We start from the raw sequence: 144,179 nt of genomic DNA on the forward strand, positions 1-144,179 counted from the left end.
GAAGGAGAGTCATTGCTGCTACAGAAAAGAAAATGCCCAAGAGGCAAACCTGGAATGTGCCATGTGTCGCTGTGGGGAACATGATTCAGACCCAGGTAAAATAATTGAAAGTAAGCAAGAATGGTGTTCCAGAAGACAAGACAAGGCTGTGTTTAAAAACAGAGAGAAAAACGGCTTCATATGTTGCTGAAAAGTCTAGAAAGATAAAGACTGGAATTGGGATTTATTGGTGACCTTAATAAGAGCAGTTTTGTACAGAGGTGAAGACTTAAAAACTGGAGTCAGTTCAAGAGATAATGGAGGTAAAGAAGTGGCACCCACTAAAACAAAGAATACTTTAAAAGAAATTTATAGATTTGCTATAGAGGAGAACAAAGAACTGGGCAGTCCCTGGAAAAAAATGTGAGGTCAGGGGAGGTGTTTTGCTTTTTTGTTTGTTTGTTTGTTTGTTTGTTTGAACAATGGGGAAAACTGTCGCATATATGTTTGCTATGTTAATGATCCAGAAACAAGGAAAAGATAATGAAGCAAGAACCGAGAATGGCTGAAGTCATTGAGTAGGGCGATGGATGCCAGGATCTCTAACACAAGCATGGATGGTCTAATCCAAGGACACCAGGGAATGAGTAAGTGTCAGATTTTCAAGCCACTGGAGCAGAAGTGAGGTCCTGCAGGCCACTACAAAGGAATGACTTCAGTCTTACCACTCGAATTTGGTTCTGAAATAATAAACAATAAACATTGTTTAAGCAGCCAAAGATATTTTTCAGGCCCCATTGTGAGTAAAGCATGGGCCACTGTAGATGTATCTTTTACACTGACTAAGGGATAAATTTGCACATGTTGGCTAGATGGATGGATACAATTATTCCCTGGGAAATACCATTCACTTAACAAAAGTTCAGCTACCACTTTCACTCAAAAATCATTCTGTACTTGCATATGTTAATTTGTAAATACATTTACAAGGCAAAATAAAGTCCCCTTTTGTAAAACTCTACATCTCTTAATTCCAAACCTGTCCTATTTTATGTACTCAAAATTTTTCCTTATGGCCTAGTTCAAGTGCCATACTCCCAAGTGATAAAAAATTGAATTGTCATGATCCTGAGAAAAATAAGAAGTAGAAATTTATTTTGCTCTATTTTGCAGCCAGATTTTTTTGCTTGCACTTAAAATTTTATTTTTTTTTTAATTTTTTTTTCAACGTTTTTATTTATTTTTGGGACAGAGAGAGACAGAGCATGAACGGGGGAGGGGCAGAGAGAGAGGGAGACACAGAATCGGAAACAGGCTCCAGGCTCTGAGCCATCAGCCCAGAGCCTGACGCGGGGCTCGAACTCACGGACCACAGATCGTGACCTGGCTGAAGTCGGACGCTTAGCCGACTGCGCCACCCAGGCGCCCCTAAAATTTTATTTTTAAAAAATACACCAGATAGCAATGTAATAATGACTATGAATATATGTCTTATGAAGTGACTTATAAAATAATTTTGCATGTTTTGTGATAACACAAACTGGGGAACTGGAGAAGTAACTTGCTTTTCTAGGTTTTAACTGCTTCTACAGATAGAAGGAGAGATCAGCCTTGATGATAATAATACATTTAGAATGAAGTAGTTACCAAATGCATATTGTTACTTTTGTTACATGGTTCAGCTTCATTTGGCTGTATTTCTCCCTTAAGAATAGTTTATTGAAATGATGTCCTACCAGCTAGGAACAATTCAGTTTATAAAATCTTATAATACACTTACTTGTAATCACAAAGTAGAAATTTTTTATACTTTTGAACCTTTAGAATATATGCAATGTGTTACCTATCTGTTTAAATCCTACTCCTGAATACATTTGGTGTAATCTTTACTAACGGTCCTCAATGTAATACTAATTGGATCAAATTCCCATAAGCACGTTTTTGTCTCCTAATGTGCAACAAAATAAAATGGTTTTCATTGTAGACAAAATAGAAGCTTAAAAAATGAAATAAGGAAAATAACATTGAAAATGTATAAAATGCTGGAGTGACCTTTCTGCCGGGTTGCTTCTTGTGGCTTTTTTTTTCTTTGCTAATGTGGTTTTATCTTATCATCTTATCATTTTAACCATTTGACCTTCATTACCTTAAAGGAGGACATGGGTTTTCTATTTTATGTCTCCATTTTATCATCCTTTAAAAATAAAACATAAGCTATCTATAATTGTCTGCTTATAAATAATGCTTATAAATATTCTTAGAGAAAGCATAATATTAAATCCAGAATTTAGCTCATCCACCAGGCACAATAAGAATTTCCCTTCCTTGGGCACCTGGGTCACTCAGTCAGTTAAGCATCCGACTTTGGCTCAGGTCATGATTTCCCCATTGGGGAGTTGGAGCCCTGCATCAGGTTCTGTGCTAACAGCTCAGAGCCTGGAGCCTGTTTCAGATTCTGTGTCTCCCCCTTTCTTTGCCCCTCCCCTGCTTGCACTCTTTCTCTTACTGTCAAAAATAAATAAACATTAAAAAAATTTATTTAAAAAATTAAAAGATTTTCCCTTCCTGTTAACATTTGTGGCATAAAGAACTTAGAAACATTTTGGGTTTCAATTCCTTTAAAAATATTTATTGGTTATGGGGACTATCTCCTTTTCCATACTTCCCATACTTTGTATGGGAGGCAAAGAAGGGACTCTGTATACAACATCCTTTTTTTTTTTTTCTTTTGAGAGAGAGAAAGAGAGAAAGAGACAGAGTACAAGCAAGAGAGAGGGGCAGAGGGAGAGAAAGAAAATCTTATCTGCGTGGAGACTAGTGCGGGCTCAGTCCTATGACTCTGGTATCATGACCTGAGCCAAAATCTAGAGTTGACACTCAACTGACTGAGCCACCCAGGCACGCTTTCATTTGCCTTTGGCAAATACCTTTCCCTGCTCCCTAGTCTCCCTGCCAAGGCCCATGAAATGTACTTTTGCATTTCTCTTCCCTTAACCCAAACACATAAGCCTTCGGCATATGAATATGTGCATATGTGTATATATACACATATACATACACACATATATAAATACGCATACATATACATTATATTATTCACATATATGTCTTCTATGTACATATACTAAAATATATAACCTTTCTATATAACATTTTGATCAAGTCCATTCACCACTATAAATATAGAAATGCATAAAACTATATGGTACTCACATCCATGAGGCCATCCCTAAAAAAAAAGAAACCATCTGACAATGAACAGGCCCTGTGCTAAGCAATTTGTATTTGTTATTTTGGTTAGTCCTCACAACTGTACTTATGAATAATGCCATTTTATAAATGATGAAATTAAGGTTCAGAAATATTAAATAATTTGTCAAAGATCAGGCTGCACTGTTGGTGAGTGAAAATCTTAACCCAGGTCTACCCAGCTGAGAGAGTTCACAGTGCTTCCATTTATTAATCCATTTGACAAATATGTATTGATAATGTATTATGTGCCATACACTGTGCTAGGTACTGAAGTATATGCATGAATGAGACAGACATAATCCGGGTCCTCATGTACTTACAGTCTAAAGGGGTCAAATGTATTTTTTTTAAATAATAGTACAATCACTTAAGACAAAATCTGCAAGGTAAATGCACAAGGACAATTTTTTTCCTGCAAACATATTTATTTGTTCTGCATAGTATTTGTCTGCAGAGTGTCTTTATTATTTCAGTTAATTAGTAATATTTATAAATCAGAAGATTTCATACTCAGGCAGACATACACATGCTGGAAGCCGAGCTATCCCAGCCTGAGTGGCAGGGCCTGGGCTGTGGACGGATTGGTGACTGCAGGGCGACCCGCCGACAGTGAAGCTTCTTGTACTCCAGCTTTTAGGTAATTTGGCCTTATTAAATTGGGTATCGTCTGTTGGGGAATTGCCCTCGGCAGGCCCCCTGGGAAAAGAACCATTAGGGAAGAAAATAAGGTTCCGCAAGAAATTGTGCAGCCTGGCCCTACGTTTAGCCCTTGCCATCCCCTAAGGAGACTCCTCTACTTACAGGAAGGATAGCCTCATACATTTGCCAGCAAAGAGGGCCGGTAAAGGAGAGACATATGGATTTGAAAGTCCCAGTCTGGCAACTAAAGAGTATATCTCTGGGCACAGGTGACTTCAACCCCTAGACCCACCTGGCCCCCTGGAGGCATTCCAGGTGATGACTGAACCTAGTCGGTTAAGGTACAGAATGGTTCATTGGTTCCTAGGTGCATTGTCTCTCTGAGAATGTGTGAGGCATGGGGGTTTCTAAGGCTTTTTCGGCCCCTTCCTGGCACCTCAGACCGAGGCAAACACATTATTCTTCTGGCCTCATGTGGTTAGGAGGTATGTCCCTGTAACTGTTCCACTTGAGGTGTTGAGAAATGGAGGGCCTTTCACGAGAACAGCAAAGCAAATGCTTTGTAGATTATGGATAAACACAGGTGCATAATGGAATAATGTAAGGAATTAATCAATAATCAAAGGGTATGCGGGAACTTTACGAGAAAATCGCCATGTTATTTCTTAAAGGTTGATTACACATAAGAACATTTTCAAAATTAGGTAATGTTAGAAAAACATAGATGACGTATGTTACAAGGAAATCACTAGCATATATAATGCCACGTTTACTACAATAAATTGGCCAGTTCAACACACTGCTGTTGTGTGTGTCCATTTTTATTTTAGTTTTAGTTTCTTATTTTAGTTTTGTTTTATTTTCACCGACGCCTTTCTTCCTTCGGGAACCCCTGGACCTGCTGGAGCTGGACTGGGGCATACACATATGCACACATAAATCTGGATTTCTGGCTGATCTGAAAAACTCCGATGTGACTCACTGGACTGGAATTGCCTGCAAGGCAATGATTGGCTAAAGCTGAGGAGATATGTGTTTTTTAGATAGCAAGAGGCTCTCTAATGCACCACACACTCTATGGCTTCTTCTTATCACTTCATTCATTAACAAAACCTGCCAGCCATTGTAGGCATTTGAGCTTATAATCCTTGATTTGATTAGAATTTTGGTGAGTGTTCAGATAAGGAAAGAATGCCCAAATGAAATTACATATCCAAGTGAGGTAGGCAGAATTCTAAGATGACCTCCAAAAAGTTACGTCCTTGGAAACCCCTTCTCTTGAGTGTGAGTAGAACCTGTGAAAGAATAGGATGTTAGGCTATATGGCAAAGGTAAAGAGATTTTGCAGATATAATTTAAGCCCTGAATCAGTTGACCTTAAGTAAACGGGAGTTTTTTCTGGGTGGGCCTGTACTAATCTGGTCAGCATTTTCAGAGAGGGCCCAGGTTTCAGAGACTCCAAGCAACAGGGAAACTCTCCTGCTCACCTTGAACAAACTGTCATCCTGTGGGGTGAGCAATGCTGCAGGAAACAGCAGGCTACTTAAAGGAGCTGAGGGTCTCAGTCCTATGGCCACCAGGAACTGAATTTGGCCAACAACCAGTGAGCTTGGAAGTGCATTCGACCTTAGATGAAATCGTATTCCAGGTTTAAACCTTCATTGCAACCTTGTGAGATCCTAAGCCGAGGACTCAGCTAAACGGTGCCCAGACTCTTGCCCCATGGAAACTGTGTCATAAGCTGCTCAATTTATGGCAATTTGCTGCACAGCAATAGAAAACTCATAGATATTTTCTACTTAGAAACACAGGTTAAGAGAGCATTGGGAATGAGAGGAAGCAGTTTATGCAAAGGCTCTATGATAGAGATATGGGGGGGAGGGCTTGTAGTAAAGGTGTGTGTACATGTGGAGGAGAGTGGACGGGAGCTGCTGGTGTGCAGAACATGCAGGGACTCATGGCCAACATTTTATGTCTAATCCCAACATTTTAAGAAAACTTCTTTGGAAGGGTTTTAATTTACAGTATGGTACACTCACTTTTGTACTTTAAAAGAATAAGTTAAATACAGGAAACCAAGTAAAAAATTATTGAAGCAGACTATGTAGCTAGGATTAAGAAAGAGGATATAGAAAGGTGAATGGACCTGAGAATTATTTAGGAGGCAAACCATTATGACTTGGTGATTAGATGCAAGAGTGTTACAAAGTGGGGTCTAAGAGCTAAAATCTAGGTACCTCTGTTCCTAAGTTAAATCCAAGTCAGTTTCTGTTTCTGAACGACTTGTCCCTTTGTCAGTTTAATTTACCTGAAAGCCTGTTCACTGTTAAAATTCCACCATTTTCTGTATGGAGTAACCATTGCTTAGTTAAGGTTTTGAAGACAAAGGAAGAATATGGAGTAACAGTGACATTTAGCTTAGGTTCTTAATACCTAAACTTTAAAGATTCTCCCTTCTTGGAGGCTTTAGGATGGTGGAACAGTAAGGGGACCTGGGCTGGTCTCATCCCTTGAACACAGCTAGATCAACATCAAACCATTTTGAACACCTAGGAAATTGATCAGAGTATTAACAGAACAATCTGCATAATTTGAGGAAGAGAACACAGCAGCTTGTCTTAACAAACAGACCAAACACACTTAGGATCTAACTTCCTTTATTTTATTTTTTTCAATTTTTCAATTTTTATTTCATTCTATTATTGTTGTTGTTGTTTTTCCTTCTTCCAAAATGACAAGAGGGAGGAATTCACCTCAAAAGAAAGAACAGGAAGGAATGATGGCCAGGGATTTAGTCAATGCAGATATAAGTAAGATGTCTGAACTAGAATTTAAACCAATGCTTACAAGGATACTAGCTGGTCTTGAAAACAGCATAGAAGACACCAGAGAATCCCTTTCTGTAGAGATAAAAGAACTAAAATCTAGTCAGGCCAAAATTAAAAATGCTATAACCAAGATACAAACCCAAATGGAGGTCATAAAAATGAGAATGGACAAGGCAGAGGAGCAAATTAGTAATATAGAAGATAAAATTATAGAAAATAATGAAGCTGAAAAGAAGAGAGAAACAAAGGTCAGGGATCACGAAGGCAGAATCAGGGAACTCAGCAATTCATTAAAATGTAATAACATTCATATCAAAGGAGTCCCAGAAGATGAAGAGAGAGAAAAAGGGGCAGAAGGTATATGTGAGCAAATCATAGCTGAAAACTTCCCTAATCAGGGGGAAGGAAACAGATATCAAAATCCAAGAAGCACAGAGAACTCCCATTAAATTCAACAAAAGCTGGTCATCACCAAGACATATCATAGTCAATTTAACAAAATATACCAACAAGGAAAGAATTATGAAAGCCGCAAGGGGAAAAAAGTCCTTAACCTATAAACAAAGACAGATCAGGTTTGCAGCAGATCTGTCTACAGAAAGTTGGCAAGCCAGAAAGGAATGGTAAAATATATTCAACGTGCTGAATGGAAAAAATATGCAGCCAAGAGTACTCTATCCAGCAAGGCTGTCATTCAAAATAAAAGGAGAGATAAAGAGTTTCCCAAACAAAAGCTAAAGGAGTTTATGATCACTAAAACAGCCCTACAAGAACATTCTACTAAAGAATGAATGGGTTAACCAGGATTAAAGAAGAAATTAAAAAAAAAATACATGGAAGCAAATAAAAATGAAAGCATGACAGTCCAAAACCTTTGGGATGCAGGAAGGTCAGTCCTAAGCGGAAGTATATTGTAATTCAGGCCTTTCTCAAGAAGCAACAAAGGTTCCAAATGCACAGCCTAACTTCACACCTGAAGGAGCTAGAAAAGGAACAGCAAATAAAGCCTAAAGCCAGCAGAATAAGGGAAATAATAAATATTAGAGCACCAAAAAAAAAAAAAAGATATAGAAACAAACAAAGAAAAACCAGTAGAACAGATCAATGAAACTAAGAGCTGGTTTTTTGAAATAATTAACAAAACTGATAAACCCTAGCTAGACTTATCAAAAAGAAAAGAGAAAGGAGACAGATAAAATTATGAATGAAAGGGGAGAAATCAACCAACACCACAGAAATATAAACAATTTTAAGAGAATCCTATGAAAAGTTATATGACAACAAACTGGGCAATCTGGAAGAAATGCACAAATTCCTAGAAACTTCAAACTACCAAAACTGAAACAGAAAGAAATAAAAAAAATCAAAACAAAAACAAAAAAAAAACAATGACCAGCAAAGAAATTGAATCAGTTATCAAAAATCTCCCAACATACAAGAGTCCTGGGCCAGGTGACTTCCCAGAGGAATTCTATCAGACATTTAAGGAAGAATTAATACCTATTTTTCTCAAACTGTACCAAAAAAAAAAATAGCAGTGGAAAGAAAAGTTCCACACTCATTCTACAAAGCCAGCATTACCTTGATTCCAAAACCAGACAAAGATCACACTAAAAAGGAGAATTACAGGCCAATATCCCTGATTAACATGGATGCAAAAATTCTCAACAAGATATTAGCAAATCAAATTCAACCGTAGATTAAAAGAATTATTCACCACCATCAAGTGGAATGTTTTCCTGGACTGTAGGACTGGTTCAATATTTACAAGTTAATCAACATGACACACCACAATTGAAAAGAAAAAGGGTAAGGACTATCTGATTGTGTCAATAGATGAAGAAAAAGCATTTGATAAAATACAGCATCCATTCTTGATAAAACCCTTCAACAAAGTAGGATTAGATGGAACATACCTCAACATCATAAAGGCTGTATACGAAAGACCCACAGCTAATATCATCCTCAGTGGGGGATAACTGAGTCTATCCCTTATGGTCAGGAACAAGACAAGATGTCCACTCTCACCATTACTATTTAACATAGTATTGGAAATCTTACCTTCAGCAGACAACAGAAAGAAATAAAAGGCATCCAAATCAACAAGAGGAAAGTCAAACTTTCGCTCTTTGCAGACAACATAATACTCCATGTAGAAATCCTGAAACGTTCCACCAAAAAATTGCTAGAACTAATATATGAATTTAGCAAAGTCATGGTATATAAAACTAACCTTACAGAAATATGTTGCATTTCTATACACCAATAACAAAGTAGCAGAAAAAGAAATCAAGAAATCATTTCATTTGCAATTGTACCAAAACCAATAAGATACCCAGGAATACATCTAATTAATGAGGTAAAAGATCTATACTCTGAAAACTATAGAATACTTATGAAAGAAACTGAAGAAGACCCAAAGAAATGGAAAAGCATTCCATGCTCAAGGATTGGAAAAACAAACATTGTCAAAATGTCTATACTATCCAAAGCAATCTACACATTTAATGCAATCCCTATCAAAATACCACCAACATTTTTCACAGAACTAGAACAAAGAATCCTAAAATTTGTATGAAACCGCAAAAGACTCTGAATAGTCATAGCAATTCTGAAAAAAAGAAAAGCAAAACTGGAGGCATCATGATTCTGGATTTGAAGCTATATTACAAAGCTGTAGGCTTCAAGACAGTATGGTTTTGGCACAAAAATAGACACTTGGATCAATGGAACAGAATAGAAAACTCAGAAATGGACCCACAACCATATGGTCAGCTCATCTTTGACAAAGCAGGAAAGAATATCTAATGGAAATAAGCCTCTTCAACAAATGGTGTTAGGAAAACTGGATGGCAACATGCAGAAGAATGAAACTGGACCACTTTCTTACACCATACACAAAAATAAATTCAAAATTGATGAAAGAATGGGGCACCTGGGTGGCTCAGTCAATCAAGACATCTGACTCTTGATTTTGGCTCAGAATTATCTCATGGGTCTCATGTGGGTTTGAGCCCCAAGTGAGGCTCTGTGCTGACAGTACAGACAGTGCTTGGGATTCTCTCTCACCCTCTCTGTGCTCCTCTCTCACTCTTACTTGCTCTCTCTCTTTCATAAACTTAAAAAAAAATGACGAGACAGGAAACCATCAAAATTCAGGAGGAGAACACAGGCAGAAACCTCTTTGACCTCAGCCAGAGCAACTTCTTACTAGACACATTGCCAAGGGCAAGGGAAACAAAAGCAAACATGAACTATTGGTACTTCATCGAGATAAAAACTTCTGCACAGCAAAGGAAACAATCAACAAAACTAAAAGGCAGCCTACATAATGGGGGAAGATATTTGCAAATGACATATCTGATAAAGATTTAGTATACAAAATCTGTAAAGAACTTATCAAACTCAACACCCAAAAAAACAAATAACCCAGTTAAGAAATGGGCAGAAGACAGCGATAGACACTTTTCCAAGGAAAACATCCACATGGCTAACAGACACACGAAAAGATACTCAACATCACTCATCATCAGAAAAATACAAATCAAAACCACAATGGGATACCACCCCACACCTGCCAGAATGGCTAAAATTAACAACACAAGAAACAACAGGTGCTGATGAAGATGCAGAGAAAGGAGAACCCTCTTGCACTATTGGTGGGAGTGCAAACTGGTACAACCACTCTGGAGAACAGAGTATGGAAGTTCCTCAAGAAACTAAAAATAGAAATACTCTATGATCCAGCAATTGCACTGCTAGGTATTTACCCAAAGGATGCAAAAATACAGATTGGAAAGAATACCTGCACTCCAGTGTTTATAGCAGCACTATCAACCACAGCCAAAATATGGAGAGAGCCAACAGATGAATAGATAAAGAAGATATATATATATATATATATATATTATATATATATATATAATATATATATAAAGAAAAAGAAGACTATATATATATAATATATATATAAAGAAGACTATATATATATATAATATATATATATTATTATTCAGCCATAAATATTTTTCAGCCATAAAAAAGAATATTATTCAGCCATAAAAAAGAATGAAATATTTCCATTTTCAATGACTTGGATAGAGCTAGAATATATTATGCTAAGCAAAATAAGTCAATCAGAGAAGGAAAAATACCATATGATTTCACTTATATGTGGAATTTAAGAGACAAAACAAATGAACATATGGGAAGGGGGGGAAGAGAAGAGAGGGAAACAAACCATACTAGACTCTTAATGATAGAAAACAAACTATGGGCTGATGGAGGGAGGTGGGTGGAAGATGGGCTAAATGGGTGACGGGTATTAAGGAGGGCACTTGTGATGAGCACTGGGTGTTGTATATAAGTGATGAATCACTGAAATTCTACTACTGAAACCAATATTACACAGTAACTAAAATTTAAATTAAAAAAAAATAAGGAAGGGCACCTGGGTGGCTCAGTTAGCTAAGCACCTGACTCTTGATTTCAGCTCAGGTCATAATTTCACACTTCGTGAGATTAAGCCTCACATATGCTGTAAGCACAGAACCTGCTTGGGATTCTCTCTCTTTCTCGCTCTCTCTCTGCCCCTCTCCCTCTCACACTTTCTCTCTCTCTCTCCCCTTCTCTCAAAATAAGTAAATAAACATTATTTAAAAAAATAAGTAAAATTTTAAAAAGGAAAAAAAATTTAAAAAAGGAAAAAAAAGTAAAAGAAAATAAAATAATATTCTCCCTCTTTCTTGGAAACAAAGAGTGGGTCACTGATAGGATTTATCCTTCCAACTGACCCCTTTTTCCAAGTACATATAAACTTCATTATGTGTTATGGACATTTTTCATTTACTCCTTCATATACTGGCCCCTCTCTTTACCTATTTAATTTATCTGCCATGATGAAAAAAGGAAAATGTCATTACCACAACAACAAAAGATAAGAGCAATACCCAGAATCTGGTTGTGTCAGTGGTGGATATTATCCTTCCCCACATCTCAGAAAGTTAGCATTGCTGGTTCATGAAACAATGGGATGAAGTAATGAGGTGTTCTGCATTGAGATTTGATTTGGAGGTTGGAATCAAACATTCAAAAGCCTCAAAGGATAAACTCAATGACACTTTTAAGGAGAAGTTTATTCAAGAGAATATATGTGTAACAGGAAAAGAATTTGAAATTTCAGAGAGTGAAATTGCAAGCCCCAGGAATCATGGACTTGGCATGGCAGCACCTAGGATGGGAAATGTGGAGGCATACATCATAATCTGAGTGCTCAGTCCCTCAGAAAGTCGCAGGTACCCAAATTTGGCATGTGAACGTAGTAAGTAAGACTGCCAGTTTGAAGAAACCAATCAGAGAGAAGACAAATGGAGCCTTCCCCAAATGCATGGAAGAACTAAACATACCCAAACTTGCCAAGAACCTGACAACCTCCTCTCATATCCTTTCCTCTTCAGTTTGTTCCTCTTCAGCTAAGTACCAATGTATAAACCTACTCTTTTATCTCAGCCCCAAATAGAACAATTCTTGCCCAGTAACTCCTGTCTTATCTAGAAAGAGAAATAGCATCCTCTTATGTCTTCCATCTATACTCCCTCTCTGGAAGATTTCATCTAAGCTCCATAGCATGAAAAATCTATGTCCCACCATTTCCGAATTTTTATTTTCATACCTTGGTTTCTCTTGTGAGCTCACTTCTACCTATCTGCTTATTTCTGCTCACATGTCTAATAACTATCATAAACTCAACATGTCAAAAGAAAACTACTGATTCCATATCACTGCCAAAGTCATTTTCTTCCATTCTTTCCATCTTAATTGATGGCAATGCCATCTGCGTGGGTCCCAACCTAGACCTCAACTATGATGATTTTCACCTCATTCTCAATTGAACAGTAAAAGTTCTATTGATTACTCATCTGAAATATATTCCAAACACTACCTACCATTCCACCGTCTCTACTGCTACTTGCTAATGTAAGATATGATTATCCCACCTAGACCTCATTAGTGGCCTCTAGGAGGTCTCTAATTCTATGCTCATGCCTTATAGTCCATTCTCCTTATATTTTTAAACATAATCTTAAAACCCTTCAATGGTATCTGATTGCAAACAGACCAAAATCCAAATCCTGTCATTTCCCGATTTTATCATTTACTATTCTCCACCCCTCTCACTAATTCCTCTCCAGAAATACTGGACTTCTTTCTGATCTCTTAATAGACCAGAATCTTCTCCTGGATCATGACCTTAGCACTCACTATTCCATGTGCCTAGAACTCTCTCCCCACTCCTCTCTTTTCCCAGATTGTTACATGTTTTTCCCTCCTAGGATTAGCTCAGTTGTCACCTCTATAGAAAGCTCTTCCCTAACCATCCTCACTGAAGTGACCCTTCCTTCCACCAAGTCATTCTCTTTGCTATTGCCACCCTTATTCTATTTTCTCTACAGCACTTAGAAGTTATCACACTACTTGTTTACATGATTATAGACTATTTTCACATTAAAATGTAAACCTCATAAAAACAGAAATGTTGTTTATTCCCTGAACCTAGAACATTGCCCAGGGTGGATAAATCTTTGTTGAATGGCATAGACAGAGTCTGACCTCAAAATCATTCATCAAAGCTTCATGTGATTTGACATATACATCCTGAGAAAAACTTTGAGGAAATTTGTTGCTTCTGGATTATGATGAGATGTTACTTAGTCCCCTGGATTATTTAACCAGATAATAACAGCTACCTCAAATTTAATAGGACATCAGAGTAATGGTAAAAGTCAATATGAATTAATAAGGAAAACTGTTTCAAATATAATTCCCTGAAGAGTTATTATCTCTTAGAGTTCCAAGAAAAAAATTCTTACCCTACTTCAAAAATAAGACCTAAAGTTACTATATTTATTTATAAATTGGCTCAAAATTAAGTACTGAATTATAATCATTAGGTACTGAATTATAATTTTTATCTTGTGATCCAGGATAATGAGTAATAATTTTTATATGAGAATATTTGATGAAGCATAGTAAATATATATTTAAGTGTTTATTTTTCCTAAAAGGATATTATTAAGTTATACATCCCCAAAATAACTAAGCTTCTATTTATTTCATAAAATGGTGCTAGTTGCTTTTGGATTGAGATTCAGTTTCCCTATGTCCCTAAACTGATTAATAAAAGAGAAAGAAAAATCAACTTTTTGATGTACCTTACCTAGATAAACTCCAAATAATGTATTAGCTAGATGCATATCGATCTGAATTGTCATAAAGCTGAGAACCAGTCTCTGGTTTAAAAGCCTTTACTTGGGCACCTGGGTGGCTCAGTCTGTTAAGCAACTGGATTTCGGTTCAGGTCATGATCTCACAGTTCAAGGGATGGAGCCTTATGTCCAGCTCTGTGCTGACAGTTTGGAGCCTGCTTGGGATTTCCTCTCTCCCTCTCTCTCTCTCTCTCTCTTTTTTCCCATCCGCCCATCCCCCACTTGCACACATACATACTCTCTCTCTCTCTCTCTCTCAAAATAAATAAATAAACTTAAAAAAAAAAAAGCTTCTGCTTGCTTTACACCTTCCATAGCAGGAAGGACAACACCACACTCCCTACTTGCCAACCCTATCCACTACCTGCCCCACTTACCCCATGACCTGGTCACAGTTGGCCTTTTCAGTCTTGCCTCTACACTGTCCCCACAAAACCTCATTTTATAGCCATTTCTGGTGAGTCATTTTCACTAAAATATTTCACACACAGGCCTCCTGTTCAGACTTGACCATGGTTTTCCCTAGACCTAGAATGTCTTTCTCCACTAGTTAACCTGAAAAATGGTTTTCTCAGGCCTGAAGAACAAGCACAAACATTACCTCAGCTTTTGGTAATTCTGTTTTTACTCCCAACTATCTAATCTTATTCAGAAAAAAAAAATTGTTCCCTCATCAGGAAACATTTTATGTTATAACTCTACCGCTTTTCTGCATAGCACTGGTGCTTAACACATACTTGTGCTTATACGTTTATCTCACGTACTGTGCCTTACGACCCTCAAGACACAAACTATTTCTTACTCATATTCCTATCATAGCAACTAGATGAAGCCCACCAAATATTAGATGTCCACGACATATTTGCTAAGTTGAATGGGAATAAAAGTTTGTCATAGAGGAAATGGAGCCCATAGGTTTTATTTATCTAGGTAACCTACAGAGCAATCAATCTTGCAACAATTTGTAAGAATCGTAAAGGAGTCTAAAGGAGTCCAGCCTTCAGTAGTCTTGTCATTTGACAGAAGTGAGAGCAAGAGTTGATATGCAAGTTACCTAGATTGGTTTCGTTGTACATATTTACTATTGTAAGTTTCCCCATAATTTGGATAAAATAATTTTTAAAGGGTATTCACTTAATAAATATTTGTTGAGTACAGATTTACAAGAGCTGAGGCATACACAGCCTTGCTCTCTTTAATTTCTCATGGACCAAATCATTTAAATCACAGCAATAAATTATTTTAAGTAACCTGACAGATATCAGCAAAGAATCAATTTTATTATAATGCCTTATGCAAAATTTTTTAGAATTATCATTTCAAATAAAAATGATTTCAATCAAAATTTAAAGTGGCATTCTAGATGCCAGAAAAAAAAAAAAACTTTCTTAGACTGGGAGGTGGAAACAAAAATTTCCTATATTCCAAGGTCAAGGATCATGAACCCTAAAGATTCATATACAGAGGGATAAATCAACATATCTCCCTATGGCATTCCTGACAAATAGCTATCTGAACAATATAAATGAAAATTGTGTTCTCATTAAATAATGCCCTGGATAAATCTTAACAAATTTTTAACAAAGTCTGGCTTGAAACTCTTTCAAAGCCTTCTAATATCTCCAGGGATGATATAGATACATGTTGTTTTCATACCTCAAACTTCTATGGAGAATCAATTATTTACCTAAGTCTAAATCTTACCTTTGAATTATATTATATTTTTAAAAAAAATTTTTTTTAAATCTTTATTTATTTTTGAGAGAGTGAGAGAGAGACAGAGTGAGAGCAGGGGAGGAACAGAGAGAGAGGGAGACACAGAATCTGAAGCAGGCTCCAGGTTCTGAGCTATTAGCACAGAGCCCGATGCAGGGCTCGAACCCACAAACCATGAGATCATGACCTGAGCCGAAGATGGACACTTAACTGACTGAGCCACCCAGACATCCCTGAATTAAATTTTCTATGCACTTTTCTGTGGGTGAGATAGAGTTTGGGGCAAATGAAAGACCTAATTTTTCTTTTAATTTGTTAAATTCCTTATTTTAATATATAACAAATACAACATAACACAATAAAATTTGAATTTTGAGTAAGGACCATCTATCTGCTCACCTCATTTCTTCCCAGTTTAATAATATAGTAGTTTGACAGACCCAATATTCAAAAACCCAATATTCAAAAAAATATAGTAGTTTGACAGACCCTCATCAAAAAAAAAGTTAACTTGTTATAAACTGAAATAAGCATATTAAAAAAAAAAGATCTTAGGAAATTAAATGTTATCACCTCCTCAAAATATTGACCTCTCCAAAGAAGACATCACAGAGCCATTGCTTTTAACCATTTGTTTTAGGTAATTAATTCTAGCTTGTTAGTAGAAGGTGAAGTACTATTTCTTCACTTATAAAGACTAGTTTGAAAAGTACTCTTTAAATACTACTATAGCATGCATTTGAAATAATGGCCCTCATTTTGAATAGGGGAAGCTGCCTCTTGCATTTTATGTCATTACTAATTCATAGTAATGAATGAGAACCCAGATCATTTTGAGTAAAGTCACAAGACCATGTGGCCATGAGAGAATGCACTGCTGTCTGCTGCTCTTGCTATTTCAATGTACTTAGTGTCACAACCAATACTCATCATGGTATGCTTCCACACCACAAACTGGCCAATATGCGTTCTTATTGGTCAGGAAGCCCCTTTCCCTCTGCCTCACTAATTATTAAATAATTTAGATATTACCTCTGAATAACATCCTATTAAAATAAGACTTATATTTGTCCCATTTATCACAAGCTGTGCAAGGCTATACACACCTTATATGTGTGTAGGTACATTTATGTACACACACACAGAAATGTATATATTTCTTAAATCATCCTTATAGGTTAATTTTTTTCTCATTTTAAGATAGAGAGCATGAACCTGAGAAAAGATAGTAACTTTCTCCATATCATTTTCTAAATAAGTGATGCCAGCTACATTAGTTTGATTTAAAATTCAAACAAAATATGCCCTGGGTATTAAACAAAATTATCTCTCCAATTGCTCTCAGTATGTAACAAAAAATCATATTTTGCAGTATATAAAATTAAAGGTATATTTTGTCATAGTGCTAAGCCTGTCTTCATTGACACACTCTGCTGGAAATGCCAAGAAACAATCACGACAACTAGATGAGGTGGGAAGGAACCCTCAGGCTGTCGCAGGAATATTTCGCCCCTGTCATTTGAAAGCCATGGAAAATTCCGACCAATCCTTGAGGATGTCCACACAATGCAGAAATGTAGCTGGACCCACCTAGCACTGCTGCCAACATGTAACCCCGAGCCTTTCCCCAGTGAGGAATCACTTGACTTCAGCATCATTGCTCGCTGTTGCCAGCATTGATATCCCAGTGCACTGACAAAAGCCACCACTAGCAACCCTGATGCTAAATGGCAACTGTAAGGCCTTGCTTCCAGACTGCAGCTAAGTCCCTCAGTTCATAAGATCACAATCAGGACCAAGCGTACGATATCTCTCTTCCCCGTTTATAGTAGCCATTGCCCAGAGTCCATACCTCTCAGATTAGTCAATCATTTCCTCCATTCTCATTGCCACAATGCTGGCAACATATTTTCTCCTAGCCCAATTTCTCATTCTAACATTCTTTCCTAAACCTTTCACAGGGACCACTGATATTCCCTAAATTATCTGTTATATAAACTACTTTAACCAAAACCTAGGTATTCCCAGAAAACGTAATTTCCTTTTTATCCTTCTCAGGCCAGGTATTTTTGTTTGGTTTTTGTTTGTTTCCATCCCACACCCTCAATGCCTAAGTGTGGGGCTAAGAAGTGGCATTAGGGTCCTCAAGGTTTTTATCAGGAAACATCCAAATTCAAAGTTCCAGAACGTTATGACTTAATTCACCCAGCTTCACCACTCTCCCCGACTCCAAATTCCAGGTCCTTCTTAAAGACTTCAGCACCTGTGCACAATCTCCATCTTTACTTTGGTTGCTATAATCATCCAAATGAGTATATCAGCCTCACGGATGAACCAGCCAAAAGTCTTGAGTCTGTGTTCCCTGGGCTTCCGAAGGATTTCCTCTACGCTACCTAAGCCACCTACTCCCTCAATCACAACCTGAACTCTGTTGTCTCAAGAAACTCAAATTACTCCCTGGAGCACCTGGGTGACTCAGTCAGTTAAGCATCTGGCTCTTGGTTTCAGCTTATGTCATGATCTTGCAGTTCAGTGAACTTGAGCCCCACCTCCAGCTCTGTGCTGACAGAGCAGAGCCTACTTGGGATTCTCTCTCTCCCTCTCTCTGGCCCTCCCCTGCTCTCTCTCTGTCTCAAAATAAATCAATGAACTTAAAAAAATTAAGAAACTCAAATTACTCCCAAAGTACCCATTTCAGATATTACACGCTGACCGAACTCCTGTTCTTCCAGTCACTTGCTAAGCACGCCCTGTACCCCCTGAAGAAGTTGTCCGTAGAACTCTGAGATTGCCAACTCACCACTTGGTAGTGACCCTACCATTTTTACCATATCAAGCAGCCTTTCTGTCTTACCGTCTTTGCCTACACATCTTCAGTTTGGAATCGTCAGTTTGGAAGCTACTCGCTCTGTTACGCTGTTACAGATGCTGCGAATCCCGCTGTCCTGCCCTTGATCATCACACCCAGATGAGAAAACCACACCTCCAGACGAATCTAACTATAAATCTAACTATAAAACGTCTCTAAAAAAAGCTTTCTGCAAATGTTTCTTTAGTTCTTCACTTTCACTGCACTCTTCAGTTTAGTCTGGCTTCTGGCCCTAGCGCTTGGGGAAAAAAAAATGCTCTTGTAAAGGAAACTAATGCCACCAAATGGCTAAATCACAGGAAAACCTATTTGACTTTCCTAGGATTCAACCAGCCAAGCACCAACTTCTTTTGGCTTTGAAAATAAAAACAAACTATTTCTTTTCTTCTTTAACAAGACATTCTCCTAGTTTTCCTCTTATTTCTCTGACAGCCCCTTCTAGTGACACTCGTGCATGCCTTCTCTGCCTCCAGACTTTTAAATGTTGGAATGTTGTAGGCTCAGACCTAGGCTATGCACATGTTTGAATTTACCCTCATTCTTTAAGTGTTTATATCCCTTCCTATTTTTTTTTAAATCATCAATATAAAGCACATTTATATCTTGATTTCTCTTCTAAGCCTTAGACCTATAGTCAAATGCCTAAATGATATACCACTTGGATATTTCACAATTAACTTGTTTGTTTATTTAATTAACAATTTCCCTCGATCTGCCTGTCACAGTAGCATAATGAAAAGGCAGTTAGCTCCTATATAATTGACACAATTTTATGTCACAAATTCAAAGGTTAAAAACTCCATTTAACAAAATAACCTTAATATTTGTTTTATTTTCCTGAATCACCATCAGGCCCCCTGGAGAGTTCTTCAAAGTATATTACACTAGGTTCTTCTGAAAAATACTGTTTTTCATCATTTTTCAAATGTAATTGATCTCCTTTCAAATGCATATTGTCAGCATTCCCTTTCAAAGAGACTTTGGAAGTTAGTTTACTTGGTGAGCACAAAGTTCTTTCTCCCGTATGAATTACAAAGTAATTCTTGAAAGCCTGGGGTGGTAGTGGTTGCCCTACACATAAATGAGAACCTGTGATCTTGATGTGTTAATGACGGAGGGGTGGTAGCTTCCCTATGTCTACCTGGTGGCTGTGTGCCTAATTTTTTGTGTATCTGTAGATCATGAGTAAACAATGCCAGCCATATTTTCAAATTCTGGGTCTGTGGTCCTTTTTTTTTTTTTCTGAGAATTAGGAATATATTGATGGCCATGTCAGTGAGCCAATGAATATTTCCTGCATGCCTACTATAGGTGTAAGCCCCAAATATGACACCGGAGCTGGGTCACTATATGAACTACAGGAAAAGTAAGTCTGAAGATCCAATTCAAACTATGCTGTGATAAATAACCTGCTAGAGTTCCTCTTGTGTGTGTTTCATTGAAAAGAAAAACTGTGCCCCTAGCACCGATCCATCTCCAACCTGGTGGAGGCCTGGCAGAGTGGCTTCTCTCTGCAAACCTCTCCGTAATGAAGGCCTTCTAGCAGGAAACTGCATCCTGTCTGTCTGCCTCTCACTTTGGAAAACATGTTTATCAACTCAGAGATGAATCATTGCAGCATTTATGCTAAATGGACAAATCAGGGCCACATAGTGATTTTCCACTGCTTCAGCAGACTTTCTCTTCTATTTACATCTGACTCTCAGCCCACTCCTATTGAATAGAGAGCCTGGCCTCCTTCCAGACTTCCCAAATCTGATTCTGGAGTTCCCTGAGGATAGGTCTGATTGCTGTATGCTACCTTGAGGGGCAGCTTCAGCTGGCGTGCTGCTCTGCTCTAATTTGTGTGTTATGGAGATGTCAGCCACTCTGAGTCATCAGCAAACAAAAGTTGGAGTACAAAGTGTCCTGAAATGATGTAGGGCAAAACAGAGTCAGTCTTCAGCTTCATTCTCTCCTGACTGCTGACAATGCACAAGACACTTAGGATAGAGAGTTTCACATTGACTTTTATAATTCCTTAAACGTAATATCTGTCCTTTGTAAAGCAGTGTTTCGTGGTGACTAAACACCTAGGTTTATGAATGAGACAGAACTGGATTCAGATCCTGACACTTACCAGCTAAGTGTCCTTGGGCACATTAAATTGATGTCACTAAATCAGTTTCCTTCTGAGTATTTTGTCTAAGTATCCACACTATAGAGTGGTTTTAAGGATTAAGGTTTTAAGGATTTAAATGGAATACAGTATATAAAAGGCAGAACATAGAACCAGGTACACGAGGAGAGTTCAAAAACTAGTAATACTATTAAGGGCATTCTATTCATTGTCTGTTTCCATAATAATCCAATGTTCTTCCAGCTGCTACTAACATCATTTATTTCTTTTTATTTAGTCATTCCTTTGGCTTAACTCACCACAGCACAACTCTTTAAATCTTATCTTCCCTTTCACCTCAGAACAATCCATTCATCTAAAGGAATAAAGACAGAAAACTATTCACGTCTAAGAAGAGGCAGGAAATGAAAAATACTGATATTACTTTAAAACTCAAACACTAACTTTTTGACATTAACTGGACCCAGGGCCTACCAAAAACCTGGGTGTGGTGTTTGCTTTATTTGTTTGTCTTTTGCTCTTGTTTGTGATTTCTAAAATATGAATGGGCTTCAGAATAGGCCATTGAGCACTAAACCATAGAATATTTATTAATATGCCAACATTCATGGGATGTTACATTAGAAATAATACAAATATAGGGCAAAACTCAAAGAACGCCCCCATTCATACAATAGCTGAAACAAAATCTATTTCTACCCGTAGATGGGATTTACACTTGGGTTTTCAGCCACATTGGCAATCACTTAATGTTTGAATAAGGCAATGGCCCACTTTGATGCCACTGTGGATCTCTCTCTTAGCCAATCCCATACTGCTAAAGACTTTGCTGAGGTAGCTACTTGATGCTCTCTTGGCCTTTTCAGTTTCTTAGATTAACTGACGTTCCTACCTCTGGTCTTCAATCAGTTTCTGGGTTTACAATCTCATATATCCCCAAGTTTGAACAGTTGTATTAGTTTGCTAAAGCTACCATAGCAAAATACCACAGACTGGATGACTTAAGCAACAGAAATTAATGACCTCACAGTACTGGAGGCTGGATGTCCAAGATCAAGGTGTTGGTACATTTAGTTGCCCCTAAGGCCTCTCTTCTTGGTTTGCAAACAGGCTCCTTCTTGCTATGTCTTCACATGGCCTCTTCTTTGGCATTCTTTCCTCTTCTTATAAGGACACCAGTCCTAAAAAGGCCCATACTTACACTCTTATTTATTAACCTTAATTACCTATTTAAAGACCTATTTAAAGACCCCCTTAATTACCTATCCAAATACAGTTATATTAGTGGTTAGGGCTTCAACATAAGAAATTTAGAAGAATACATTCCAGTCCTTAACACCCTTGCAGATTATTCATTTGATAAAGATCAACCTCCTTGACCTTGTCTAGTGGTACCTGACATAGCTGGACATTATTCTATAGGTAGCTTCCAAGAAGCATGGAAGCATGACATTCGCCCCAAGGGTAGATCTGGGACTAATGCAATCAAATCACACAGGGCCTGGAAAAGGCTGAGACACGTCAGTTAATTAGGAGACCAATATTTATTTAGTGAGTTGGATTTTAAAAATTTTTTCTTCTTTATACTGAAATATTTCAAACATATAGGAAAATGTAAAGAATAATAAAATGAAACTTAGGCACTCATCCAACGTAATCAAAACTTAAGAGAAAATTTAAGATAATTATTTTAAAAGAAATATAGTTATTTTCAAAGAAATGTATTTGAAGTCCCTGTGATTTTTACTTTATCATACTTCCTTCTTTTCTTCTTACAGGCAATCATTGTTTTGAATTTGGTGATTTTTACCATCAGGTATGATATTCTTATACTTTTGCTTCATTGAATAGACTGTTGTTTTTGCCATTATTAAATTTCATATAAATGGCATCAGAATATACATGTAGCTGGAGATATTTTGTTGTATGTCCTTCCAGGGTAGAATATATCACAATGTAACTATTATTCTTCTCTGGATGGACATTTACATTGTTTCCAATTTGCTGGTTGTTACAAATAACACTTGAAGAATTTTTGAATCCAGCCTCCTTTCCCAGCGTGTTCAAAAGATCCTCTAGAAACTGGAGGAGAGGAAAAAGTGTTCCCAGGTTTCCAGGTTCCCAGGTTTCTTCTTTTTCTCTTCAATCTTTTGCTCAATTTTCTATGGTATTAACTGCCTTTTCTTAATGATTTTCAGGCGTTTATATATTCTAGATTCAAATCCTTTGTTGGATATATTCATTGCAAATAGGTTTTGCTGGCCTCTAGCTCAACAGAAATAAATTTGTTTATGGTTTATAATTAAGTTTATCTTTTTTATGGAGAGAATTTTAATTTTAATGTAATCGAATATATGTTTTCCTTTAAAAGTTCGGGGGAGGGAGTTGAGAAATCCTTCCCTACCCTAGCTTCAAGATATTCATCTATATTTTTCTTCTAAAATTGTAATGTTTTATTTTCACATTTAAAATCTTAACCCATTGAATAAATAAAGGTGTGTGAATCTATTAAGAATACTCAATAATTAAATTGGTAGGCATGCATACTTATAATTCTAATAGTTGAAAATTTAAGGATGGTGATATCCTTGCTACTGTCTGTTACATCTCATTGATTCTTGTTCATAGTAAATTTGTTCCTCGTGGATTTTAATTTTTGTACTATGAACTTATTTTCAAGATTCCTTTGTATGTGGAAGTCCTGGGAAACAGGTTTAGTGTCTTCCTCCAGAGTGGTTCTGCTTTTGGTTTTCTGGACCACTCATGTAGTGTAAATTGGAACCCTAATTCCATATGGTTACCAATTTTCAGTGGAAACACTTATTTTCCACCTGGGCCCAGAGTAATGCTTGTAAGTTTCCTCATGGGGATAAATTTACCTACTAAAGTAGCTATGTTATTCCTTTAAGGAGGGTATATCACTTTGCAGGGCTTAGCTGCCTGTAGGATCTCATTTCTGATTTACTATCTCTTTCTTGGACCCAAAACCTCATTCTACTTTTATAACCAGAGCAAAATAGAGTAGAAACCTCTTCCACCTATTTCTAATGGCACCCTCCCCTATTCCACAAACCCACCACCCAGTGTGATCATAGAGCTTCAATACTTTTACTTCATGACCTTGGATATCTCTCTTATTTTCTTGCTTGCTCAGCTATGCATTTAAAAGGACTAAAAAAAAAACATTGTGATCATTCTAGTTATCTCGTTGCTATTAAGTGTTGCTGTAAGTTGATGTTCTGCTTTTCTATTTATAAATGTTGTATATCACATAGATTCACTTAGTGATTCACTTTAATTGGGCAAAGCAGGATTTATATCCTAAAATAAATAAATAAATAAATGTTCTATAGTTTCTATTTTCTGCATTTTTATACATTTTTTTTCCTATTCAAAATCACTTGGGAGGTATAGCAAAGCGTTTAAAATTCAGGTTAATTTCCCATAAACAGTACGATATCATGAATTATTTATTTTCAGAATTTCAGCTGACTGCCTGGCTGCCAAATTTCTGCTGTCATGCAAATTGTAAAATAAATACAATAAGTAAAGCCCAATATTGCATAACAAGAAATGTTTCTCATCTCCACCACTTGAAACTGAGAGCAGGGGCAATTCAAATTTTTCCAATTTATGTCAGTAATGTTTTGGTGTCCCACACAGAACATCTCAAGGCACTTTCCCAGCTGATCTGCTCCCAATAGCACTTACCTAGCTATACCCAGAATCAAAGGATTCAGTCTATGTAACTTTTCACATCTCATTCTAGAGAGACCATCCAGGAAAAAAAGTAAAAATCAACCAAAAATTATTTTACGTATCTCATCTATCTTTGCTGCTTTTTCTCTTCAAACCCCCAATTCTTGTTTGCCCTTGGGAGACTAGTAGATGCCATATGAATAATATAATTAACCAAGTAAAGATCTGCTTCAATTGTTAGTATTCCCAGAAATCTGTTAAACACCTTTTTTTTTTTTACTATGTCATCTCAAGGATTGGATGAGTAGAGACAATATAACAGATTTTCCAAAATTAAAAAAAGATAAAAGTAAGCATTTAAGTGCTTGTCATTTATGCCTTTCTCTTAACTCCACAAACCTGTCCTGTGAAGGAAGAGAGCAAGAGACCCTTCCAGTGTCTCCAGTCCCCACTCAGTGGAGTTCGTAATGTATCTTAAGCAAATGCACTTGTTCATGAAGGTAAGTCATCAGAAAGTAGGTTTCTCACATTTTTTTTCTCTTATAAAATGCTTTTGATTAAAAATAAGTCTGTAAAAAGCTCCAACACATACCTGTCACATTTTTTCTCAGTTGTCAGGAACATTAGAAATCATTTCTGATGGTCATCCAAGTAGCTTCAGATAATATATGTTTCCAGCATAAATCTCTTTTCTGAGAACGTCCATTCTTATTTTCAACTCATATTTTTACTTTAGTTTTGCCTTGACATAAAAATAGTGACATTTGCCCTCCAGAACATTCACACCATCAGTCACTACACAGCACTGAAAGTATTTCAATACATGTAGATATTGTTGCTTTATGAGATCTTCTGTGTCTTAAATCTGTTTATTGACACATTTTGCAAATGTGCCAATAGTGAAAACTACATTGTGCTAAATAAATATGAAATTGTTTTATTACTATAAAATGACAAAAATCAATTTCAATAGCAATTAAACAATTTAATGGTTTGGATTATATAATATGTGTTATATATAATATGCCTGATATGCTGCATTTTATAACACATGTTATGATACAAAATTTCCATTAATTAGAACTCTTCAAAAAACAGAATATCCTGATCTGATATCTTTAAGTAGCAGAAAATTGTAGTAGAAATAACTTCAGCATTAGATAAGCAGGTTTTAGAATCCTGCTCCTTCTACTTACTACTCTGAACTTGTCTTCACAAAATCTTTACTTCCATCAAAGTGAAGCATGAGTTAAAAATACCTTCTTTCCACAAAAACAAAACAAAACAAAACTACTTGGCACATGTGTTCTCTCTTTTTCCATGTTTATTAAGAACATTTAAAAAATAGAATAAGCTATATATTAAGTAATAATTAAGGTAACGTAATATAATTCTCTCTCTTCAGTCTAATTTCATTTTCTGTACTGGTTATAATATTGAAAACAAAAATAAGCTATTGGGACTAAATCAAAATAAAAAGCTTCTGCACAGTGAAGGAAACAACAAAACTAAAAGGCAACCCTTGGAATGGGAGAAGATATTTGCAAATGACATATCTGATAAAGGGTTAGTATCCAAAATATATAAAGACTTATAAAACTCAACACCCAAAAAATGAGTATTTCAATTAAAAATTAGCAGAAGTCATGAATAGACATTTTTTTTTCCGAAGAAGCCGTGCAGATGGCCAACAGACGCATGAAAATATGTTCAACATCACTTATCATCAGGGAATACAAATCAAAACTGCAATGAGATACCACCTCACACCTGTCAAAATGGCTAACATTAACAACTCAGGCAACAACAGGTGTTGGCAGGATAAGGAGAAAGGGGATCCCTCTTGCACTGCTGGTGGGAATGCAAACTGGTGCAGCCATTCTGGAAAACTGTGTGGAGGTTCCTCAAAATTTAAAAATAGAAATACCCTATGATCCAGCAATTGTACTTCTAGGAATTTACTCCACCCCCCCCCAAAAATTCCAATTCAAAGGAATACATACATTCCCATATTTATAGCAGTATTATCTACAATAGTCAAATTATGGAAACAACCCAGTATCCATCTATTGATGAATAGATGAAGATAAATAGATATATACAATAGAATATTACACAGCCATAAGAAAGAGTGAAATCTTGCCATTTGCAACAACATAGATGGAGTTACAGAGTATTATACGAAATGAAATAAGTCAGTCAGAGAAAGACAAATACCATATTATTTTACTGATATATGGAATTTAAGAAACAAAACCAAAGAGCAAAGGGGAAAGAGAGAGAGAGAGAGAGAGAGAGAGGCAAACCAAGAAACAGACTCTTAACTACAGAGAACAAAGTGATAGTCACCAGAAGGGAGATGGATTGGGGATGGGTTAAATAGGTGATGGGGATTAAGGAGTACACTTGTGATCAGCACCAGGGGATATAGATGTATGGAAGTGTTGAATCACTGTATTATACGCCTGAAACTAATATCACACTGCATGCTAATGAACTGGAATTTAAATACAAACTTAAAAAATGATATTGATAGTGAACATAATAACCAATATTATTTAACATTCATCACTATTTTAAGACTTTGTCAGAATTTTCAATGTTGCTTATAATACTCATCTCAACCAGGAAAGCCTTGGTCCTCTCTGGCTTCTAGTGTCATGACATTGTTACTATTTCCCAAGTCCCCATTTGCCCTCAGTAAGTTGCATTCTCCATTGATGGGGCATGAGTTGTTTAGTGGTAAGAACACATAAGGATAGTTGGTCTATGAGGCAGAAGACATTGGTCAAAAGCACTGTAGCAGTTTCCTCTTTCTTCAGATGGGCTTCTGAGGCTTGGAAAAGGATTAACACACATGAAAATATAAAAGATAAAAGAAAATATCTGGAGCAAAAGAGACCTCCTCTTATAGATGTTCTCCTTTATACTAAGATCAGTTTACAATGACAAAAGGGTCAATCTTTCAAGAAGACATACCAGTTATAAGCCTTTAAGTACATAAGAGTAGAATCCCAAAATACATGAAGTAAAAAACTGACGGAATTGAAGGAAGAAATAAACAATTCAACAATAATAGTTGGAGTCTTCAATATTGCATTTTCAAAATAGATGCAACCTCTAAGATCAATAAGGGAAGAGAATACATGAACACTAGAAGCCCACTATCTTCAGAACATTTCATATTTTATGTTTTGTTTATCTAAATGTAAAAACAGAGAGCTTCCATTATAGAATAATTAACACTAATAGTTAACATTTGCTAGGTCCCAGGTGCTATCCTAAGTGTTTTGCATGTTTCTTATTTTTTTAATAGTCACAACAATCTTAAGAAGTACAAGGATTTATCTCACAGCTGGGAAATGATAAGCAAGGATGTTATAGTATGAATTATGTCCCCCCACTCCCAAATTCTTGTATTGAAATCCTAATCCCCAGTACCTAAGAATGGGACTACATTTGGACATAGTGCCTTTAAAGTGGTAATTAAATGAAAAATGAGACTCTTAGAGTGGGTTCTAATCGAGTCCCACTCCTGTCTTATTAGAAGAGGCTCTTTGAACATGGAGAAATAGGGGAGTTCCTGCACAAGAGGATAGACCATGAGAGGACACAGCAAGAAGGCAGCCAGCCATCTGCAAGTCAAAGAGAAAGGCTTCAAAACAAACAAAATACACCAACATCTTGATCTTGGACTTCTGCCTCCAGAATGGCAAGAAAATAAATTGGTTGTTCAAGCTACCCAAGCTCTGCTTTTTCGTAAGGCAGCCTTAGAAAACTAATACAAAGGACTTAAACTCAAGAGTCTGATCTGAGAGACCACAGTTCTAAATACTACTCTAGAATGACATGGCTTACATGATTATTTTTCTTTGTTCTCAATTTCTAAATATGTATGTGTTATTCTAATCCATCTATATTACTAATTCTTACTTTGAACCTTTTTATCCAAACAACTGTAGAGAGTTATTTAAGAATAAAAGTTACCTTAGGTTCTGAGTAGCCTTAGCAACCTCAGGTTTTGTGATGGTTCAAAAATGTTGAATCCTATAAGAGACCACCCCTGATTCTGGACCACCCATTCTGAAAGGCATAAAATGATTTTGTTAAAAATTGTTTTAAAGGCAACCTGGAGGTTTCTGAACACTAAAGAATTTAGAGATAGAAAGAATCCCACTTGAATATTTTGGTTACTATAACATTTCTTCCTATAATCCTGCAATGATTTTATCCTTGTTATACGATTATTTGAAGAGAAGAAATCAGGGGCACCTGGGTGGCTCAGTCAATGAAGCCACCAGCTCTTGATTTCGGCTCCAGTCATGATCTCACCATCATGTCAGGCTCTGTGCTGAGCATGGACTCTGCTTAGGATTCTCTCTCTCCCTCTCTCTCTCTCTCTCTGCCCCATGCCCCCATCTCAAAATAAATAAATAAACTTTAAAAAAAAATAAAGAGAAGAAATCCAAGGGAAATTACTGCCAGTTGAATACTTCCTGTGTATCCATGACCTCAGAAAATCCTGACTAACATTATGAAAGAGTGCATAGAGTGCAAGTAAAATCTGAGAGCTTTTTGCCTAGGCTAATACATAAATTATCTGCAAGGGAAAAATAAGTGACAAGGCAATTGTTATTCGAAGAAAACTTACTGTCCATCCCAACTGATGTGGACTGCCTCGCTTAATGTGCACCAACAATGTCTATGACATTTATTATTAAATCAGTAGGTATTTAGCTTTCTACACCCATAATATCTTTTCTTTTCTTTTTTTTTTTAATTTGCAATATTGGAACACATTACATTGAGGTACATGTCAAAAATGTTAGTAATAAAAAACACATGAGATCATGACCTGAGCCAAAAATCAGAGGCTTAACCGATTGAGCCACCTAGGAGTCCCAAAAAGTTCTTAAAATGGCAATCAGTTTAAAAGACTTTTGCACTATTGATATATAAATACTCTGGCAATACCTTCCTCTACAGAACAAGTAGAAATGCTATATTTAAAAAAAACTATTTAAATGTTGCTAAACTGTCAATAAAATAAGGGAAATCCTCAGAGGATAAATATAAGGCAGGTGTGAGAATCCAAAGAAGGATACCAAAGACTGATGACAGCCATTGACTTGGGATTTTTTACAAATACTGTTTCACCAGAAGTTTTGGTTTGAATAGTTACTGAAGGTACAGGAGATAAAGGAGGAGGCCCTTACAAGCCTGGAGCATTGGAAACACAGAACAATGAATGAATTCAGGACTGCCTAAGACTGTTAGACACTTGATGGGGGGAAAACAATATTTGATTTCCATCATTCACTACATAGAAACATCAATTCCACTGAGGTTGTCAAAGGCAAAGGTAAAATATTATGAAAAAAAAGAGAAAAAAATCATTTCCTACAAGAAAATCCATAGCTTTAACAATGTTTATTAAAAATAAGAAAGACTAATAGTTCAAAACCCAAATTAGAAATTTATATTAAAAAGACAAGATTCACAAAATTTAACATTAAGAGGCAAATTAAAAAAAGAATATAATGAAATTAATGAAATAGGAAGCAAAGCTATAATAGAGTTTCAACTAAGCTACATAAATTTATAAAGCTATATAAAGAAGGTCTAAGACAATACTAATAAAGACACATGTGAATTATCTGAGGAGTAGGAAAAGGAGATGAATACAAACAAGGCATATATATGTTAAAAGGTAGAGATTATTATAAAATTTCTGCAAATCAATTTGAAAACCTCATTGGAAATGGTCACATTCCTAGAAAAAGAAAACAGTAACTGAAACTAACTTAACTACAAACTGGAAATTTCAATTGTCCTAAAATCATTGAGGATATAGGATTAAGAGTTTAAATATTTACATAAGGAAAATGCCAGTCCCAGATCATCTTAACTGAGTTCTGCCAGACATTCAAAGAAGAGATAACCCAATTTTACATGAACTAGCAGCAAAACTATGTTTTCTAGAGATATATACATAAGTGGTAAACTAGAAAGTAAAATTAAAAGTCAACATAATTTGAGATAGTTACCTTTAAACAGGAATCAGAGGGCATTATGTAGAGACATAAAGGAGGATTTAAACTATTGGTAATGTTCTGTATCTTAGGCTGAGTGGTGGATACATGGTGCTCCTTCTGTTTTCTATATGTATACTATATGTATTAGCAATGTCAAAATGCTTTAAGACAGTAAAAAATTCTTAAGCTTTTTTAATTTGATTTTCAATAAATAATACATTCACAAAGTTCAACAATAAAAAAATGTAGAAAGGTGAAGAATGAAAATTTCCTTCTCACCCTTACCTTAATCCATCCAATTTCCAACTCCCCCAACAAACAACAAATGTTATTAATCCTTTATATTTTTCTGCATTTCCTTAATATACAAGCAAATATGAATTTTTTATTTCCCACCCCACTTTTTTACATTAAGCGTAATATAGTCTCTACAATACTCTGTCCCTTGTTGCTTTTCTCAGCAACATATTTAGAGAGCTATTTCAGCACACACAAAAAATGTTTCCTCATTTTTTAAGATTTGTATGGTATTCTCATTTATTTAAACAGATTATATCAGATCTACAGAGTATCCTTTCCATGGATATATCATATATTTTTGTTTTTTCTTCCAAATTTTTGGTTCTTGGAAACCATTATCCTATAAATATCTTTGGAAATATTTATTCTTGGAAACACATTTGAATATATCTTATGAAATATTTCTCATGTGTGCAAGTATGCCTGAAGGATAAATTCCCCAAAGAGTAGGTGGATCGAAGTACAGTCTCATTTGTAATTTTGATAGATTATGCCAAATTGTCATCTTTCCTAAAAGCAATATAAGGAGAGCTTATGTCCTCATAGCTTCCTTGAAAAAGAGTAGGTTATTAAACTAGTCCATAGTTTCAATTTCTATTTCTCTCATTTTGAGTATGGCATAGCAGTTTTTCATATTTTTAAAAACACTATATTTTCTGGGAACCATCTGTTCATATCAACTGCCTATTTTTCTACTAGGGTTTTCCTTTTCTTATCAATTTCTAGAAACCTTTTAATATATTAGAAAACTTGACTCTATGTCTGTGATATAAGTTGAAAATTTTCCCCAGCTTTTCATTTGCCTTTTGTTTTGATTTTGCTTATGTTTATTCCATGCAAAAATTGTCAAATTTCATTTTTTAATTTAGTCAAATGTACCCTTTTTAAAAACTTTTTGGAATTTAAATCATAGTATAAGGCCTCTATTCTAAGATTATAAAGGCATTCTTTCATGCTTTCTACCAATACTTCTGTGGTTCCCTTTTTTTAATTTGAAATTTTTAATATATTTGAAATTTATCATAATATATGATGTGATGTATGGAGCTATGCAGTTTTTCACAATTTCCTTTCCTGAAGAGAAATCATATCTAAAGTAGATCACTGTCCATCTAGAATATAATAGTATCGGGGCGCCTGGGTGGCGCAGTCGGTTAGGCGTCCGACTTCAGCCAGGTCACGATCTCGCGGTCCGTGAGTTCAAGCCCCGCGTCGGGCTCTGGGCTGATGGCTCAGAGCCTGGAGCCTGTTTCCGATTCTGTGTCTCCCTCTCTCTCTGCCCCTCCCCCGTTCATGCTCTGTCTCTCTCTGTCCCAAAAATAAAATAAACGTTGAAAAAAAAAAAATTTTAGAATATAATAGTATCATAAGTACATTTTTAAAAATGCATTATTTTAAGAGAGCACGACTCTGTGTATTATTTATATTTTCAGTATGCGTCTAATACAAGGTCTTCACATAGTATTTTAAAAACCATAAAAAAGCAGTTAAAAAGTCGCATAAATTGATTGTGGCCAAGTGATTCCAAAGCCACTGTCTTCCAAAGTCATCAATAGCAATGCTAAAACAATCTCAAGTAAAATCTGATGCAGAGCCTTTTTTACTCCCTTTTAGTGAACTGAACTAAAGATTTTTTATGTTTAGATTAGCCAATTTATTAAGACCCGCATTTCTCTCCATTTTTTTTAAGATTTCAGAAAATCTAATCTGTTAAAAAGTCCATTCCACAAAATTCCTGTAGGATATCCTATGAGAACTGCCCATCATAAATCAATACAGTAGGGAAAACACCTGAATAAACTCATGGGAAGCTCCCAAACAGTACCTCAGCTCTCCTATACATCTGCATGGTTGCTTGACAGGCATCATGGTAGTAACATCCTGTCCCACCTGCCCTAACTTACCAACAAATATAGAGAAGATGCTCAAGAGCTAAGTGGAGCACCTGTGTTGAGATGTTCCCGATCCCATTTTCTTCTTGAAATCAAGGAACACATGCTTCTAAACACAGTAGTTGGCTTTGTTGAATGACTATTTCTTTTAGAGATAAGCCTGATAAAGTTTCATCTTCCTTTAGGCCTGGGCTCATCCTGAAGCTATTGATTGCTAAGATCCTGAATGGTTGGGAATAGTGTATATGCCCAATCATCCGCCTCTGATTTGAAAATCCCTGAGTCCTGCCCTCTTTGCATGAGTAGATGTTTACCGAATGTAATGCCAGTGGAGAATTCCAAGCACAGTAAACAGTATGGAGAAAATGAAACAGGTTCATTATGCAGGCAGAACAGAGTTACGTAGAAAAAGGGTTAGGGGAACAAGGGAAAGTTATTAAAAGGAACAACAATATCACTGGAATGGTTGAGTCTCGGCTCTACCCTTAATTTGTCGTATGACTTCCAACAAGACAGAGTATTTATAGGCCTCCGTTAATATGCTAATAAAATTGGCAGCTTGGATTAATCTCTAAAGGATCTTCCAGTAGTGGCATCTATTATTTTCAGAGAAGGCAAGAACAGAGGTAGTTTTTGGTGGAGGTGAGGGTGTCATAGCTGAGGGATAATAATAAACTTCTTTTCCTTTTTTACTGAAGTGTTCATAATAATCTGTCAGTCTCCATTAATCAAATATATTTGTAATTGGTAAATATTCTCATAATTATTCCAATTAAAAATATGCATACTTACATATCTTTAGTTTTTTTTTAAGTCTTGAATTATACATAGTTTGTTTTACTACTCTCGAGAATAGATTGTTAAAACATGTTTACAATGCCCATTAAATGACATAAGAGCAGCTGTGGCAAAATAAGATTTGAAATTCTTTTCTATAGAAAAATGTTTTCAGTCACCCTTTAGTAATAAAGTTGTGTAAAAATCACTATTTTTTTCTGAGACTGGCTAAAATCCCCAGTATATATAATCAATGAGGGAAATAAATTTATAGAGACTTCATAAACAAATAAGTTCACAAAAGTAGGCAATCTGAATGGTGTCCATAACTTCCTGCTTCTAGAAACAAGATGCTTTATTATGACCATACTAAATTATGTGGTTTTTTTTTCCTTCATAAATGTAATGAGTCAATTGCTGGTGTTCTTAAATATCTCTTTATAAAAGTCAGTATGTGAAATAACTCAATTTTTCTGTTTATTGATTAACATAGAATCAGCCTGCCCTAACACAAGCGCTCACCTTTAGTGATTTTCTATACGAATGAAAATAGAGAAGCTCCATTTCCTTAAGATGAAAGTCATTTGTTGGTTTTTTTTTTTCCTATGTTTCAAAAAGGGAAACTTTTATTTATTCACAGCTCCTTCTATCTAAATTATAATCAATATTCCTGATACCCTTATTTTGAGACTTGCACATGGTGAGTTATTAAGGTATTTTATAATACAACCACTTTATAAAGGCAAAGATTCTCGCTTCACATACCAAGCAGGAAATAATCCTTTTAATGCTACTTACATTAGCGCCTCTGGAGCTACAATGGTCAGAGTTCCCCCTAACAGTGGGACATAGAATACATCCAAACATGTCCAGGAAAATAGTGGCTTTGTGGTTCAGATTAAATGGAAAGATTAAATTGAACAGTCTATCGGAATTTGTTTATCTTTGGTTCCTCTTTGTCTTCTTTTCTGATGAAAATCAGTGTTCATTTTTCAGTTATGAGTTAAAGCAGTAGGAAATTGCCTGAAAAGGGGCAAAACTGGGCAAGAGCTGACACCTCTGGGTCACCCCAAGAGGCAGATTGTGAGATGCTATATCCCTGAGTGTTGACAGCTTTGAACTACTACCAGTGCAGAGCAGAAAGGAAGGAACCAAAAACTGTAACAGTCTTCCCCAAAACAGCATGGATATGAGAAGATGATACTGCATTTTTCCATGAAAAGGAAGGGGCCAGGTTATCAAAAATTAGTTCCTGATTCTGTGCTGACAGCTCAGAGCCTGGAGCCTGCTTCGGATTCTCTGTCTCCCTCTCTCTCTGCCCCTCCCCCACTCGTTCTCCCTCTCGCATGCACTCTCTCTCGCTCTCTCTCTCAGAAATAAATAAACATCAAAAGTTTGTTTAAAAAATTAGCTCATATTGTTGAAACAATAATTGCCCCATTTCACAGACGAGGAAATAGGGCCAGAGGTCACACAAATTAAATTAGGTGTGTTCATCACACTTAACACACTATCTGATTTCCGGAAGGGCAGGAGCTTTGTTTCACTGCCATGTCCCTGGAACTTAGAACAGTGTCTGGGGCAGAGCAAACACTCAATAAACATCTGTTAATGTTAAAATGAAATAAACTGAAATCATCATTCAACCCACTCCACTGCTTTGGGGCTGGACTTTATAACTCATGCTGGTTTGTATCTCCATTCCATCATTCTAGAAATCAAGATGTGACTTTACAGTGATTTGGAGTTTATATCAAATTTTATCAAAGATATTGGATCGAATCAACAATAAATTCAAAATAACATTAAAATATGCCCACACATGTTTAAAATCCATTTGAAAGCATTATATATTCCCATATGCTAACATCAATGCCATATCTCCATAATTTAATAACAAATCTATTCATAGCTATTTAATATGATAGGTTTTCTAAATTTACAGGAGTTTAGTTTATGATAAAAAGATTGAAAGAAATATATACACATTCACATTTCTGAATCTGAAATTTCATTTAGTGACATTTTATTTAGCAGAACTTCATTCATCTTCAGAGATCCAAAGGGACATGAAATAACCTTGACATGAAGTGAAACATTAATACTATGGTTTTAAGAATATAATAGAGGAACTGTAAAATTTCTAAATCCATTTGAAAGCAGATAGAATTAATAAAATTTACCAATGAATATATTCCTAGGATTCAATCATAAAAATGACACATTAAAAAAACAACAAAATTCAGTATAAGATGATGTGAACAACAGCATCTTCCATGCACTGTGTATACTTGAACTTGAACCCTTTATTTCTGATGTAATGCTAAACACATTCTTGGAAACTGGCAAAAAAGGATGTCACAGAGGCAAATACCTCCCACTGTCCAGAGAATTCACACAAGAGAATTCTGCCTTTTCCCAAGCACAGGCCATTTAGTCTCTTCTCTATAGAAGGTTTTCCACATTCCTTATTAACCCTGTCATATATTTGGGTAATCGGCAAGAAATATGATCTACACTGATTACCAATATGCTACATCATGCCTATTACAAAGCCACTGAAAGACTGGTTGTCTTCCGAAACATTTTCAAACATCTATTCTCATTTTTCACATTATAGTTCCTTCTTCAATTTCACATTCAACACCATACTTATTCTCAGTGTCTTGTTAATAGAAGACCTGGTAGCAGATTGTAAAACTGGAGGCTTGAATTATTACAATGTAGAGAAAGGCACACAGTGCAGTGGAGTAAAGGGAATAACATAGGTTTGGCGAGAAAGAGAAGATAAACTGCAAAGGATAAAAATCAGAAACCTATCACACCAAGAACCAGTATCGAAGATATTTAGTTACTAAGATTATGCCGAAGTCAGTCCAAATTGTAGGGATACAAAGTATGGGGATAGTTAGTGGTAACAAATGTGATTATGAGTTTCAGAAAATGATAGCTGCAATCGTACAGAGGAGAAGGGAGTAAACCAGTTAGAATATATGAACAATTCCTGCCATGTGGTGTCAGAACTAAAATTTCCAAATTAAAAAATATACAAAAGGTATCAAATATAAAACCCAACTGATGTGACTTCTGTTAAAGTGTTCCCAGACTAAATAGTTATAATACCTATTTCTAAGATCATGAAAAGATTATTTAGAAACACCATAAAACTTCATTTATGTTGTAATTGTTTCAGAGAAGGAGTGATCATAATTTCTTTTCCCCCTTCTCTTCTCCTCTTTCTCCTTTCCAGTTAAACTAACTATCTTGGTGTTTTCTCTTAATCTAGTTTCCAATATTGGAAGAGTTATGATCTTTTAACTTGCAAATTTTAAATTGGAACTAAGATAATCAACAAAGAACAATTTACTATGGTTTTGACCTCAAAGTGACTTTTCATCTGAGCTATCTTGTAGTCTTTCCAAAACTGAGTGTAAGCTATGCATATTATAGGTCAAGAATCAAATGATCTTAGAGTAACTTCCAAAGACAAAGCTCAAAGAGTCATGTAAAACTGAAGTTCTGGGGTAGAGACCAGATCTGAGGGAGAGGGGAATTTAATTATTGGTTCATGTTTCCATCATCATCAGAGAGGGGAAAAGTTCCCCCTTTGAAGATGAATAACAAAAAGAGGTTTCTTATTAAGAAAAAAAAAAAACAACTTTTCCTTGGGGTATGTGGATGGCTCAGTTGGTTAAGCGCCCAACTCATGATTTCAGCTCAGGTCATGATCTCACGGTTCATGAGTTCGAGCCCTGAATTGGCATGGAACCTGCTTGAAATTCTCTCTCTGTCTCTCTCTCTCTCTCTCTCTCTCTCTCTCAAAATTAAATAAATAAATAAATAAATAAATAAATAAATAAATAAATAACTCTCCTTAAAAGCATAACATAACATGCTGAAACAAATTAAGATCTTCATGCAGTCTTTTTGGATTTGCTGCTAAGTCCAGGCACTATTCAAGGCACCAGTAATGAAAGGACAGGCAAAAACCCCTGCTTGTGTGGAGTTCATATTCTGTTAGAAAAAGATGTAAAATAAACAAAATAAATAAGCTATTTGGTGTATTAGAAGGTGATAAAAGCTATGGGGAAGCAATAGACCAGAAAAAGGAAGTATGAAGAACCATAGGGCCATATAATCTCAAATAGGGAAATTTAGAGAGTTCTAAGAAGGTGACTTTTGAGCAAAGATGAAGGAAATGAGGGAATAAGCCACATGGATTTTGGGGAGTTGGGGGAGAGGCAGAAAGAACAGAGGGGCAAAGGTTCTGAGCTGGAGGAATGCTTAGCAAAGTCTTGGCACAGCAAGGATGACAATTTGGCCAGAGTATAAAGAGTAGAAGAAATATTCTTAAGAAATCTCTAGAAAAGCCAAAGTCATGGGTGAGGGGGTATATTGCGTAGAACTTTAGAAGCAAGAAATTAAAGTATTTAACAATTACTTTTGCATTACACAGGTGACAAGATGCAACCCAACCAGAAAATCTGCTATTCTGCTCTTCTGGTGCTTACAAACTTCTTATCAACTCTCCTCATTCTCCATCATAAGGACATTGGTTTTTAGTCTTGCGGGTTTTGAGAAAGTGAAATGATCTGAGCTCACTCTCACTAATGTGTTATAAATCCACTCTAGACGCCAAGGGCAGAAGCAAAGAGACCAGTTTTCAGATTATTAAAATATTCCAGGTGGAAAATGTTGAAGTCTTAGGACAGGGTAGTGAGGTCCTTGTTAGAGAAGTGGTCAGCATGGATATTACATTTTGAAGGAGAGCCCACAGTATTAGTGAGCTGATTGGATGTGATTTTGAGACAGAGACAGGGAAGAGAGGATGATTGGAAAGTTTTGAGTCCTGGAACCCAGAAGGTTCCAGGACACTTGGGGAGATGGGAAGGCTAAAGGGGAAGCAGGCTCAGAGTGAGAGAAGAGAAGTTTGGTTTTTTTGTAAATGTTAAACGTGACATGTTCATTAGACACCCAAATAAAAACGTTTAGATAAATGAATTCAAAAGAAAGAATATTACTGGTCTTCTCTGTGGATTGAAGATCCAAAAAACATTTCATAATTTTCTATCAAGAAAATCTTATATATTTCTGAAAAACATTTACTTAAGCATTTACAAATCAGTAGGCAAATACCCAATCCTATACAACTGACTGATTTATGTTTTTATGTGTATAATGGCACATTTTTTCTTAAAACGTAGCAAAGTGTTTATGGGTTTCTGATACTTTTATGATTCCAGTTAGAAAAAAAAAAGGGGCAGAAGAGAGCATACTCATTTTTATTTTTAGAGAGAAGTGATGTTCAGAGACAAGGGTTTTTGATGTTGTTGCTGTGTAAAGACAGACTACACATCAGAGCCTTGACCATCATGTCCCCATGGACTCTTTTATTGGCCAAGTATTTAAGTCTTGATATCAGAAACCCTTGACATTTTGAAAACGTTTTCTGTATGTACACTTTAATACACTTTAATGTACTTTTTAGTGCGGAAAGAATTCCATATCTCTGGTTTTTCTTGCATTCTTTGGTTGTCCTGAATTCATTCCCACTTGTGATGCTTCTTCAGTTGCTGCTAGAAACATGGCCCCTTCCTGACATGGCTTTACAAAGAGGCAGCAATAATGATCCTTAATAATCTCAAAAGCTGTGTACAGGAAAATCATCTGCATCTGAGCCAGAGAAAGTCATAAAGTCTATTACAGAGGGTTCTAGCTAAATGTCTCTTTTCCCTCATTAGATAACTTTTCATCTATAGGTAAGTTAAATGAGGGGAACTCACAGAAGACACAAATGTGTATTTATTAAGCATTTTTTCCAAGTCAGGCTGAATAATTTTATTTTATTTAATAGTTTGAAATGGAGTTATGTTTAATAGAATTTATTTAAATCAATGCTTCTTTATAATTTTGAATGTATGTCTAATCTCACAACTTTACGTCAAAAGTGAAAATATCAGCTATTTAATGGTCATCTGCATTGCTATATGCAACTTAAAAGTTAATTCACTTCTTCATTCAAACTATCCTTTGAAATCTTGTCTAAAACTTACAGAATACTAAAAATGATGTTTTGATTAAATGAAATGTTTTCTCCTTTAAGCTCCAAACATGTAAATGTCAGAAAATCTCAGATATCCTAACCTAAATAGCTAACTAAAATTTCTCTAAAAAGAACGTTATTGTCCATTTTTAGATGATATTTTAGAAATTTACATTTCACAGGTGCAACAGATCCAATACTACCAAATTCAACATTCACCATATGCAAAATTATTTTTAAAGCAGAAATGTATTTATTCAAAAATTATATTATACCATTTATAATGTTGTATTGGAATAAATCACTCCCTCAAAAGGTCATAGGTATTTAAACCAAATAGTAAACAGTGTGCTTGTATTCTTATGTAGGACTTTTATAAATTACCTCTTAGACATCTTGTTTTGTTTTCTTTCTGGACAGTTTGGAAAAAAAAAAGTATGTGGTTTTGGAATTTTATTTATCTTCTAAATAAGTCTGAAAGCTGAAAACTAGATTAGAAATAAGACAATGCTTGAAACTCTATTATATGTAAACCATTTATAGTCCATTGCAATTTTTCAAAATAGTTGGGGATTGATTAACTCTTGAAAGTTCTATTAACATTTATTTCAATTTTCACTGAGGTCTCTCTCATTCACCACAAAAATAATTTTGACAGAATAAATGAATTGATATCATTGAAGATACAAATATTTGCATTGAAACTTGAAACTAAGCCAAATATTGACCAACACCTTCTGAATTGTAACATGTCCACTATCTACTAGAAAAGTGCATTCATTGTATTTAAATCTATGCATATTTGGTTTTTTTCTTAATTTAAAAAGTATCATTTGCACCCTCCACCTTTGAAAAACAGTAAAATTTGGCTGTTTCAATCCACAGAATTGCTACTTTATATTTTTTCCCACAATGCAAAGGAATAATTCCCACACTTATCACAGAATAGACTCCATAATAGTATCTCCATGTGTGGGGTTAACCTATGGATGTTTACAAAATAAAAACTTGAACTTGTGAAAACTTACATTCTTTAAGCCACTAAGATCAAGATATAATAATGTTTCAAAGTCAAGTCTCCTTTTGTAGTCTTACTTATTTGCCACCTTTCAACTAGCAAATAGTGTTAAATAATTCCAATTGCACGTTGAAATCAGTTTTCTTTCAACTAAAATGAACACACAAAAAAAATCCTTTTTACTACTGAAGATAATTACACATCCTGGATATTTAGCCAATCTTGTACTTTTGTGCCAATACATTTTATGTAACTTGCTGATTCTTAAATGATCTCATGGTATCATAAATTTAAAATGCACCACTATTTTCTAGGCTATGTATCTATATAGCATACTTAAAAAGGAATATATGCCTATGAGCTTATTGATGTAAAAATGTAAATACTATATCTGAAAGTTCAAATATCATGCCAGACCTTTGTTCCTTTTATTTTGTGTGTTGAAAATCACTCTAAAATGTCCTGATGGCTGACGGCAGCTTTTCAAGTAATCATTAATAAATACACACAAAATAAGAATCAAAAAAGTTATTAACTAACCAGATCAGTTAGACATTTAGATACAACAACAGAATACATAGTCTCTCAGCAGGTTTTCTTCATATAATTTCTCTAAGGGGTCACAGACACATCCATAAACCTTTAGGTTGTTTGTAGAAGGAAAGGAAATCTGTTTCTGAAGATACACTCTGCCATGGCTCTAAGGGTTTCTTTTTGTGAGTGATAAACATGTTCCCCGAGGTCTAAAACAATGCTCCATTTTCTTGATGCATTAGAGGGACCTCTGCTCCCTCGGGAATAGTACAGAAACTTCAAATATTTACTTTAACAATGTGACCTAGTTAACAATATTAGAGAGAACCTAGCTGCTTGGCTTTCCTGCTTATGAATGTATGAATTTTCAGTATGGTAAAATAAACAAGCATTTTTCTGTGAAAAGACTCAAGGAATGTCTGCCTACACTAAGCAAACTATTACCAAAATAAAAGAAATCATGCATGCCCACTTCAACAACTTCCTTGAACAAATACTTGTATATTGTTTTAGCATAATGCCAGACTTGTCAATAACGTGTTCAAGTTACGGTATTGAACTCACACAATAAAGACTTAATACTCTATGCGAATGTTCAAAGCAAGGCCTCAATATCCTTCTTCAAATGATATTTATATTTCACCCTTATGACATAGATGCATGTATTTACTTTTCCAAAGAGAATATAAATAGAATCCATATTCTAGTATCACTGCTTTATCTCATTTTTAAAGAGGCACTTCTTCATATTTCTTAGAGTGTATTTTCACGATAATCTCTTTCTTTAAAAATATCAGGCAAAAATGTGTATAAATATCACTGACAATAAAAGGAAAGCTATTTATTTTTAAACTAGCTTTGGAAGCAGCCGCCCCTGAAACAATGGAAGGAAGAAAGGATATAAGAACTAGCTGGCAGAACAGGCAGGGTGCGAGAAGTATGAACAACTGGCCTATTCCAAACGAAATGTGTAATTCTTTGATGTCTACTATTTTCAATAACGACGGCTACAAAAGTAAAGCATAGATCTCAAAATAGGCAAATCCATGAGGGCAAACAGCTGTGTGTGTGTGTGTGTGTGTGTGTGTGTGTGGTGTGTGTATGTATGTGGGTGTGTGTGAGACAGAGAGAGAGAGAGCGAGACAGAGAGAGAGAGGACTATCACAATTAAATTGAAAGAATATGGGGGTGCTTATTTATGAAGTTATGTGACAATAGATATAACACAGAATATCGCATCAGGGAAAAGCATCCCCAAATGGTGCAAGTTAGCTGGTGCTGAAGGGAAAATTTATAGAGTTGACCAAATATCCCTTGACCAAGCAGCTCCAAAAACATTCCTGGAAAACGAGTCTACTCACAGATTGAACTAGATAAAGCAATTTCAAAAGGCATCATTGTTGTAATTTTTTCATTCATTTAAAAATATTTTACACAATGCAGCCAACTCTGAATTGCTCATTTGAAGAAGAACAGACACACAGCAATGGGAAATGAAGTTTCCAGATGTTGGGCAAGGGAGATAGTGGGAATCATACTTAGATAGGTATGTATACACATAAAATATGCCTTTCTGGTTGTTTTTACATATGACACTAGCCTTATGAGAGGGGAAAGAAGCTGGCTATACTGGTTGACATCTGAAGCTGGTAGAATCCTAAAAAATGCCAGTAAATAGTGTATTTCAAGAGAAACACATGAGACTGAAAAGTTGACAATCCTGCTGTACTTTGTTTCTCTTTTATCCTAATGCATCCTATTGCCTAACACTTGCTTCTGTAGTATATGAAGTCCAAGACTATAAAATGTACATCAGGTAGGAAAAAACGTAAGAATCTCATGGGTAGGGTTCTAACAAAGATAAGAGTTGCTGTGGCTTTTTATCCCCAGGTCATTCTAATCTCTATCATATTTATGGGCAGGGCAGAGTACCTGACAGTTGTTATTCTTCTGCACTTCCTTGAGGTTGGCATTTCTAAGGTGTATTTCAATCATATTATTTATGTATAGATTATGTATTTTTACAAATGTTAGATAGGCCATCAGTGAGACTGCAGATTGGTGTCCTGATCTTGATTTTAAGACTTTTGGCTATAGAATTGTCACTGGAATTTTTGAAGCTTTTGGCCAAAAATATATCAAAGCTGCTACATGCCTTTATTTCTGTTGGTTTCCAAGAGCTCCTTGAGATATGTTTCTTTCAAAAGAATATTTTAGTGGTAAATTTTCGATCTCAAAAATTGTCACTCTGAAGAGGTGGTAAAAATCTTGCTTTTTCACACTGGGATTTGAAATTTAAAGTAAGATTTTTAAAATGTGCTATAATTGTACAATTTCTATGAAATAAAAACTAAATAACATAAGGATTCCACATCTAGATTTGAATTATAATATGCTATCTCAGATGCCCTCAGAAGCTTTCATTATGTCTTATGGATGCAATATGTTCCTTCAGTCTTTTCTGAAAAGAAAATCTGTACTTACAGAGTCATTAAGATAATTACTTGGATTTTTGAGAAAAATTGTATCACCCTTGGTCACCTAAAACCTAGGTTACGTTGAGACCTGTTGTTTTTTTAAAGGACAATTTTTTTTCACTAAAATGGCACAGATTCAAGATTGCATTACAAATTAAATTGGAATTCCCTTAAACAGGTTCACCGAAAGTCTATTTCACTAAACATCATTTTCATTAACTTTAGCAGAAGTAGTTTTCCAGAGTTAGTATCTCACATAATCATTTATAACATCTCTAAGACCATTGAATATGTATGATTTATTTTATAAGCCTGTCACATCAAGAATTTATTAGAGCTCAATAAAAATATATATGTGCATGTGAATATATATGTTTATGTTTCCAACCAGTGCACAAGAAGTAGAAATTAGCCCCTTATCCGTACATGGCAACTTTTATGCCCAAAATTAGCTGTCAAAACACTATTCACATATGAGTTCTCTTTCTCTTGGTCAAAGAGTTTTGGGGGGGGGAAATGTTCTTAAAGTACATTAGACAGGGATACAATGGGGTCTTAAATACTACATTTGATCTTAGCCAAAAGGCCGAGAAACAATACAATGGGGTCTTAAATAAAAGACACGTTGTGAAGACAGCAGTTTAAAAAAAAATCCACTCTCTTTCAGAATTCGACATCTTAATGTGGGGAACATATCCTTTCACAAGACTCCAGGAATTAAACAACATAGAAGAGTTCAAGTGTTTAGTTTACCAGCTCCTCTGCCATTCCTTGTCTCCAAAATTCAAGGCCAGTGATAGTCACTAGGACACATTTTGTGTGAAATGAAAATCACTAGACAGGAAATACACTTATCATACTAATTTCCTAGAATCATCTAGTTACCTGTGTCCATTAAAAGTACATTGGAATATGACAACTTCAGAGAAAAACAATGAAACAATCACTATGATAGCTGAAATATGGCTTCATAGGAAACAGGGCTACATTTAATTAGCTTCCATTGTGTATGTGTCTTTTCTGGTTTTTGTTATAATTCATATCACTGGTATGGTCTCGAGCCAATCTTTTCCAATTTAAGTTACTACCAAAGTTTACAAACTTGACATGAAGATTACATTATATTTACAAAGAACTTGGCACTTACAGAATAAATTATTGACTTTTTTCTTTAACTCCAGACCAGGGCACCCATGGTTCAGGCAAATGGGAAAGCCCAATGCCTTATTATATATTATGCTACATTAACATGAATAAATAAGTTTCCAGCTGGTCATTCTTCCACAGTGCTGTCCCTGTTGCTGAAAACAAGTACCTTCCATTTCTAATCCATGGAGAGTGTAGAGAATTTATCAGTCCAGAGAGAGCAAAGGTTGCATGTTTTCTTCTTCATTTTTATCCATGCGTTTTAGTACTGTAGGATCCACTACCGACTGGGATCTGGAAATGATAAGGCTAATGTCAGAGAGTTATTACCAAATAATCATGTTCCCTTCTCCGTCTTTTCTCCATTATTACTGCTCTCATGGATGCGGATTATCTTCCCTACATCAAAGGCTTTATGAACTGAGAATGCTGCACGTTTACAGAGGGACATGCTTACCATGGGTTTTGCATCAGAGGGAGAAAAAAATCCCCTCTGAGCTCTAAATAAAATCATGAGCAGCAAAGAATTCTAAATGTACCATAATAGGCTTAAGTTCTACTCTTCCCAATCGATCAAGAGTCTTTTCTTTGAGAGTGAGAATTTATAGCGTAGGACAGATGGATGATAATAGCACATCCCCAAGTGGAAAATTATTACAGTGAAACTATTGTTATGAGAAATGATGTAGAAGTGATAGGAGCCTTGGTTCCTGTTTTAAAGAGCTCTTGGAAACAAATTCAACACGAATGTGCATTTTAACCACCTTTTTAAATGTTTGTTTATTTATTTATTTTGAAAGAGAGAGTGAGAGCAGTGGAGGGACACAGAGAGAGAAAGAGTCCCAAGACAGACTTTGCGCTATCAGCGTGGAGCCCCATGCAGCACTAGACCTCACCAATCATAAGATCAGAACCTGAGTGGAAATAGAGTCCATTGCTCAAACATTCGAGCCACCCAAGCGTCCCTAACCATCATTTTTCATTTTGGATGACCACAATAGGAAAAGAAAAGGAATCAAAATTTGAATGTGAGCTTTTGTTAAATTTCCCACCAGAGCATCTGAATAAAATCAGTCTTACTCTGGAAAGTTTCATGAAATTATTTAAGGCTTTAAAAGAGTAAAAATCCCTCTTGTTGAGGCAGCAGCACTTTGTGATTACAAGAGCAATCATTTGAACTCCTTATACATGCCTTTGATAGTAGGTAGGGATTATATCTCAATTCATCATTAGGAAACAACTTGAAACTGGGCAGAGGGAAAGTCAATGAAACATACTACTGTTATGGCAGGAAACTGCATTCTTAATAGCTATGGCATTAAAGAAGCAGCTGCCCTTTTAAAATTCTCAGCAATGAATTTTCCCCCCGCTGCTGCATTCCAGCCAATTGGCTATTGCTGTGGCAATATGCCTCTTAGCAGACCTCATTAACTCTCAAAAAAAAAGACTGTAAGCTAAAATACAACTGCACATGCTAATGAAAAAGAACAGCAATGGAACTAATTATCAAAGCAAAAATAATTATAGGATTAACTGATTAATTGACTCTTTTATTTAAATAAACCGAAATTCATCTCTAAAGAGGGAGTGAAAAGAAAGGGGAGGACATTAAAATAGGAATGTTTTATTTCCTAAGTCATTTTCACTATTTTATCTCAGTAATAGGTTATACATGTGTATATCAGAAAGGAGACCAACTAAAGTTGAATGAGCAGATGGGTGAGAGAGAGACAGTGGAGGGAAAAGAGGGAGAGGGACAGGGAGGAGAAGGGGAAATAAAGGAGGAGGAAGGAGAGAAGAAGGAGGAAGAAAAGAAGGAATAAAAGATTGTGTATCATTTTTAAAGGCAATAATAATTTATCTTCAGAAAAATAATTTTTAATGTTTATTATTTTGGAGAGAAAGAGAGACAGAGCATGAGCTGGGAGGGGCGGAGAGAGAGAGGGAGACACAGAATCCGAGCCAGGTTCCAGGCTCTGACCTGTCAGCACACAGTCCGATGCGGGGCTCGAAGAGATCATGACCTGAGCCAAAGTCAGACCTTTAACCGACTGAGCAACCCAAGCGCCCCATATCTTAGGAAAAATAATTTATTTGATGAATAAAATAACATTTTAACACAGTGAAAAATGGCACAAAACACTTAGGAATTAGACCTTTAACGCTGCTTTACTTGGACTCAACTAAAAACAAACAAAAAAATAGTCTCCTAAGAAAAATCCATGTTAAAACAAAAAAATTTCATTTGATGCCCTGCACTAAAGTATTAATGTGACTACTAGTAAATTCCATAAGCAGGGACATGATCAGTTTCTCTCCTTACAGTGAACACAATGTGTATCAGTCTGTTACACAACAGGATCTTAATATCTTTAATTCTACCCAACAAATAGTTTCCATAACTGAAAGAAGTTTGGTATTAAGCATTTAAAAGCAAGAGTAATAAAGATAAAGCCATTTATCCTATAAAAAAGAAATTCTTAACAGAAAATCCATTTTAAAATTCTCACCAAGTTAGATTTATTCTATGAATGTTGAAGCATAACCTAATAATATTGAATAAGTACATGCCAAAGCTCTTCAGGCAGCACAAAGTGCACAATTCAAGCATTTGCCAAAAGGTTCTATGAAAACATATATCATACACACACATGTGCACACACACACACATACAGTCTTTTAAATCCTTAAGTTCCTTGACTATTTTTAAAAAGTGATGAGAGAATATGGTTATTTTAATAAAATATTTTAAATTACAGTGCACTATTCAACCTGGGATTAAATTCTTAGTTTGCTTTTATCATGAACTACCAGTATCAGAATTGTTGGATGATGAATGTTGGCTCCATATGTAGAACAATTCCTCAATAAAACAAGCCAGGCAGAAACGATTTCTGATTAAGATTTTTTGGTATTTAATTGTCCCAAGTGAACCATTATTTTAGTCCAGATTTTTTTTTGCTGTGTTATACAAAACAGCAGGACTTTTTTTTTTTTTTCAGTTCATTTATTTTTGACAGAGAGAAAGAGCATGAACAGGGGTGGGGCAGAGAAAGAGGGAGACACAGGATCTTAAGTGGGCTCTGCACTGAGAGCAGAGAGCCAGATGTGGGGCTGGAACTCACAAACCGTGAGATCATGACCTGAGCTGAAGTTGGATGCTTAACCAACTGAGCCACTCAGGTACCTCACAACAGGGCTATTTGTGCAGGATCATAATTGTGCAGGATCATAAGTGAATGCACCTGTTTCAGCTACAATAGAAGGAGTTGTTTATCATTAACTCATAGTATATGGGAACCTTCTCCACATAGCCTCTAGTGTCTTTGCAATGAATAACTTCTATTTTTTTTTGCATGAAACCCAATAACTTAAATTTAATCACTCAGTTATCACTTATTCATTTATTATGCACCCACAATGTTGCGTTATACCTTTGTGTTTAAGAGGACAGATTTTGGACAGAAGTGGATTCCAATTCCAGGTCTGCTATTTGCTAGCTCTGTGACCGTGAGAAGGCTACTTAAACTTCCTAGATTTTGTTCTCTTAACTGTAAGAGGGAGAATACAACACCTACATCATACAGATGTACTAGGGATCAAACTCAATAATGCATGCATAAAGTCCAGCACATACTTTGGCAGGTCACAAATGGTAGCAGTTAAGGAAACGACTGATGGAATTGGATTGTTGGGTTTCCAATATTAGCAGTGCTACTTTGTGTCTATGTGACATGTGGGAGTTATTTATCTTCTCTTTATCTGGATCTCCTCACCAATGAGAGAGGAATAGTACTAACCTATTAGTTATTTATAGAAGCAAACGAGTCAATGTATACAAAGCATTAGATGGACTTTGACATGTAGTAACAACAGATGTGGAATATTATTCAATAAAATCAGAGCTCATATTACCATGGCAATATTAATATTGCTACTCACTCAACTGTTACATGCCTACCCTAGGCACTATCCTAGGTACTAGAGATATAAGGCAAAAGACATTCCTCCACTTTGAAACACCCACAGTCTTTTGAACTTTGTATCTTTTCATGGACTATGGTATTCCTCCACAAATTGACACAGAGGCAGAAAGTCTTCTTCCTACACCTCTAGCTAAATGCCCCCAAAGGAGGAAATATCTACAAGTCTTTGGTGAAGGAATGATTTTTTACCCTCTCAATCTAATGATAATATAAAACTGGGGGGAAAAATAGAGAAAAGGAGACGATTTTCTCCCATTCTTAACAGGGAACTGCCATTCCCTGACTTAGAGAAGATGAGACTCAAGTGAAATAACTTTCTTAGGCTCATTCTTCACAAGTTTTCAGATAACACCCTAAGAACTTCACATAATACAAAACCTACCCCAAACAAAGGATGTCTGAAATTCTAATCAATCCATGTCAGAAGCAAGAAACTCAGGGTTGGCAGGTCAATGTGCTGTGAGCCAAGTCGTCAGAGGACAGAATGGCCTAATTAATTGGAGAAGAAAATCAAGATCCAAAAAGACTTCAAAAGGTGGACAGACTGAGCCAAATCTAACAAGATGGTGTTAATCAATTAAAATTGTCTGCTTGGAGGAAAAAGCTAAACACAGAAAGAGAGAATTATGAGGATATGGATCTGTAAGTAAAGAGCCTTCTAGTGTTAGGGAGCTCAAGATGAGTCAGCAATGTGCTTTCGCTGCCTGAACCACAGCAATAGAGTCAAAAACAGAAATCAAAGGAAGCCACTGAGGGCAAAGCTAGGGTTCTGGAACCTAAATGCAAGTAGTGATAGCATCAGATGTCACCTATTCAATTCTGGACATGGCACCTAAAAGGGGCCACTGACAGCAGAGCACTCCTTCATTCACTCCACTGGTACCCAGTGAATACCCTCTCTTTGTGCCAGGCCCTACTTCAGGCACTGGCAATTCAGAGAACAGGACAGACAAAGCCACTGAAGTCTTCATGAAGCTTAAATTTGGGGAGAGGAAATAGAATTAAATAAAATCAGTGATTTGACAGACAAAAAAATAAGGGAAGTGACTGATAAGCAGTGACCAGAATGAGGAGGATGTAGAGTTGATTAAGACCAAGTGGTTGAGGGGCGCCTGGGTGGCTCATTCAGTTAAGAGCCTTGTTAGAGTCTCTGTGAATATGGAACAAAACTGTGCTGACATTACCTTGTATGACTTTATCTTTGACTTAACTCTCTTAGACATCTAATGATGGAGGCATAAAAGGATTTAAAATCCCACCAAATATATATTCCCCAAAAGTATAAAACCTGGAGTTAACTGGGGGCACCCTCACACTGGCTCCAGCCCACTTCCCAGCCACCTCCAGCATACCTCTTCATGGACTTGGGAGAGAGTTCCTTTTCCACCTCTTTTACAGGCATACTGTAGGAGTCCACATTGTATTCACTGTCATCATCGTACTCGTGATCTAGCAGTGTTCTTGCCCACGTTCCCATATCATAAGGGGGCAGCATTCCTCCAAACTCAGAAGGCAGGATCTCAGGATGAATTAGTTGGTGTAGACTGTTCAGGTTGTTACCATGCAAAAATATCTACAAATGCAACAAGGGTGAGGGGAAACACACACAGGAGAATAAATACAATCCAAAGGCTAGGAGCAGGGAGTGAGGCTAGGAAAAGCAAAAATAAGAGTTTTCCATGTCTGTTAAAATATTTAAGTCCTTCATCCACTCTGTAAAACAGACAGGGATGGTATAGTTATACTAATATTTCATATAAAAATCCTGAGGCATAGGAATTTTAAGTAGTTTCTAGAAAGTCAGAGGGTGGTTGGGTTAAAGAGCTGGAACCCAAAATTTATAGTTTGAGGTCATGAGTAGAATCCAATGTGCATATTGATCTGTACATCATCCTGATGTTAGTTGTGCAAAGCTAATGGTGTGCATAATGAATGCTGTTAAAATAGACCATTCTCATAAGGGACTCATCAACTGTAGAGCCCATCCAAGTTATTAAGCCCAAAAGCTGTTACTACTTTGGCTTTTTCTTTATCATCAATAAAAATAAGAACACTGTAACCACTAAATTACTGCTTTGTAATGCAAAGTGTGTAATGTAAATAAAAGTAGATTAGCATCATCATAATGAAAGGTTGAGTGAAGGTTCACATCCCAAAGGACTTAAGTTCTATAATGTTGCCAGCATCTTCTCTACTAGTGGTTTCTATATTTATTGTTCAAAGAAAAATAAAATAATGGAGTGAAAATGTAAAGATTATGTACACATTAATTATTGGTATTACTGTCTACATCTAGCTTTTTTTTTAACTGGAAAATTATTCAAGCTACAGATGCAAGATTTATTCCTCCATGAATTACTACCTCTTTCCTCTTCTTTCATTTCAATCTCAAAACTATAGATTGGTCTTCTCTGAAAAAGCATTGTTGTCATCTCAAATAATTTATAGAACATTTGTTTAAGGATTATAGTTTATAAGTAACTTAGAAATAGTCACTTATAGTTTAAAAGTGACTCATATTTCAGGTTCATGATGAACAAACAGGCTAATATATTTATCTTCGCTGTCTGTATTTTTAAAGTCCACTAAAGTAAATATATGGGAAAACAAAGAAAAACTAGTCTACAGTATTCAAACAAAATGATAGGGATGGGAATGATCAATCAACAAGTAATTTCAACAGATTATGGACCAGTAAAAGCAGGTGAGAGAGGGTCCCTGGCCAAAATAGGCAGAGGAAATGGCTGCCTGAAATACTTGATGTGGGGCCAACAGAGGGAGAAGATGCCATCTGCTGCCAAGTACATCAGGCCAATTGCAAACTTCACACACTTCCACTCCTCTTTGCAGAGCACAACAGTCCCCCTACCTACCCCCACCACACACATACACACACACACTCTTAGGTTCTTCTTAGGAGAAATTAAAATAATTGAGGCCGGTGGTAAGTTGAGTTCTGGCACCTGAAACTCTTATTTTATTAGTTATACAATCTTATTTCATTAGATGTGTTTCTTCACGTAACAAACCTCCTTTCAAGTCACGCATGAGTTATCATCATAAATCCTTAGGGAGGTAAATGTAATCCTAGCACACTACTTCCTCTCTCTTTGCTAGCATTCTGCTACCTCCTCCCTCAACATCATTTTCAGCTTTGGCCTTGCTTCCTCTTTCACTGAAAAAATAGGGCAACCAGATGAGACCCACCCACCAGCATCTGTGTCCATATGCTGTGCCTCCGCTTCTAGTACAATGGAAAGATAAACTCTACAAAGGCCAACCTCTCCACCTGTGCACTAGAATCCATCTTCTCTCCTCTACTCAGTTATACTGCTCAAGCAGTTCTTTCCAGTCTCTCTCACATCATCGCACTTCCTCCGTCTGGTGGATCTTTCCCATTAGAGAACAAACCTGCCAACTCTTCTCTTTCCATTCCCTCTCAAAAAGACACACAAAACCTCTCACGGCCAGATTTCTACTTCCAGTTATTCTTCTATTTCTCTCCTTCTCTTTATAACAAAACTCATCAAAGGAGTTGTTTATATTCACTGTCCAAATACTCTAGTCCCATTTTTCCTGAATCCAGTCCAAACAGGCTTTGCCTCCCACGATAACATGGAGATAGTTCTTGTCAGGCTCTTTCTCATTGCTAAATTCAGTGTCCGATTCTCAGCCTTTGTTTTTCTTGAACTCTCAACAGCACTGGATATAAATGACTCTCCTCATTGAAACATTCCCAGCATCTCACGATTTTCTCCTACTTTGACAGATGCTTCTTTTCGGTCTCTTTTGCTGATTATTCTTCATCATCCCAACATCTTAATGTCACAGAGTTCCAGGCTTCAGTTCTTGGATTTGTTCTCTTCTCTAAGTGTACTTACTTCTTGGTGACCTCATTCAGTCCAGTGGACCTAAATGTTGTCCATACACTGAAACATTTATATATCAAATCCAGACCTCTCCTTTGAAATTTATATCACTATTTCTACTCTCTACTTAACATTTCCACTTAAAAGTTCGATGGGCACCTCAAACTTAATATGTCCAAAACTGAACTCACAACTTTCTTCTCAAAATCAGCTCCTCCCTGTTTTCAATGTCAGTTAGTGGTATGACTGCTTCTAATTTCTCAGGCTAACACCTTCAACCCATCCTTAATTCCTCTCTAAATTGTCAGTAAATCCTTTTGGTTCTTTCTTCAAAATATATCATGAATCTGAACATCTGACCAACTCCACCTCTACAATCCTAAATGAAGCTATCATCATCCTTCAAACTGTATTACTGCACTAACCTTCTAATTGTTCTCCCACTGCCACTCTGGCCACCTGTGCTCTATTCTTAACACAGCGGCCAGAATGACCATGTCAGATCATGTTATTCCACTCACAATTCCCCATTGGCTTCTCCTTTCTCAAGGAGTAAATCCTGTAAGGTCCTCCATAAACCTCTTCTTTGAACACACCTACCCCTTTACTTCCTGATAAAGCATACCATGCATGCATTTGTCCCAGGACATTTGCAATGGATGTTCTGTCTGAGGATTTTTGCCTTTAGATATTCCTATGGCTTATTCTCCCATCTCCTGCAAGCCTTTTCTTGCAAGTCTCCTTTCAGGAAGACCTCCTCTGGTGAGCCTTTTTAATATCATAACCCTGCCTAACCTGGAAAGTTCTGTCCACTTTCCCTACATCATGTTTCTTTATATCATTTCTCACCATCTAGCATATTATATAGTTTACTTAGTTTTACTGTGCATTTACTGTTTTGACAATTCATAAAATACTGTCATGTCTCCAAACCCAAGGTTTCTTGAAAGATATATACTATATGAAGATTCCAGAACTCTTAAATGTGAATGCACCTCTGGGATGGGCAAAAGGATGCATTGCAATAATCCAACTATTTAATTTTTGCTTTAGATTTTTCTTTGTTTTAACTAGTTGTTGATAGCAGCATGATTTATTTAAGTTTTGCTATTTTTTTTCTCCTTATATTTTTCTCTTCCACCATTTCATTCAGGAAGTCTTGTCTTTGTGGGCTCCCTAGCCTCAGTGTACCTTACAATTCTATGAATTAGCCTAAATAATGCTTCTATTTTATTTCCCTAAACCATGCCATTAAAGAGATTATGGCAAGTGACCTGAGTGGAAGGAAGGAAAATGAAATACATTTGGGAATTAGCAAGGAATAGCAGAGTCCACCATATGGAGGAACAGGTGGAAATCTGCACCCATCAGTAGGGAAAGCTATATCCTGTCATCTCTTGGTGAGTGGCAAGACCACAGCCCTAGAATAGCTGAAGGGTGCATGAGAGTTGAAGCCTAGCCATTGGTTTCTAGCTTAATTACAGATAACTTGGGAGCAGAAGGAAACCTTTATTCAAGGAACTAGTACTGGCTTCAACAATGAAGATGTCAAGTGGCCATAACGGATGGGAAGTTTGGTTCTGCATGAAAGACTCCATATATCAACGAGATTTTGGGAAGAAGGGACCCTTCTACCACTTCAGGTTCATATGCCTATCCGTCCAGCATGTTGGAGACTCAAAGTCAGATTTCGTTTAATGAAAATAAATAAATAAATAAATAAACAGATAATCAGGTGTTTCCTTTTTGTGACAAAAGATTCACAATTATTCCTTAAGTTTTCTTTTACCAGTTTTTCACAGCATAGATTTATAACATCTGAGGAAGTGTTTGAGTAATGTGGTGATGCTGAATGCATCACTTGGAATACCTGTAAAGAAATATAATTGCTTTGTACATTACATTAATTATTTAAGTAAAAATTAAAAGTGTTTTAACCTATAACTATTTATAAGTCATATGGTTTTAATTAAAATGGTAAAGCTCAGATACCTCACTTCCATCTGGAATAATGCTACCAAAGAATTTTTCTAGGCATTGTCAAAACTGTTCAGTTCACTCAAATAACCGCAAACCTGGAACTTTCCTCATTTTTTAGACTTGATCCTCTTTAGTCTTTTTCAACAGAGCAGAACATTGTGCTCAGAACAAGTCACCCCTGTACTCGTAGTCTTTCAAAGTATTTCTCATTTCACTCTGACTGAAAGCCCAGACCCTTGCAATGGAATACAAAGCCCCATGTGATCTGCCACGCCATACCCCCTTCTATCCCATCCTCTACTACCCTCCTCAGCGGCTCATTCTGCTCCAGCTTTCTGAGCCTCCTTGCTTTTGCTAAGTGTATATACCAGGCATGTTTCTACCTAAGGGCCTTTGTCTTTGCCATGCCCTCTGTCTGGCACTGTCTTTCCCATAAATCCACATATTCAGCTCTACTACCTCCTAGCTGTGATTTAGAGCAATTTGCTTAACCTTCTGTAACTCATTTTCCCATCTATAGAGGGAGAAAAATAACAATGCTTCCCCTTGAGCCATTGTTGTAAGGATTAAATGAGTTAACATATGTAAAGTACTTAGAACAGCATGTGGCATAGAGTGAATACTACAGAAGCATTCACTAGTATAATGCGTACTAAAAGCCCCAGCAGGTGTTTTGGATCACCTGATCATCTCTTCATAAAACAAAGTTTGAAAGTGTTACTTGTGAAGCACATCAATACATTTTTCTGAATTCTAACACATTTTTCTTAATTCTTAAATCTAATACATTTTTCTTAATTCTAGTAAATTAATTTGACTCTCACTGGTAGAAACTATTCCTGATATAAATTATAATTGTTTACAGAATTCTTCCTCCTAAACTACTGAAACATTTTCAACAAACTCATATCCAGAAGACCTTCTGCTCACTAATGTTTGATACAAACACATACTGAACAATTACTTCCCTTTTATGCTCACAAGGAGGCTTCTACAACATGGCATGGAAATACCTGAAGTGCCTTCTCATTCATTGGGAAACATGGAAAATTGCCTTCAATAAAGATTTAGAAGTAAAGTATACTTTACTTTGGAACTAATCGTTTGAAAATTGGTCACAGCACGGTGGTAAAAATAGCTCTAAATCTGGAGATGTCTGGATTCCTATACGAGCTTTATAGCTGTGGAACTGAGTAAGCAAGTTACTCCATCTTAAGACTTACTTTCCTTAGCACCAAGATAGGAGATACTGCTTACTAAATTTACACTTCAGAAGGCTTTTGGAGGCTAAAATGAAATAATGTGCGTTAAAACACATTTTAAAGTCTGTATTATTAATAATAATGAGAAATGCGTTCAGCATTTATCACGTACCATACACTGTGCTAAACGCTTTATATAAATCATCTTATTTGCAGAAAAAATGATTATTTTGTTGCATGTATTTTGAATATCCTCATTGTTAAATGAAACCGAGCCTTAGAACTCAAGTAACTTGCAATCTAAACAAATATTAATATTTTTAAACATCAGCATTCTTTCTGAAATGTGTGATCGATCGTGATGATCACCACAAAATTATATTAGATTTCACAAAATTCACTATATTCAATATGATACACATTGTGAAATAACTAGCATTCATATATCCACTAATAAAATGATAACTTTTCTCTAGATCTTACTTGAAATTAGGTGTACTAATAACAATCTAGTAACATGGCATAATTTTTTTTTACTTTAAACTGGGGCTTTATCATGAATGTACTGACATGTTCTCCCAATTTGTGGGAAAATAGACAAGCAGGCTTGCGAGCTTTTGAATATTTCTTTTATATGGTCTTTAAGAATTTTTAAATATCTTGTATGTTGAATATTTATATGCAATATAGAGGTACATTTACCACACCCGATATTATATACACATTATGCATCATAATTCATTGAATGTGGGAGGAGAAAAAAGTATAAAAACAAAGAAACAAACAAATACCCTTTTCCGAGTCTTCTCCTTTAGGAAAGGCCGGATCACGGTATACAGGGCATGGATATACCATGGCTGATTGACAAAATGAATTCCTCCAAATCGTGCTGGGAAACTATCCTAGAGTAACACGAAGCGGGGAGAAAAATCAAAACATGCTTTAATATATTGAGAAGGCTTAAGGAAATCATATGGTATATAAATTTGTTATTCCACACACTTAAATGAGATTATTTGTATAGTTAAGATGAATAACAAAGACCCTTACCATATTAAACATTATAATGTTCATACCGAAAGTGAAGCAATATGTAATAAAGCAAATTCTTCTCAAGAACAGTTAATTACTAACTTCAGCGCTTTTAAGAGTGCCATATTTTAAGCCTACAAACTGTTAACAGTCATTATAGGCCAAGAAGAAGAAATAAACACTTTTATTTATTTGTCAAATACTGAATCTAGTTAGATAAGTGTTGTATTTAAATCATTTATATTTATATTAAAGTGTACCTAATTTAAAATATTTTATTAAGTTCACTGTAGTCAACAACAATGTGAGCACCATCATATTTCAAAACTCACTTTATCTTATTTTGTCAACTTCATTATAAACATTCTCCTTCCCTTATCTCAGCCATAAAAAAGGGGAAACAGACTTACGCAAAATAAAACCTTAGCGTTGTAGTGTAAGAAATTTGGGGTTGTATTTTGCTAGGTTAAATTAAGTCAAAACCCTTTGAGCTCACCCCACAGGATGAAAACGGGCCTGTCAGAAAGCCACCCTCCTCTTCAACAAGAACTCACTTGTGTAAGGTTCGAATCTGAAGTGACGTAGAGAGGTAGAGAGGGCTTTTCTTCCTATCTGTAACTAAATAGGTGCATCCCATTCACTCTATAATATGAAGGGAATCCTTCAGCTGAATGAATTACAACATCTCACAGTGCACTTGAGGAAGCCACATAAATGGACTGATTCTTGCTACTAGTTGAAAAATTCCACACTGAACTGACTACAAAAGTCTTCTTTAAAAAAAAAAAAAGGGCTATACCACTAGAAGTCTCTCTCAAGGAGTATCATGATAATTAGCATTCTTCTGGATTCTATTTAGAGCATGAATGGGAACAAATGAAAAGTAAAGGAACTGAAATAATCAGATGCATTTTTTTAATTTAATATTTTCTTAAACAAGATTGTCTAGTCAAAAACACACATGGCATAACCCCATTAAAATATTTTAGTTTTGGGGGGACACTTTGGAACATTAATAATTAATTCGTGGTTTTGCATATTGATTTTCAGAGCGAATAAGCATTTTTTTTTTTGCCAAGCGATATCTATCTCTGAGACTAACACATTATAAAAAGACAACAGTACTGGCTGCCTAGGTGGCTCAGTCAGCTAAGCATCCAACTCTTTATCTCGGCTCACATCATGATCTCATAGTTTGTGAGTCTGAGCCCCACATCGGGCTCTGCACTGACTGTGTGGAGCCTGCTTGGGATTCTCTCTCTCTCCCTCTCTCTCTCTCTCTTTCTGCCCCTCCTCTACTTCCTTTCTATCTCTCAAAATAAATAAAAATAAACTTAAAAAATAAAAAGAGAACAGTACTAGATAAATAAATAAATAAGAATAACTAAAGATAAAATTTGTCTCCTTTAATGCCAGTGTCTTACTTCTTTTATAAATATATAGTTTTCATTTATCAAGAAGTTATTACAATAATAGAAATGAATCAGATAGAAATACATAGTATGTTTTTAAGTTATGACATTTTTATACATAAAAAGAAAATAATGTATATACAATAAAGAAAATGCTAAGATAAACACCCATGTGCCCTCCACTCACCTTAAGAAATAGAACATGGTTAATAACCTTAAAGTTTATTGTATTCCTATTCTTTGATCTTCTACATTTTAAAATTTATATTGTAATTCTTTTGCTTATATTTTATTTTATAAACATTATAAATATATAAATATAATATTTTACTTGTTCTATAGTTTATATCTTATATATTTTATTTATTTTTATATCTTATAGTTTTTGCTGGCATGTATATATATATTTTAGGGATATATGTGTTTATATATGTATGTATATATATATGTGTGTGTATATATATATATAGAGAGAGAGAGAGAGAGAGTTAAGTTTTCTAACTACTTAAACTTTATCAAAATGTCAGTGAATATATTTTTCTGTTGTCACATAACATTGTTTTTAAGGTTTCCTGTATTTGAGTTTTCTACATGCATAGGTATAGTTCATGGTCACTATTGTATAGTATACCATTGTATGATACCTCACAATTTATTTTGTATTGTCAATGCATGGTGTTTTCCAAATATTTTGTCTGTTTTGCCATTACCAGTACAGCTGCTCTGCAGACTTCATTCTTGGACATGTCTCTTGGGCATGTTCAAGTGTATATGTGGGGTATATATCTGAACTGTTAACACTGAGTCATAGAGTGTAGAGACTTCAGCTTTACACAACTGGTAACAGCAAGTATATCAATTTATACCCCTCCTTCCCCCAGCAATGAGGAAAGTTCCAGCTCTTACCCATACCACACTTGGTACTGTCAATCTGTTGAATTTTGCCAATTTATTGGGTATAAAATAGATTTTCATGTAACTTTAATTCCCTAGTTACTTGGTCTTTGCTTATTTTAATTCCATCATTAATAACATTATTTAGTAACATAACCATTTAATTAATACATACTTATTTTGTTTTATAGTCCTTGAGCACGTGAATTTGCTTACTGTCTCTACTGATCTTGCTTACAGTATCTTGTTTATGGTGAACTTATATTTGGCTAATATTAGCCATTGGGAATCCTGAAGGAGCTGGCTTGAGGATGCTTTTCCCCAGATGAGATCTGTATCAGCTCCTACTCAGTGCCATCAACCTAGTTCGGCTTTAATTTAATTTCCCATCTTGGGGTTTCTGATTGTACAGTGTATATTCAAACCTCAGCCTCATGAGATAATTATGGCCTCAGACTATCACAGAAGATAATTACCATTATTATTAATACCAATATTATCATTATTATTATTTTCCCACCTGCTTTCGGGAAAGGCAGAGAGGTTTACCTAAAGGTTTCCTAGCCAGCAGTGATTTTCCTAGCACAAACCTTCCCTAAGGGTGCCACACCTGGAGGAATGCAAAATCTCACATCTAGTCCCCCATTTACCCTCAACTAGTGCAAATCTAGTCTCTGCTTCTGCCCACCCCACACCTTAGGCAATCATTACACTAAATCTGTAGGCTCCTGCAGCCAACATTTGCCTCCAGAACCACACAGGCTTCACTTATTCCCTGGGTTTTTTTGTTTGTTTTGCTTTGTTTTTTCAGTAGACTTTGTGTTCTTGCCTCAGGGTCCAGAGGCAGGTGAGGGGTAGGTGTGATTCTTTTGCTGTGATTTACCTAACACCTTTGTGTTTCCTGGCAGGAAGATCTTCAAGAAATTTTAACCTACTGCATTACCTGAAGCAGAACTACTTGGAATGTTTTTAAAATACACTCTTGAATGAGCATTTAATCTCTAGAACAAAACTGAATAAACACCAGCTATCAAGTTTTATGCCAAGTGTTTAAGACAGTGATTTTTATTTAAAAAAATTTTTTTTTCAACGTTTATTTATTTCTTGGGGGACAGAGAGAGACAGAGCATGAATGGGGGAGGGGCAGAGAGAGAGGGAGACACAGAATCGGAAACAGGCTCCAGGCTCTGAGCCATCAGCCCAGAGCCTGACGCGGGGCTCGAACTCACGGACCGCGAGATCGTGACCTGGCTGAAGTCGGACGCTTAACCGACTGCGCCACCCAGGCGCCCCTAAGACAGTGATTTTTAAACAAAATCACACGGAGGCCATGCTGCTTCTATTGAAAAATGAATATGCACACATATACACAAAACTTAAGCATCAGTTCATTGGCATTCTTGACTGTATCTTTACATAAAGAATGACTTAATCAGTACCAAATCACATTTAAGACAGGGTGAAAGTGGAGAACACTGACTTTGCAATCAAATTAATCCAGGTTAAAATTCTGATTCAATGCCATCTCTCAGGCATCAAAGTCCAAAACAAGGATGACATAATCCCTGATTCCTTCCTTCTCTTTACTGTGATGCCCTTGTTTCCTTCCTCTCTCTCTTCTACCTGTGGTATTACAATTACACATACGTTATACCTTCTGTAGCTGTCCTCCAGTCCTTGGATACTCTATTCCATTTTTCTTTTCAGTGTTCTTTCTCTTTGCTTTTCAGTTTTGGAGGTTTCTATTGATATATTCCCAAACTCAGAGATCCTTTCTTTAGCCATGTCCAGTCTAACAGTAACTCCATCAAAGGCATTCTTCATTTGTTACAACATTTTTTGTCTCTAGATTTTTTTTTTTTAGACTTTCCATTTCTCTGCTTATAGTATCCATCTGTTTTTGTATGTTGTCTACTTTATTAGAGCAGTTTGCTCTGTCTCTTCAAGTTGTGTTTTTGGACTTTTTTTAGTATACTTTATAATTTTTTTCTTGATAGCCAGACATTATGTACCAGATAAAAGGAACTGCTGTAAATTGGCCTTCTGTAATGTGGTGGTGAGGTGTCATGGGAGGGAAATGTTCCACAGTCCTATGACTAGGCTTCAGTCTTTTAGTGAGTCTGTGCCTCTGGACTGTGAACTCCCAAGTGTTTCTCAGTTTTTGTTTTTGTTTTTTTTTTTTTTTTCTTCCTTTAGGTGGGACAGGTAGCCTAGAGTTGTGTATTTCCCTTCTGCCACCGGAAGGCTGGAGTGTGGTATCTCCCTACCCCTAGGTCAGTTAGGTTCTATTAATACCCTTGCAAATTATGCTCTGGTTAACTAGCTTCTCCTGAGGGCAAGCCCTGTTAGGAACAGAGGATGGCAATTGTGATGAGCACCAGGTGTTTTATGTAAGTGCTCAATCACTAAATTCCACACCTGAAACTAATAATACACTAAATGTTAACTAAATGGAATTTAAATGAAAACTTGGAGAAAAAGGCAGTAAAAATAACAGAGTGCTCTGGAATATTTCAAAGGTTTTCTTCTCCTTTCCCCCTGACATAAACACAAGGGGATTTTTCCCTAATATTTACTGTGAGAACCTGGTCCAGCTCCTAGAAGTAAATCTCACAAAAGCGTGGATGGCCCCCTATGACTGGGCCCCCTGGAATTTTTAACTCTCAAGTTCATTCCCAACGAGACTCCAGCAATTTGTCATTCAAATTTCATGAGGCTGGACACTGATTCTCACCATGGTTTGTTTCCTGTTAAGAGTCTCTGCTCCAGTAAGCCAAGACTCCCTGTGTTCACCTGTCTGCCCGTCCAGTCTTGTTGATAGTGGTGTTCCCTGATACCTCACCTCTCTTGTGAATCTAAGAAGAGTTGTTGATTTCTCAGTTTGTTCAGTTGTTTACTTGTTAAGACAAAGTGGCGACTTCCAAGCTTCTCACAAACAGAACTGGAAACCAGAAGTCTGATTCTCTCACTTCCAATCATGCCCGACGCCCTGCAGTATTTATATCTTCAGCTCTGTGTAGCTTCATATTTTCATATTCACCCTCATGACCACAATAAAAACCCAAACCCCACTGTGTCCACTCCCCTGTTTGGCACCATGTCACTTCCCTGCAGCCTCTTCATGTCTGTTTATGTTCAAGTGCAGTTTTATAGCATGTTGACTTTGTTCTCTCCCTCATGCCTGACATGGCCTTCCTCCCTCTTTGAATTGTCTTCTTGTGCTGATCTTTTAAGGCCTAGCTCATGCAACACTATCTCAAGGAAGCTCTTTTTGATCTTTTCTCTCATTTTTCCATGCCCTACTCTCTCCGTGAAAAGTCCATTCTCTGTCATCACGAGCACAGTGTCTAAGTACCTTAGCGTACTTGCCACCAGACCCTTAAATTTTCTCTTTATTTGTCTGCCTCCACTACTAAACTGTGAGCTCTGAGTGCGCGATTGTGTGTTGTATATGGTCTGTTGGTGCTTGGCCTGGCATCCATTTCCACCCACTTCATGCCCCACCCCATAGGGCAGGAGATGGAAGGCTAAAACAAAAGAACTTTACAACTGGGATTCTAAATAACAACGTTCTGTCATTCTGTCGATGAGATGCCCTTCAGCAAGATTTAAAGAACCAGTCATTACATTTACATACAGAGGCCACCATTGCATTGTTGCTGCAGCGGCAGCTGTAGGCAAGCTCTAGAGGGGCAGCTGTTTATGGCAGTGTCTGAACACTACCTTCCACTTCCTAGGTGGCACTTTGGAGAGTGAGGGACCCCTGGGATGGGAGTAGTGAGAGGGTGGAGACAGCGGTTTCTTGACCTCTAGATCACATCTGCACGGCTGTGACCTCAAAACCAAGAAAGCGGACATAGTCTGCTAATGACATTGTCATCCCTCCCGTTCTTCCAATGAGGTTTTAAAGCGTGAACTCCCTGTATTTAAATCCATTTGTCTTTGAACTATCCAGAGAGATTTCTGTTTTGTGCATCGAACTCAGTTCCAGACTGTGTGTAATTCATCTTCACATTCCCAACATTTTGAAAACGTGTGTGTATGTGTGCATGGGTCTGTGTGTTTGTGTATATGTCCTATAGCAAAGCTAGGTGGATGTTTCTTGAAAAGAATAGATTCTGATATTATTTAAGTAAACTATTTAAGTAAACTGAGCCACAATTTCCTTATCTGCAAAATGAAACATTTAATAGGACTGCTAACAGCCAACCATAGCTGTTAGCCATTAAACACACCTCCTAAGTACTGGGTTACCATATTAACAATCTATTTTTTTACTCTACACATATAGAAATGACTATGGAGGCAATTTTATAATGTGGTTTAATTCTATAATGTAGTTATTTGGCCCTAAAACACTGCATAGTACAAAATAATAATCAAAATAACAATATACAGCATGCTGATCATTGACTCTGCTGGCCACAGTGTTATTCACGGGAGACAATGAAATAAGAAGTACATTGCAATTAGTGAGAGTGCAGTCAAGATAGGTGGAAGAAAGTTAACAGAATTTCTACCTTCTGAAAGCTTTTGGCAATTCACCTGCTTCCATTCATTTTCCTCTTGAGTGGTAAACTTTGTTGTGCTGGTTGCACAGATTATCTTGCCTGAATGCTTGAGTTAATGGAAACTTGGCCCACCAAAGCTCCAGTGGAATTCAACATTTCTCCAAGCCTCTGTTGACCATATGCTCAAGTAAATATCTTTCTTTGGGAGAAGATAGATTTGGAAGTACTCCCTTCATGCAATATGTGAGTTTCCTTAAAAGTTGATTGCTATTGCAAACAATTACAAAATGATATCAATCAAAGCAAAACCTCTACCTTCTCCTCATTGGCATATAAACAATATACACATTATAGATATTGGCACTATGGGCACTATATAGAGAGGTAAATATATGTACATGTATCAAATATACATAAGTAAGTTATTCACATATTTCTAGCAAAAACATGTATGCCTTACATGTCTAGCTATTCAAGAAGAAAAATTAGAAAATGAACCATTAATATATTATTCAATTTTTTAATTGATTCTTATGAAATAAAAAAATTACATGTTAGGATAATACTATTACAAGTAAATTGTTAGATCTGAAAACACATAAATCAAAATAATGTCTGGTGTAATCGCAGTACAGTTTGTAGTCATAAACATGAACAAAATGAACTCTTCCATGAGAATTAAATCCACAACTTTGGTCTTGTTTCACAAGATTGTCTAAGGTTCCTAAAACAATCAAGTGTGTTAAGACGTATCCTCAGTGTGAGCATAGGCAAAAATTGTATGTGTAACTCACTCATTCAAAACCAAGTTCATTAGCCTTTTTTAAAAAATACAACTTATTATCAAATTGGCTAACATACAGTGTGTGCAGTGTGCTCTTGGTTTTGGGGGTAGATTCCCATGGTTCATCACTTACATACAACACCCAGTGCTCATCCCAACAAGTTCCCTCCTCAAGGTCCATCACCCATTTTCTCTTCTCCCCCACTCCCCCATCAACCCTTGTTAGCCTTTTTTCAATGCTTGTTTTTCTTTTCTACCTTTACGGTACTTTTTTGAAGCACATAATTTCAACTATTATGTGCACTATAGAAATTACTCTTCTAATTCCATAACTCTCTCTCTAAAATTATACTGAGATTAAAAATATTGCACTATTCTGTTAATGTTTTTAGTATAATTAGAGAACATGATTATTGTAGAAATTCTGAACATCAAATAATGTGTAATTTTTTTAAAAAGCTACTCATAACTTTACCAACCAGAGACAAAAGCAATATTTAAGCATTTTGGTCTGTGCTTCTAATTTTTTTTAGTTAAGCTTTATATAGATGACATGAAATTCTATCTAAAAGCCTGGAATTATGAGAATAATTTTTACAATGCCTCATAGGAATACTATATATATATATATATATATATATATGTATATATATATATAGTCTTTAAAAAATATATATATATACAATATACATACAGTATATATACAATATACAGTATATATACAATATACATACAGTATATATACAATATACAGTATATATACTCTCTCTCTCTCTCTCTCTCTATATATATATATATACTCTCTAAAAGTGTGCCCAGGTATAGAAAGAAGAAGGTGGCTATTATAGCAGATGGTACTACTAGTTCCTTAGATCTTATCAATATTTCCTTCAGATATATTTAAACTTATTAAGATTGGTCTGCTTTACAAAGAAGTGTTAGGAAGAGGAGAAATTGGGGAAGGCATCCCTCAGGCAGAAAGATCTAAACGGCAGCCCAGAACATTGAAGAGAATGGAATGAAACTACAAGAGTGACTAGTGAAAGGTTGCCATTGTGAGAATACAGATCTAACATTCTGGATGGTTTTAGGAAAGGCTCAATTAAGAGTTCTGTTAATAGAGAATTCAGAAAATTTTATTAAAAAGTTTTCTCGGCCAATCTAGTAAAGAAAATCAAGACATTGCCAAAAAAAAGAAGGAGAAGGAGAAAACTTTGATGTGTCTTGATGTGCTAACCACACCATATTTTCCCAAATATGTCTTTTGAGGGTATTCTTTCTAGCTGGTATAATAGCATTTGTATACTTATATCTACCTTTTTGAATGAATGTTGTATAAGCTATTTGTATACACACTCTACCTATCTTGTAAAAGGTTAAGATTCCTGAAGAAAGTCACATTTGCCCTACTTCCAAAGCCTTGCTTCCATTCCCCACCTCTAGTATTCTGTTCAGTGTCTGAAACTAAAGAGAATGGAGCTACCTCTATAATCTTATATTTTTAGTCTCATCAATACTAGACAGGCAAACCTAGGCAAGTCATTCCATTGCTTTCATGAGGTAAACAAGGATTTTTACCAAAATATGCTAACTAGCATATTTTGCCAAATTGAAAGAAAATAATCAGGAAACTATTTAATGACCAGCTAATTGGAATGTCTTTTTCTATGCCTGCTTCATAACTGGTAATGAGCCATGTGTAAATGGATGCAAATAACAGATTGAAAACAAAGGCTCTTGACCTGGTACAGAGAGATAGCAGTTTAAACTGAGGGGTACAAATACAGAAGGATGCTTCACCTCCAATCTCTTAACTTCTAAATGCCCATTAAAACCTCATGTTGCCCAGGTAGCCAGACAATAAAGGAGATGGGTTAGATACAAAGTATTGTGTAAGAAACAAAATTTCACCCAGATAGGTATTGCTCTGACATGTAGGGAAACAATAATTATTAACATTTTCTATAGTTTACTTAACACTTAAAAGGGAAAAAAATAAATAAATGGTTAAAAAATGAATAGTCAATTCTTGATAGAGGAAACAATCAGCCTTCAAAGATATATCACATTGTATTTCAAAACAAGCACTTAGAAAGCCTTTCTATTTGATGAGCAATCTCTGAAACAAAATGCACATAAATTACATGCTTAAATTCTAATGATTTCTCAGCAAATAGTGTCTTAATTTTAATAAGTGTTTTAAGAAACATGGATTAACTGTGATGGATCATTTAAAAAAGTAATTAATAGTATACATTAACTTTTCATTAATGGTATTTTTATAATTAATTTTTTTTAAGATATGAGGGGCACCTAGGGGGCTCAGTCACTTGAGCATCTGACTTCAGCAGGGGTCATGATCTCACAGTTCATGGGTTCAAGCCCTATGTCAGGCTCTCTGGCTGTCAGCGCAGAGCCCGCTTCAGATGCTCTCTCCCCTCTTTCTGCCCCTCCCCCCCTAAATAAATAAGTTTTTAAAAAGATTTAAAATTTTATGGGGCACCTGGGTGGCTCAGTCGGTTGAGTGTCTGACTTCGGCTCAGGTCATGATCTCACGGTTTGTGAGTTCGAGCTCCACATCGGGCTCTGTGCTGACAGCTCAGAGCCTGGAGCCTGCTTCTGCTTCTGTGTCTCCCTCTCTCTCTGCCCCTAACCCACTCGCATTCTGTCTGTCTCTCTCAAAAATAAACAAACATTAAAAAAATTTAAAAAAAATAAATAAATAAAGTAAAATTCTTAAGATATGAGTATATTTTGAAACGATTTTGCCCTCCCAAATGGTAAAATCCTAATCTAAATATGCATTAAAACAAAGATACCTTCTTAGATTAAATTTTTTAATTTAAAAATAATGTCCCTATTTGCATTTGCATACTTTACATACATAATATCTGTTTGTTTTAAGACCTTTGGCAAAATGTCAGCTATTGTTTAAACTGTCTATCATGAATACAGATGTGTCAACATGTATATCTCTTAAGGGTGGTCAACAGAATATGCTCTCCCCAAAGGCAAATGCATATCATTTATGACATTTTTAATTAAAAAATAGCCATCTCCCCCTATATACATAAATATTTAGCTAATGAAGACTTCATGACACTGTGACTCCTAGTAATTCTCTTTTGCTCTGTCATTCTCCTTTTATAAAATCCAATTCCTATTATAGAGATGTGTTAGATATTCTCTTTTTCAGTTTTGTCTGAGGGTGTCCTCTGGCTTAATTTTTAAGTTAATTAGAAGGGCGCCTGGGTGGCTCAGTTGGTTGAGCGTCTGACTTTGCTCAGGTCATGATCTCACGGTCTGTGAGTTCGAGTCCCACGTCAGGCTCTGTGCTGACAGCTCAGAGCCTGGAGCCTGTTTCAGATTCTGTGTCTCCTCTCTCTCTGACCTTCCCCCATTCATGCTCTGTCTCTCTCTCTGTCAAAAATAAATAAACATTAAAAAAAATTAATTTTTAAGTTAATTAGAAGTAGTGCCCATGTACAATGATGCTGCCGGATATTCTCCTTTATAGGGTGCATAAAAGAAAGCATGAAGGGACTTACTGAAGGGCTATGTCTTCTCAACGCAAATTACTAGGAAACCCGCCATAGGATTCTAAGGTGTTAAATAATCATGGCTTTTAATTGTGAGTGGACATATGCTGTAGGAAGCTCAGGTCTCACGCCAACATTTTGAATGCAGAGGGATTGGATTGCATTGCTTTCATGATGCTACAATCAGCATCTATTGTTTGGACTGAGAGAGTCTTTTAACTTCCATTCAAGAGGACTAGGAGGAATCTGCTTGGGTCACTCAGAACACAGTGGTGGTCAAGGGCTACTCCAGTTTATAAAACTGCAAGCCTAGAGAAAAGCCAGGAGTTACACTTTCTTCATCCAAGATAGCACATGATTATCATCTGCTCAAAGTGAAAACAATGTAGTCTTAATATAGACGATCATTTCTAAATTTTTACTTTTGTTTTAAAAATCTTAAATAACGGTAAATTTGGCTTGTTTAAATCTATAAGCAACTCCAATTCCTCTTCAACCAGTAAATTACCATTTATAAATAACAAATACAACAATAGCTTATAAATAACATTTAAATATATTGTAAATAACAATATAATAACTTGTTTTATCCTGATGCCACAGACAAAACACAATGTTATTCCTTTTTTTTCTTTTCCTGCTAGTTATGAACACATGTATTGAAGGAATCCATACACTCTTAGCTTCTAGATTCCAATGATAAATCTACTTACCCACAAGATAAATGAGTCTCTGTCAGCAAAAGTATCCCTGCCACATATACAGAATTACTAAATAGAACAGAGAGACTATAATGGAGAGAAAGCCTCCTAGAGTACACTATGACTATATGGTCAGGACCTCTGAAATTCGTGGACTAGAACTGACCAATCTATCTCAAAATCTCAAGTATATTCTAGTTCTAGACAAATCATTATTTTGTTATTTTTTCCTGTGCCCACCATTAATCAGTTAATGCTGGCTAACGGGGCTTCAAACACAACCCTCCTCGCCCTACAGGGGTCCCCGGGACACAAATTCTGGTGTATTCATTTAGATAAATCCCTACACCTAGATAAAATTCTTAAATTACACTGGTGACTCACTTTGCATGTGGAGAGGAACATCTGAGTCTTTTGGGTTTTCTTTTTTTTCAGTAGGCTCCAAGTGGAGCCCAATGCAGGGCTTGAACTCACGACCCTGAGATTAAGAACTGAGCTGAGATCAAGAATCACATGCTTAACCAACTGAGCCACCCAGGTGCCCTGATCTGAGTCTTGACTAGGGTAAAATATAGGCAATTTAGTGGGATACTAGATAAAATATTCCTCCTTAAAAGAGTTCTTTATAGCCAAAACTATTTCTTAAAGTAAAACCAACAAGGAAAACTAATTGCAATACGTTTAGCCATCATGTAACTGAATGGGCAGGAAGATCTTTCTTTTGTGAACAAAATAAGTGTGGTATTCTGCCCAGCCACTTTTTCTGTCAGAGAAAGTTGATAACAGATTGAAGCAAATCACAGCTATTGAGCCTTAACATGGAGACACAAGGCTTATTTAAGTTTGTCGCTGCGGGTGTGTGCCTGGTATGTGCGAAAGTCAAGACAACCTGGAGAACATGACACCAGCCACTGTCACAACTCTTCACAATCCATGAAATACAAGTTTCAATCAAGTATAATAGCAGGAGAGAAACCAAAGTAAAAACTACCAACTTATAAAATTGTTACATCATCATGTTTCTAAGTCAGGTTCTTCTATTAAAAGTGAATGCATAGCAAGAGTAACAAATAATGGTGACATTTCTAATCAAAATAGAATATGTAGTCATTTTCTATGACCTGTATCTTGAGGCCTGTAGCTCCAATCTCTAAGTCAGCTGCAACAGGCCTTACTATCAATAATGGATTAGGTCTCTCACTTGACTTTTAAACTACTTTAGTAACACACATTCAGAAGTGCTGACATTCTCATATTCAAAATTGCCAAAGGGGAGTTAAGCTGCAGAACTTCAGCTAGAGGAATTGAGAAGAGCAAATTATAAAAAGAATTAGGCAGAAGTCCTTAAGTGGATATTTCAAGACACTCCTGCCTACATCAGGCATGTGCAACTAGACCAGATTGTTTTTAATGATGAAACTCAATCCTGCAAGGGTTTGGCAAGATGGGAGCCATCAGATTCCGTTGAGGGGATATAAATTGGTAAAACATTCCTGAAAGAAACCTCAAAATATACTTCTTTTGTTTCCTAATACCAGTATGAGAAACCAATTATAAGGAAATCATCATAAATTGGGGTAAAATTTTATGTACACCAATGTTTCATACATATTTTGTGGTGAGGAAATCACTAGAATCAATTTAAATTTATTTAAAAAGAAATATAAAAGAAAATATTTAGGAAAATATATCAAAATATTAACCTGGTTAATTCTGTGTAATTGAATAATAGATGACTTTTATTTTATGCTTTGTGTATTTTATACTTTTCAAATGTTCTAACATGACCATGTACCATACACAAACACACACGCTTGTTAATATGTATAATAGTAAAAACATTATCTACTTTAAAAACATCAACACAAGGACAACAACATAGCCCTCTAAGCATCTATTAAATTTAGCAAATATGTACTGCACACTACTCAAGCTTGGGAAATGTAAGGGGAATGTGAATGAAGCAAAGTCCTAACTGAAGAAACTTATATAATACTGGTAAAGAGAGTAAGTAACATAAAGCAAGAAAAAATAATTTCCACAAAATGTGATTGGGTTTGAAGGAGAGAAACAATTCCATCCTGAAGAGAAAATTTGGAATGATGATGAAAATACTCTCCAAAGAGGTAGTACATGGAATAGATCATGGGGCATCAATGAGAATCTGGTACTTGTGGATGAGGCAATGGAGTGAGTGTAAGAATGTCCCAGGGAGAAGGAGCAGTAAAACCAGAGATGGGAAGACTGGGCCACTTTTAGAATATAGTTTTCAAGAATGTTTGTCAGGAGTTGAGGGTGAATGTGAGGAAATGGTGGCAGCGTGGGGAAGAAGACAGTTATGGGGTCTATTTGGACCGCCATCCAGGTTGTCTTGCCAAAGGGCTTGTAGTGGGCATTCTTGAGAAAAGAGTGGTATGTTACAGTTGTGCTGTAGGAACATTAGTTGAGTGGGGGTGTGTAGTCTGTTATGGAATTCTGACATTTTAATGTTTATGTTTTAGTGCAACCACTTTGATGTGGAGACATTCTTTCTCAGGTTAAAAATAAAAACCAGGTAGATGTTTAGTTTAATTATTTTTTAAAATGACCCAGTAATGTGTGACCCACCATCTACCATGTCTTCCATCATGGCCACCTACCACAGGGCAGCAGGGATGAGGTGGTGAGGGTTAGAGATGGACAGGGGTGGAGTTGGACTAGGGAACTGTTAGAGTTAAGGATGAAATAAGGGTTATGGGTGTCTCGGGTACATATTTCTTGAAATAGAAAACGATGATTTGATGCTTTGACCTGCCCAGTTTGTTTGATGAAGTCTTGTGAAATGTCCTACTTTATTTGATTTCAAGAAGATGGAGACATGCAGTCAAATCTATTATCACTATACAGATAACTAGAGCTGAATCTGAGTCCTATCGTGGTGGTAAACCATAAAAGGAAAACACGTGACATATGTTAAGAAATGATTGGATACGGAGAACACCTGCCATAGAATGGCTGAAAACAGGTTGATACTTTTTAATCTTGCTTAGTTCACCGCTAATTGTACTAGAAACATATAACAAAAGGATCATAGTTAAGAGGAGGTCTGAAATGTTGAGCTCTCAGTGTTAGCAGGCCATATGTGTGAGATATCCCCAAGCTTGGATAGCTCACACTGAAATAAAGACATAGAGAAGCAGAAACAGAGAAAGAAATTGAGATTCACGAATACATTGAAAGGCTCCAGTATTCTGTGTACTATTAAAATAGTAAAAATACACATTTTTCCCCTAACTGAAGTCCCTGACCAATATCATGGAACTGGCTTGAGTAAGGGGTTGGAGAGAGGAGGTCACTGAAGCCAAAATGATGTTTTCCATTCATTTGCCAGAACGCTTTTAGCTCTACTACCGCCTTCCAAGACTGTGTGGTGTCCATATGGGTTGTGAGGCAGTGGATTATAAAGACAGCTTGAGAGAGTCTAAAGATGTTTCAGGCACGTGTCCTTCAGAGAAGCACACATGAAAAACAGCACGACTAGGGCTCATGATGTAGGCAATCCCCCATCCACCTGTCTGCTAATGAGGAATTCCCATTCAGTCTCTGAACATCTCCTGCAGGGCTGGGGATAATGAAGACGATGTCACAGTTTAGCTAATCTTGGAATATTTGCTTGTTCTTACTTGTTAGTTTTATAATGGGAAGGAAGCAAGGGTTCAGATTGGGATCATCATCCCCTCTCCAAAATTCAGAAACACTTAATAAGTGTACCTCTCACTACAAAAAGAACTTTTAAGTTAATGCTTCAAAGATTTCACTGTGCTCTTCTTGTGTTTATCACACAATTTTATAGACACTTAAAAATTTTTGCTAATTTGAGAATATTCTAATTAAACACCAGGAAATTCATGTGGCCTCAGAAAGATCCTTTTTCCTTTTGCTTTACTCCCTGTTTCTTTGTTGGAAAATAATAATCATCCAAAGCTATTCCTTATAAGTTTTCCTTTCCATTGCTGCAAAGTCTTTCTACAAATAAAGTTCCTTAGGAAGTAATACTCAACAAGTTGTTTACCCATGGTACACTTCATTGGATTAGCAATGTCAGTGATTAGCCTTTACTGTCTCCCCATTGTGGTACAATGCACCATTCATTCTGGAATCTTGCAGTGTAATTGGAGAGTTCATATTAGTCTTTGGTCTGCCAATTTGTATAAACAAGGTATGCAAGCATCTATATCTGATCAAGCATTGACATCAGGGCAACCATACACATTTGCAATCTGTCTTTCCATAATCTCAGTAATGGCATGTAAATAAAAAAACAAAATTTCCAGCCCAACCACATAAAGTTGCATAAGATCTCAAGGAAACACAGATTTTTCTGAATTAAGAAATGTTCCTGACTATTGCTGTGTGTATGGATATGTGCTTGTGTGGTTAAGAGAGTTCCGTGGCTTTGACTTCTTCCTTGCAACTCATGAGTAGAAGCAAGAGATTACATGCCTTGCCTTCACTCATCCTTGAAACCTAAGCGAACACAACAATTCTGAATTAGTGACAAAGCTGATAGAGATCTGTTTTATGTAACATATGAATCTGACTTAGGGTCATGCATGTCATTTTAGACATTGAAGTATGTGACATATTTAGGCTGCTTTTGATCTATAAAATGTTTTAATTCACTCTACTTTTTAGAATAGATTGTGGTTCATCTGTGAGTTACAACTTAAGTGGATTCTAAAAATTTTTTAGACAAAACAGCTACACCTTTTCTCCAACAACTTTATCTTCAATACTCTCCCAACCCCATCCATGTAGTTTGCCATTAGATCAGACTTGATGATATTCCTTTTCTCCTACCATCCACTTCCCATTCCTTCAATATGGATCTTATTTGTTTTCAAGTTCATATGTGTGTGTGTGTGTGTGTGTGTGTGTGTATCCAAAAGAAAGCTGCATTTGAAGGTTTATGTATTAACTCTGAAAAGATAGTCCCCATGCTTAGGTAAAGTCATCAAAACATTCCTCTACATATAAATGTTAACAAAGAGGTGGATTTTTCTTTGAAGAGTTTTGCTTTTATCTTTCTAATATTCTTTCTGTCATATAATCAAAACCAAAATGGAACAGCAAAAAAAACCCAACTTCTTTTAATAATTCAAATAAAAATGCTTTTTAAATATTATCCCATGGTGTTCTTCAGAAGAGATAATAGACAGTGTCTCTTCATTCTCATTCAACAATTATTTATGGTCCTACTATATATTTGCACAATGCTGGTGGTGGGACCCAGATTCTGTTACTTTGTCACTTTTTTCACCATTCAGAAGGTATCTGTGTCTATCTATTGACTATTTTTTTTTTAATTTTGAAATAATTATAGACACATAGGAAGTTGCAAAACTGAACAGGAAAATCCTATGCACCCCTCACCCAGTCTCCCCAAGTAGGATACCTTACTAGAAAAAAAAAATCAAAACCAGGAATTTGATATTGATATAGCCATAGAGCCTATTTAGATGACATCAGTTTTGTAAGTACTCCTTCGTGAGTGTGTATTTATGTACTTGTATGCAATTTTATCATCCATGTAGCTTTCTGTAACCATCACTACATTTCATATTATTGCTATATAGATATGATATTTGTAAAAAGAACAAAATCTATGTCTTTTAAGGATGTAAATTTAAAATACTTTCTGAATATAACCCCATGTTCTCTGAACGTTAAATAAAATGGATTTTTAAGGAAACGATACCTTACCCAGAAAAAGCTAAAAAATTACCTTGTTTTAATTTCATGAGCCAAATAGTATTGGTTTGAAATGTTTCCTTTAAAACAAAAGAAGATTAATACGCCAACATGGAAAAGATAAAACACAATGTTGAGTCAAAATTACACATCTAAAGATTGAGAAAATTTACTAGGAAAGCATACCACCCTAAGGAATAATTCATTTTTAAATATCTCACATAAAATAAAAACTAAAAAAAATCTCACATAGGTAAAGAAACAACAGACAGCAAATAGACTTTTGGTGTTTATGATTTACAGAATGCCCACCGCCTCTTGGACTGGCCTGTGATTGCACCATCTTAATTTTATAACTGAGAAAAATGAGGCACAGAAAGCTTACAGATTTGAAAAATTAAAGTTCCAGTCAAGCTGTTACTGCTCAAGGTGATCATGGATTTTACCATGGTTTCAAATCTACTTCTTAGTCCACTCTGCTGGAAGTTTATATTCATTAGTAAGTGCAAAAGAGATCAAAATTTGCCTATTAAGCTAGCTCTATCATCCTAAGAAAACACAGCACACACTCCTACAGCAGTGGCATTGTTCGGTCACTCTACAACCAACATCTATCTTTATCATTTTCTTAGAACTGGCAAAGAAGAAAAGCAAATTTTATTGATGATATATTCATTTAAGAAACATGTTAAGTCCCATTTTTTGCCATCCCTTAGTGATATTAAGACACCATCCCTGCCAGCTATAGATTTTACCACTTAGTTGAAATAAAATGTTTACACTCTATTTTACCAGGGAGCATTTCCATGGCTCACAATGATACATAAAATTATTTAAAAGTAGATGAGTATTGGGGGCGCCTGGCTGGCTCAGTCAGTGGAGCACACGACTCTTGATCTCGAGGTTGTGGGTTCCAGGCCATGTTGGGTATAGAGATTGCTTAAAAATAAAATCTTTAAAAGAAAAGTAGATGAGCATTTTCTAATTTAAAATGACTGAACACATATACTTGTTTCCCTTACTCCTGAGACACCATTGAAAATGATGGAAGATGAATATTTTTTAAAGGAAATGAAAACTGTAAATAGTGAGTGAAGAAAAAACCAACATCGCATAAATTATTTCAAAGCATTTTTAAAATAAGAGAATGAGATAAAACTCTTATGAATAAAACAGAAGCAATGTAGATGTGAAAACCAGGGTAGGGGAGAGAGAGAGAGAGAGAGAGATTCAACAAGAAATGGTAGATTTAAACCAGTTCAGTGAAAAAATGATCCAGAGTGACAGCCATCCAGCAAGATTAGAAAGCAACTAGACAAGTTAGAAGGGAAGGCCACTGGGCTAAAAGAAGAATGGTTTTTAAAAGAATAGAAGAAATTTCATGAGTAAATACTATCAAAAGATAATAATATATTGGCAGGAAACAGTGGAAAAGGGCCTTTTACTTTTTATTATAAGCTCTTCTATTGTATTTTTATGAAGAGGTAAATATCTTGTATGATATAATATTTTTGAATGGAATTAAGTATAAAAGAAGGAAAAATAGGACCGAGAGGCTGAATCATGAGACTAAGGCAATAAAAAATATCCAAATATATATCCATGTGTGTTTTAGCAGCAGAATTTACAGGTGTACTCCCTGACAATCTTCTTAAAATGACCGCTTGAAAGCTTATCAGATTCTTTAGCAGATATGTGAGCCAGAGTTAGAACTGGCATTTGCTTGAGAAAACAGAGGTGACCTGTTAGAGACACCTAACACAACAGAAATTTATCCTTCCTCTGCTCTCTGATGAACTAAATGATAACCTTTCAGGCAGGAATAAGATGGCCTTTACTGAATTATTTCAACGTCATCCTAATGCATTGCAAATAAAAGTACCATGTGAAGCCATAGGATTTACTCCATGTAGTTTGTCAGAGGTAGTTTGAGTTTCAGATACTAACATGAAGAAGAAAGTATGTGTTGTCATTTGGGTCTGCACAGCTTGGTTCCACTCCAATATTACCCGGACAGCAAAGTTCACTTTGGAGCTATGGAAAGAGACAAAGGGAAGCACATCTAGAAAAAATGTTACTGAAGACTGGGGTGACCTTTATGCTTAGCCAGAAGGGAATGAGCAATTCTCCAAGCATTCATATATGAGTCTGAACAACATATACTTTCAGGTGACATAAAGCTTTACTTCAAAGTGACTCATTCCTACTGCTCACTGCTAGAGCTTTGAGAACATTAAAACAGAATATGAGATAAGGTTCTTGGATAACTGGGACTCCACTGAAGATTAAATATTACACAATGGATTCAAGAATCCTCTTACCTGTCTCTTATAATAGCTCCGTAGGACCAGAAATGAGATCAAAGATCAGGCACAGGTAGAATTGAACAAGAAAAGAACTAAATTTACACACTTTTATTAACAGCCTATTTAAAAACGTGCTTCAAAGAAATAAGAAAAAAATCATAAAAGGAGACACTGGGATATTATAAGACAGCACTGTGATGGTGATAAACTGTAACTTCCTGCCGTTTTTGACAGTCGGCATTTGCAGCGCTTTGACAGAGCTTTGCTCTCTTTGTATGGCTTGCTAAATGTCCAGTGTGCAGAGGTTACGAGCATCTCACTAAGTGAGGGTGATACATCTTCAGGTCTAACAGCATTCTCCATGTAAGATGATTCATGAGAACTATTCTCCCAGTGCATTTGACAAAAACTGCCTCATCAATCTGTGTTTTAATACACTGCTGCTTTGCTATCTATGAATTCATCATCAGGAAGTATTTATTAGAAATATGGTTGATGGCATGCTTACAGTGAACCACCAGCATGTTCCAACTGTTACAATGCTTCCCTCTGCTTAATCCATCCTTTATCACAGGACCACTAGATTTAGTTATCTATTGAAATATACTATCTTGTCAAGTTGAAACTTAACTGATGACCTACAAATAAAAAAAACTTAAAACACTTGAGAGTGGCATTCATGACCTTCTACTATTAAGTATCACCTAGCTTTTGCAGAATACACCCTATTTTACTTCTTCATGAATGTTAAGATACACTAAATTAACATACTTGATAATACCCAAATGCACTGTGTACATATTCATCTCTGTTTCTCCCCCAAACTGTTCTCAGCCTATAATGTTGCTCACGATACATTTTCCTTCGTTCAAAATCCTTCTAGGGCCTTCTATGGATATCTCTTTTCTTAATCCTTTCCCTAAGTAAGACCTATTTGCCCTGTCCTTGCTTTCCCTTTGGTATATCATTTTCACTTTTACAGAGCCTTGTCTGTTTAATAATATACTAAATAATATAATAACATATATTAAAATAATATAAAATGATATAATACATGTACATAATATATTAAAATATAATATTTTCTAATAGTGAGAAGTATTTGCCAAACTGATCAAAATATATTGGAGCAATTATACTTTTACTTGGGGATAAATTGACAAAATATTTTGGGTTTAGTAGTCAACCAGAATGATACACTATTTAGAAACTATGTCATGAGAGAAAGGTTGGAAGAATAGGTGATATGTATTTGGAGAAGGATATTGTAAAATGAAAAATATCAGATCACTTCTAATGTTCAAAGGACAGACATTCTATGTTTTTGAAATATTGTTATGTAAAGGACAGTGTATTCGGTGGTCTGGCATTAATCTTGTTTTCAAGAGCTGGCATAAAGTGCAAAATTCAGAGGCCAGTTTTAGCTGAATTTAAGGAAGAGCTTTGTTGCCAAACTCTTAAAGATGAAAAGGTCTGCCTTGCAAGGAGCTGCACTAGCAGCTGAGTGTGTATAAACAGAACTTGCATAATCATCTCTTAAGACTACCACAGAAGTAATTCTTATGTAAGACGGCTTGTGTGATTTCTAAGTTTCCTTTAAATGCTAAGATTCTAAGATTCTAGACATGTCTACACTAAGCTTTTCATTACAGGATTTGACATAGTACATGCTCCTGTGTCGTGCACCTATTAAAACTGATTTAGATCTGTACTGAATAGCCAACAGCCCAATAAAGAATCACACAACATGACACGAAATAGCATCCCTATTAGATGAGGAAGATCACATTAGGATGCTCTCTGATATTTTAAGACTCAGTTTCCCATTCACCTGGTCTTAATTACTAGTCTAGAAAGTCTCCAAGAAAAAGAAAAATCCAATCATGTATCTGTAACCCTTAAATATTTAAAAGTATACAAATAATACAACAGGCTGTATAAGATCATGTTTTAGGAAAAAAAGTTCTGATCGCCATGTCGAAAGGGGACTGGACGGGGCAAGTGGGACTCAGGGCCAATCACTTGTCTTTTGAGATTACCAAGGTGAGAGGTTAAGAAAGATTTAAATGATGACAGGAGAAAAAGGTGAATAGGAAAGGACATAGACAAAAAGTACCCTCCCCTTCTTTTCCATTATTACTTGGCCTGCACTACTGTGGACTTGCAGCATCTCTGGGCTGAATTGCTACGAAAGTCTCCTGACTTCCTGCTTTTCCAAATTCTTCCTTTAAAATTATTCCACACAATGGATATTTATAGAATGAAATCATGAGCAGATGATGTCAATCATTAATTTTTCTGTTGGTCATTTCTCATGAGTTATTCTCCTCAAAATACTCATTGACTCTCCATTCTTCATAAAATACAGTTTAAATGCAAAGTCGCTCCTATTTTGACCCCAACCCCAAGTCAGATTCCTCAAGCTTATCTTTCTTGCCTATGTTGTATCAACCCCTTACATCAGACTGCCTAGACTCGCTACATATTCAGAATGCAATATATGCATTTTCACCTCTAAACCTTAGCTCTGTTGTTTCCTTCCTTATGTCTCTCTACAGACCAATACCGTGTCATCCTTGAAGATCTAGCTCAATTTTCAACTCTTCCATAAAACCTTTTCAGCGTTTTTAGTCATACACTATAATCCCCTCCTCTGAACTACAAATAATTTCTATCTGTAAAATTTATTTAGTCACTTATTTAATTGATTTTAATCACAGGAAATCACTGACAGAAATAGCATGTATTCTCTAAAAAGCATGATTGTCTTTCTCAGGTGTAATTTATGTTCACTTTTTTGTCTTTTACTTAATTCCTCTCTGGCTATCTTATTCAGATTTGCATAAAAGTATTTTTTTTAAATAAGGCTTACTGGTGGTTCCTTGAATTCAACTTCCTTCCTTCCTCCTACCAAAAAGTAGTTAATACATGCCAAGTATAGTAGTATAATATTTTGAATTATATGCCAGCCTGGTAGCTTCATAAAACATGTTTTTTTAATCATGTTTGACTTTTTACTCCAAAGCATATTTATATTTCCATTGACTCTGCTTCCCTGAGTCTTCCTGTAAATTTCTTTTGTGGTCCCCAAATGTGACCCATCACAGCCATGTATGTTAGCACTGCATAATTTTCTTAAGATTAGCAGCTGCAGCTGCCTGATTCTATTAATTTACTCATCAACCTATGTTAATATTATTTTAAAATAGAAACTAACCTTTTTAACATGGCATATTGTATGCTCGTTAAATAATTTGCTTTGTTTTCTACTGTATATCATGGCTATTTGAAATAAATATTTTATATTTAAAATACCATGTCTCCAATGGTAAAATGTATAAAATGCAGGAAGTAGAAAAAAGAAAATGTTACCATAGTCCTACAACTCTCGCATAATTGTTCACATTCCAATGCATTTCTTCTCTTTTTTAATACATTATTAACATAAATGTGATCATATTTTACATTCATTTATATCATACATATTTCACTTAACATTATATATAGCCATTGCCTATATTATTACAAACTCTTCGCAAACATCACTCCTAAGAGTTGAAAGAACACTCATCAGAGAAACAAGCTGGTGTTGCAAGGTCCTTCTTTATGGGGCTCTGTAGTCTTTCTCTTGTCATGAATTCTGAGTCTGAGAACTAGCTCAGAACCTAGAAAACTAGGCATGGTATTGTAATTTTACACTGGGATAGCCGTCTTCATTCCTTTTCATTTGTTTTGACTGAATATTTTAAGCATCACTTATTGTCTTCTCATCTATCTCTCCCAGAGGAGCACCATTGCCCCGTAAAGGCCAGGCCCTTAACTGCCACTTCAGCCTTGCCCCTCATTGTAATAATTGCTCCCAACACACTTCTGATGTTTAAATGCCATCACCTGGCCAATATTTTTTTCCGAATCCTACCACCCCCATTGGTCAAGAGGTCCTTTTACTGAGTTACTCTAATGTATGAGCTCTCTTTTCCCCATAGTTCTTTTGATTTCTACTTCCTCTGCATCTTTCAAATGCCTGAGATATTGCATCCTCTAGCATATGCTCTTGCAAAAGTCTCCCATCTTACTTCACCATAAGTGAAAGTTTTAAGAACTGCACTTCTACTATATGCCTTTAGTCCACCCAGAACGAGTGATATGATCCTCCTTGCCAGCCAGCCTGTGAGTCATTTAGCTGAACTAAATGTCATTCTTGCCATGGAGGAGCTTATCATACAGCCAAGAACAGTGAGGAGAAATATGTATATTAATCACATCTATACCAGTCTCTTCATGTGGTTTTAGTAGAAAATATTTGTGATATTCCCAAGAGTGAAAATCTCAAGAGTCTTACACCACAGGAGTAAACTGATGAGTCCCACATGCCATAAAGCACCCATACTTATTATAATCATATTTGACCACTATCTTACAGTCTGGAAGGACAATGGTAGGGGCTATAAACTTCTAAGAGAAAATTGCCTACAGTTTGTCTTAGAAACTGGGAGGGGGGGTCTTTCTTCTCACATAATTTTAGTTGGTGAGTTTTGTATGATCTGCCAAGTTAAGCTGATTAATTACATTACATAAAAATAATATTTCAGTTTAAAGGAATAACCTTCTTGTTACATCAGTTTGCATAGATTCTCTTCTGGAGCACAGGGCAAGAAGTACATGGCCAGAACCGATTTAACCAAGTGCCTTTTCTGACTAGGTATCATGTTATTATTTTATATTATATCTTGTTTAATTCTCATAATAATACCAGGTGGAAGGTATTAATCCCATTTTTAAATATGTAATAACAAAGACTGGGATCAGTTAAGTCGTCTATCTAAAATTGAAATCTGGACGTGGCAGAGGCAAGATTTAAGTCCAGGAATACCTGATTCTAAAATCTGACCTATTCTGGCAATTGTCAGGAGGAGACGATTTTGCTTTCAACCATATACCTTATCATTGTTCTCCAAACAGTGCCTTCTAGAGAAAGCAGATAATCAGAACATGACTTTCCCAGCAGTTTGCTTGAGTGAAAGAAACTGATCTCTTTCTTCCTTATATGGTCTTATGATGAAATACAAATTATAGCGTCACTTCTCCTACCCTAAATCCAACTTAAGGATGGTTCATGTTCTTTTTTTATTATTATTATTTTTAGAGAAAGAGAGGAAGAGAGAATGTGTATGTGCATGTGTGGATAAGGGGCAGAAAGAGAGGGAGAGACAGAATCCCAAGCAGGCTCTGTGCTATCAGTACAGAGCCCCATGTGGGGCTCAATCTCATGAAATGTGAGATCATGATCTGAGCTGAAATCAAGAGTTGTTCGATTAACAGACTGAGCCACCACCCAGGTGCCTAAGAATGGTTCATATTCTTAAAATTAGGTTATAAATAACATGTGGGAAGCCTCCAAGAAGAAAAGAAAGGGAAGGCATAGTTCTAATTCCAATGCCGATATATGAGCTTCCAGTAAACAATGCCAAAAACAGGAGTTAAATAATAAAGGAAAAGTCTTAAAAGGAGAACCTTGAGCCACATAAAAAATGAAGCCTTAATTCAAACACATAAACCATAAGACTCAGGATAATGAAAGAAATATTTACTTCTGCTGGGATTGTGACCTATTCTAGAGGTAGATGGGCTTACTTTAGAGGCAGTGATAACTAGAGAAAATCAAAACTGGAAAGCATAAAATTACAAACCACAACAATGGAATTCCTAGGAGCTCTCCATGGTGCTACTCAATTCAGCCTCAGCCACTTTTGATGATTTTTATGCAGTACTGACATCACCTTGGCTCATCTTTGGGTTAAGGTCTTTCCCAGATCTAAAGATTTATAAAACTGGAAAACAGCCTTATATTTACAAAACTAAGATTTACAGCAGAGTGATTGGACTCTTCTTTCACTAACTTAATCACATCTCTAAGTTTAGCACATAGCAGTAACCCATTATGATGCTGACCATCTACCTTGGTTGAGATAGCAGACCTCAGTTACCACTAAATGCAGTTTGTTTGCCAATCCTGTAGCAATACATTATTGTCCTGTGTGGCGTAGAATATGCTTTCCTTATCCATATTAGCAGAGATAATGGGCTGACCCAAGGCATCTCTTTGAAATCTTTTGATGGGGCATCTGGGTGGCTCAGTCAATTAAGCATCTGACTCTTGATCTTGGCTCAGGTCATAATCTCACAGTTGGTGAGTCCGAGCCCTGTGTCAGGCTCTGCATTGACAGTGTGGAGCCTACTTGGAGTTCTCTCTCCCTCTCTCTATACCCCTACGCCCTTGTGCTCTCTCTCTATCAAAATAAATTAAACTTAAAAAAAAAAAAAAGGTTCTGAAATCTTCTTTTGAAACCAGGTGATAAAGCTGACTATCTGTCTGAATCACTACCCAGTTGCAAATAAACCCAGCTTTCTGCACTTCAAAGTTTTAGTTTAAGTAGGGCTATACTTATTTATAAAAAACTATAAGTAAGTATATTCTTTAGAATTTTGATTTTGGAAATAAATTTATTCTATATTTCACCTCAGAAAAAAATATCTCTGGGAATTTAGATTGGAAAACATAATAATAACAACAAAACTACTATCTCATGAAAGAATAATTTCTCTCTAGACCTATATGTAAAAGTAAAAATATGATGCCTCCTGAACTTTATTTCTGTCATTCTGTGATCATAAACCTGATAATGACTGGCTTTAAGGCATTACTTACAGGCATTTAAAAAGACTTTAAGGCATTATGGAGCTTCCAAGTCAATATAGCAAACTGAATGAGCTTAATGTCCTCATCTCCCTCTATAAATTTAAATGATAGTAAACAGTTCAAACAATAACAAATTTATAGAAAATTTACACAAACGCTGTAAAAGAGGCAAAGTAACATTATTAAATCAGGTATTCGATAAAATTTTAAAAGATGAAAAATACATGGGGGTCTGACTTCTACTTCAAGAAGATGGGATAGTCATACTTTTCCTTATTCTTCCCATTAAATATAACTTTAAAAACTGAGCATTATATGTAAAACAAACATAAGAAGACTATGAAAGTAGTTTCATGGATTGGAAAAATAAATATTGTCAAAATGTCAATACTACCCAAAGCTATCTATACATTCAATGCAATCCCAATCAAAATTGCACCAGCATTCTTCTCAAAACTAGAACAAGCAATCCTAAAATTCATATGGAAACACAAAAGGCCCCGAATAGCCAAAGGAATTTTGAAGAAGAAGACCAAAGCAGGAGGCATCACAATCCCAGACTTTAGCCTCTGCTACAAAGCTGTCATCATCAAGACAGCATGGTATTGGCACAAAAACAGACACACAGACCAATGGAATAGAATAGAAACCCCAGAACTAGACCCACAAACGTATGGCCAACTCATCTTTGACAAAGCAGGAAAGAACATCCAATGGAAAAAAGACAGCCTCTTTAACAAATGGTGCTGGGAGAACTGGACAGCAACATGCAGAAGGTTGAAACTAGACCACTTTCTCACACCATTTACAAAAATAAACTCAAAATGGATAAAGGACCTAAATGTGAGACAGGAAACCATCAAAACCTTAGAGGAGAAAGCAGGAAAAGACCTCTCTGACCTCAGCCATAGCAATCTCTTACTCGACACATCCCCAAAGGCAAGGGAATTAAAAGCAAAAGTGAATTACTGGGACCTTATGAAGATAAAAAGCTTCTGCACAGCAAAGGAAACAACCAACAAAACTAAAAGGCAACCAACGGAATGGGAAAAGATATTTGCAAATGACATATCGGACAAAGGGCTAGTATCTAAAATCTATAAAGAGCTCACCAAACTCCACACCCGAAAAACAAATAACCCAGTGAAGAAATGGGCAGAAAACATGAATAGACACTTCTCTAAAGAAGACATCCGGATGGCCAACAGGCACATGAAAAGATGTTCAGCATCACTCCTCATCAGGGAAATACAAATCAAAACCACACTCAGGTATCACCTCACGCCAGTCAGAGTGGCCAAAATGAACAAATCAGGAGACTATAGATGCTGGAGAGGATGTGGAGAAACGGGAACCCTCTTGCACTGTTGGTGGGAATGCAAATTGGTGCAGCCGCTCTGGAAAGCAGTGTGGAGGTTCCTCAGAAAACTAAAAATAGACCTACCCTATGACCCAGCAATAGCACTGCTAGGAATTTATCCAAGGGATACAGGAGTACTGATGCATAGGGGCACTTGTACCCCAATGTTCATAGCAGCACTCTCAACAATAGCCAAATTATGGAAAGAGCCTAAATGTCCATCAACTGATGAATGGATAAAGAAATTGTGGTTTATATACACAATGGAATACTACGTGGCAATGAGAAAAAATGAAATATGGCCTTTTGTAGCAACGTGGATGGAACTGGAGAGTGTGATGCTAAGTGAAATAAGCCATACAGAGAAAGACAGATACCATATGGTTTCACTCTTATGTGGATCCTGAGAAACTTAACAGGAACCCATGGGGGAGGGGAAGGAAAAAAAAAAAAAAAAAAGGACATTAGAGTGGGAGAGAGCCAAAGCATAAGAGACTGTTAAAAACTGAGAACAAACTGAGGGTTGATGGGGGGTGGGAGGGAGGGGAGGGTGGTTGATGGGTATTGAGGAGGGCACCTTTTGGGATGAGCACTGGGTGTTGTATGGAAACCAATTTGTCAATAAATTTCATATAAAAAAAAATAAAAGGAAAAAGAAAAAAAATAAATAAATAAAAATAGAAAGTAGTTTCTAACCAGCTAGAAACTGTAGGACCCAAAGAATGACCTAGGTCAATTCCCTGGTTTGATTTTTGCCTTATATATTTCAGACTTAGAGCTCAGGAAACCGGCACCTGGAAATTCCAATAGGCACAGACAAAAAAGGCCCTAACAAAAACTTGCCCTCACTGGGCAAAGGACCAGGAAAGGTATACTCACAACATACAAAGCTTTTAGGCAACAGCTACTTTACTCCAGCTGTACACCACAGGGAAAAGAAAAGAGAAGAAAAAAAAAAAGAAAAGAGAAGAAAAGAAAAGAAAAGAAAAGAAAAGAAAAGAGGCAAGGAAACGCAAGGAAACGCAAGGCAAGGAAAAGAGAAAAGAAAAGAAAAGAAAGAAAAAGAAAAGAAAAGAAAAGAAAAGAAAAGAAAAGAAAAGAAAAGAAAAGAAAAGAAAATCATGTGACCTCACCACCATCCACACCAACAAAGGGGGAGAGGGAAGCCTGAAAGTGGCACGTTTCCAGGCTGTTATGAGGCACCCCATCCCCCACAGAGTAATGTCAGAGCAGGTTGAGTGAGCAGTCAGGACTTTCATTCTCTATTCTATCAACATTAATACCCTAGTTGTGAGATGCTATAGTATCTTTACAAGATGTTATCACTGAGGGAAACATGAGATTTCTCTGTACTGCTTCTTACAACTGCACATGAATCTACAATGATCTCAAAACAAAATTTAAAAGTTTAATAAGAAAAAATACATGTGATCATGAAACAGTATGATATGCAGAGGATTAAGACCACAGACATAAAGTCCATGCTATAGAAATAAAAGAAAAATGATCAGAGAAAAATTCAGAGGAAAGAATAATAAAAATGTTTCTTTTTCTAACTAAAAAGAATAATTAAAAGTTTCATTATGATCTGGTAGACACATAAAAGATCTGCTCCCAAGAGCATGCTTGCAAATGCCAAAGGTGAAGAAAATCCTAAAATCTTTTACAAAGTGTAGATGCCTACAGAGCAACAAGGGTTTATTTGAAGCCAGCCTTCTTATAAAAAATAATGGATGTCTAACAACTATGAAATAATGATTTCAAAGTTCTAAGGGAAAATTATTTTGAATTCACATTTCTATATCTAGCAAAACTATCAACAAATGTGAAAAACATAAGAAACACATTTAAGAGAATGCAAATACTCTGCCATTTTACCTCCTCTGTACTCTTTCAGGTAAAACAAACCAAGAAACAAATGAAGCATATAAATTGCTAGCCCTTTACCTAGGCAGAACTAGTCTGGTACAGAGTCATATAATGAATTGTAGGAAAGATGCATTTATTCCATTGTGCTTGAATGTAGCAATTAAACTTCCTTGAAACACTGTCTAATTATCACCTCTTACTTTCAGAGAGCACAAGCAAACATTTTTTAAAAAAGTTATTTTAGAGACTCAGTTTTCTAAAAGAGAATACAAGATGTCCACCATTCCTCTTCTTCCTATGATCACAGCTAACCTACATTTCTTCACCTCCTTTATAGTTATGGGTGTCTACTTGGCTGTTTTTTCTAGCCAATAAAATTTGAAAGAAAGCAATGTGCACTGTTTTCAGGTCTGTCCCAAAGAAATATATAATGTGTGATTCTCCATGCTTTTTCAACCTGTAGGGAAATAGAATGGAATTGAACAAAGTGACCCTGAAGACTATACCTAGAAAATGGCAGGACAGTATGGTGGAAGGAATGTGGGTCATTAATTCACTAGGAGAAGCACCTTATTGGACTGCGTGGCACGATGTTTGAACCAATGTACACATTTTGATCTGTTTGTTATAGCAGCTATTAGTACCTTATGTAACTACCTTATATTCATTCACATCTTAAAATTCCAACTAATTGGGGCTTTGGAAAATGCAGTCAACTTTAAGCTATAGAAACACACTGTTATTAACTGTGCATCAAATAGTATTCTAGGAGGCATTCCTCTTATGAATTTATTGTGGTTTCTCTAACTGCAGCTCTTTTCAGAATAGTTATGATGAAGGATAAAGAGTATTTTATTTCCAGATAAATCTTAAGAAAATATAGCAAATGGGAATGCAAGCTGGTGCAGCCACTCTGGAAAACAGTATAGAGGTTCCTTAAAAAAACTAAAAATAGAACTACCCTATAACCCAGCAATTGCACTACTAGGCATTTATCCACGGGATACAGGTGTGCTGTTTCGAAGGGACACATGCGCCCCCATGTTTATAGCAGCACTATCAACAATAACAAAAGTATGGAAAGAGCCCAAATTTCCATCGATGGATGAGTGGATAAAGAAGATATGGTATATATATATCTGATTGGAGTAATACTCCATTGTATATATATAATGTACATATATATATATATATATACACACACACACACAATGGAGTATTACTCGGCAATCAAAAAGAATGAAATCTTGCCATTTGCAATTATGTGGATGGAACTGGAGGGTATTATGATAAGTGAAATTAGTCAGAGAAAGACAAAAATCATATGACTTCACTCATATGAGATGAACATAAGGGAAGGGAAATAAAAATAATACAAAAACAGGGAGGGGGACAAAACAGAAGAGACTCATAAATATGGAGAACAAACTGAGGGTTACTGGAGGGGTTGTGGGAGGGGGGATGGGCTAAATGAGTAAGGGCACTAAGGAATCTACTCCTGAAATCATTATTGCACTATATGCTAACTAATTTGGATGTAAATTTTAAAAAAAGAAAAAAGAAAAAAAAAGAAAAAATATAGCAAGAGTGCTACCCATGGAAGAGACAGAAGAATCACGTACCTCCATGATTTGGAAAATATGGTACCAGAATTTTAAAATTTACAAAAACAAAAATGACACCTCAATTTGATATTCAAAAAAAATTTGATTTAGATGTCCATGAAGTTATATTTATGAAGGTAAAATGGCTAAATATTTGAAAAATAAGCATGTCAATTTTATCAACCTCTGTAGGAGAATCTGATGACACTAGGGTCCTAATATTTTCCCAGAATTATTTAGTAATGACTGACAAATAAAAATTGCATATATTTAAGGTACACAGCAGATTATGATACATACACACATTGTAAAATCATTGCCATAATCAAGCTAATTAACATATGTTTCACCTAACATAATTACTGTGTGTGTGTGTGTGTGTGTGCTAAAAACACTTAATGTCTACTCTCTTAGCAAATTTCAAGTATACAGTATACCACTACTAACTATAGTCACCATGCTGTACATTAGGTTTCCAGACTTCTTCATCTTCTGACTGAGACTCTGTATCCTTTGGCCAGCATCTCCCCATTTCCCTCATCTCTCCGCCCCTGATAACCACCATGCTATTCCTGTTACTATGAATTTGACTTTTTTTAGATTCCACGTATAAGTGAGATCATGTACTCATTTGTCTTTCTGTGCATGGTTTATTTCACTTAGCATAACGTCTTCCAGGTTCATGCATACTGTTGCAAATGGCAGAATTTCCTTCTTTTTTAAGGTTGAAGAGTATTCAAAACTAATTTTTTGAAAGGATAAGTGAATGTTCATTTTGCAGTTTAGAATTGAAGAGAGTAAAAAAATAAAGTGCCATTGGGGAAGAGGGATATATCAAGATGCATTTGCATTGATACTAAAAAGAATAAAAGAGAACTTGCACTTACTCATCTTTTTTGTTCTCTAGTTAAGGACATGTCTAAACATAGCAAATAAAATGAAATGCAGAACAGCTCATATGGTTCGTTCAGTTTTTCATTACAGATAATTACTTTCTATCCATTTATCATTATCTCACTGACTCAGACCAAAAGATTGCTATTTGCTTTTTTCCATTTTGTCACTGCAATTATTTGGCTATTTGAAGCAAAATGATAAGTAGTCTCTTCCTCAGTAGTTGAAAGTGTACACGTAGTAAATTTTATTGATAATACTCTCTACTTTAAGTCAGTAAATACGTGTTGAATAACTCAAGAGCACCAATCTCTTCATTTTTGTCAAAGTTGACACCTACTTCCTACAACTAGACATTTTAAACAGATTTAGCTGCTAATCAAAAAATAAACAGCAATTTTGAGGCACCTGGGTGGCTCAGTCGGTAAGCATCTGACTTCGGCTCAGGTCATGATCTCATGGTTTGTGAGTTCAAGCCCCGCGTCCGGCTCGGTGCTGACAGCTCGGAGCCTGGAGCCTGCTTCAGATTCTGTGTCTCCCTCTCTCTCTGCCCCTCCCCCGCTTGTGCTCTGTCTCTCTCTGCCTCTCAAAATTGAATAAATGTGAAAAAAAATTTTAAATAAAAAATAAACAGCAATTTTAATATAAGAAAAGGTAATGATATATACATTTATATATACATGTATGTGCTGTGTGTGTGTGTATGCATAGAATTAACCTAGCCCATTATCAAAGATTATATAATCCTTAGCTTGCTTGCTGAACTAAATATTATATATAGCTTTTACATGCCTATTGTCAGCTTTTAAAAAGACTTCCAACGTCCTACTTCTGGGGACTAAACCTCTCAGCCAAACCACCACATTATCACACCATGAAATAAAGCAACTTCAAGGGTTTCACTCATTTGTTTTAGGTTAAGTAACAACTGAAAGGAAGCACACTTAGCTCAGACAGCTATGCATGTGATGAAGAAAATGTCACTTTTTTTACCCACTGCCCTTGTCACTGTTTCTCAATATGGTTCTGCCTGTGCATACACAATGTGGAAATAAACTCTCCCACCTTCAGGCTGTCTGAATGAATGCAGTTCATAAATCTGTGTTCATTTTTAAAAAGACAGGCATTGTTTCAGCCCTCTCCTATCAATGCACCATAATGCTGCCTTAAGTTTACAAGGTAGCTTGAATGCAAGAGGTTTCTGCTGCTGTCCAAAGCACTATAAGCTTGCAAACTATTGGCAGGTTAACAATCATTGCAAAGAACACTGTTGCAAAGCACAGAGCCCTTTTGTTTTATTAGGAATTCCTAATTAACTCAATATCTCACTGAGTTCTTTTTGGATATTCTCTCTTAACCATTCTACACACAAACACACACACACACACAAACACGTGCAATTTGGAAGCTGCCAGAAATTGTAGGTAGGATTTGGAGGACTGCACAAACTAATGCTGGACTGAAGTTAATGGGGCTCGTCACCCGCTAGCTTTGGACAGTGATGTTCCAAGTCATTAGCATGTCTTCTGTTTTTGGCAAGCTCCCCCTGGTAGGACTGGGCTTCCAAACAGTCAGAGCCAGAATTTGTAGCAGCAGCACTTTCTGCCTTCCACATGAATGACTAGAGCTCTCAAAGCTAGCAGATTGGTGACCGCTTCTAACACTAGACCCTTTAGACAGAAGAAAGGGCTGCCATTAGGTACTGTGAATTGATTACATATTCTTTATTCTTTCACAAGTCCTACTTATTAAGGGCTCTTAAAATATCTGGCACTGATTTAGGCATTTTGCGATGGCCCTTACATCTGAGTCTTAAGTAGAAACTCAAAGAGCTATTCAGTTCCTTGTTACAGCCAACCCCCCTGACAGCAAGCTGCGCCTTGACTACATTACGTACTTTTCAGCAGATGGAGTTTGGGGATTCCTGTGAAATTGTGCAACAAGAGCACCGAGACACAGGAGAACACAGCTGGGAGGGAATAACAGATAGATATATCCAAAGAACAACAAACAACACAGGTAGGGTTAGGATAAGTTAAAAAAAATGACAAGAGATTCTGGATTCGTAAGAGTTTGATTTTTTCATTACTAAAGAGTTTTAAGAATGCTAGTATTTTAGAAAAATAAAGCAACAATGACAAAAAAATATTAAAAAGGACATTGCTTCACTGTAAATTCAAGCAGTCTAAGCTGTGCCAGGTATCTCCAAACATTTCATGTTTTAATTGGCTTCCCAGGGCTACAAGTCACATCCACTTAATCGTGTATTGATTTTCTAAGATGCTTCCTGTTACTATGACTACCCCAATCAATGAACTTCTTATAAGTAGCGAGATAATTTTCTTTGTTGTTTCTTTCCAATGAAGTCTGAATAATTTATTTCCACAAAAATATCTGATGTTGCTTCTCATCTATCAAGGAGCTACATTATATTGGTAAAATTGTTTGATGCCTCTCATTTGTTTATTTGTTTATTTATTTATTTAGTATTTATTTATTTTTGAAAGAAAGAGAGAGAGAGAGAGACTGCACACATGCGAGCAAGGATGGGGCAGAGAGAGAGGGGACAGAGGATCCAAAGCAAGCTCTGTGCTGACAGCAGAGAGCCTTATGAGGGCTCAGACTCACAAACTGTGAGATAATGACCTGAGTCAAAGTCAGACACTAAACTGACTGAGCCACCCAGGTGCCTCTGATGCCTTTCATTAAAAAAAAAAAAATTAACAACTCAGGCAACAACAGATGTTGGCAAGGATGTGGAGAAAGAGGAACCCTTTTGCACTGGGAATGCAAACTGGTACAGTCACTCTGGAAAACAGTATGGAGGTTCCTCAAAAAATTAAAAATAGAACTATCCTATGACCCAGCAATTGCACTACTGGGTATTTATCCAAAAGATACAAAAATGCTGACTCGAAGGAGCACATGCTCCCCAATGTTTATAGCAGCACAATCAACAATAGCCAAATTATGGAAAAAGCCCAAATATCCCTAGACTGACAAATGCATAAAGAAGATCTGGTATATATACACAATGGAATATTACTTGGTGATCAAAAAGAATTAAATCTTGACATTGGCAACAACGTGGATGGAACTAGAGGGTATTATGCTAAGTGAAATAAGTCAATCAGAGAAACACAAATACCGTATGATTTCACTTATATGTGGAACTTAAGAAACAAAACAGATGAACGTAGGGGAAGGGAAGCTAAAATAAGATAAAAACAGAGAGGGAGACAAACCATGAGAGACTCTTAAATACAGAGAACAAACTGAGGGTTGCTGGCAGAGTCTTGGGTGGGGGATGGGCTAAATGGGTGATGGACATTAAGGAGGGTACTTGCTGGGATGAGCACTGGGTGTTACATGTAAGTAATGAATCACTAAATTCTACTCCTGAAATCATTATTACACTACATGTTAACTAACTTGGATTTAAATTAAATTTTTAAAAAATTTAAAAAATATTTACAGATTCTGCACAGAGAAAGCATACAGAATTATCTTGGACCAAGATCATGAGTGGCTTATCAATCTGTGGATGTGTTGATAAAAGTTCTTTTTGGCTATGAGAAAAGTTCCTTTCACTTGGGCCTTCATCACAGAGACTGAGAGGCTGACAATCACTCAAAGTGGATGCTCACTGGGAAGAAGAAAGTGGTTCTGCCACTAGGAGTCAAAGAAAGTGCAAGGCCACAGGCCAGCCATTTGTGACTTCGTTAGTTAGAATTGTGCTCTCTACCCCAAGAAACAAATTGTATATTGTGAGGATTTTGGCATGGGGGAGGGAAGTCACTCTAATCTGAGCCTACCCACTTTTTCTGAAGCACAGCCCTAGAAACAATAAAACAAGATTCAGGAAACACATTGGTCTTTGGAGTCAGACAACCTGGACTCAACCCTTCATGTCAGGTGAGAAAAATTGGTTAAGTCTCTTAAACTTCTTGAAGTTTCATTTCCTGTCCTATAAAATGAGATCAACGTAGTTACCACCCGGTAGTATGGAGGCTCTCTAAAATTTTTTTTATGTTTATTTGATTTTTGAGAGAGACAGGGCACAAGAAGGGGGCGGGGGGAGAGGGAGACACAGAATCTGAAGCAGACTCCAGGCTCTAAGCCATCAGTGCAGAGCCTGACATGGGGCTCGAACTCACCAACCATGAGATCATGACCTGAGCTGAAGTTGGTGCTCAACTGACTGAGCCACCCAGGTGCCCCAGTATGGAGGTTCTCTAACTCTAACTTCTCTATCCTTCTATCTATTTGTTCATCCATCCAGGCCAAGGATATCCACATATTTGCTATCTTTCCCACTGTGCCTGGAGTTTCTCCCCCAAAAAATAAAGATTAATTTTCACCAGGTGAAACAATTTCGTTTTTCATTTGGTTTCCAACATGAACAAATATTTTATTTGGCATCTAACGTGAAAATATCTAGATGTTACTTAACCACACAGTGAAGCGATAAAAAAAAAATGCAACCTGTGTATTGAAAACCTGAACACTAAAAGCAAAATGTGATGTTATTCAGATTCCCAAAGTCAACTTTAAGTCTTCACAGTCTAAGTAGTCACTGAATTGTAAGAAAAACAGCACACTTGCAGAAAAATATGGCGCCTGACAAATGAGCTTATCCACATCAATTACTTTGAGCATTGCTATCACCTCCTAAGCAAAAGATGTATCATTTCTAATTTAATACTCTAAAATTGGTATAAGTGAATGGAGTGAGATTCAAACAAGGTACGTCATTTGCCCAAGTATTTAATATGTAGCATTGTTGTCATCCAAACCCGGGTCTATCTGCCTCTAAAGACCATTCTATTTCCACCCCTCTGCATTATCTTTCTATTGACCTTGCACTTTGATCATAGGTGGATCTTAAAAGCAATGGTCTATGTGTCTTTTTCCCAGGTGTCAGGTGCTATCTCTAGCCAGATCACTCAAAATCCTCTTTTGCTTGAGAAAAGGGGGGGTTGGTGTGTGAATTTAGAAAGGTTATACAATCACTTGAAAAGGAAAAGAGATGGGGCCTCTTCAAAACACAATTACATCATCCTATTAATAACACACATAATTAAAGTAAGTTTTCTTCCTGGCACTAGACCCATTGGTAGCCTTTCTTATTTTTGGTTCAAGTACCTTGAATATTTGTTGTGTTTGCCTAAATAAAAGTAATATATTATAGCAAGATTATAGCATGGTATAAATTCTCACTGAGTTGTTACAAAATATCCTATCTCTTCATTTCCCTGACTAGGTTCATTGGAAGGGGTTTACTATTGTGGTAGTGGTGGTGGTCTTGATGAGGGTAGTAGTTGTGTTTAGCAACATGACATTGTGTATATATCTTACTTCAAACTTTTTTTTGGACTTACATTAATCTCAAAAAAAAACCAGTTTAAATTGATGCTTAGAGTGAAACATGTATCAATACGCAATAATATGTCATACATAATATATGCAAAGTAAAAAAGAGTCATGATTATGAAAGCCATAAAAAAATGTTACTTCAGTAGAAGACTGTGAAATGCCCCATGCCCCAATGAACGGAACGTTTTTAGCACATCTTATATTCTTATTCAGAATTGCTATTGTTTTTAGATCTAGATATAGAAGTAGTCATAGATACAGACAGAGACAGGGATACAGAGCATTTAAAAATCAATCTGAACTTGAGAAACATCTAGTTTAAAGATTAGTAACAAGTCAAATTTATTCCCAGAAAGAGTTCCTTTAGGTGGCTTCCCAGTTGGCAATTAGAGGAAATCAACTCTCTCACTCAGTCTGGGTCCTGGGAGAAAGGTAAGGGGACTGAAACATTTATGGGAAATAGAAACAAGGCGGGCAGCCAGCACAAGGGATCCTTCCCTCTCCAACACAAACACAAAGATTTAAATTGACGGTAGCTCCTGTTGTGCTGACACTTAGCACTTAAAGAAATTCTGATAGTAGCCATGCTTATAGGGAAGTTCCCAAACATGTCCAAGTTGTCAGTTTTCTCTCCTGGAATGGCTTACAATGTTACTATTAAATGACTCCAAAAACCATGTAAGTTGGTAAATAGCAAGATACTGAGTCTATCCTGAGATGCTTTTTTTATTTTCAATTTCTTACAAATAATATGAGTTCTCCAGTCCTTCATGTAGCTGAAGGCCTGCCTATCCCTAGTGCAGAAAGAAGACGACAGCAGGTAGGGGCACCTGGGTGGCTCAGTCAGTTGAGTGTCAAACTTCAGCTCAGGTCATGATCTCATAGTTTGTGAGTTTAAGCCCCACATCGGGCTTGCTGTTGTCAACACAGAGCCTACTTCAAATCCTCTGTCTTCCTCTCTCTCTTTCCCTCCCTCGCTTGTGCTCTCTCAAAAATAAATAAAACATTTTTAAAAAGCTAAAAAAAAAAAGAAGATGGCAGGTTAAAAAAATTATAAAAGGCTAGATTACCATTATGTGTTAAGTAGCATGGTTGTAGAAGCCAATTTTCTTTACAAAGTGACACTTTATTTATTTTTTTCAAATGTTTATTTTTGAGGGAGAGCAAGTGGAAGAGAGAGAGAGAGAGAAAGAGAGAGAGAGAGAATCTCAAGCAGGCTCCTCAATTCAGTGCAGAGCCCAACGTGGGACTTGAACTCACCAACCGTGAGATCATGACCTGAGCTGAAATCAAGAGTTGGATGCTTATCGGACTGGGTCACCCAAGCACCCCGCAAAGCGAAGGACACTTTACACACTGCTGACAACAGGGTAGAATCAGGAGTGATTCTACATGATATACACATTTCCAAACATGTTTATCCTATGTCCTCTCCCAACACCTATTATCTATCTCTATGGAGTTTTAAAAAAGGTGTTGTTGAAGAAAAGGCAGCAGCAAGTCTGACTCACCAAGAGCAAGTCAGGAAACCTGCATCAGGAAAAACCTATATAGAGAAAAAGGATCAGTGTGTCTCATTCACTTCAGAGGCAACATCCAAACTGTGAATTCAATTTGGTGATGATGTCCTGCTGCCCGGAGAAGAGGACCATTTTTATTGAGTCATCAGCCATCAGTTTAGGTGCCTACAGACACAGTCAGAAATTCCTATGGAGCAGAGGTCTGCATGATTTTGGCTATTCAACATAAAAAAATAAAGTCTGACCTTCCAGCCTAATGAATGACAAAGATATAATTAGTTATTTTAAAACGAGTGGTATTTTCAGTGGTAAAAGTTACAAAAATTGACTGTTGACTTGGAAACCTCTAAAATGCATGTTGAATACACGGAAAGTAAACAGTAAATAATATCACTGAAGAGTAACTTCTCAAATCTTTTTTAGGAATTTAAAATTTATCCCATAAATATTGTATACAAAGTACCATAAAGCGAACTACAGAGAGCAGAAGGACATCCTAAAAGTTAAAAAGAAATTATCAGTAGTAGGTTTATGACATGTCGCTAATTAATAATTGATTTTCCATTTTATAATTCCTAACCAGGTAAGTGTCATTCCCTGGAAGAAGCACCATTCCTATATAAATTCTATGTGATAGGCTTTCCACCAAAAACAGCAACAACAACAACAGCAGTAGCAGCAGCAGCAACAAGAAAATCCCCAATTAAGTCTAGAGAAGTAATTCAAAACAGTTATTCCAAATCTTAGATATCAAAATACATACTGACTGGTTGCCTTTCTAACAGCTTTTTGGGCAACACGAAGGTATTAATAATCATATCCTCAATTCATCAGGTTAAATTGAGTAGTAAAGCAAATAGTTACCTAATTAATTAATACACACAGAAAAAGAAAGAGAAACAAAACAAGAAAGCTAAATAGCTAATAATTAAAATCAAAAACGTGCTCTTTGTTCTGCTTCTCAAGATAAAAATCTCCAATTGGCACCCACATTTATGTTTAGATGTAGTAAGATTTGCACTCAGTATTACAGACTCCCATCTACGAAAAGGCCACATCTTTCAACTTTCCTTCTATAATCCTTTGTCCAGTTATGGTTTTAGTGCTTGTGCTTAAAAACTATTTTTTAAAAAATTTTTTTATTATTCTTTTTTTAATTTTTTTATTTTTATTTTTTTTTAAGTTTATTCATTTTTGAGAGAGACAGAGACAGAGTGTGAGCAGGGGAGGGGTGGAGAGAGATGGAGACACAGAATCCAAAGGAGACTCCAGGCTCTGAGCTGTCAGCACAGAGCCCGACGCAGGGCTCGAACTCACTAACTGCGAGATCATGACCTGAGCTGAAGTCAGACGCTCAACCAACTGAGCCACCCAGGCTCCCCCTTTTATTATTCTGCAAGTAAGACATTTCGTCATTCTAACACATCAGATGAGAGAAATCAAACGTGAAAGACTGAGAAACTGGGTAATTTATAAACCTTTACCTGAAGGCCTTCAATAGCCAGTCGCAGCATGCTTGGTGTAAGTTTGGAGGCTTGCTTGAAGGTGAAGTTACTCCAGTCTATGATCAAAACAAATCCATTCACTTGAAGCTCAGGATCTTCAATCATAGCTTCTAAAGAAAGTAAGATGGCACGCAAAATATCCACCAGTGTGTACCTATCAGCAATAGAAATGTACTGCATTAAATTTGACAACCACTTTCACCGAAACTATAGATAGTGTTTACCACACTGTAAATTTCCTTTAAGATACCTCAGGAGTCTTAAGATTATTTTATTTAAAAATCTTCTCCTAAGAGGACATTTATTTACTGCACTCAGGGGACATATTAGAATTTAACATGTATTCTACCAAACCAAACTAAAATGCTTTTGAAAACATACACTGTTTCATATTTTACAACCATTTCTTTACTTCCAGGCCTTCCTATGATTTTCTAAAATCTCATTTCGACTATCCTGAAAACTAGGCATGGTAGTTTTTTAAGCAGCTCAGGAACACTCTCAGTAATTCTAACACTTGTACCTTCATATTTCCAAAATTAAAAAAAAATGAGATTTGAAGAAATTTTACCAATAAACAAGAACACTAGGGTTAAATAACACTAGGGTCTAAACCTGTCAACAGATTTTAATTACTTGTACTGAGTTTATGTCATAAAGCTGCAAGAAAAGAAAGGTGATTGAGTCTTGATCTTTTTCAGCCTTGCACTTAGCACAGTGCCTGGCACATTGGAAGAACCCAATGAATGCTCTTTATGTTGCTGTAAAATGGGAGTAGACTAGAGCACAAGAACACTAATTGTGGAGTAAGACACAGCCTCAGTGAAGGCAGCAGAAAAAAGAGCAAAAAAAAAAAAAGGCAAATTTGAGAAGTATTTTAGAGATGAACTTGTTAAAATTTGATACTTGATTAGATGCTGAGACTAAGATTAAAGGAAGAGTAAAAGATGACACACACAAAGATTTTCTAGCCTCAGAGCCTGAGTAAATGGTAAAATCTTTAATCAAAATCAATAATGCAAGAAGAGGATACCTTTGGGGATAGTTGGAAATGTAGAGTTTAGAATAAAACCCATTGTATGAGAAATATGTGGTACACTCAGAAAGATATATCAAGTAAATATCTGAAAAAGTAGATCCTAAACTCAGGAGAAAGCTCAAGGGTGAAAATTCCAGAGTCAAAAACATACAGATCTTAAGTTCAAGTAAGTGAAAGGGTAATGTAATCAGAGCTGAGAAGAAAATGAGATAATTATTCAAGAAGGAAATCCCAGCATTTCAAGAGGAATCACTGAATTTATGAAAATGTTAACAATTTCAATTTTTGAGCAGCCTGCATTTTAAGTTTTCTCCCCTCATATATTCAGGTGGACATGTCTAGGAAAAGCTAGAGAAATAAATCTTGACCTCAGGAAACAAGTGAGATGAAGAGGATTGCTGGATTAGGTGAGTGGAAGTAATGGGCTCACCAGGAAGACAGTATGAGACGGTGAGTACATATGAGGGAGTAGTTCTATTTTTACTTCTAAAAACATTTGGAGGCAAATTGAGAAAGCATAGTAATTCAGAAGGAACTTCAGGTGATTTTTCACTTGCTTTGGGTATCATTTCCTCATCTGTAAAATCAGTAGTTTGGAATAGAATCCCTTTGGGATCCCAACATTAATCAAGCATGGTGTCAGAAGACTTCAAGATGGAATTCCTTCCCTGTCCCTCATTAGCTGTGTGGTCCAGGACATGTCATTGATCTGTAATTCTGAGCCTCGGTTCCCTAATATGAAAAATGGAAGTACCTGTTATTATCTTACTATATCTCACTGGCGATGGTGGGGTGGGGGAAGGAGGGAGGAGAGGAAAGTCAAAGACATGATGCAGGTGAAAGCACTTCCATAGTGCTAGGTGTACAGAAAGTGCTCAGTAAATGTTGGTTGGAATACATACAGAGCATGCTTTTTATTGTAATGGTAACCATAGACATAGTGTACTAGGCAGGATATAATCAGAACTGAAGGCTGTTTACACTTAAAAATTATTGATGATCTTTAGACAACTTATTCTTATAAAAGGCGAGGATCAAAAAATTATTTTTAAATCTTTGGAAAGTATACAGGCTTTTTATAGGCCTAAGGATATAACATCTCAAAATACTTCCTGAATACATAGACAATAAAACTTTATGTAGAGCTCTGTTACCTATTTGTCTTTAAATCTATGAAATATGTATGGCTGAATACCTTTATTTGTCACGCCATGGCTGGCCTATCTCCTTTATAAATATAATGGCCTAACTTAGTGTTATGACAAAAAGTCTATAGACCTACACAGACTGGAAAGATGAAGGAAAAAGTTTATATTTCTGGTTTAGGCTTAGAGCACCATTTAAAATATATGTTCATTTTAATTCCTGAAATTCATCATAATATCATGCTAAAGTATTTTTAATTAGAAAAGCCCAATTTAGAATCTATCTCCGTTATGATCATCCTTATGTTACCTATAGAAATACCAAATAGCATTAATACCAAAATAGCATTAAGTAACACTTGAATCTGAAATCAGCTTTGGAAGGATGATGTATTATTTGCAGTGAGAATAAACCATAGCACCAGTGAAGGCAGAATTCAAGAGGCATTTTGTTTCAAATAACACACTTTGAGTATGGTTTTCCAAAACTGAGGGCAAGTCAAGAGAAAAATTTACGCATATATTGTTATTCCAAAGGAAATAAAACAAGGCAAATCCTATTATCAGCAATGAAGAAAAGCATGTTTGCAAAGTTTTCAAGAGTAAATTTCATCAAGTTTTTAAATTTAATATCTTGCTTCAAAAAGAGAATCAAATGATCTTTATCTAAATCATTATATGTCTAAATCAAAGAAAAGAAACATTAAAACATCTTAGCTAACTGTATTCAAAGGGCAGGTCAAAACCACTCTTGACACGCCAGTCCTCTGTTGTCAAACATGTCACATTACTACCATTAACAGCTCAGCAGGCTATTCATAAGCAGAATCTTATTACATGAGATCTTGCCAAAGTCTGTAAAATATCTTCCAAAGAAATGAGGGATTTTATATCTTCAGGAATCCTACCTTCATCCTTCTCTTTGAAATTATGTTTAGCTGTTGTACTCTACAAATCTGAGGTCACTGCAATAAATATGTTCATGTGTGAGGTTTACATCCCAACAACAGGAGCTCCACCATTTTTCTTCTTCCCTCGTATGTTGGAAGAAAGCCATAAATAACAAACTAGCACGTTAATGCAGCTCTTGACTCTGAATTGTGCTTTCCAAAACAGCATTAAGTAAATCCTGAATCTGAAATCAACTTGGAGAGGATGATGCATAGCATGTAGTAAGAAGAAATAATAACACCAGAAAGGGATTTTACAACTGGGACACCAAGCTATACAGACCATGGCTCTTGAAAGACCGCAGAGCTGCTATAATATGTAAAAACTGTATGGAGAAGACTGACACCTATATCTCCTATTTACTACCTGTACAATCAAGACCAAGGAAGCGTGTTCTCCTGCCTCAGACCACGCAAGGATTTGGGGGGCTGACTGGCCTGTGCTCTCCTGGGGCATCCTCTACAACTTACAATCGGTGCAAAGAGCAAACTAAATCACAAACAAGTCATTACCTTCCTACTTCCCAATCTTTTCTTCCAGCCTGACAAGGAAAAACTGGCATCTTGGCATCACACTGAACAGCACAACAGCAAGCAATTTCCCTTTGTCACTAAATCAATCAGCCATTATTAAATTCTTCATTAAGGCTGCCCCCCCCTCAGTTTTCATTAAGCCATGTTTCTAATGTCTGAAGCACTTCCTATTAGAAAGGTGCTAAGGGGAAAGACAAAGGCGAAGAATTGCCTGTATTAACGCCTCAGTGTATCATCAGTACTAAAGTTGATGAACCTATCTAGGTGCTTTATATTACTCAGTGGCAATAATAACACCTCTATCTGTGTAATCATTTAAGAGTTCCAAGGCAATTTCAAATGCATTATCTTAATCTCAAAACAAGCCCAGAGTCTCTGTGCTGGCTTTGTTCCTATTATTTTGGAGATGAGGACACAGGGTCTCAGGGAATTTGAACAGTTTGCCCACAATCACCACGGGAGTAAAGCGGGAGCCTAGATGAGAAGCCGGGTCCTTCTGACACCTCAGTCCTCTCCACACCCCATGGTGCCTCGTACCTAGAACGCAGTCTAATGAATAGCTGATCTGCTTTTTCAGGTCTCGGCGGTATGTATGTCAGAAGACAGATCAGGAAGTCAATACCAACGTGGCACCATGCCAGGTTCCAGGGCATGTTCCAGCCTGGCCCCAGCAGCAGGCTTTGGTGAAGGAAAGGCAAGAAGACATTCATAAGAGTCTGAATAGAAAGAGAAGTCTACAAACCCTAGAGAAAATATGAACTCTGAAATATTCATCTGTCTGGCTTGTGTCACTGAGTGCAGAAGATTAGCTGTCTGAGCCTTGCTTTAGTTTTACTGCTGTGGGAGTGTAGGTGAGCGAGAACAAGTGAATCACTGAAAATGAAACATCTACAGGAATAATGTCTTTCTTTGGGGGAAAAAAGTTTTAAAAAATGTGCACCTACTGCCACCAAAATAAAATAAAGTAAAACAAAACAAAATAGAATTGTAATGGAAAAAATGCAAATGTCAGAAAGGCAACTCTTCAGGGTAGAATACTCTAAGCAAATGTCTGCTAAGTCTTTGTCTTCAGATTTATTCTAGCAACTTAACTTTCTCATTGTCTATTCTGACGTTCAATCAAGATTTTGTAAATGACAGATGGAATTTTTCCGCTAGGTTTATGTTTGTCCTTAGACTTAACATTGATAGCTGTCTACACACACAAAAAAAGTTTGACCAATTCACCTACTAGTTGTATGATCATGGGTGAAATATCTCACTGCCCAGTGCCTCAGTTTCCTAATCTGCAAAATGTGGATGTTAATAACACTGGCCTTGTAGGATTGTGATAAATATTTACTATGTTAATGTTTGCAAAGGACTTAGAAGAGTGCCTGGCACATCACACATGCTATAAAAGTGTTTTAAATCAATGAATAAATAAAGTAATTAATTAAAGCACTAAAATGAGACAATAAAAGGTTGAATTCAGTTAACAGAGAAGGCGATGTTCTCTCGGCACAACACTGTGTAGTCCACAGCTGCCCCTTTGCCCTGAACTTCGAGCGCAGGCAAATGGTACTCTCATTAAGCACTTACAATCTTTCTAGTAGTTATTTAATGTTTCATGTTTTTTCCTCCCAGAGGTCATCTATCTCTTGATGGTACAAAGAATATGTCATATGTCTTTATTTGCCCTGTCACCTACTAAATTTCCTTTATATAACAAATGCTCAACTCAGGTGTATTTCAGCATTTATTTATTTATTTATTTATTTATTTATTTTAGAGACAGAGGGAGAGGCAGAGCATGAGCAAGGGAGTGGCAGAGAGAGAGGGCGACAGGGGATCTAAAGCTTGACACAGGGCTCAAACTCACGAACAGTGAGATCAGGACCTGAGTCAAAGTCAGACGCTCAACCACCTGAGGCACTTTTTGTTTTTAATGATTTGAATGGAGTACTGTTTGTTCAGTTATTTGATGTTATAAGGACCTGACGTACAGGGACATCCTTTCCCTCATGTCAGTAGTACTGTTTATTATGTTAGTAAAATATATGTACTTGCCCTCAGTCATGTAAAAGAGCTCAACCTTTCTAAGAATGGAAGAAATGTGTTCATTGACTAAGGATAACAGTAATTTACTAACTATTGGCTTATGTTTTAAAATATCTTTAAACATTTCTTTAGAGGTATCCTGTCAGTGCAGTGTAGTAAACCTCAAATCCTTTGCTTCTCTTCAACTTTGTTTAAAGTTGTATATCTAAAATATGAAAATAGCCCAGTTCAAGTCAGACCCAATCAACATCCTACTTTAAGGTTGGCACTCTTGGTCTTTGCTGTTATTTCAAGATTATTTCACTAATTACTGTATAATTGCCCCAGTTTCTAGAGACCGTCCTATTTTTTTCCAGAGATTCGTTCCAATATTCCACTAACATTTCGCAGGACAATTTTTTTTTTCTTTCCCATTTTCCATGGTATGAACCAAGGGCATAGTCTGGAATAAGATGCAGTTTCCAGAATCTTTGTTAAAAGAGCCTCCTTATAAGGAAGCAATACAGAGACGTTCTGCTGGAACAGAAGTGCCATGGAATCCACACATGCTTTTCCAGTTTTGACTGAATCTCAAAACCCACCCATAACATAGCACAATGATGTCTCCAGGGTTTGAAAGGTAAGGATTCCTGACCTTGACACGATATATAACACCTTAAAACAAAACGTTGAAACATAAATAAATATAAACTTTAATAAACTGAGGCTTCAAAAATCAGGCCTCAAGATGAAGCCTATTTTCTTTTGTTTTGTTTTTTTTTGTTTTGTTTTCAAGATCACTGAGTGTGAGTGTTTCTCCCTAATTATCTAGTTAATTGTGCTTGACTGTTCCTAGCAATTTCTACTTCATTTTGTTTTATTTCATAGCACACTTCCAGAGAAGAATAAAACTTCATGGTGGGATTAAAACAAATCTGTATAATCTATGTCTATCTTAAAATTTTAATCTATTATCAACCTAACCTTCTTTCAGTTTGGAGACTGACCACATTATTTTAATAAATGTGAGCAGAATCATAATTCAATCTGAACTTGCAAACATTATCATTGTCTTTTTTGTGAAAAAGCCACACAATAGGAACAAACTAACTACAATGATATGTTTTTTAGGCAAATTCCAGGATAAGTTAGAGAATCATAGCATGATGTTTGACCTGCTAGTCTTCTATCCCTTCCAGAGCTTCAATACTGTAAGTGATAATCAATGTTTATCATGACAAGCCAAACATAATGCAAGACGGTCAGTGCTTCTGAATTGCCACTATATTAGGAGTCGTTTATTTTAGCTGTATGTAATTGTTTTCTAAAGGTTATTAACCAGCTTCCAGATAAATGCTTGTTTGCTGTACAAAAGTGTAGAGGACTACTCTGAATTCTAATGAGGTAAAATGCTACTTGCATGCTGACAGCCTACGGACCAACTATCAGAATGGGTGTCATCAGGACGTTTCAGGTGACATAATTTCCTCACGAGTGTTTGCAAGAACTACGGTCCAGTGAATTTCAACTTCTCAGATACCTGCTCTCATGCTCTAGGGTCTAAACTGTGATCTACTTTCATTCCAAACGTCCTTTTCTTAAAGTAGTATGATCCCTTCTAGCTTCAGTGTTACATTATCCTCACGTTCTGTTGTTGCAATCAAATGGACAGTTTGAAGGTATCTGTAGAGTCCTAATCAGGGCACTATCATCCAGGAAAGAAATACAGCACATGATATGTGGAAGATTATTGCATCCTAGTGATGTGGTGTAACGATTCAATTGTTTGTAATTTTGTGGAATTTGCTTTTGTTTTCAGAAATTATGTTAGACAAACTGAAAGAAATGAGATGAAATTGTATGAATCTTTACCAAGGTAGAGCCTACTCAATAAATGTAGTAAGTAATCTGAGCCTGTTCTATCCTTTTGAGAAAAACCACAAATCACATTGAAAGTCATTTTGACATTTCAGTATTTTAATTATTTTTTAGATATATCAGAATGTGATAATGCTGTGAATATTATTATTTTACCTTAGTCTTCCTGAAGATTCCATGTCTCTTATAAAAGCTTTGGAAATGGTCCAATTCTTTGCAATAACCTGAAACTGACCTGCACTACATTGCAGTGGAAAGAGCCACTATTTTATTTATAGTCACCAGCTCACACACATTTACTTTTGCTAGTCTCCCGAGGAGCACAGAAAACTGTCCTACAAATTTAACATAGGAGAAAGTATATATAAGATAACTTCCTACTTAGAATTCTTTCTTTTTAATGCGTAACTCACTTCAACTCAATATAGATTTGCATTAACTCTAGGTCACGTGCTATTGTAAATATAATAACATAAGACTTCATCTTTTTTGTTATACAGATCAGTTATTTCAGAGATCTTTACAAGATTTTTCAAAATTCATTAAAAAAAAAAAATCTTGCTTTTCCCTTGGGAGGTTGGAAATAACCTTATTTCCAAATAAAGGAGACACTTTCTTCTACCTTGTTTCTGGAATTTCCCTGTGTAACCTTGGACATTCCCACCTATTGTTTCTTTAAAACAATGCTATTTTATTTTCTTTAAAACAATGCTACTTTTCAAAAAAGTTGTTGAAAGCCAGGCAATTCACTGAACAACACAAGGAAGGTGGCCCAAATCATGGTCAGATGCGCAGTCTTCTCAAGAGACCCAGGTTGTTTGGTCTGGAAGGATGAGAGCAGGATCTGACTCCCAGAACAGGGAAGGCATGGGAACGAAGAGAATTTGGCAGGTAGCATGTTCACCTAACAGAACAGCAGTAAGGTAAACATCGAGGGAAGGTGACACAGACTTCTATAGAAGTCCAGTCAGTTAAAAATTGAGGCTGCGCAGTGTGGGAAGGAAAAGGATTCAGACCAAAGGTAGGAGAAGGGCTGGTGAGACCCTGATACTGCCAGAAAGGTTGCCAGAAACTGTCCTGCAGGCTCCAGGGCCGTTCTTAGACACATATCTCAATGATAAAAGTTTACAGAGAATGTTAAGACGATAGAACTGATAATCCACTAGTCCTTGTTATTAGATACATGTAGATCTGAGATAGGGGGCAGGTAGGAAGAAGGAGGGAAAGATTTTTTTAAGAATATAGGAGGAATTGGGGCGCCTGGGTGGCGCAGTCGGTTAAGCGTCCGACTTCAGCCAGGTCACGATCTCGCGGTCCGTGAGTTCGAGCCCCGCGTCGGGCTCTGGGCTGACGGCTCAGAGCCTGGAGCCTGTTTCCGATTCTGTGTCTCCCTCTCTCTCTGCCCCTCGCCCGTTCATGCTCTGTCTCTCTCTGTCCCAAAAATAAATAATAAAAAAAAAAACGTTGAAAAAAAAAAGAATATAGGAGGAATTTTAGACAAGCTCAAAATAACTTGTGTACCTTCTGTTCTTGACATTCTATAACTTCTTGATTATACCTGTTTATTTCCAACCATAGAAACAGAATTTACAAATTTTAGCCTAAGGGTCCTGACAGAGTATTTTTTTATAAGAAATAGCTTCTCATTTTTAATTTCACACGTATGAGATTTTAATGTTTAAATTATAAAAATAATTTTATATACCAATTAATAAATCATCCATTATGGATTCCATTATGGATTTCCAAGGAGATAGATTCTGATTACTAGTAATCTATCCTTTCTATGAAAGAATGAGATAGAGAACTAAAACATATTCTTTAAATCTGGAATATTAACTTCCCATACAGAGGAGAACTCTTTCATCTTAATTAGATTTATGTCAGTGTGAATATTAGTTCACTTATAAAGATAAGTGAATAAAGGTCTGATGTATATGCAAGTTTCACTGAATGCAATCTGCCTCTCTAATATCTTTAACAGAGAGATTTTGAGATATATTTAAATGTAAAATTTCCTCAGCTCCCATTTTACTGTAGCTCACAATAAACAAAATGCCACTCTGATATATGGATTAGGTTCTTTCTTGAAGAAATTTTTCAATTTTGATATACACAATAATTGATTTGCATAACCCTACAATGTCCATCTCAGACAGGAAACAAAAATTTCTTAAAGAGAAATTGTGGCCAAATAGTGGCTTTTCTTGGTCCTTTAAACTTTGCCACCTCATAAAAAGTAGAGTGAGATCTTTATAAATAACCAAAATAAGAAACAGAACTCTATTCCCCCTCAATAGCTAACTCTAAGTTTCTTAGCTTTATGATTCTTCAGGTAGTAATTTGTCTTTATATTTATCTAAAAGAAATCAGAGTAGTTCTCAACTTAGAATTACAGGGAATAGGTGACTATATAAAGAGTAAAAAAAAACCTGTTAGGGGCATCTGGGTGGTTCAGTTGGTTAAGGGTGGCTCACTCAGTTAAGCATCTGACTTCGCCCAGGTCATGATCTCATGATTTGTGAGTTTGAGCCCTGTATCTGGCTCTCTGCTGTCAGCACAGAGCCCACTTTGGATCCTCTGTCTCCCTCTCTCTCTGCCTCTCCCCTGCTCTTTCTCTCTCTCTCTCTGTCTCTCTCAAAAATAAATAAAAATATTTTTTAAAAACTTAAAAAAAGTAAAACCCTGTTTAAAATATTAGCTCACATTCTAAGGTTTCAATAATCCAAGAAGCCTATCTAGAAAGCTGTAAGATCAATAAACTTTCTCAGTAACTGTAAAAGTCTTTTACAATTGTTCCTGAGATGTTTTCAACTAACCAGATGCATCAAAAGTCACCATTCACAGAACTAAAAATACACCAATGTTATAACAACCAGCTTCTTATGATTCATAGTTCTGCTAACATTTTTAAGTCCCATGAAATATATTTAGCTTTGAACTTAATTGAAACTACCTTACACAAGAGTCTTTCATAATTTTTTATATCTTTCAGTCTGAGAAAATAATTTTGACTGAGCAAGTGGAAGAGTCCCTCTCTGCATCTTGCTATTATAACGTAGATGAAATAAAAATATTATTTCCCCTCCATTAAAAAGCAATAGAGCTCAAAAGTCTACCAACTGACATATCTGAACATTTTCCACTCCCTTACAAAAGATGAGAAATCACATCAGACAGGAAACACATTCTTTAGATTAGTGGCAGGTGTAGAACACACACACCAGTCAGCCTTTATTTTCAGTGTCAGCAGGCATGCTCAGCGAGAGGGCACAACTCTTCCTTTTCATTGAAGTGACACACATCGTATTATTCCTTCATCTACACATCACCAAGCAGAAAAGTTCCCAAGCCACAAAACTACTTGATCTTGCTTGAACACCACGCTATTCTTTAAAAATAAAACTTCAGTGCTAAGAAGAGGGATGATGGTGATGGTGATGGTGATGATGAGGATGATGGTGATGGTGATGACAGTGATGATGATGATGAATTTAGTTTAAGAATTTCTTTAGGAACAAGGAGGAAAGGTGGTCTCCACTCTCAGACTCACTTTTCCATAGAACAGTAAACTTATTCAAGAGGTGAAAAATATAGCAGCTGTATTTAGAAGGCGAATGATTCAGATTGCAGCACAATAACACAGTTCTGGAAAACACTTAAAGCTGCAGTAGAAACTAGGTGCTCACGAAGCATGAGTTTCAAAGGTAAAAAGAAAAGCCTTTCTTCCACTTCCCAGGATGTCCACCAAAACCTCATTTTGTAGTTTCAGTTTCTTTTCCCCTCCCCATGAGCCAAATAAACAAAAACACCAAAGCTGTAAAACTATGACATGACTCAGGGTAAAATCCGGAAAATGGGGGAGTAAAAGAATCCCTAGTACAAGTCTGAATTTAGGATTTACCTGCTCTGATCCCAGTTGGCTGCAAAAAGGACTAGAATCTTCCTGCCATAGTGGTCCAGATTGGCCAGGCCCCCAGGGAAGCCATCTTTCAGTGCCTGCTTGATTCCAGGGTCAGTGGCCTTGAAGCTTTTGAACATGTCCAGGTTCTGCTGCCGGTACTCAAAGTACTGGGCCAGAAGGCGGAAAGCTTCAAAGTGATGAAACTTCCTGGCCCGCAAGAAGCGTAAGATGAAGGCATCATCTGTGCGCAGAAAGCCAATGTCCGGCCTGGTGATGACCATATCCCTCACCTCCTGGATGTCCTGGTGCAATGTGTCTGGGTTCTCATTCAGCTCCAGGCGAGCTTTCTCCAGGGTCTCAGGAGAGAGACCAGCTTGTAAATGAGTCATCGTCCCGCTTGTTCCTGAACCTTCCCTTCCTCCTGCTGACTGTCCCACAACAGACCTGGCCCTTGCCACCACCACACTCTGGCCTCCAGACCTCCCTGCCGCCTGCTTCCTCTTCTATACAGGAAATTGTTTGTCTTGGCGTCCAGACCAGTACCCTGTTGCTCCTGCCTCTCGGCAGCTCTTTTGTGGGAGTACGAACTTCTTTTCCCACCGCCTAAAAACAACACCTCACTTTGGTTCCCTCTTCCCTTTCCTTTAAAGAGCTGTGGACCTCTGGCGGGCCCAACACTCCTTGTCCTTCCTCAACCCTAACAAAACACCCCTAAGCCCACCCAGCACGGTTGGCACTGATCTTGATGCTGTCCTCTTCTCTTCCAAGATGCAACAAAAACAACCCCCACGCACATCTCAGCCCCAGCTCTGTGATGCTTCTGCGGTCCCTACTGAAGGATGCGCCTGCCAGGGATAACGATGGGAATTCTGATTAATAATAAGGTGGCTCTTCAGCGCTGAGCTCCAGGGCGGGGAGAGAGCGTCTTTGCCAGAAAGAAAAAGAGAGAAGGGGGGGGGGAGGAAATTATTTTTCCTTATGCTTATTTAAAGATGTTATTCTTAAAAGGCATTTGTGGGATTTTGTTTAAAATGATCATGATCCAATTAGGCGGAGACTCTGCAGATAGCGCACCTTCCCTCCTCCCTTCCTAGATACACCGTGATCTCAGAAGGCACCAGAAGGGTTTTGGTGGCGTTGGCACCAGCGTGGGCTACCCACCCCTCAGCCCCACCCGCAACTTCTGCCTTCCTCTAACCCTTTATTTCGACGGAATTATCCCGGGGGTGGAGGGGGGAGGTGGAGGGAGGAGGGGGATCTTTCCCAGAACACACATTTCAAATGCGAGGTTGGGGGCGGGGGACGGGGGGAGAGAAGGTAGAGAAGAGGAGTGGAGGATAAAATTAAAATGTCTCTACCTTTTCTACAAAACCCCAAAGCAAGAGAGAAGAGCGGCGGGCTCCTACCAGCAAACCCGGAGGCGGGGACGCTAAGCAATGCGGCACTCCCTGGCATCCATCAGCCCCGGCTTCGGCGGCGGCGGCGGCGGCGACAGCAGCATCAACTCCTCTCCGCGGGATGGAGCGAGCAGCGAAGAGGGGCGGCAGCTGGGACCCGGGCCGGAGACGCACTGGGGAGCAGCCTCGACCACATCCTCAGCCAGCAGCCCGCTGCCTCTCCCAGCGGGAGGGTGGGGGTGCGGAGCTAGGGCCACCGGCGTCCCAGGTCCTCGCCCGGCCCGGCCATTCGCGTCCCCGGGAGAGGAGAACGGAGGGAGCGGGGTTCGAACGCCTGGATGGACAAGGCCACGCCGGCTGCCGCCGCCTTTGTGCGCCGGAGCCGCGGGGCGGTGGGCGCGGCGGGGCGGCAGCTGCGGGGCGCGGGCCTCTCCACGGGGGCCCCGGGCGGCGGGAGTCAGGCGCGCCCCTCCGGGCTCTTGCTGCCGCCGCCGCTGCTGCTGCCGCTGCTGCTGCTGCTGCTGCTGCGGCCCCGGCTGCCGCTGCTAAAAGAGGACTCGGCTCAGCCCAACTCCTCTCTAATTATCCCAGCACAGATCTGGCTGCGACGTAAGCGCTCACTCAGCTCGCGCACGCACCCCGCTCCTCTCACCCTGACTCCGCTGGGGAGGACTGCGATTTCCGCCGCATGCAAATATCCTGAGCCCCAAGTTTAGCCTTCCCCTTGTCCCCACTCCTCGGCAGGCTACTCGAGCGGGCATCACCTGGCCAGGCGGGGCATCGACGCCTCGCGGCCTCCCCACGCCCCTCTCTCACCCTTTGTGTGCAAGACCCCGGAGCCGCCGGCGAGTAGCTGTTGTAGAAGGCAATGCACACGAACACACGTTTTCTAAGTCCCTTAGGAGATCATTTCGATGTGGGAAGTACACAGAAATATTTTGTACTTTTTGCATTTGTTGTTGACAGATATGTTTAATTTAGAAAAGGAGACCAGAGTGGTCCCAAAGCTTTGTGTTGATGATTACACCTCTGGAGGAACTTACATGCATAGTATTTCAACGATGAATTCTGGCTGCTGACTTACTATTGAACAGAATGGAAATGAGCACCGGGGCAAAAAACAAAAACAGTCCCAGAGGAAGGAAAAATAGACACTTCTCATCTCGTAATAAAGCATATATTTCTGGAGACACATGCAATCATTCTCTTTAGTGTTACACACCTGTATACTGGAATCATCATTAAATGAACAGTCTTTCAACCTCAGATGACTGTCTAAGGGTTTGAGGAAAGGGATTGTTTTCTCTTTTCAAAGCACAGCATGTTTTACTGCGCATGTCCCTAAGAGCAACTTTTGGCTTACAAACTAGAATAGGGTCCTAAATTCAAGTCAACTCAATGCAACAATTATTTCCTGAGCTCCACTGTGTGGGACGTTCTTGTAGATTCTATGGATTGGCGGTCTTGAAGACAAGTAAACATTGTCATCCTTGATGACTATTAGAACCCTCAGATTACAGGCACATACTTCTTATTGTTCTTTAGCAATGATGTTCACCAAAAGAAAAAGGAGAAGGCTGACAGACCTCTGGTATTTTATTCATTAATTTAATGCAAAGTTTAGTAAGAACCAGAATAAAAGAATACATTACATACACACACACAGTCATTACTCCCAAGGAATTTACACTTTAAATGGGAAGGCAGAAAATTACACACACACTCACACACACTGTATTTTTTAATATAATGTATATATTTATTTATTTAATGTCCTTATAGGACTTTATGTAATTATGACTCTTCAAAGGCATTCTGAATATAATGTGAACTATCAACATAATTTAATTCACAGTTCAAAAGATTTCGAAAAGTTTCTTTTTGGCCAATATTCTAGAACTTGAAGAAAATTTGTCTCCTGTGGATTCTATAAAGAGATTTTCTGAAGAGGTTTCACCAATATTGAGAGACAGTTCTTCATGGCTCTCTTGCGTTTCTGAATGTCATAGGAGCAGGGCACAAACTGCCCTTTTTCTCCTATCTTTTCAAGGCTGTGTATACAGTGTTAGTACACAGCCTTGGAAGAGATTGGAAGCTAGAGATAGTACCCCCATCTGAATGAAAGGTTTGCTTAGAGCTTGGGAAGATAGAGATAGTATCTCCCTTCTTAGCACAGGGCAGGCAGGTTTATTTTGGTCCCCTGTTCTCAAAGCTACTGTCCTGTAACACCACCTGCTATGTGGGCCAATAACATCCGACCCTCTTCCCTTAGGCTTGTGAGAATCAGGGCTTAGGAAACAAGCCTAAAATATGTTGGTGCTTAGACTACTTGCTGTTCCTGAGTAATAAAGTTGTTTATCTCTAACTCAAAGGGTTTTGCAACTTCCACAGCATGCATGAAACTCTGGCCAGCTAACCTGTTAGCATGCAAGTAGGCTTAAATCTTAGAACCTAAAGGTACTTAAAAACCAATTACTTAATTTTGTTCTCTGAGATGGAAACAGTAGACCATATTTTTAGAAAGGAATTATAAGATAAAATTTACTTTGTTAGTCCAAAGTATGGTGTGACCTATATTTAGTGATTATATTTTTATTATTTATAAATGATAGGCTTCTTCAAATAGGTTCATTTTACTATATCAATATATGGTGTAAATTGCCTCTATCATGCAGTAGGTTTGTTGGAATAGGTCAGACAGGTATATATAAGAATTTTCTTCATTATATTTACAAACTATTAAGTCCTCACTCTGATAATTTTACTCTTATTCTCCCTCTACTCTTACATTTGAAATCAGTTCTGAAACCAAAATAAATATGCAAAGTAACCTAAGAATTAAACAAGGTGTTTATCCAGATGACTTCAGAGTGTTTGATTTTTATTCAATATTAATTTACCTTGCCAAATTAATGCAAAGTAATGTAAGAACTAGAATAGAAGAATAAATTAACTAAAGGATTAATTAAAGTATTATTGGAAAAAATAATTAAATTAAGGACTTCTGGTGTTTTCAAGCAACCTTAAACCACAATTTGGTTTGCTATTATATTTAAAGTGGACATAGTAAGTAATTTACATTTTAAAATACTTTATCCCATTTACTGTTAAATAAAATACACATACAGAAAGGGGCACAAAACAAGATGCACAGCTCAGTGGTATATTACAAAGCACGGACTTGTGTAAATGCCCACCCCAGTTAAGGAATAGAGCATTGTCAGTACCCACATAGCCCTTCTCTCCTCGCCTCCTAACTACTTGCCTTGCCTTCCAACAAAGGAAGCTACACCATCTTCATTTTGAAGGTCATCACTTCCTTGTTTTTCTTTAAAATTGTACAAACTAGGTGGCTGTGCACTACAATTTAGTTTTTCCTGTTTTTTTTAACTTAAATGAATGCAATCATTCATTTTAATTTTGTGATTGGCTGTTTTCATTCCGTGTTACGTTTGTGAAAGAGGGCTCTTTTCTCCATGTTGTTGCATGTAGTTAGTTCATATTTGGTAATGATGCATGGAATTCCATTTTATAAACAATATTCTTGTCTCTTCTACTGTTGGTGGAGATTTGAGTTGTTTTTCTATTTTGGGCTATTATGAATCGTGACGTATAAACATTCTAATATATGTCTGTTGGTGCACATGGGTATATGTTGGAATGAAACTGCTGGGTCATGTGGGATGAGCATCTTCAAATTTACTAAATGACACCAAACTCTTTTCCAAATGGTTGTGCTATTTCACCCTCCCCCCAAAAGTATATGAGATTTCTCACTGTGCTACATTCTCACATATCTTATTATTATCCATCATTTTAACTTATCCCATCTGATTTTGAACAGGCATATTTGCATGGTAGTTTGAGTATAATTTCCATGATTTTTAATGAGGTTGAGCAAATTTTCATATTTTTTGGCCATTTGTATAAACTTTGTGTGTGAAGTGTCATTGCACTTTTAATATGGTCTCTGATTAGTATAATTTTAAATTTTAAAATAGTTCAATTTTTCTTCAATGAATAGTATTTGGGGGGTTTTGTTTAAGAATATCTCAAGGTCACTCACATATTCTCTGATAGTACCCTTTAGAAGTTTTATTATTTTTGCCTTTCATTTTAACCTACAATCTACCTGAGACTGATTTTAGTGCATGGTGTGAGAAAGGGATAGAGTATTGTTTTTTTTTTTAATATGAATATCCAGTTGACTCAGCACCATTTATTAAGACTGTTTATTGAAAAGACATCTTTTTCCTATTGAACAGAAGAGCTACCATTGTCACAAAATAATTGTGCATATATGCATAGACTGAATTCAATATAAATTTTAAATTTCACAAGACATCATTGTTTTATAAACCAATGTTCCTCAATGGTTTGCAAAATGTGAGCTTCAGACAAGCAGCATTAGCATTACCTGGGACCTTATGAGAAATGTAAATGCCCACCTCTGACATCTTGAATCAAAATCTTGGGGTGGGATCTCACAGTGTTGTCTGGCCAGCCTTTAAAGTGACTCTAAATTACATTAATATTTGAGAGTCATTGCTCTAGATTTACATACATGTGTATCCTTTTCCGTGTTCTTTATTCCTTCTACACAAGGAGTTTCCAGAAATTCTGAGTTTCCAGAAAGAATTGTTCTTCTTTTACCAGAAGCACACCCTTTAATATGTCCCTCAGTACAGATCTGAGGGTTATAAATGACTTGTTTCATTTGCTTGAAAGTCACTATCTTACTTTCCTTCTTGAATATTTTTGCTAGGTATGAGATTCTGGATTTGCAGCTATTTTCCTTCAGCACATTAAATATTTTAATTCATTTTTTTCTGGCCTATAGTATTTCTGTTGTAAAGTTAGATCTCACTCTTTTCATTTCTCTTTTGAAAGTGATTTTTTTCTAGCTGAATTTATTTTTTCTTCCTGTCTTTCATAATCAGCAGTGTCCTGTACTCTTTTTATTACTTTGCTGTTTCACCACTTTTTATTCTTCTATTCCTTTATACAGTTTTTTTAAAATCCTTCTTGAGTTTTATCGAGCTTCTTGATGCTATCGTGATGTCTTTCATGTGTTTTGGAATGATTTAAGTCATACTATCTCCATATGTTGCCTCTATTCCATTTTCTTTCTCCTCTGTTTCTGGAATTCTGATTGTACAGATATATATCCTCACTGTTTCCTCCATGTCTCCTTAATGTATCTTCTGCATTTTCCTCCAATTTTCTCATCATCTTTCCTTTTGGATATTTTCTGTCTGAACTGGTTTCAATTTATTAAATAATTTTTCAAATCTCATTAGCCTGCTAGTCTACCTCATAACTGTCTCTTTATTCAATCCTTAATTTTAGTTCCAGGATTGCTGCTTAATGCAAAGAGAGATACACATATGTCAATTATGTAGGAATTGTCAAGCTCAGTTTTTATCTCTATAAGCATAATAAACATAGTTATTTTAAATTCTTTGATAACTCCACTATCTGGGTTCTTGGTGGATCTGCTCTATTATTAATTATTGTTTCCATTCGTTCTGCTGGTTTTCATTTGTTATTGTATTATCTATCCCCTTGAGTTTCTACCTATTTTAAAAATTGTATCTGTTCTTACTTCCTTCTGATCCTGTTTTTGTCTCTCTAATATCTTTAGGCAGGGTTTCCTTTTGTTGATTGTCCCTTCTAGATGTTCTCACTCAGCACTCTGATCAATCTCCAAAATGCCCAAACTGAATCTTTTTTCTTAAGAAACTATCAGATAATTTAAACCAGTTTCCAAATTTTCTTATTACTGATAGACTTTTTTAGATGTTGAAGACCATAATTTTATATCTACATCTATAATGTATAATTAAGAGATATATGAAGATGTTTTACCTGCACAAACAATGCCTGCATAATTAAATCACTCCTAGGAGCTCATATGTTCATGAAAAGAACAAAACTTTACTTAAACATTAGAACACATTTCTAAATTTTTCCTTTAGTATTTATTTCTCAAGTGTTTTTCTGTTTCATCATCTGTGAGCCTCATTTGCAGACAAGTGACAGCTGAACTCTAAAATATAAGAAAACATTTATATGTTTAAAATTTTAACTAAATTAAAATTTTAAGTTGGGAACTTTAATTTTTATTTTGAGATAATTTCATATTAATATGCAGTTTTATGGGCTAATACAAAGAGATTTCACTCACCCTTAACTCAGTTTATCCCAATGGTAACACATCACAATCACGATATTGATATTGATAATCCAGAGACAGACATTTCAATCACCACAAGGATCCCTCTTGTTACCTTTTTATAGCCACACCCACTTTTATAAGCTCTGCTTAACTCTCAGACCCCAAACACCAGTGCCCCTAATATATCTAAATACACCAAATTTTAGAATTTTCTTCCTTCCACAATTAGAGGATTCATAACCAGTAGTCTCTCTAACACAAGAGAGCATTAGAGAACTTTGAAATAATACCTTGACAATCCATTGTCACTTGTACACAGTCTCCATTATGGTAGTTAGTAGGCAAAATTCTTTTTTCCAGAGGTTTATTTTAATTTTTTTACTCCTTTTTGTCATATCTATGTAGTACTACAGATAAGTTAAAAATTAAAACAAAGGTATTGCCTTTAAAAACATCATGTTGACTGGTGTTGCAGACGGAGTTGACAAATTCTCATTTCATCTTAGTGTTGTGTTACCAATGATATCACACCTTTACAGAAACTAGTAATAGGAAATTGATCCACCTATTCCCCTGAAGATACAAATGCTTCCCAGAAACCTTATTAGATGCAGTGGAGGCGATTGTATTCCTCTTCTTCCTTTCAGAGGAGTAAATGTGATCGAGGAGATGATTATATTAAGTCTTATTAGTCTGATAAGTTTTATTTAAAACTATAATAAATAATATATATGACAATTTTAATACTATTTCATATTACAGATCTATAGGAATTAAGTTTTGCAATTTTATTTTATTTTATTTTGCCAAGGTTCTCCCTACTTTTAATAAAGGCTTTTCTAAATGGATACACCTTGCCCAGGTACATTGCCCAGGTAGTTCCAAGTGTCAACAGTTTCCATATAGTTGTACAGGTGAAACTAGATTAAAATAATCACTAAGGACCACCTCGAGGAAAAACACTCCATAAAAGATTGAGAGGTGTGTGTGCGCATGTTTGTATGTGTGTGTATAGGTAAAAGAACCGGTGAAGTTCTGGATAGATGTATATAAGCCTCAGCTATTTTTAAGACAGTGTGCGGTCATGTGTCCCTCCCTGGGCAGCAGTTTGGGATCAACAATGCTAACCTCCCTAAAATGTGTTTCCCTATTTACAATACTAAAGAGTTTGTCAGGGTGAAGGTCCTTCGACAGATAAACATGGTAAAAACTACTATTTTGCTGGATTTCCCAGAGTTGTCATTTCTTAAATGAATGCACTTGTATTCAGACTTGTCGATGTAGTGCACATGCCAGTGAGTAAATGTCACCCTGTTGGTGATGTCGTGTCAGTAGATAAGAACAAATTCAGTTCTGCCTCATTGCTCTTGTTTTGAGGCATATAATTTCAGTTGTAACATATTTTCAGACCAACTGCTCAAACTTAAATCTCTTTCATTTTCTCAGGAATGATTTTGTCCTTCAAAATATTGACATTCCTGTTATTGTATCATATCTACTAATAATCATGGGATAGGACCTGAGTTTCTTTTAATGGAATATAATTAGCTAAACTTCACGAGAGTTAGAAGTAAATTTTCTACAACAAGCACATAGCAACGATAGGTGTTTGCCCTTCCTTACAGTCCCAATGCTAAGTACACATTAAATACTCAAAGGCCACCAGTGAAAACAAGTGGAAGAAAAGTAAAATTTGTAAAGTTAAAAAAAAAATCCCTATGTGTTTCATCTGTATTTTTTTAAGTGGAAATAGTCCTCAAAATATACAAGTAACATATTTTAGATTCTTGAAAGAAATTGTCTCTGACATTTGATTCAATGTGTAATAAATTGGTTTTCTATGATTTTTTTTTTGTAGTTCACTTAAATCATCTTTTGAAAGCGTTTCCCTTAGATTTCCAGTGGTTCACTTCCTCTCAAGCTGCAGTTACAGACATTCACGTGTCTTTCCCAAAGTATTTATCTTCTGGCTTACTAAAGAGGATTATATTATAGAAGAAAGCCTTGAAAATGTCTAGCCGACTATGTGTTAATGGATTATTAATATGAAATTCTTAGTGATACAAAGAATGATTTAGGAAGTCATGGATTAATCCCCCCATGAAATTTGAAAAAAAAATGTTGTTTAAAGATGCAAATGCAGTTTCAATCCTTTACTAATTCATTTGTTCTTTCACCAAATATTTATTGAGAACCAATTATGATGTGCTCCCTGTGTTAGGCAACTCTGCTTCATTTTCTTTTTTTTTTTTTTTTTTTTTTTTTTTTATGAAGTTTATTGACAAATTGGTTTCCATACAACACCCAGTGCTCATCCCAAAAGGTGCCCTCCTCAATACCCATCACCCACCCGCCCCTCCCTCCCACCCCCCATCAACCCTCAGTTTGTTCTCAGTTTTTAACAGTCTCTTATGCTTTGGCTCGCTCTGCTTCATTTTCAGCTCACCACTGTAGGATATACTATAGATAAATTATCTGAACTATTAGAGGTTTATTTTGCCAAAGCCTCATTTTCAGAGTTGCTAAGGTGATGTTTTCTAGTTTAAGATAGGCATAGTTCCGTACATTTAAACAGAATCCTTCAGGATAATGACCACTACTGGTGATAGTATAGCTTTTCACATTGATGCTATGACCAAAACGTTCCCCTTTTAGCATCTTACACACTGATTGGCTGTCTGGTATTCTGGCTTTGCTTAGTCTGGTTGCTCTCCTTGTTGGCTAGAACACTGCCTTTTATCTGATACCAGGCACCAGTCATCAATAGACACTTTCTCCAGAAGATGACTGTGAACTCTCTGCCTTCCAAATGTTCTCCCACCAGTCAAAGGGCTGCAGGCTGTTCCTTGACTACGTGAACATGAGGCCAGGTCCCAGAGCCTCCTGCTTCCAGAATCATGGTCAAGAGCACATCCCTCCTCCAAAACTGTGTGAGAAAGAGATAGGCCCCTCCAAAAAAGCACCAGGGGCCCAGCAACATCTCAGAGAGTAGATTTTTTGGCTCCATCTTTCTTCCCTTATCTAGCCAACATTGTTCCTCAATCTACCAAAATTGCAACTCAAGGGAGAATATAACTTGAATAGCCCAGAATAGGTCTTAATGTGGCAGTCAGCTCAAACTGTTAACCGTCCATTTTCACAGTACTTGATTATAAAAGTTTAGAGACAGGTTTATGATAAAAGTTTCCCATACCTCAGCAACTCTGCAGTATATGCCTGGGTACTATGAAAAGTAACTATGGAAAAAGATTTGAACAACGTTCACAATGAGGTAAAACATAATAGGACAATATCATAATAAGAAAAAAAACTGTGAGTAGTCATTTATACAGCTAGGGTTTCCAAATTGTATATTTCCAGAACACTAATCACTGAAAATCATATCCTACTTCTATCTTCTGATCTTATAATCCTTTGGAAGTTACAAAACAAGACTCTAAAGACAGTTGCAAGTTTTCTAGGATCCAAGTTACAAGGGAATACCAGAAGAGTTTGATGAATATCCACTCTAGAGCAGAAAAAATAAAATATTGATGTCATGATTTCAAAATTAATCAAAGAGTGAGTAACTTTATAAGGTTATGAGAATTCCTAAAATATAAAACAACTGAGGAAAAATAAAATTTGCAGCTCAACTCTTCAAAATGCCCCTTGCTTCATGCGCATGGATTTACTCATGACTCCCGATAAGCATACTTTCTCCAAAGGCTACCCATTACTTCTGCTCACAGCCTTGGAGTGGAGCTCCAGCCAGATGGGGGCAGGCTTCCCAGCAGAGGGAGCCACAAACTTGCTAGAGCTTGACTAACATCCTGGGGCCAAAAGGGCAATGGTCACCTGGGGTCTGGGCTGTGTAATGCCATCTGAAAGTAGGGTTGCCTGTTTTAGGGGGGAAAAAGGTTCTTAGATAAATTTAAATTTCAGATCAACAAATAAATCTTTTTTTAGCATAAATATGTCCCATGAAATACTTGAGGCATACTTACACAAATTTTTTTAATTAAATTCAAATCTAACTGAATATACTGTATTTTATCTGGCAGCCCTATTTGAAAAGTCTGTTGCCTACAGAGGGGATGAAAGAAACTTTAAGAGTAAATACAGGACCTATTTTACCAACATGAGAAATTTAATGGAAACAGGAAAGAAATAGGGGAAGAAGATGGAAAGCAAGACCAGCCTCATGGTGATGGCTCTGCACCCATTGGTAAGGTAAGCAAATGCCTGGATGAGGTTGGGGTGATGGGGAGTATGAGCAGTAGATTGGAGAAGCAGTGGATATAGGAAGTCAACAAGGTGCCCACAACCTGGAAAGCTGCTCATTTGATTTATCTGGTCCATCTTACCTGACTGCCTGGACTCTTAGAGGGAGGGTAGACTCCAAAACATGCCTCTGTCTCCTGCAAAGAGAACTGGGAGCTGGAGAGTATGAAGTTCAGAGAAACTCAGTGAACGAGTGAAATGTGTCTTTGAGTGTAATCTCAGCCTTTGAAATGTGCTGTGGCTTAAAGGACCTGGAATCATCAGGCATGACTGTGTCTGCTTGTCTCCACAAGGAGATCCTTGGACTTCCTGAAGAAAAGGACAAAGTCATATTGATACTGACTTCTCAATACCTGATGCGAGCCAGTCTCAAAGGAGCTTGCTGTGGATGTTTATGCTGATTTGATATTTTGTGATTATGAGACTAAAAATTGTTTTTCTCCAAAGAAAAGAAATAGGCCTTTCAGAGCATCAAAAACTATATATTTATTTCAAAAATGATCAATAAATCAAAATATAATTCAGACTTTTAAGGGGGGGGGAACAAGTAATCTGGTAAAAATGATTGCAACTCTTTATTAATATAAAGTTCAACTATTTCACTTTCTTTGAACATTAAAAACTGTTGAAGCTGTCTCTGAGAAAGACAAAACACTCCTGTGTTACAGGAAATAGTTAGCTACACTCTGGCATAATGTGACCAGGATTTAAATTATTGGATGGATGAGGAGTACCATGCAGAGAAGCAATGAGCTTGATTAATTTCTGCTGATGTGCCTCTAGAATAATGTCCCATCTTATCTCCCTTCATGTCACGCCACCAACCAGGTGCCTTGACTGCCATGAGACTCACTTTTATAAACAGCACATCCTTTCCACTAAATGAACAGCATAATGCACAAGGCAGACGGGTGCTTCAGCCTAAGAAGCTTAACCTGGAAAAAAATCATTTTGAGCATAAAATTTTATATTAGACACTTTGACAATAAGGAAACGGCGTGCAATTAAGAACATCAGTCAGAGCAAAAGCTCTGGCTTATCTCATAAGCTTTATCTTTTGCTATAATGCCCAGACTGCCTGGTTTACATAAAAATTAACTTAGCTGGTGTGGGTTAAATCACCCTCTAAAGTTCATTTTACCACTTGTATAAAAATATCTTCTGAACTTTTTCAAAATTGAGCATTTCTCACAGTGTCAAATAATCGATCAATATTTTATACTAATGCCTATTAGCTGTCATCGTGCTTCCATGAAAATGTATTCCTACAAAACATTTTACCTTCTAAAGAGAAGTCACCAAGTTCATAATACTGGCAGCTGTTCAGGTGAAGACAGAGAGGCAGGGTCAAAGAGGGATACCATAGGGCTTTAAGTAATTTACTACCATTTTATTTTTTAGTATGTTAGTGGGTATAAGGGTTTCCTCATAGTATTCTTTCCATTTCTATGTCTTCTTGAATGTTTTATACTAAGCTGTCAAGAAAGAAGACATCAGAATTGCTTTAATCATACGCATACTTTCGTGATGCTTATATACAGGTCAAGGTATATGAGGCACATTTATTCAGTATTTAGTATTTTGTATAGTATTTAGTATTTTATTTAGCATTTGTCTTGTTTTTTCACCCATCCTTTCTGATGTTTATATATTCATTCAATTACAAATCAAAGGAAAGCATTTTGATGAACTATAAAAATGGCTTGGATTTTAACAAATGGTATCGCTTATAGAGTTCTTCAACCTCAGAAACCCCTCCAACTACCACCCTATCTTTTTCTTCTCCTCTCCTTTAAAAGTTTTGAAAAAGCTGGTTAAGTCCCCATCTCCTCTGCATCACCTTCTAGTCACCTTCGACCATGCCCTCTGACTTGCTCCATTAAAATGTATTCACCAGGCATTAGTGGTTGTCACTAACAGGTTCTTGCTAAAGATCACTTCATCTCTGCAGCATTTGCACTGCTAATACCCCCGTCTTTCCTAGCATGTCATCTTTAGGCCTCCGACATCTGATATGTATTCAGCTTCTCTCTCTTGAGTCCTATTTCCACCATTTATTACCATTTTCCCTGACAATTTTACCCTAAGCCTCTTATAAGCCTCATTTTCTTCACTGTGAAGATTATTCATTGTAGCATTACTTGAACTGTGTTTTGCATCCTTACAATGGAATACGAGGCCGCTATTTCAAAATATAAATCAAATCAGTTGCAATCATCTGGAAAAATTAAGTTGCACAAAGGTAACACAATCCTTTAAAAGAATTATCAATAGCAATATAAATATGCAAAGTGTAGGAAAAGTTAGAGGGATTTGCACTAAACTTCACCAAAAGTTTTTTTATAAAATGGAATAGATAGTAGAGTTACATCCTAAATTATGTATTTGTATCATTGTGAATTTCGTGAAAGCATACATTACTTTAGCAGCTATAAAATATGAAAGTGAAAAATATGGATATAGTAGACATCATTTTTGTCAGATTGATTAAATGATGTAGCACTTGGCACTATGGTATATGGAAAACCCACAACAGACATTTACTATTATTGTTATCTCACTGCACCTTTGTAACAGTTCATTATGACTTCCTCCAGTCCTAAAATGTTTGTGTTTCTTAAGCTTGCATTTTCAGCTCCTTCCTCTTACTCTATTCACGTGTCCTGCCACTCTTATGTCAAAGACTCACACCTCTCTAGCCAAATTACCCTAAGAAGCTCCGGACCCTCATACTGGCGTCTCAAGCATATTTTTGCTTGTAGATCCTTCAGGTCTAAAGATGCATCACGCAGGGGCCCTGGGTGGCTCAGTCAGTTGAACCTCCAACTCTTGGTTTCAGCTTAGGTCATGATCTCACCGTTGTGGGATCTAAACCCATGTCAGGGCTTGCACTGACAGCGTGGAGCCTGTGTGTGATTCTCTCTCTCTCTCTCTCTCTCTCTCTCTCTCTGCCCCTCCCCACATGCGTGTACACGCTTGCACATGAGTGCACTTGTATGCACGTGTGTGTGCACACTCTCTTGCACTTATTCGTGCTCTCCCTCTCAATTTAAAGAAAATTAAAAATACAACATGCATAACACTGAAGTCTTGAATTTGACCTTCTATAAGGACTCTGGCTCTGAGCTCCCTGTTTTAGTGACTAGTACCAAGACATTGCACAAGCTAGAAACCTAAAGATCAGCCACTATTCTGCCATCATCCTTCACAGCCGATCTCTGGTCTAGTCAGGTCTTCCCCTTTATATCCTTTATAGCCCTAGAGATTATCCCCTTCTGTCCAACTCCATTGCCATTCTCTTTGGTCAGGCCCTACACCACATCTGTAACCACCTTCTATTGGTTTCATTGTCCCAGCTTTATACCAATTCATTTAATCAACAAGCATTTACAGAGCCAAATTTATAGCCAGTGGGGAGAAAAATAAGTAAATCTGTAGTTACAACTTATGTTTTCATCAGTGTCAGCTCTATTACTCTTATTTCATAGAATACCACATACACATTATTCAGGTTCAATTTTCTTAAGAACACAAGAATCTTAATGCAATCATATGATAGGATGACAATGATATTACAATGATAATACAATTGGCCTTGAAGATATAGAGTAGACACAAACTGGCTTAAGGATTGGGAGATTTCAGAGAAAGCTTCCTGGAGGAAGTGATACTTGAGCTGAAGCCTAAAGTATGAGCCAGTGCTGCCTGGACAAACAGAAAGATGAAAAATGTCCCAGGTAAGAAGTACCATCTTCAATGTCCCAGAAGCCAGTTTTCTTAGCATGAAGCATTCCATTCTAGTATAGCTGAAATTTGGCATCAAGATGGAAAAAACAGACAGATCCCTCTAAATTCTGTAATAAGATTAGTTATACTCTGTCCTATGGAGGCTGGCAGCCATTGCATGATTGAAAGCAGGAAAGTCACATAGTAAGATGATCACCCTGGCTACAGGGGTGCCAGTCCCAGCCCTTGAATCAGAGTGAACTTTGCATCTCCTCTTTAAGACCTTTCAACAGATCTCTATTTCCCTCAGCTTAACGTCCAGGTATTATCTGACCCTGGCTTACTTCTCTACTCATTTCTCTTGTCATTCACTCAGCTTCAGCAAAATCAATCTCCTAGCACATCCTTGCAAGAGTACTGCACAGTCTTGCTTCTGAGTCTTTTCACACTCTGTTCCACAGTCTGTTCCCCAATCCTGAAATATGCTTCTTGCACCCTTCTTCACTGGTTATTTCTGGTTATTCAGGACTCAACTTGAAATCAACCTCATTATAAGACCTACCCACCTCTGCCCAAGATTGATCTGTGCTCCTATTCTGTACTCATAACTTTGTATGATAACCTCATATCGTATCACATATCATGTTCTAGTGCAATTGCCCACGTTCTCTTTTTTTATCTCATTCTCTAGTGTGCATAAGTTCTGAAAAGTTAGAGCTTTGTCTTTTAGGGATGTGATAAATATATGTTGAATTAATGAATAGCATCATTTGGTTTTCTGGTTCAGAGTCAATGCCAAGTTTTTCAAGGAATTCAAAAGCTCAAATAAATATAGCAAATAAAATATAATAACAATGATTTAAAACAGATAAGAAGTAGCTTTATAAATTATATGGTAGAAATTACATTAGTAGGAGTCAAGATACCTGATATTAGTTATGTCTTTCTCACTGTGCTGCTAAGCTTGATTATTTAAGATCACTTAACCACTTTTTCTTCACTTGTAAAGTAAGAGTGTTCAGTTAAATGATTTCTAACATTTCCTTCAAATTTAAAACCCTTTGTTCAGATAATAACATTAAATGTAAGTAGAATATATGTAAAAGTACTAATGTTTACCAGACTGCTTAACTAACAACATGGTTTATTTACTTCTATTCAGTTGTGTAAAATGGGATTAATGGAAAAAAAAATATTTATCTCTATAAGCCATCATGGTTTGACTAAATATGTTTCACACTCTCCTTAAAAATCATCTTGTCTCTTGTGATTTTGCTACTGAATGGAAAATCTAATTTTTAAATAAAATTGAAGTGGAATACAGTTTATCTCAAGTATAAATGGTGACTTGAAAACTACTTTCAAATCTATTCTCATTAATTCAATTCTAATCACTATGATTCAACTTTAGATAGAAATTCACTTATCAATTGAATGATCCTTTTCTCTGTGTTTTATTAATATATTTTCATGCATCACCTTCTTTGATTAGAGCAATACAGAAACTGGCATGGAGAATTCAAAGCCTTCGGATTATACTTCTTCAAATGAGTATGATTTAATGTCAGAGCGTTGCCATATGGCTTATAGATGTAAAACTTTCAGTTTTGGATGAACAAGGTAATATCACCTTTGAGAATCTATCCACAAACTGTCAGAGCAAAATTAAAAGCAATTCATCAAAAGAGCATGCTGACTGTCTTAGTAGAATGGACATTGATTATGTACCAATTAAAGCAAACATGACTCACACTGAATGGAAATCAATTGACTCCATCCATATAATAAGCTTGATCCTCCCCCTCACTGTCTAGGAGAAGAGGACTACGAAGGTGGCTGGGGGAAGGAGAGGTGTCTGCATGTTACACAGCGCTGTCCTGAAGTTCAGGTAAGCTGAATATAGTCCCAGAGAATGTGTGGCCAAGTTGAAAACAGACAGGCCAGCATACAGGCTCCACTCCACTTAGTGGCTAGCTGATCTGAAGAGGGAACTGTTCAGGGACCCCTGTGCAGTGCTGGCCCCCAGGGAGAGATCCAGTGCTTCCCCATGGAGGAAGACTGCACTAATGGGAGATCTGGGTGAGGGGCAGAAGAGGCCCCTTTCCCCATTAGAGCCAGTGGTGTGCATTCCTCAGGGCAAAAGCATAAAGCGCGTGCTTTCTAAAGCGTTGGGTGTTCGGGCCCCTGTGGCTGAGTCGATTAAGCGTTGGACTCAGTTTCAGGTCATGATCTCACAGTTCCTGAGTTCAAGCCCCGTCCCCCTGATCAGGCTCTGTGCTGACAGCTCAGAGCCTGGAGCCTGCTTCGGTTCTGTGTCCCCCTCTCTCTCTGCCCTTCCCCCACTCTCACTCTGTGTCTCTCTCAAAAATAAATAAACACTAAAAAAATTTATATAGTGTCAGATGTTGACATATCCCTCACAGCAATGGGAATTTCACGACGCATTCTCCCAGTGCTGCTATCACACAAAGATTCCCAAATGCATTTTTTAAATGGAAAAAAAAAAATCTGTTTCTATATAGTTTGTTACATAGCGCTAGAATGGTGAGAGCAAAATACTTAAATCTCATCAACTCCATTTATCAGAAGTTGTAAACCTTTTCTGGTTTATACAGACAATTGAGGATTGCAGTGGGAGAAAACAAGAGCAACCACTGTGGTGCCTGAGAAGCTCTCTGAGTAGCGTGAATTCAGTAAACCTTACACAAAATTATGACTACATGATTGACTAAAAAAGCTTACTATAATTCTATGCCCTTTTCCCCACAGAAACTGTTTAATTACAGGATGTGATATAGCACATTTAGAAAAAATTGCAGATTATAATCATCTGTTCTCTTATTTTTATTTTAAAAGGTGTTCTCTAATATCAATTACAAATACAACTCTATTTTCAGCCTTCCTTTGAGCTTGTGGATAAAAAGAAGAAAGGAAAAATCTGCATATATTTCTTTAGACTTCACACTTGTTTCGTGCAATTTTTTTTAAATGGTCTCTCAGGGCAAGAAAATATATTACCTTATATATTATTTTTTCAGGCTCTGATTACAATTGCAACCCATTAGTCCAACATTTTGTTTCTTTACCACTCAACTTTTCCTCTGGATTTAATTGCATCTTACTTTGTCCTAATTTATTTGCACCTCCTTCAAGTACATGTTTTATTCTGTCTAGCAGCTGACTTTTTTTTTTTTTGCATGTTTTTCTCTATGACAGGATTGCAAGTTCTTAAAGGGCAGTACCCATGGGTCTTTCATCCCTTACAGCAACAAAAAAATGATACTCTCTGAAGAGAAAAAATACTCAATATTTTTGTGTCTAATTGAAAGGACTTTAATTTAACCATTCCAAAATAATCTTTTTTTTTTTAATCATTTAGGAAAAAAACTAGTTTCTTGTAAACAGTCGATCATGTTCACCATGAACAACCAATGATCTGGAAGAGTCTTTGTGAGAAGATCCATTTAATCACCATGTGAGGCAGCAACACACCCTAAACTGAATGCAAAGATAGGATGCTTTAGTGTAAGCAGCAATGCACAAAACATAGCACTTTTTTCTTGCTATTCCTACATAACAATAAACATCTAAAGGAAAAATGGAAATGTCTGTCAATTATATGGTGTTTTATCAACAAAAGACCAAAATGTCAAATGGTCTAAAGGTATACTTTATATACACTACATATTCAATTGCTATTTCTAAATAGCTACCTGCTTGACGTCAGTTGAAGTGACTCACTTTATACTTTTCATACAACCCTGTACAGACTATATCTTTAATTCATTTTTTACATACTGGTTCTGCCATTTAGCACATTTTTATTTGGTACTTACATACTCAAGCCTTGATAAAATGTGCCTTTGTATTTGAGGTTTATAAAGCCAATTTGCATTCTTTACATGTTGCATCCTTGTAACAATGCAATATTTGGCTCTGTGGTAAAAGACATTTTAAAATTCTCACCTTAGAAACAAGAACTGAGGGCCCAGAGGTTAAGGTGCATGACTGAAACCCCATTGTCAATACCTGCTGAGTTAGGACCAGTAACTCAAGGGAACTAAAAGTTTTCAAAGGCTCCTTTCCACCCTCTAGGACATGAGCATCTGTAGAGGAATAACTGTGATTGTCACATTCATTTGAATATTTTCTTGCATAATTCTTACCCTTTAGCAAGAGCTCTAAGCACATGAAATTATTGACAGGTGAAATGACGTGATGTTATGCTAGGAAATGGGGTGCCTGGGGTGCTCAGTGGGTTCTTGATTTTGGCTCAGGTCATGATCGCAAAGTCACGATCTCATGGTGATAAGATCCAGCCCAGCTTCAGATTCAGCACTGGGCATACAGTCTGCTTAAGATTTCCCCGTCTTCCTCTCTCTCTGCCCCTCCCCCACATGTGCACATGCTCTCTTTCCTCCCTCTCTCTCTCTCTCTCTCTGTGAAAAAAAATTGCTAAGGAAAAAAATTGAGAGTAGTGGAAAGTTTAAAAGCAATGGAGAAAATGTTGATAATTGTTGAAGCTGGGTTATGGATATTTGGGACTTTGTTATGGTCTTCTCTCTAGTGTTGTGTATGTTTGAAAATCTCCATAATGAAAAGTTAAAGAAAATAAAGAGGATTTTGAAACACCCACTTGGGAGCATAGATGGTAAATTATTCAAGTGAATGGTTCCTTCTGATGCTTACAGGAAAGTAAGTTTGGAGAAAGTCCAAGGTTACAACTCAGAATTTTAGACCTGGATGTTCTGCTTAAATCCATTCCCTTTCAATAAATAAAACTTTCACTTTCCAAAGCATTCACTGACTGCTCACATTATTCCATGGACTAACCAAACAAATAAACAGTCCAAGGTACAATTAGGCATAAAAAACAAAAATTAAAATTCCTTTTCAGAACAATGGTGAGAATTATACAGAAGTGGGAAATGATAAGAAAACACCATTTGAATACGTTATTTTCAAATTCTATCTACTATGGCCTGGCAATCTTTAAGACATTTTTTAAAATTATTTTAGGGAGAGAGAGAGCACAAATGAGAGAGACAGAGAGAGACAGAAAGAGAATCTTAGGCTGTCTCCCCACTCAGCACAGAGCCCAAAATGGGCCTCGATTTCATGACTCTAGGATCATGACCTGAGCCAAAATCAAGAGTCTGTCTCTCAACTGACTGAGCCACCCAGGTAACCCTTAAGTTTAAGCTTCTTTAATGAGACTTGGAGAATATCATTTTAAATAATTCACAAATAAAACCAAGAACATATATAAATTTAACATATTATTAAGAAGAAAAATGAAGGGCATTTGACTCTGGCTCAGGTCAGCTGTGTTCACAGCTCAGAGCCTGGAGCTTGCTTCAAATTCTGTCTCCCTCTCTCTCTGCCCTTTGCCCACTCATGCGCTCCCGCTCTCTCTCTCTCTCTCTCAAAAATAAATTAACATAAAAAAATGTTTAAAGAAGAAAAATTAAATTTGAACTTGAAAATCATGATATTGGACAACTATTTTGAGATCCTTCTACAGCAACATGAAGAAAGAATGATACAGGAAAATGGCTACAGATTCTTTACTGCTGCACCACAGGGTAGGTGTGACAGCCCTCAGCATGCCACCTATGAAGGAAAAGGAATGTAAAGTAAGAATCCAAAAGTAAAAATGGAGATGTAAAACATCAGGCTTGCTCCCACCCGGAGTGACACAAGAGTAAGACTTGGCCCAAGAGATTAAATGTCCCCTGAGAAAAAGACAATTTTTCCCATTTCTTCTAAAGAGACACAGACCTGAACTTTCTGTGGAGTGTAGCTAAGCTACCTCAAATGATTTATGGCCACCGCTCTGAGCATTTAATTGTAGTCTATGTCTATCAAAGTAGGCAGCAATTAAGAGAGAAAAATAGACACATTAATAGTTTTTAATTGTTTCTGCATTAACTAAGGCCAGTAGAATTCAGTTTTTTTCAGGAAGTCAGGAACATACCAAGCTTGAAAACTGAAGGAGAAGAGAATATAAGTTAGCAACACATCAAGTGAGACCAAACCTAAACGGTGAGTAATGCTCCTAGATCTTCCCTTTACCTTCACATCATCGCCCAAGATGCTGTGAATCAATGTCAACATTTCTGTTGCTTTTGAGCCGCCATAGTGACTTTGTCAATCATTTAAGGAAGGCTAACACTAATGTAGATTTTCTCCTACTAGAATCCTCGTTAGCTTTCTCTCTCATGTTTTAAGGGAATGGACTCTGCAATTATGCTGCTTGGGTTTGAATTCTTCCACACATCACTTAGCTGGAGCAAGCTGCTTAAACTCTCTGATCTTAATATATGTACAGGTAAAATGGGCATAATTGTATCTACTTCCATAGAATTTTTATGAGGGTTAAATTAGATAACACATGTACAGAGCTTACCAAAGAATTTGACACAAAAGTAGGTACTTAGTAAATGGTAGTTAATAATATTCTGCTCAATATAACATATATTCCTTTTTCCTAAATTTTTTTTTTCTATTTAAGTGAAAACTGTTGGTCACAGGCCAGTACATCCCAATTTCTGATGCTAACATATAGTCTTGATTCCCCAGGAATCAAAGATCCTATCTTATTAGAATATAATCAACTTCATTGTTTACTTACCCAGAATCTATCCTAAGTCTCTTTTTTCTTCCTAATAGGACTTAATTGATTTTTATTTGTTTTTATAGTGGTAAAAAAGAAAAGAAGAAAACACAAACATACAGGTGAAATCTACCTTCTTAAATGTTTAAGTGTGCAGTATAGTATTGCTAACTATATGCACATTGTTGTACAACAAATCTCTAAAACATTTTCCTCCCATTGAAATGCAACTCCCCATTTCCCCATCTCTCCAACCCCAGGCAACTAACATTCTACTTTCCGTTTCTATAACTTTGCCTACTTTAGATACCTTACATAAATGGGATAACACATTATTTATCCTTCTGTGACTGACTTATTTCACTTAGCGTAATGTCCTCAAGATTTGTCCATATTGACAGAATTTTTCCTTTTTTTTTTAAGTTTATTCATTTATTTGGGAGAAAGAGAGAGCACAGGAGAGGCAGAGAGAGAGGGAGAGAGAGATAATCCCAAGCAGGCTCCACACCGCTAGAGCAGAACCAGAATCCACGAACTGTGAGATCATGACTTGGGCCGAAATCAAGAGTTGCATGTGCAACCAACTGAGCCAGCCAGGTGCCCCAATTTTCTCCTTTTTTAAGGATCAGTAATATTCCATTGTATGTATATACCACTTTTTAAAATCTTTTCATCTACTGATGGAAATTTAGGTTGTTTCTACATCTTGACCATTGTGAATAATGCCGCAATGAACATGGGAAAGCAAATACTTTTCTTTCACATCCTGTTTTCATTTTTCTTTTGATATATATATACCCAGAAATGGGATTTCTGGATAATATGGTAGTGTTTTTAATTTTTTTGAGGAACTTTTACATTGTTTTCCATAATTTACATTTTATGTTCCTACCAAACAGTGCACAAAAGTTCCAATTTCTTCACATAATGACTCATTATTTTATCTTTGTTTATAATGGCCATCCTCATAGATGTGAGGGTTTTGACTTGCATTTCCCTGATGATTAGTGTTAGTGAGCATCTTTTCATATACATTTTGATCATGTGTATGTCTTCTGGATAAATGTCTATCCAGGTCCTTAGCACATTTTTTAATTGGTGTCTTTGTTTTTTGGATATTGAGTGTTAGGAGTTCCTTATTTTTTATTGGATATAAAACTTTTATCAGATATATAGTTTGCAAATATTTTCTCCAGGCTGTCTTGTCTTTTCACTCTGTTGATTGCTTCCGTTGCTGTGCAGAACTTTTGTCCGAAGTAGCCTTACTTGGGTTTTTTAAGGTTTGTTTGTTTTGCTTTTGTTACCTATATTTTTGATGTAATGTCCAAGAAATCATTGCAAAGACTAATATTATGAAGCACAGCCTATATATTTTCTTCTAGGAGTTTTATAATGTCGGGCTGTGTCTTTAAGTTTTTAATTCATTTTGAGTTGACTTTTATATATGATGTAAGGGTCCAATTTCATTCTTTTGCATATGGATATCACGCAAAAGATACGTGGATATCCCAATACCATTTGTTTGAGAGACTGCCTTTTCCCCATTGGGTAGTCTTGGCACCCTTATGTGGACACTTTAACAATATTACTTTTTCCAATCCTTGAAAACAGGATGTCTTTCCATTTGTTTGTCTAATTTCTGTTGCAATTTTTTGAGGTACAAGTATTTCCACCTCCTTGGTTAAGTTTATTTCTCAATTATTTTATTCTTTTAGATGATATTGTAAATGGAATTGTTTTCTTAATTTCCATTTGGGATTATTCGTTTTATTGTATGGAAACAAATAACTTTTGTGTATTGATTTTGTATCTTTAAGTTTTCCTGAATTTATTTGTTAGGTTTAACAGGCATTTCTTTTTAATTAGTCTTTAGTATTTCCTTTATGTAAGGTAATGTCATCTGTGAGCAGAAGAAATAATATTACGTCTCACTTTCTAACTTTGATAACTTTTATTTATTTTTCTTGGCTAATTGTTCTAACTAGGATTTTTATTTACTATGTTGAATAGAAGTGGTAACAGTGAGCCTCACTGCCTTATTCCTGATGCTAGAAGAGAAGTTTCCAGGTTTTGTCATTGATAATGTCAGGTATGAGCTCTTCATATATTATAGCCTTTATTATATTGACATAAATCCTTCTATTCCTAGTTTTTTGAGTTTTTTTATCACAAAAAAATGTGTTGAATTTTGTCAAATGCTTTTCCTGTGTCTATTGATCATGTGATTTTTGTCCTTTGTTCTGTTAATATAGTGTATCACACTGATTCATTTTCATATGTTTATGCTTACTTCACAGGGATAAACATACTTCATATGTTTATGCTTACTTCAGCCACAGGGACCTTCAAAAGGTCATGGTTTATGATCCTTTTAATATGCAGTTGAATTTTATCTCCTACTATTTTGCTAAGGATTTTTGCATCTATACTCACTGGGGTTACTAGCTTGTAGTTTTATTTTCTTGAGGGTTTTTTTGTCTGGCTTTGATATCAGGGTAATGATGATCTCACAGAATGAGGAGTGTTGCCTCTTTCATCTTTTGGCAGAGTTTGAGAAGACTTGGTGTTAACTTTTCCTTAAATTTTTGGTAGAATTTGCCAATGAAGCCATCTGGTCTTAGGCTTTTTTTTATTTAAAGTTTCTTCCTTCCTTCCTTCCTCCCTCCCTCCCTCTCTCTCTATTTCTTTCTCTTTCTTTCTTTCTTTCTTTCTTTCTCTCTCTCCCTCCATCTCTTTCTTTCTTTCTTTGTTTCTTTCTTTCTTTCTTTGAAATTTTGTGATTACTGATTTAATCTCTTTAGTAGTTAAAGATCTGTTCAAGTTTTCTATTTCTTCATGATTCAGCATTGGTATGTCATATTTATCCATTTCTTCTTGGCTATCCAATATGTGGGCACATAATTGTTCATAGAAGTTTGTAGAATGCTTTTTATTTCTGTGACATCCACTGTAATGTCTCCTTTTTTATACCTGATTTCATTTATTTGGGTTTTCTCTCAGTCTCTCTCTCTCTCTCTCTCTCTCTCTCTCTCTCTCTTTTAGCCTAAAATTTTGTCCATTTTGTTACTCTTTTCAAAATACAAGTCAGTGTCATTGATTTTTTCAATTGTTTTTCTATTCTGCATTTCATTTATTTGTTATGATCTTTATTATGTATTCTGTTCTGCTAACTCCTGGCTTTGATTGTTTCTTGACATATAAATTTAGTTTATTTGAAATCTTTCCTCTTCTTGAACATAAGCATTTACTGCTATAAGCTTTCCTGTTAGTACTGCTTTTGCCACATCCCATAAGTTTTGCTATGTTTTCATTTTCATTTGTCTCAAAATATTTTTTTAATCTCCTTTTAGATTTCTTATTTCATCCATTTGTTGTTCTAGGATATATTATCTAAATTCCACACATTTGTGTGTCTTCCATTTTTTCTTTGGCTATTAATTTCTGGTTACATTCCAGTGTAAGGCAGAAAGTTATTTGGTGTAAGTCTCATCTTCATAAATTTGTCAAGACTCATTTTGTAACCTAATATGTGATCTACCCTGGAGAATATCCATGTGTACTTGAGAAAAATATATTTTATTCTGCTCTTAGGTGGAACGTTTTGTATATATCTGATTCATTTAGTCTCTAGTGTTTTTCAAGTCCTTTGTTTCCTTATTGATCTGTCTGGATGTTCTATCCATTACTGAAAGTGGGGTACTAAAAATCTTCTATTTCTATGTTACTGTTTATTTCTCCCTGTAGTTCTGTCAATGACAGCTTCATATTTTGGTGCTCTGGGGTTGGGTGCATATATGTTTATCACTGTTATATTTCCTGTTGAAGTGACCCATTTATCATTACATAATATTTTACTTCGTTTCACGTTGTGATACATTTTTACTTAATTTTTTTTTTCTAATGAAAATATGGCAGTCCTTACTCTCTTTTGGTGACTATTTACATGGAATGTTTTCCATCCCTTCACTTTCAGTCTATGCATCTCCTTAAATCTAGAGTGTTTTCTAGACAACAACATATGGTGAGATCTGTTTTTTAATCCATTCAGCCACTCTATGTCTTTTGATTGGAGAGTTTAATATTTTTATGTTCTAAATACTTACAGATAGGGAAGGATTTACTATTGACATTTTATTGTCTTTCTGTCCTATAGATTTGCTCCTCTTTTTTTCCTATTTCGTTCTTTTGTGTTTTGTAATATTTTGTAGTGACATTCTCTGAATTCTTCCTCATTTTTTTTCATGCATCTTCTATAGTCATTTTTTTTTGCATTGCTATGGACCTTACATAAAACATCTTATAGTTATAATAATCCATTTTGAATCACATTCAAAAACTACTCTTTTACTTCACACCCCCTCACACACATTTTATGTTATTGACATCACAAATTTTATTTATTTTTTTTTTTAAATTTTTTTTTTCAACGTTTATTTATTTTTGGGACAGAGAGAGACAGAGCATGAACGGGGGAGGGGCAGAGAGAGAGGGAGACACAGAATCGGAAACAGGCTCCAGGCCCCGAGCCATCAGCCCAGAGCCCGACTCGGGGCTCGAACTCACGGACCGTGAGATCGTGACCTGGCTGAAGTCGGACGCTTAACCGACTGTGCCACCCAGGCGCCCCACAAATTTTATTTTTTATATTTGTATCCATTGACATATTTTATTAATCTATCTATTTATTATTTATGTATTTATTTATTTTTGAGAGAGAGAGAGCACATGTATGTGCAGGTGGGGAAGGGGCAGAGGGAGAGGGAGACAGACAATCTTAAGCAGACCCTATGCCCAGCAGAGTCTGATATGGGACATGATCTCATGACTGAGATCAGGACCTGAGCCCCAATCAAGAGTTGTCACTTAACCAACTGAGCCACCTAGGTGCCCCTAATGTATTTTTAAAGTTATAGTTATTTTTTATACATTTGTACTTTAAATTCCATACCATGTTTTTAACTCAATGATATAACACTGTGTTTAATGTATCTTAATGAATCTGTCAAGTAGCAGCTTAGATACATTTTGTAAGAAGTGTTCTTCAAGAGTTATGTATAAGCTTTGGAGAATGGCCAGGTGTTGAGTCACATGCTTATACATAACTCTTGAAGAACACTTCTTACAAGATATATTAAGTGAAATGTGTCTTGAAAAACGCATTACATACAAACTGAGGGTTGATGGGGGGTGGGAGGGAGGGGCGGGTGGGTGATGGGTATTGAGGAGGGCACCTTTTGGGATGAGCACTGGGTGTTGTATGGAAACCAATTTGTCAATAAACTTCATAAAAAAAAAAAAAAATAAAAAAATAAAAAAAAAAAAAAAAAAAAAAAAAAAAAAAAAAAAAAAAAAAAAAAAAAAAAAAAAGAAAAACGCATTACATGATTTATGTGCCACCATCATAGTATTACTGTATTCTTTTTCTGTATATTTATATTTATCAGCAAGCTTTATACTTTCTTGTTTTTGTTTTTGTTTTGCTTTCTAGAATCCTTTCATTTCAACTTGAAGGACTCTCCTTAGAATTTCTCGTAAGGCAGGTCTAATGGTAATAAACCTCCCCTACTTTTGTGTATCTGGGAAAAACCTAATGTCTCCACTTTTGAAGGACAATTTTAGTGGATATAATATTCTTAGTTGGCAGCTTTTTTCTCTCAGCACTTTCAATATATCATTCTATTCCTTTCTGGCCTATAAGGTTTCTTCTGAGAAATCTCCTGATAAGTCTTATGGGGGCTTACTTGCCCTTTACAAATCCCTTTTATCTTGCTGCCTTTAAAATTACACCTTTGTTTTTGGCATTTGAAAACTTGATTATAAAATGCTTCATTGTAGACATCTTTGAGTCGTTCTAATTAGAGTCTGTTCATCTTATTTAATCTAGATGTCCATTTCCTTCTGCAGATTTGGATTTTCAACATTATTTCCTCAAATAAGCTTTCTGCCCTTTCTCTCTCTCTCCTTCTGGGATGCCCATAAAGCATATATTGGTTCATTGGATGATGTCTCATACACTCATAGTCTCATACACTGTCTTCACTCTTTTTTATTTTCTTTGCTTCTCTAACTTGATCATTTTAAATGTTGTCCTCTAATGAATTTTTCAATGCAGTTATTGTATTCTTCAGCTGCAAAATTTCTGTTTTGGTCCTTTGTATATTTTCTTTCTCTTTGTTGATATTCTCATTTGGTGTGGACATCATTATCCTGAGCTTATTTAACAAATTTATGACAGTTATTTTGAATTCTCTGTCAGGTAATTCATATGCCTCCATGCCTTCAGCATGAGTTTTCTTTCTTTTTTTTATAATATGAAATTTATTGTCAAATTGGTTTCCATACAACACACAGTGCTCATCCCAAAAGGTGCCCTCCTCAATACCCATCACCCACCCACCCCACCCCCCATCAACCCTCAGTTTGTTCTCAGTTTTTAAGAGTCCAGCATGAGTTTTCAAATATTTTTTTTCCTTTGTATTGGGATCCATACATTTGAAAGAACAGCCAGATCTTTTAGTCTTTACAAACTGACTTCATACAGGAAAAGACTTTCACCAGTCAGCCCAGCTGTAGATTATGGGAGCTTCTCAAACTTTTCTGTTGATGCATTTTCTCTGGACTTGTGTGTGTGCATTCCCAATTATAGGGATTTTCCATTTATTTTTTTCAGCAGTTTGTAAACTCTTGTTTCCTATGTTGTCTGTCTGTAGTGCTATAGGTCCTCTGGAGCTGTCACAAGCCATCGTCTTCTGTTCTCAGTGGCTCCTAGGCTTCTAGAGTGTGCCAGATCCTATCAGCACTCCCATTCAGGTGAGGTAGAAACTAATGCCTTTAACAGCCCCCTGAAAAGCTGGCAGTTTGGATGCATGTTCTATTCTAGTCTTCTTCCCCCACCCCAAAGGAGAGTCCACCAGGCTACATCTGCCCTTATTCTCTGGAGGAGCAACAAGCCATACAAATCTCTTTTATTCTCAGCAGCCCTCAGGCGTTGAGTATATTGGTCCTGTAAGCACTCCAAGACAAGCAAGACAGAAATCTGTCACTTGGGCAGCCCCCTGAAACATTGGAACATTGTATGTATGCTCTAACTCTTCTCCTCCTCAAGGAAAAGCCAAGAGGTGGGGATTTTCTCCTGCTTATTCACACTGACCTGGGAGTAGGAACTATGGCAAGTGTCTGTGTGCTAGTCCAAACTGTCATGTTTATTCTTAGAAGCCCCCAACCTGATGCCCTTTCCTATCAGTGCTTAGATTCAGGGAAGACAGAAACTAGTCCCTTGGGCAGGCCCCTGAAATATCTGAGTGTTGGAAATATGTCAGTCTTTTTCTTCCTTCCAAGATTTTATTTAAATTCAAAGTAATTAACATATAGTGTAGTATTAGTTTCAAGAGTAGAATTTAGCAATTCATCACTTACATATGACACCCAGTGCTCATCTCAACAAGTGCCCTCCTTAATGCCCATCACCCATTTAGCCCATCCCCCGACCCCCTCACCTCCATCAACCCTCAGTTCGTTCTCTGTATTTAAGAATATCTTATGGTTTGCTTCTCTCTCTGTTTTCATCTTGTTTTATTTTTCCTTCCCTTCCCCTATATTCATCTGTTTTGTTTCTTAAATTCCACATATGAGTGAAATCATATGGTATTTGTCTTTCTCTGACTTATTTTGCTTAGCAAAATATACTCAAGTTCCATCCACGTCATTGCAAATATATCTTTCTCTCCTTAAGTTGAAGCCAGGAGCTTGCAGTTTTCTCCCAGTCATGCTGCACTGTGCCAGCGGGTTGGGACTATGGTGAGTGAGCACCACAACTTTTCCTCCCAGCTTCCAAGCAGTTGTTCCCATACTTGCTTGGGGCATAAAAACTTCTTAGTTTCTGGATTTCTCACAAAGGCAATTGGTCCATGTATTGTTATTCAGTGTCTCTGTGGGAGAAGCAAGGTTTGGGGCCTCCTGTTCTACCATCTTGTTCTAACAGAACCCAATTTTATTCATTTATCAATTCTACCCATTCAGTCCCTGACTCTCAAGGGAACTGACTCCACTCCCCATCTTTAGGGGTGGACCTAAGTGCTCTAAGTGTCATCTCGTCTCTTTTGCTAATGATAAGATTAGTTGGGTTTAAGCCAATGAAATTCAAAGAAAGGGCTGCTGCTGTTGGAAGGTTATAGGAAAATCTGCCTTCTTCTGGGAGAGCCTCCTGAAGTGATGTTCTCTCTCACTCTCTCTGCATGTGAATGAGGAAGCATGAACCTCAGGCATATCTTAGGCATATCTTAGCAGGCATATCTTAGGACCATGAAAAAGTAGGTCTTAGGTTGAAACCCAAACCGTGTATAGCTGCACAGACAGACCAAAGAACCAGAGTCTTTGGCAACATATTTTGTTCATTGAATCCATCAACTCTAAAGCCCATTCTTAGCTTTAGGTTTCATGCGGTGTGGATCCTTATTATATAAGTTTGAACTATATACGCTGATAGTTGCAGAACAAAGCAAATGGGATGAATTAGAGAATATCAATATCTCTAAAGTTCAGTTCTCTGATCTGTAAGGTTCTTGTCATGACTAAATATGATAATGTTTGTAAAGATTCTATCAGTGTAACACATTCAGTTCTCATCAAGTATTAGTTCCGTCTGCTTCCTTGTAAAATGAAACCTAGGATTTCTTTCTCCACATACCTTTAGATTTGTCAAGGAAAGTACTTTCTGTTTCTTGTTCACTAAGATAAAAATAAATCTCATATGGTTCCTAGAAGGAAAGAGTACAATTTCTCCCCCCAGAAAAAAAATGTTTTATTTTTTTCTCTTTTGTTCCCAGGAACAAGCTTAGTACAAATCCCTTGTCAATTCTCACCCTTATACCTCAGCCTTATTATTTTTTTTTTACAAAATTTTAAATTTGCATGCTGAGAGAACTGTTGTTCATGATGTTATAGACATTGAGGCATAGGAACGTAGGATCCAGGAGTGACAGTTTGTGTTCCAAGTCTAAGACAAGAAAGAATATTCCCCCAGCAAACCCTACAGACCACAGTTAGGCAGCAGTGTTTACATAAAAGCAAAAGAGAAAATGTACTAACATGGTAGGCAATGGACTAGATTCCAGGTTTTACCCAAATATACATAATATACAAAAATGCAAAAGTAAGGGGAGACTTGAGTCCCTGCAGAGTATCATTTGTAGTTTGAGGAATCCATTGGTTCAGTAACTTCCACTCTGTAAGTTGCTATTGAAACTCCCACCTTTTTTCATAGAAACCTTGGAGCATCAATCAGATGGACATTATGCCAGATAATAAGCTAGAACAGATTTACACTGATACAATAAAAGTTTAATATTTCATGTCCTCTCGTGAAAGATTTGTGCATTTATGAACTATATTGTTTATATGGTTTCTGGAGTCATTGGATAAATGGCACTGATACAAACAGTGCCCGTTGTGTAACATAGAGAAAATTCTTAATTTTGTGTGTTGTCAGGCAGTGTTTATGATACTTTAAAACTTCCACACAGCTAGTGACAAATTGTAATGGAAGAGACAGCTAGCTCCAATATAACTCTACTATAGATTTTTGCTCTCAGAACACATTATCAAAGATATTTTTTTTCCAACGTAGCGCACATCACTGCCCTGCACTTATGGATGTAGCTTCCTGCAAGTTGTTTTTATTTCTCCTACCTACATTTTCTTTTCGAACAAGAGCTGTGCTACTTTAAGCAGCTTCAGCGTAGCACGCAGTTTGGGACTGCATGGTTTCAAATATTGGTCATATTACTTTTTAATCCATCTATGTCTATAGCTTTTAAAATGGACTAAAAGCTCTGTAGAAAAGAAGCATACGAATCTAACACAGAAAGTTCTGGTATAGCATATCAAACTGTATATTCCCTGTGTATAACTGTTTGTTGCTAATAAGGCGCTTTAAGAAGTTCATTAACTATGAGACTACTTCATCACAACTCACAAAGGACCTTGTACTTATCATGTACACAAATAGCTGTTTATACCTTTCTTCTAGATCTCTGATATAAGCTTCCAATTTGGAAGCAAAAGATTATAATAAGCCAGTGGGTTACAAATTAATAGAGCTTAAACAATTTCATGTCAATTCAAGTATTTATTAAATACTGTAGCATCAGACTAACTTGGGAGTAACAAAGAAATGATAAGACATAGTTCTTACTTTAGAATTTAGTTGAGAGGCACCTGGGTGACTTGGTGAATGTCTGACTTCGGCTCAGGTCATGATCTCATGGTTCCTGAGTTCGAGCCCTGCGTCGGGCTCTGTGCTAACAGCTCAGAACCTAGAGCCTGCTTCAGATTCTGTGTCTCCCTCTCTCTCTGCCCCTCCCCTGCTCATACTCTGTCTCTCTCTCCCTCAAAAATAAATAAATGTTAAAAAAAATTTCGTTGAGAAAGGACAATAAATGTGGATATATATGTGTATGTGTATATATTATATAGGGAGAGTTTCATACAACTATAGCTATATATCATCATATAGTTATATATAATTATGTAGTATAGTTACATAATTATATATTGTTTATATATTATATAACATACTTTTAAATGTACCTAATAATATGTAATAAATATCATATTTACATATATGCTTACATGTATATATATACATTGCACATTTACATTTAATGTATAATGTTTATTATGTCATATACATATATTGTCCATAATAATATAATTATAAGATAAAGCACCAAAATCTAGTTGTTTTATTCATTCACTCAACAGCCATTTGTGGAGTAGAACAGAGATTGGCAAACTTTTTCTGTAGAGGGCCAGATAGTACGTAAACTTTGAAGGGGCCGTATAGTCTCTGCTGTGCAGTTCTACAATACACAAATGAATGGATGTGGCTGTGTTCCAATAAAACAGCTTTTCCTGTAACCGGCAGGGCTCTATGAACTAGCCTTTTGCTTGCCCACTGTCATCATTGAATCCTTGTTTGCTCATAGGCACGAGGACTCCTTGTCTGTGGCCACCACCATGAGGCTTAGTACTTGTTTCTACCCAGAATTCTATTTCCCCAGATATCTGTATGACTTGTTTCCATGCCTCCTTCAAATCTCTGCTCATATATCACCTTCTGAATCAGGTGTTTTTTACCATGTTATTTACTACCACAGTATGTGATATTGAGACCTTCCCACAACCTTGTCCAAAACCCTGTATTTTCTCCACCGCACTGATTTAGCCCAGTGGTTAGTAAGAGTATAGATAGACTGAGGCAAAAATGTCTGGGTTGAATTCCGGTTCCTTTACTGCTGATAGTATGACTTTAGGTTAATCATTTAATCTCTTTAAAATTCAGTTTCCTTTATCCATAAAATGAGCATACTAACAGTATATGACTCATGGAGCTATTTGAAATAATTAGTGGGTATACAGTTAGTATAATATATATATAATGTCAAATGACTATTGAACTGAATTAAATTTCTAAAATAATAGAGGAATAAAAAGAAATAACCAACAGAAGGCAGGAATGCAGGAAAAAAAAGAAAAAATATGAAAAGCGGAAAACACAAAATAAGTTGCAAAAAGAAATCCACATAGTTAACCATTAATTATTATCATTAGCTCCAATATCTGTAAATGGTTTAAATTCACCTATTTTTTTTTTAAGACTGTTGGGTTAGATTTTTGAAAGAAATCCACCTCGGGGCACCCGCGTGGTTCAGTTAAGCGTCTGACCAGCTCAAGTCATGATCTTGCAGTCTGTGAGTCTGAACCCCACATCGCGCTCTGTGCTGACAGCTCAGAGACTGGAGCCTGCTTCAGATTCTGTGTCTCCCTCTCTCTCAGCCCCTCCCCCACTTGCACTTTGCCTCTGTCTCTCAATAATAAATAAACGTTAAAAAAAACTTAAAAAATTAAAAAAAGAAAAAAATCCACCTCTATGCTACTGACAAGAGAAACATCCCTCATACACATACATACGTGTATATACATACATGTACACATACAGATTGAACATAAAATTATGGGAGAAGGTACATTTTGCACAAACGAACCAAAAGAAAGACAAAGTAGCATGCAAATTTTTGACAAAACATAAGTTAAGGCAAAATATCTTAAAAGAGGTAAAAAGATACATAAAAATAGAAGTACAACTCCATCAAAAAATACAACAATGATGAAATTGTATATACCTGTCTCAGTCCGTTCAGCCTGCTAAAACAAAATACTACAGACTAGGCAGCTTATAAACAACAAACATTTATTTCTTACAGTTCTGGAGGCTGGAAGGCTGAAATTAGGGCTGGCTGTATGAGGGCCCTCCTCCAGGCTGTGGGCTTCTTGCGTTATTTTCAGATTGCAGATTGAGCTGGGAAGCTCTGTAGGATATTTTTTATACGAATACTCGTCCTATTCATGCGGATCCATGACTAAGCACCTCTCAAAGGTGCCACCTCCTAGTACTCTCACATTGGATGTATTGGATTTCAACGTATAAATTGAGGAGAGGGACACAAACATTCAGACCACAGCAGCACCTAAGGTATACGTGTAAGAATTTTATTATAGCACTATTTATAAAAGGAAAAAAAGCATAGTAACTCATTTTAAAAATCACAAGATAAAAAAATTTTTAATTAAAAATATATTTTATATGCCACATTTGTGGCAAACATCTAATTCAAATATTTACCAGTAGGGGCGCCTGGGTGGCTCAATCAGTTGAAGGTCCGACCTCGGCTCAAGTCATGATCTCACCGTTTGTGGGTTTGAACCCTGCATCAGGCTCTGTGCTGACAGCTCAGAGCCTGGAGCCTGTTTCAGATTCTGTGTCTCATTCTCTCTCTACCCCTCCCCAACTTGTCCTCTGTGTCTCAAAAATAAATAAACTTAAAAAAAATTACCAGTAAACCACAAAAATGTAGATAAGTATGAATCATGACATCAAAATTAATTTTTATTTTCTGGAAGGAATTGCTCATTAGATGCTTATAAAATTGCTATTATCAATTGAATATTGTTCACATGCAGATGTTTCTATTTTTTGTTGCTTCTACCCTTAGTTCAGTACAGCAATTTTAGCCATATACCCATAATAGAAATTCTTCACATTTTTATTGAGAACATAAATATTTATTAGCTTGTCTTACTTCCCTCCAGGGTAACCTCAATCTATATC

The 144,179-nt window shown here is 36.5% G+C and overlaps 1 protein-coding gene across 1 annotated transcript; it reads right to left on the minus strand.

Moving 5' to 3' along the window:
- Positions 1–44,794: 44,794 nt before the first annotated feature.
- On the minus strand, positions 44,795–109,220 carry CLVS2 (clavesin 2). Its single transcript, XM_047101373.1, has 5 exons — positions 108,832–109,220; positions 97,342–97,516; positions 56,417–56,527; positions 49,927–50,147; positions 44,795–44,882 (listed from the first exon to the last, which is right to left on the minus strand). The coding sequence occupies exons 1-5, from the start codon at positions 109,218–109,220 to the stop codon at positions 44,795–44,797; spliced, it is 984 nt and encodes a 327-aa protein (XP_046957329.1).
- Between the last annotated feature and the right edge of the window lie 34,959 nt (positions 109,221–144,179).

This window comes from Lynx rufus, unplaced genomic scaffold (assembly GCF_022079265.1).
Source record: "Lynx rufus isolate CCGP_SWC_20201006 ecotype Redwood Valley unplaced genomic scaffold, mLynRuf1.p SCAF_6, whole genome shotgun sequence".
NCBI lineage: Eukaryota > Metazoa > Chordata > Mammalia > Carnivora > Felidae > Lynx > Lynx rufus.

Excerpts from the sequence above, each read along its gene's own strand:
- CLVS2 (XM_047101373.1), bottom strand. The coding sequence starts at position 109,220 with ATGACTCATTTACAAGCTGGTCTCTCTCCTGAGACCCTGGAGAAAGCT. Across the intron at positions 97,517-108,831 it reads GCCAACTGGGATCAGAGCAG|GTACACACTGGTGGATATTT; the intron begins GTAAATCCTAAA and ends TATTGCTGATAG. Across the intron at positions 50,148-56,416 it reads AGGAGAAGACTCGGAAAAGG|ATATTTTTGCATGGTAACAA; the intron begins GTATTTGTTTGT and ends TTGCATTTGTAG.